General features: G+C 38.1%; 1 protein-coding gene across 3 annotated transcripts; it reads left to right on the top strand.

Annotated features, from left to right (window-relative positions):
• Nucleotides 1–40,273: 40,273 nt before the first annotated feature.
• On the top strand, nucleotides 40,274–117,926 carry RB1CC1 (RB1 inducible coiled-coil 1). Of its 3 annotated transcripts, none has more exons than XM_066992991.1 (24): nucleotides 40,274–40,462; nucleotides 52,600–52,715; nucleotides 54,575–54,702; nucleotides 57,562–57,688; nucleotides 57,945–58,115; nucleotides 68,491–68,693; nucleotides 69,817–70,252; nucleotides 73,060–73,230; nucleotides 80,093–80,277; nucleotides 82,982–83,168; nucleotides 83,249–83,330; nucleotides 84,196–84,257; nucleotides 85,238–85,341; nucleotides 87,293–87,419; nucleotides 95,312–97,227; nucleotides 101,262–101,421; nucleotides 103,218–103,326; nucleotides 103,442–103,682; nucleotides 104,627–104,678; nucleotides 105,995–106,042; nucleotides 109,748–109,806; nucleotides 111,616–111,743; nucleotides 116,300–116,370; nucleotides 116,956–117,926. In XM_066992991.1, the coding sequence occupies exons 3-24, from the start codon at nucleotides 54,632–54,634 to the stop codon at nucleotides 117,031–117,033; spliced, it is 4,788 nt and encodes a 1,595-aa protein (XP_066849092.1). In that variant the 5' UTR covers nucleotides 40,274–40,462; nucleotides 52,600–52,715; nucleotides 54,575–54,631; the 3' UTR covers nucleotides 117,034–117,926. The 3 variants fall into 3 exon arrangements, with proteins under 3 accessions (XP_066849092.1, XP_066849091.1, XP_047928379.2); XM_066992990.1 differs by having other exon boundaries at nucleotides 111,616–111,752; XM_048072422.2 differs by lacking the exons at nucleotides 40,274–40,462; nucleotides 52,600–52,715; nucleotides 54,575–54,702; nucleotides 57,562–57,688 and adding an exon at nucleotides 64,514–64,568 and having other exon boundaries at nucleotides 57,979–58,115; nucleotides 111,616–111,752.
• Nucleotides 117,927–144,179: the final 26,253 nt, after the last annotated feature.

Genomic DNA, 144,179 nt, shown 5'->3' with positions numbered 1-144,179 from the left:
GAGATGTCTGACATAACCAGTGGCAGCAGTTGAGCCTTGAGCTGGCCTCCCTGCTCCACTCTGCAAGCTGCAGGCTGCCTAACCACACCATTTAAATGCCTGCTCAGTTGGATTCACTGCTGGTGGAAGTGGGTGAAATGAAACTGCTGAACTGTCAGCTGGGGAAGCATGGTGGAAATGTATGCTTCTCTTCCTTGTCTGTCTACAAAGATGGTCCTTTAGTGAAGGGATAGAGGGATAGAGGAGAGTGTAGGCTCGTACCTGTTACTGTATCATGTCTAAAACACTATAGTAAAAGGTTCAGAAGTATTATTCTTTCTTTCTTTCTTTCTTTCTTTCTTTCTTTCTTTCTTTCTTTCTTTCTTTCTTTCTTTCTTTCTTTCTTTCTTTCTTTCTTTCTTTCTTTCTTTCTTTTCTTTCCTTCCTTCCTTCCTTCCTTCCTTCCTTCCTTCCTTCCTTCCTTCCTTCCTTCCTTCCTTCCTTTCTTTCTTTCTTTCTTTTTTCTTTCTTTCTTTTCTTTCTTTCCTTTTTCCTTTTTCCTTTTTCCCTTTTTTCAGCTCCTCCTGTTGGCTGTCAAAAGTTTGTCTACTACTGTAGACAAACAGTAAAGTGGGACCGTCTAGGGTGTCACAGAAGGGGAAGGAATTGAAGGGTCAGGGTCAGATTTGGGCAAAGATGACTCCGTTTTTCAGCATTCATGAATCCTGAAAGATCTAAGTGGCCATGCTAATTGTCATCTTTACTTGGCAATTTCTGTGGAAAATCTGAAAGTCTCAGGATATTGTATTTATTATATCATATTCTACCCCTATGGCTGATGTAGTGTCTTTTCAATTTCTCCACAAGCCTCATATCTGAGTATCCCTCAATTTCTCTGGAGAACGTTTTCTTTCCTGATAATGTGTTCTTCCTCTTCACTACAAACTCTTACTAGCCAAGTGAAGAGAAGGGGTATCCTGTTCTGTTTAGGGCAACAGTTATGTTCTACCTAGGCCTACTTTGCTTTTTACACTAAAATTTTTCTCCTGGCAAAACATTCCATCTCAGAACATTGTGATTAAACTATAAAACACCTGGTGTGATAGTTCAGTGAGAATGAGTGGTGCCTTATTTCATGCTTTATTCAGTTAGACAATGGATCTAAGTGAGGTAAGATAAAGAACTGACTGATGTGTTTGTCTGGAAATTTTCAACCTCATGGAAGGAAATGCATAAGAAATTTCTCTTATCACATCTCTTATTCCTCTTTACTCAAAGTAGAAGAGTATGTAATTGAATTTGAATATATAGAATCATATAATCATAGAATGGATTGGGTTGGAAGGGACCTCATAGATCACCTAGTTCCAAACCCCCGCCATAGGCAGGGACGCCACCCACTAGATCAGGTTGCTCAGGGCCTCATTTCCACTTTGCCACTGTTACAGTGGCTTCAGGAATGGAAATTAATGAAAAGCAATCAAATGGAAGGTAGAGAAATATTTTGTGGAAGGTAGGGAAATATTTTGGTTGAGGCTGAACAGAAGATAAATTTAAATGAGATTGGAACAGAAAGGAGGAAAAAGAAAAGCATTAATTTTGGATATATTTTATTTTACAAAAAACAAGGCTTTTTTTTTGTTTTGGATAAGGTATATTTGACTAAACTTACTCTCTTTCTAACTTGATAATGTGAAATAAATTTAGAATAGATTTTCCAATTTGGAAAAGAATTTCCCAAAACATTTTCAAGTAGGCACTTCAGAAAACAAGAATAATAGCTGAATGAAAAAAAAAAAGGGGAAAAAAAAAGAAGGTGATGTTCCAGCTCTTGGTTTTCTTCCACAATTGAATTAAAATTAAAATGAATTTTCATAATGAAAGAAGTAAAAGCAAGAATAAGCATTATTTAAATATAGGCAAGACTGTTATTTGGATGCTCTGAGAACCCCTCTTGCTCTCAGATACTTGCATTTGAAACCTGAGAAAACTTCTGCTTTCACTGCTGTTATTCTTTTAATGATAGACTTCCACAATAAGTCTTTTTAGAAATGTCCTCATATATATATATAGACATTAAAAAATAGCATGTTTTATTTGAAATCCTTATTATGCCAGACATTTATGTAAAGTCCATTGTCTGTTTTATTGGGCTTTTTCTTTCACATGTATATACCATATTTCAGAGCACAGCAGGACTGCACAAAATAAAAGGGCTGGGTACTGGCTAATATTGAAGGCTATCATTAGCGAAAATGAAATTAATTGGATTATACATATTGTGCTATTGGTTCTTACAGAAATACCGGAATAAAACAGCAGGCTTTCTTGAGAAGGGACAAAATCATGTAAACAAAGCATCGAAAACCTCATCAAGGAGCATTAAACTTCTGAAAACTAGAAAGAAATTAACCATAATTGCTTGTTTACTGGGGAGGTTATAACCAGAGCTTCTTAAATATTGTCTGCACTTTGTCAAGAAAACACACAACACACTTTTTTTCCCTACGGAGATGACGTCTACTGAAGTGCCTGCCTGTGCCCATCTATTGCTGGAGAATTCCTGCAGTCAGGTATTATGCAGAGGGAGAATTTTTTATTTGACCCTAGCTGTTCTCCTTCTTGGATTTCACAGAAATTTCTGAAGCTAGAAGACTTCAAGTACATTTTTTCTTAAATATTTGGTTACTGGAAGTTGTTCTGTTGGTTCATCTGCCTCCATTTGACATTCATCAGAGTGACCACAACACAGAGCAAATGTGGGCGCCCAGCCCCATGCTGCGGGGCAACTGAGAGCTGTCTCCAATGAATCTGTGATAGTCCCTTTGATGGTTGTGTCTTTTCCACAGTTAAATCTCCATATCTGTTACTGTGTGGAGCATAACCCACTCTTTGGTGCTCATCTTATTCATCTTACATCAATTAATTTCATTATCCTTTTTAATTTATTGGTAAATTCAGAGTAAATTATTCCTGCATAGAGAAATATTCCTCACACTCTGTTCAACTGGATAAGACTACAGATCATATTTAAATACAATACTTAAAGTTGTGTGTCATTTGCTTCATTCTGCTTGGGAAATGCCTATTTTTTTTTAATTTTTTTTTCCTTACGTGATAGAAAAATCTAGCAAGACTAGATTGCAAAATTCTAGCAGAAAGAATTGTACCCCTCCATCCAAAAGAAATTTTTAAAATTTCTTTTTGTGTAATTTTGTATCAATTGCACATATATCAAACTGATCCATGAATTTTTACTATCCTAATTGCTTTGGTATCTAGAATGTGCATAATATAATAAGAGGTTAGCCAAACTTGCTAATTCAGCAAAACTATCTTCAGCTTCTGAAAAGCATCTCAGCATTCCAGTTTAAAGGCATATAGATTTTGTAAGTTACATTTAAGCAGTGCCAAATGCAGCTGATAAATGGCTTTTTAATGTATCACAAGGTCTTGATGCCTGTTCTAATCTGGAGTCTGCAAGCTACATAGGCCATAAACATCTTCTGAATATTTACAAATGTCTCCTATTAGTCAGAAAGAAGCATGTCCCATCTGATGACTTTTGAGAATAGAAGTCTTCCTGAAGCTGTTGTGGTTTTACCCTGCTGGGCAGCTGAGCTCCAAACATTCTCTCACTCCCGCTCCTCAAAGGGAAAGGAGGAGAAAATATGATGGCAGGGCTCAAGGTTTGAGATAAGGACCGGGAGATCGTTCAACAATTATTGTCACGGAAAAAACAGGCTCAGCACAGGGAGATTAGAGAAATTTATTACGTATTACTAACAAGCTAGAGGAGTGAGAAACAAAGAAAAACTAAAACCACCATTTCCCCCCCCCATCCACCCTTTTCCACCTCCTCCCCTCAGGTGGAGCAGGGGAACCGGGAATGGGGGCTGCAGTCAGTCCTTGATGCTTGGTCTCCACTGCTCCTTCACGGTCACTCTGCCCCTGCTCCCCGTGGGGTCCCTCCCACGGGATGCCGTCCTGCCCGAACTGAGCCTGCGGGGGCTGCCTACAGGCAGCAGCTCTTCAACAACTGCTCCCCCATGGCTCCGTACCACGGGGTCCATCCCCCAGGAGCAAACTGCTCCAGCACGGGTCCCCCACGGGCGGCAGCTCCCCCAGACCCCCTGCTCCTGCGTGGGCTCCTCTCCACGGGCTGCAGCTCCGGCCCGGGGCCTGCTCCTGCGGGGGCTCTCCATGGGCCGCAGCCTCCTCCAGGCCACATCCACCTGCTCCACCGGGGGCTCCTCCACGGGCTGCAGCGTGGAGATCTGCTCCGTGTGGGACCCATGGGCTGCAGGGGGACAGCCTGCTCCACCAGGGGCCTCTCCACAGGCCTCAGGGGACGTCTGCTCCAGCGCCTGGAGCACCTCTCCCCCCCCTTCTTCACTGACCTTGGCGCCTGCAAGGCTGTTTCTCATTTCCTCTCTCTCTCTCCCAGCTGCTGTTCCCTAGCAGTTTTTTTTGTTTGTTTGTTTTTGTTTTTCCCTTTCTTAAATCTGCTCTCCCAGAGGTGCAAACAATATCACTTATTGGCTTCTGGTCTGGTGCCTGGAGCACCTCCTGCCCTCCTTCTGGTTCTCACTCCTTGCTCTCCCAGCTGCTGTTGCACAGCAATATTTTACCTTCCTTACATCTGCTCTCCCAGAATCCCAACCAGCATCACTCACTGGCTTGGCTCTGGCAGGCAGCGGGTCCCTGTTGGAGCCTGCTGGAGCTGGCTCTGATCTGACATGGGGCAGCTGCTGGGCTCTGGTCACAGAGGCCACCCCTGCAGCCTCCCGCTACCAAAACCTTGCCACGTTAACCCAAGACAGAAGCTTGTCTGGCTAAAACTACTCACTGTTTCCAGCATATTTTTAGGCTGTCCATCACATATTTTCCCAGGAAAAGGAAGATTAAATCAATTTTGATGACAGAATGAATGCTGGCCCTTCTCAAGGGCCTCTAGCTTATCCCAGATGCTGGAGTTTGAGGTAATACAAATCTTTAGTACATTAATTGAAGCTGTATGAGAAAAAGGGGGCTTTACCTAAGACTAATGGTATGAGTGTTATATGACACAGGACAAAGTATTTGTCACTGTTAGAATGAAGAAAAAAAAAGTCAAATACCTCTTCCTAATTGTTCTTTGAACTTGGAAATTATTACTCCAGTCTAAGGCGGCAGCATATTTTCTAGTATAAGTCCTCACACTGAAGTACCCACACATGCTTAATGGCTGTGTAGCACAGATATTAATGAAAATTGAGATACTCTATTATAAATTGTGAAGTATGAATCCTGAGATTTTGTTGTGGTTTAACCCGGCTGGCAGCTAAACACCACACAGCCGTTCGCTCACCCTCCCCCCTCCCTCTCTGGGATGGGGGGAGAGAAACGGGAAAGTGAAGCCTGTGAGTTGAGATAAAGACGGTTTATTAAGACAGGAAAATAATAATAACAATAATAATAATAATAGTGATAATGGTAATAGTATTAACAATAATAATGTGTAAGAAAACAAGTGATGCACAATGCAATTGCTCACCACCCGCTGACCGATGCCCAGCCTATTCCCGAGCAGCCGGCCCCCCCACCCCGGCCAGCCACCCCTATATATTGTTTAGCATGACGTCAGATGGTATGGAATACCCCTTTGGCCAGTTTGGGTCAGCTGTCCTGGGTCTGTCCCCTCCCAGCTCCTGCTGCACCCCCAGCCTGCTCGCTGGCAGGACAGAGCAAGAAGCCGAAAAGTCCTTGGCCTGGTGTAAACACTGCTCTGCAACAATTAAAACATCAGCATGTTATCAGCGCTCTTCTCATCCTAATCCAAAACATAGCACCCTACCAGCTACTATGAGCTACTTAACTCTGTCCTAACTGGAACCAGGACAGATATCCACCCCTTATTCCATACCATTTATGTCATGCTCAGGTTACACTCTGTCCAATACATTCTAATTAATCACCATTTTCATCTATGATATATAGCAATCATGGTAGTGATGACATACATTATTATATAATAATTAACATACTACAATTCAACTCATGGGCTATTCTCACCCAGTATCAAATCCCCTTGAGGTACACACCGGACCTCCCCATTCTTTTGCATTACCCACCAAGTGCATCCAGGTCCCTGAGCAAAAGCAATTCCACGAATAGGTTTGCCTTTTCCTGAGGCAGGAGTAGCCCAGACTGTTTTACCCAGCATGTTTCTTACGTGCACTACAGGAACTTTATCCCCTTCTACAGTGCGTAACAGGTTTGATTGGGCAGGTCCAGCTCGGTTGGCAGATCCCCTGGTATTGACTAACCAGGTGGCCTTTGCCAAATGTGTATCCCAATTTTTGAATGTCCCAGCACCCATTGCTTTCAGTGTAGTCTTCAACAGTCCATTGTATCGTTCAACTTTTCCAGAGGCTGGTGCATGATAGGGGATGTGATACACCCACTCAATACCATGTTCTTTGGCCCAAGTGTCTATAAGGTTGTTTCGGAAATGAGTCCCGTTGTCTGACTCAATTCTCTCTGGGGTGCCATGTCGCCATAAGACTTGCTTTTCAAGGCCCAGGATAGTGTTCCGGGCGGTGGCATGGGGCACAGGATATGTTTCCAGCCATCCGGTGGTTGCTTCCACCATTGTAAGTACGTGGCGCTTGCCGTTGCGGGTTTGAGGGAGTGTGATGTAATCAATCTGCCAGGCCTCTCCATATTTATATTTCAGCCATCGTCCTCCATACCAAAGAGGTTTTGACCGTTTGGCTTGCTTGATTGCAGCACATGTTTCACAGTCATGAATAACCTGTGCTATAGTGTCCATGGTCAGGTCCACCCCTCGATCACGAGCCCATCTGTAGGTTGCATCTCTACCTTGATGGCCTGAGGTGTCATGGGCCCATCGGGCTATAAATAATTCACCTTTATGTTGCCAGTCCAGGTCCACCTGAGCCACTTCAATCTTAGCAGCCTGATCCACCTGCTGGTTGTTTTGGTGTTCTTCAGTAGCCCGATTCTTGGGCACATGAGCATCTACATGGCGTACCTTTACAACCAGGTTCTCTACCCGGGCAGCAATATCTTGCCACAATGCCGCAGCCCAGATGGGCTTGCCCCTGCGCTGCCAGTTGTTCTGCTTCCATTGCTGTAACCACCCCCACAGGGCATTTGCTACCATCCATGAATCAGTATAGAGATAGAGAACTGGCCACTTTTCTCGTTCAGCAATATCTAAAGCCAGCTGAATGGCTTTTACTTCTGCAAACTGACTCGATTCACCTTCTCCCTCAGCAGCTTCTGCAACTCGTCGTGTAGGACTCCATACAGCAGCTTTCCATCTCCGATGCTTTCCCACAATACGACAGGACCCGTCAGTGAACAAGGCATATTTCTTCTCATTTTCCGGTAGCTTGTTGTACAGGGGGGCTTCTTCAGCACGAACCACCTCCTCCTCTGGTGATATCCCAAAGTATTTGCCTTCTGGCCAGTCCATAATCACCTCCAAGATTCCTGGGCGACTGGGGTTTCCTATTCGAGCCCGCTGAGTAATCAGTGCAACCCACTTGCTCCATGTAGCATCAGTTGCATGATGCGTAGAGGGGACCCTTCCTTTGAACATCCAGCCTAGTACCGGCAGTCGGGGTGCCAGGAGGAGCTGCGCTTCAGTACCGACCACTTCCGAAGCAGATCGAACTCCTTCATATGCTGCCAATATCTCCTTTTCAGTTGGAGTATAGCGGGCTTCAGATCCTCTGTATCCCCGACTCCAAAACCCCAGGGGTCGACCTCGAGTTTCCCCAGGTTCTTTCTGCCAGAGGCTCCAGGTGGGACCATTCTCTCCGGCTGCGGTGTAGAGCACATTCTTTACATCTGGTCCTGTTCAGACTGGCCCGAGGGCTACTGCATGAACTATTTCCTGCTTAATTTGTTCAAAGGCTTGTCGTTGCTCAGGGCCCCATTCAAAAGCATTCTTCTTACGGGTTACTTGGTAGAGCGGGTTTACAATCAGACTGTAATTTGGAATATGCATTCTCCAAAACCCCACGACACCTAGGAAAGTTTGTGTTTCTTTTTTGCTAGTTGGTGGAGACATAGCTGTTATTTTGTTGATCACATCCATTGGGATTTGACGGCGTCCATCTTGCCATTTTATTCCTAAAAACTGGATCTCTCGTGCAGGTCCTTTAACTTTATTCTGTTTTATGGCAAAACCGGCCTTCAGAAGGATTTGGACTATTTTCTTCCCTTTCTCGAAAACTTCTTCTGCAGTGTCACCCCACACAATGATGTCATCGATGTACTGCAGGTGTTCAGGAGCTTCCCCCTGCTCCAGCGCAGACTGGATCAGTCCATGGCAAATGGTAGGGCTGTGTTTCCACCCCTGGGGCAGCCGATTCCAAGTATATTGGACTCCCCTCCAAGTGAAAGCAAACTGTGGCCTGCACTGTGCTGCTAGAGGGATGGAGAAAAATGCATTAGCGATATCAATTGTGGCATACCACTTGGCTGCCTTTGATTCCAGTTCATACTGGAGTTCTAGCATGTCCGGCACTGCAGCACTCAGTGGTGGCGTGACTTCGTTCAGGCCACGATAGTCCACTGTTAGTCTCCACTCACCATTAGACTTTCGCACTGGCCATATGGGACTATTAAAAGGTGAATGAGTCTTGCTGATCACTCCTTGGCTCTCCAGTTGACGAATTAGCTTATGGATGGGACTCAGGGAGTCTCGGTTGGTGCGATATTGCCGCCGGTGCACAGTTGTGGTAGCGATCGGCACTTGCTGTTCTTCAACCCTCAGCAACCCCACAACAGAAGGGTCCTCTGAGAGACCAGGCAAGGTAGACAACTGTTTAATGTCCTCTGTCTCCAAAGCAGCTATGCCAAAAGCCCAGCGGGCTTTTGAGCCCATATCAGATTTAGTATATTGATGCTTTAATATCCAAATACAATTCTTTCCCCTTTACTACAAGGTCACATATCATATATTTATTATCAAGAGATTGTATTTGGAAGTGAAGTTTAATCATATTAACAGGTTGCTTGTTTCAAAACTTTTGACTTTACAGAGTGTTTTTCATTAAATTTGTTAAAGTAAGTAAATATTATGATCTTAACCCCTCTAACCCCTCTGGTTAAGTCAATGTCATTATTTATAGGATGTGTTGGTGACCTCAAAAAAAAAAAAAAGGAAAAAAAAAAAGACCCCCAAAAGTGATCTGCTGAGATGTATGCTGATTTCAGCTTACAGCTGATTCCAGGAGCTAAATGAGACACTTGAGATAGCAGAGAAAAAGTTATGAAAGTGAGAATGTGCGTTGTGGAAACTGAGCTATGAAGTGAAATTAAAATGCAGGTTTTAGTAGAGTGAAAATCAAAGATAACTGGGAGATGGGGTTAAGATCATAAATGGCCTTGAAACAGCAGTTTGGTTCAGCTTGGGAAGCAAGGACTTTGCTGCGATATTTAAAGAGCAGCAAAATGACACATTTTAATGGGATACGAAGGTGTCAAGTGGAGCAACAGGAGACAAGTTAGAGCAGAAAAAGATAAAAACTCTTAAAAGTGTCACTGATGCAGATGGAGAGCAAGAATCTGCAAAGCAAAACACTTGCAGTTATGGAGTGGGCTTGGAGTAAGAGGTGCTACCAGGATGTCCTGTGTAACTTAATTAAAGCTAGGACAGTTACATATACCTAGGACGTGGGCTTGGGCTTTATATGGGGACTGACATGGAAAAAGAAAAAAAAAAGACTTTTATATAACAGCCAATCACTTCAGAAGAGCCAGTTACTGATAAAATGGTGTTGGGAAGCTTTAGATCTCATCTTCTTCCATGATCAAGACGAAACAATGAAAGAGGAAGTCAACTCACTTAGAGGAAACTTCTAGGATGGAGCAGGAGGAAGAATTGGAAGAAGCAAGCTGCTCTGCAGCCGGGACACCATGAGAACAGGAAGGGAGAGAGATAGAAATCATAAGCGAGTCAGAAACCACCCGATCTCTGTCCCTGAGTAAGCCACTAGGTATATGAGAGGATTTCAACTGTCACCCAGGCGAGCACATGGTCAGCTAGCTGCTCTGATGTTGGTATACTGGAGCCAGTAGTCAGGAACTGGAGGGCAAGGAAGCCAAGCAGTTGGGATACTTTTGCAGGGAAAGGGGCATTCGCAAAGTGATTGGAAAATGGGCACAAGTCCTCAGCCTCTGGATGTGACTGCTGTCTTGTCCAAAGGAAAGGAATCCCTTCAGAGAAGATACTGTAAATTTCCAAAGCAAGTAGACCACCATGGAAGGAGGTATCCAGTACCTGAGAGGGTCTCTTGTTATTAAAGTGTGGTTTTCCCAAGCAACCACTATGAGCCTTGAAGCTTTGCTTCCCAAGACATGGCTGAACATTGCTAGCTGATGGAAAGTAGAGAATAATTGTTTTCTCCTTTTGCTTCCATTCAGCCTTTGCTTTTAGAGGTCTATCAGTGTGAACCACCACAGCTGGTTCAACTGAACTGCTTGATTCCTTTTTTCTCAGGTGGCTAAGATGGCATGAGCAAAACAAAACTTTCAGAAGCAAGATGAAAATCTTTCTTTTCTGGACTTGGTGATCACTAAAAAAAGGTGTTACATAAAATACTGTTTAAAGTTTTTGAAGATAATTAGATCTCTGATGTTTGTGGGAGTGCTTTGTGCATTCAACTGTTTTGAGGCTGAGATACCACTGACTAATACAGAAATGTGAAGGTGGAATGCTGAGTCACATGGCTTTCAGTGATACCATAGCTAACAAAGTGTGAACAAAGATATAAGAACAAATCTTATATTTTTTTAAACAAACACTTTTGTTAAAGTTAAGTAATGCCCTTTATGCAGTATTTGTTTCCCTCTCTTTTCTTTATGTTGAATTCCTTAGGGTCAAGGGATTTTGTGTGTGTGTTTAGGTCACTGTTAAGTGCAATTTAAGAGATGATTTCAGATATGCAGGCTTATATCAGGCTCAGCAAGGTGCATATATGCATTTGCTATTGTTTCTAATACTGTGCATCATAAGGTATTAAACCTCTAAATATGTGTTAGGCAGTGATGTTTATATCTTAAAATGGTTGGTTTAAACAACCATCCAAAATGTCAGACTTACCCGAAATAAGTCAGAATTTCTGACGTTTTTCTTTCGTGTTAGTAGACTCTATAGAAGTAGACTCTATAGAAGGCTTAGTTCATCCTTGTATAACGAATCTAATTGTTTAAAAAACAGTAATGCCATAACATGTCTTGAGTCTATAAACATATACTTAAATAATGGCATTGACTCTCCCATTGGTGAGGGACACAGTCTTGTTCCAGCATACTTTCTGTACAATTAAGTCATCTTGGCTAAATTTGGCATCTGAGTGAAGCAGATGAGTAAATAAATATCCCTGTTAGTCTTTATAAGCTCCAGAATTAAAACTGAGTTTTCTGTTATTACAGATAATGAGGTAAGGAGACTGTTGGAGCACTTGCAGCATATTCATAGGACATAGCACAGGACAACCAGGATGCTATAACACTAGTTCAGACCAGTGACCCATCGATGCCATTACCATGTCTACAACTAATTGCAAGAAATGAGATAATTTCTTCAGATCCTTGTGGCAGACAGCAAGACAGTGATGATAGTGCATGACAGAAGCATGTATTGCTCAGACATCTTTGATATTTTTCTCATCATCCCCTTCTATTGCAACTCTAAATATTTATTTAAGCATCTCCTATCCTATTTTGAATTCTGTTAAACTTTCTGCTTCACTGCTATTTTTGACAGTGAAGTTCAATATGCAAGGCATTCACTTACTCTTTGAGAATTACTATTTCTGCTGTGCACCGTAAACCTGCTGCCTTCACTTTCATGCACTGGCTAGTGACTCTCACTTTGGCTTTTTAGGCTCACCTAGCTTTCTTTGTGTGTGTTCAAACACTCTGTGAAAATGCTGCTATAATTAGCCCAAGTACAGACTGAGATACCATTGTTTGAGTTGTTAACTTATACTGCCTTTAACAAACGACTTGATGCACAGCCTTCGTCTGTTTTGTCTAGAAGGGTTTAGTTTTATATAGTCTTTGCAAGAAAGAAACAAAACTCAGTCCTGAAATGGCATGTGATAAAGTGCCAAAGATTTGTGCCCAAAACAAATAATTGATGCATGCATTAGCTTGGACAATACTAGTGGGCAAGGATCGTTAAACAAGCCAATAGTTTAACTACAGTCATACGAAACTAATTATCACAATGACTTTCTGTTGCATTTCTGTAGCTACGTAAAGGTAATTCTATAAAAATTTCAGTTACACAGAAATGTAATTTCATTTTTCACTTTGAAATTACATTTTCTTTTCATTTCAGTTCATGTAAATTCAAATGAAGATCCACTCAGTTTCCTTTCTTCTCTCTTTTGTAGATCTGAAAAGATGTCTTGCCATTCTCTATTTCTTAATGTTATCTCTCTCCTCATACTCATGGTGCTGCCATTAAACTTTTTCATGTTTGAGAGTACTTTATCTATCTGAAAGATTAAAGCAGATGGGCTAGCTTTCTCTCTTCTTCCTTTTTTTTTTTTTCCTTCTTGGTCTCTAAGTAAGGGTAAATTTTTTGCATCTAGTGAACTGCATGTAGTTCTGTATGCGGGAAAAAAAATATATATATCTTTCATAAAGTAACTCTGTAGCCATAATTAGTAATTTGTGCCTGAAAAATTCTGAGTCTTTAAAACATAATTTGAACTAGAAAATCCAAATCAACACAAGATGAATTTTACTTCACTGAATGGTAGACAACAATTGAAATGCAAAAGCAATATTTTTTTCCAGAAACACTTTATTTAAACTTATAGCTTGTAGTATTACCAATCCATTTCAGAAACTGAAATTAATAATCATTCCACTTAACAATACATTTTAAATAGTTGGTTGTACAAACTGCATAGAAGCTTATACTTTTGTTGCCCATAAATTCAGTCTTGTGCCTCTGAAAAGCTTCCAAAGTGTTCATTCTGCTTCATAGAGAAGAAGAGAAATAAAATCAACAACTTCTTTGTCAAAGACGAAGTCATGCACTAGTGAAAAGCTATTCACATAAGGTAGAGTTTCAAATATCTCAGCTGCTTGGTTTTCTGAAAGCTGCATCTTCCAAACAGAAACAGATTCAGCTCATTTTCTGCCCCAGCAAGTTAAGGAGTTTTGTGCAGGGAAGCCTAGGATAAAGCCGCAGGAAGGTGGGCATTGCCATGTTGGCATAAACAGCCTCTTGTACAGGTTCTGGAGGAAAAACAAAACAAAACAAACAAACAAACAAAAGAACCAGCTTGTTTTGGAATAGGATAACTGAGCCTGGATGAACCACTGTCAGGTCTGCTTAAGAAAACAACTATGTGAGCTAAAGACTGTTTTACTAGAGGCAGAAGACAAATGCAAATGTGGATTTTTTGGAGCAGCATATTTGCAACAAGTGGCAAAGTACTGCAAAAGAAGATGTAGAAAGCGTAGCCAGAAATAAATAAATAAATAAATAAATAAATAAATAAATAAATAAATAAATAAATAAATAAAAGTGTAGCCAAAAAAGCCTTAAGAACGGATTGAGAATAGCCCTGATGAGAAGGACTTGGGGGTGTTGGCTGATGAGAAGCTCTACATGAGCTGGCAGTGTGTGCTTACAGCTCAGAAAGCCAACTGTATATTGGGCTGCATCAGAAGCAGCGTGGCCAGCAGGGCGAGGGAGATGAATGTGCCCCTCTGCTCTGCCCTTGTGAGACCCCACCTGGAGTGCTGCATCCAGGCCTGGGGCCCCCAGCACAAGAAGGATGTGGGGCTGTTAGAATAAGTCCAGAGGAGGGCCACAAAGATGATCAAGGAGCTGGAGCACCTCTCCTACAAAGACAGGCTGGGGGAGGTGGGGTTGTTCAGCCTGGAGAAGAGAAGGCTCTGTGCAGACCTTGTAGCAGCCTTCCAGTACCTAACAGGGACCTACGGGAAAGCTGGGGAGGGACTCTGTTTCAGGAAGTGTAGTGACAGGACAAAGAGTAATGGCTTTAGTCTAAAGAGGGGTAGATTTAGGTCAGATATAAGGATGAAATTCTTTACTATGATGGTGGTGAGGCACTGGCACAGGTTGCCCAGAGAAGCTGTGGATGCCCCATCCCTGGAGGTGTTCAAGGCCAGGTTGGATGGGGCTTTCGGCAGCCTGATCTAGTGGGAGGTGTCCCTGCCCATGGCAGGGGGGTTGGAACTGGGTGATCTTTAAGGTCCCTTCCAACCCAAACCATTCTATGATTTTAGGATTTGAAATGCTGACACTGTGAATGAATCTGTTATAAATGAAGGCTTTTTTGAAATGTGATGACCAGATGTCAATGGTCCATTTTAAAAGTGTGATTTTTTTTGGCACAGGCAACAGGCAGTCTGTACTGCATCTTCTGAGCTTTGCAAGTGTGAGGTGGGTGGTGAATGACAGATCAACATTATCATCAATTCAGCTTTCACTGAGCCTTGTAAAAGACGTCCCATGTAAAAGCTGTCCAAGGCTCACAACACATATCTTTAAAAAATGTTGCACCATCCACATGTGTACCAATAAGATTTTATAAGTAATAGAAATTGAAAAGAAAAATATTATGTTTTATCCAAGTTTTAAATGTATAACGCAGCATGAACTGTACAAAGGCTCTTTCATAAAAGCATGTACTATAACCTGGACATAGGGATAAGGAAAAGTGGAGATGCAGTAAATACAGGAATTCCATTTTAAGGCATAGAAGAAACTGAAATCTCAAAGCAGCTTTAGCCTTTAACAACAAGAAACTTTACAGGATGACAGCACTGGATTTAGCTGCAGAAGGTGAAGAGCCTTCTGTACAAATGAATGGGGTGATAGAGATGCCAAGCAAAATCCTTCCAGTTGAGTGGAATTTTATTAGTCCAGATTTCTTTTTTTTTTAAAATTTATTGCACTGTTGGAAGCCTGTGTTTTCAAAAGTGCTCAGCTTTATCTTTCAAAAAGATCTACAGGGATAAAATTGATCCTGAGTTCTCTAACGCATCAGGCCATTCTGCTCCCGCCAATATTAAGATCCCTAAACCCATGCTACAGGGAAAGCTCTTGCAGTAAGGACACTGCATGAATTCTCAAGAGTACCCATAATGTATGGTTGTGCCTTCAACAGTTTTCTAAGTACATTTGAGGGCTACTTAAACAGCTCTATGTCAACAGCAGGAATCTGCTTCTCAGCGTCCAATGTTACACAAGAAACCCCTGTGGCATGTAGAGCCCATGGGAGATGATAACATTTGAAATACATTGATAACATCATGAAGGCAGTTCTATACTTGCCTACATCTCGAACCACTTCTGCACACTAAAGTGCCTTAGATATTTCTTATGCAGAGCTTCCCAAGGCTGTTTATCCTGTCCGAATCTGTGAGCCCATTGGAAATCAGTCCCTTTTATAATAATCACATAAACAGATTCCTTGGTCACAGTAATGGGCAAGGATCAGCTGATTTGTCTAATGCATGTAATGAAATGTCTTGAGGAGCACAAAGCTGAAGAGACTTGCTCCATACATTCTGCATCAAGATTGTTTCATTTTTTCTGAAAACTAGAATGCATCTTCTCAGCTATGTTGAAAGGCAGCCCTGTGGCCTCACTGAGATATATATTTTTTTAGTGTATTTATGTAGAAACATTGTAGATTCAATGACTTACCATTGGATTTTGTTATTGTTGTTGTTTTTGTTCTTTTATTTATTTTTAATATAGATTCCATATTCGTATCAAAAGCTGGTCTCCGATGTGGGTGCTGTTAGGCTGTTGTGAAATCATCTTTTAAACCTCCTTCAGGAATAAATGAATAATTCAGCCTTTTAGGAAACAACTTTAAGAGATATTTTTCTGACCTTGCAACTTCTCTCTGAATCCTCTCCACTTGGTAAAGCTCCTTCCTGAAATGCAGTTACAATGCTTGGCACTATTGTGCTACAGTTGGACTGTAGTTCTTCTAATACTTATAGAAAATACTTACATAAAAATGCCTTATTCTTACCCTTTATGGGCTTAATTTTCATATATTCTTCTTTATAACTGTCATTTTCACTTGCTTTTAATTGCTGTCAATTTGTTGTGTATATTTTCCATTTATTATACATTGGTAGGATGGAGTGTTTGTTTTCCTTACAGTATTTACTTACACTCAACAAGTACAGAGTTTAAATTAACAGAGCATTCTTTCTCTTGCATGTTAAAATATTTTCAAATAATTATCCTTTATCATTCACATTTACGTATTTGTATATTTTTGGACTAAATGATCTCTAAAAATCCCTTCCAACCCAAACCATTCTGTGATTCTATGATTTTCCTCCTCTTCGGCATTTTAATCTTCTCTTTCATGGTAAAGGCTTTTCTATTTTATTTTATTCACTTTGAGTTGTGTCTCATCTTTCTAAATTTAAAATAAGCCATATTCTTTACTTTCTACCGATCATATTAGAAGCCAGTTTTCAGTCTCTAGATGCAACGGTAATATGTCAACATATGGCAACTGGAGTAATTATTTAACAACAAGTGATTATTATCTTTGTCTTGAACATATGCAGGAAAACGCAACAGAAATAATTTGTTGGAAATGAAAAATATATTTAAGAGGGAGAATTAAAGGTTCAACCCACCTGTCTATAAATGTTAATAAAATTGCCAATCTGCTGCCTGTTCAGAAAACAAAAATCAGAGTTTATTGCAGTCATTTTTATCTCCACAGTTTGCAGTGACAGAAAAAATTACAGTGAAGCAAAGCCCACAAGTCCAAATGTGGTTTCGTACATATAATTTATCTCTCTACCCACACTCAGTTACATAGAATGCTTTGAGGTTCATCTAATTTCCTTGTTCCAACACACAAACACCCACCATTGAAGTTAATGGTTTTTATTTTATTTTAAACAGTTTTTCCAGCTATGCTAAATTAGCAGGAACATTTTAATCAAAGCTTGCAGTGGATAGTCCCTTGCCAGTCTTTGGGAACTATAGTTTGGTGCATGCAGAGGGTGTGTTTGCTTAAAGACATCTATGCACGGATGTCTGGTCGGCTCATCACATGAACAGAGACAGACTGGTTGAACTGTATTACTTGATCATAGCTCTGACAAGCTTTAACTAGTATCTCAGCACTTACTTCCTTGCTTTTGTGCAATTTGCAAAATGAAATTAGAACCTAAGTATTTGGAAAGCCATGCAGATGATTGACCTTTGGAGTATTATGGAGAGAGCACATGTAAAACAAAGCATGAAATCATGGCAGCTTCCTGCCTTACAGTAGTATCTGTAGTGCCTTACAGTAGTACCTGTAGTAGGCTGTTTTCATCCTCTGGAAATGTCAAAATTACTTTTTGCTATCTATTTTTGTCATCTTCAAAATCAATGCAGCCAATTGGAAATGCAATTGCATTAACCGTATGAAATGGGCATATTTTACACTATCCCCAGACAGAAAACAGTTTTTGATATTTATGCATAATACTTTGGATATGGTTTGAAGAAGAGAGAGCCAGGCTCCTCACAGAGGAGCACAGTGGGAGTATGAGAGATGATAGGCATGACTTGAAACAGGAGAGGTGCCAACAGGACGTAAGGAAACTCTTTTCCACGTGACGACATTGTCAGTCCTTATGTGGGTCTGGTAATGCATATCTCGTTCAGCTCCACTGAGTGCCATAAGAACCTACACCAATGGCCCTAAATATGTTTATAGCCATAAAATCAGGATAGATAAAAATTGGTGAAGTCCTTTGGATTGTCTCAGATATTCCTCAAGAACTCTTTGAGAATGTTTCCTATTGTAACTCTCCTAATCAAGAGCTGGTTTGATTTTTTTAACGTTGAAGAATATTTGAATTATTTCTCCTTAGAAACTTACTTTTTCCATTTAAATGTTATGTTTCTTCTGCTTTAAAGTACTTTTAACAATTGATATTTTCAGTAATTAAAACGTTAAAATTTCCCATGTAAAATGAAATCCTATATTCTGTACTGCCCACTTTCATTAAAGTGATTTGTGTCAGATGAAAATGAAAGCATAAAATGACTTTATTTTGAACTGTTGTTCATCACATTTCATAGTGACTACTTTCTTTGTTCAGCATAAAAAGGATTTTTTTGTGTATAATATGTAGTATGGAGTAATATCTCCCTTGTAAGAAAGTATTTCTGTGGGGCAAAATTAGGTGTTGTGAGAAAAAAGGCAGCAAGATTTGTTCCACCCAAGACTATCAATAGTACCTTGCTCATTCCTTGAGCAAAGGATCAATTCCCATACCATATAGTGTGATGCTCTGCAATAAAAACTGGGGTAGAATTAAAAGAAGGTGGTAATTTGCATCATTTAAGTTGACTTACCTAGAGACTGGCTGGGCATTGATCTGCCTGAGGGAGCTGGTGAATTGAAGCGTATGGTCACTTGGTCACAATCCACTTGGTCACTTTTTTTTTTTTTTTTCCCCACTTATTAAACTGTCTTTGTCCCGACTCAGGAGTTTTCTTACTTTTGCTCTTCGCATTCTCTCCCCTGTCCCACTGCTGGGAGAGGGAGAGCTGGGGAGCAAGTGCACAGCTGCTACTAACCATGGCAGGGTTAGTAATATAATTGGATTAATTTTTAAGAAATATTCTGAAAGAAAATAGAGCTAGTTACTACCACAGATCTAACCACTCACTTTTCAATTACAAGTTGGATTTCTTTGATTTTGCTTTCTCTATTATAATAAATAGAGAATAATATATAATATATAATAAATAATAAATAACAAATAACAAATAACAAATAATAAATAATAAATAATAAATAATAAATAATAAATAATAAATAATAAATAATAAATAATAAATCTGTTTGTTTTTTTCTATAATGCAAAAGAGAACTAAATATTTTGTCTTACAAAACAAGAAATCAAGGAATACTTTATGTCTGATACAGGCAATGCCAGAAGATAGGATGATCTGACAAACAATAAATGATAGATGCTAGCCACAGTGTGATTTTGAAGCATCTGTCTTAAGTATTGTGAGGTGTTCTCTGTGAGATTTACACTTTTCTCTGCCTTTGTCATTTTGGGTACTATTATAGGACTTGCACTCAGGTCTGTAGGAATATTAGATATTGGATATTCTACTGGCTAATGGGGAGGGGACGGGGACGAGAGGAAGAGGAAATGTGCTTAATACCTTTAGTACTTTCCTTTATCACTGCTCTTCTGTGAGAGGAACTGAGCCTTAACTCGGTGCTTACAGAAACGTTACTTAAGAGGACCTATGCAAAACCAAATATGTAGTGCAGGTGTCTGCAGTATAATACCACAGTTTCTACTAACAGAGCTATGAAGAAAATTAATGAATATTGATTAATATTTCATTTTCTAACATCATTCTCCAAACACCAGTTTTGGCACCTCTAGCAAGTAATAACAGCCTTTAGCCTGTGTGGGAGCACATTTGGCTCCTGTTGGATGCCAGAGAGTATGTTTTGTCCCCAGTAATATCTGGGTCCTTGCTTTGCTCTTTGCTAGATTCTACGAGGGAAAATGCTGAAAATGTTGAACAACTTTTGGATCTAATGCAAATTGTTGTTCCTTTCATCTAGAATTTGTATTAGCTTAAAAAACTTAGTTTAAAAACAAAAACACTTTAGTGATGCTTTAGATAACTAAAGCAGATGGAGTAGACTATGTGTGAAGATTTTGTTTGTACATTTTGAAAGGCATTTAAAAAAATCAAATGTATTGCACTATACTGATCTTCTAATAAGAAGAAAGACCGTTTTCTCTGCCATAAGATCTCTGCTAGTTTCTTCACTTAATGTGTAGGAATGGAGTTTCATTGCAAACAATTTCATGGGAAAAGAAGTATTTAAATTGAATTTCTCTGAAGAAATGACATGAATGTTGCAATATATTGACACAGAATGTGCTTCAAACTTGGGCTTTATCAATATTTTCCTCTGGCTGAGCTATGGGAGGATGTGATGTGGATTGAAAATAAAAGTAATTTTGGAATCTTCTGGGGAATGGAGTTTCCATTTGTCAGTCACCTACAAGCCCAGTCACTGCCTCCTCCACATTTCTCCCTGGTCACATTCTGAGGGGGTTTATTTAACAAGTTGCATAGCTGGATCTCAAGTGGTAAGGTGAAAATTAGCAATTGTTAACATTGTAACTAGATTCACAGGCACAATAATTGGGTCTCTTCTCAAATCCAGGAATTCCCATGCCGTGCACATTTCTGATGCCAAATTTTGCTCTGACCTCCAAGTACAGCTATTTGCTTGTTTCTTTTAATTATGGGGCCAGAGTAAGCTGCTTCCAGACCTGATCCTTGCTCCTGTCCTACTTTTGTAATGTAAGGAGAAATTGATTTTTGAACCTATTTTTAATCTACCTCTGTTTCTTGTTTATCACACAGCTCCACAATCAATTGTAGTGGTGCATCTCAAGCAATGATACTGGAGCAGCAGTCAATGTGATTGTTGAAGAAACGTAAATCTAAACACATGATTTTTTTTTCCCTTTGTCATGATGAGCTGGGTACAAGTGCTTGAAAGTCTGCTTAACCTTTCTGAAATAATCTTTGTGGGAGCTGTGAGCTGTTAATTTGTTTAAATGAGACACCAAGTTTGAAATCTAAAGATGCTAGAGTGAAAATTCAAAGTGCAAATTGCTTCATGACTTCTTATCCTAGCTGAAGCAGCCATCCAACATGGTTCCTTCACAATCCTGCATTCAAGCATTTGGAAATCAAATGTACATAAAGTTTTCAACATAATTACCAAAACATTCACAGGTCTATGGATATCAATATTGGTTGACATTGGTTTCTCTCCTATGCATATTAATATTTGTTCATGGCGGCTTCTCTCCTAAGCATATTTTTATGCAAAGGTTATGGTTAGATATTGTCCTATCCTGACATTACAGAAATATGTACTAACCTCATGAGTAGTTCTTAATACCTTAGTTTTCTTTTGCTTAATATGATATTTTTCTTTTTGATTAGTTTCCCCAGCTTTTCTGTAAGTTTCATTAGGAGAAATTTATTCTCAGAAAGAGTAGTCAGACATTGGAACGGGTTGAGATAAGAACCCTTTAATAAGACGGATAAAAGAAATAAAACCAAACAATAAATAAATAAATAAATAAATAAATAAACAAGTGATGCACAATGCTCACGACCAGCTCACCACCTGCTGACCAATGCACAGCCAGCCCCTGAGCAACAGCAGCAGCCCCAGCCAACTCCCCCCGTTTTATCATTCAGCATAACACCCTATGTTACGGGACATCCCTTTGGCCAGGCTGGGCCAGCTGCCCTGGCTGTGTCCCCTCCCAGCTCCTGGTGCACCCCCAGCCTCCTCGCTGGCAGGGCAGCACAGGGAGCTGAAAAGTCCTTGGCTCTGTGTAGGCCCTGCTCTGCCACAACTAAAACATCAGTGTGTTATCAGCATCATTCTCATCCTAAATCCAAAACACAGCACCATACCAGCTACTAGGAGGAACATTAACTCTACCCCAGCTGCAACCAGGATAAAGAAGTACAATTACAGTTTTCAGTTTTGTTTAGTATCTGTATCTTTCAGTAGATCCATTCATGAGAACATCCATTCTTGGAACAAGAAGCTATCATAATTATTTTCTCCGAGTTGAAAAAGAACAGAGAAAGAAACATGTTTTGAAAATAATTTTCCATTTTTAATATTTTTTCTTTGTCTGTATCCAATTGAAATCTTTTTAGGCAACTACGAGTGGTTTTCAACACAAGGAAGTTATTCTTCTCTGAGCTGAGACTTATTCACCTTTAGCAGTGGCAGAGTCAGTATCTAGAGAGAAAATAAAACATACTTCTAAGTGGATTTTAGGGTGTGTGTGTGAAAAATGAAGACAGACACTTGCAACAATTACAGTTCAACTTTTTCGTTTCTAATGATGTGGCTGCTTTTGAACTTGCAGGCACTTCCATGCAGGCAGCAATTTGGAAAAGAGTAAGTTATGGGCTTTGGTGGGTCCACTTGCTCAATACCACTTTTACAGGAGGGATTTCATGAAGTAGTTGCTCTAGCACCAAAACTAATGGTGTTCCTTCCCCATAATTTTAGGTATTTCAGTAACTCAATTATTTCAATTTTTAAACATATCTCTTATTAGCTTGATAAGTCAACACTTTGGGTCTAATCAAGTGAACATGCCTTTCCTGTCACAGATGAGAAACATTTCACTCGGAAGAGAGAAACAGCAATATGGTTTGTTGATGTGAAGTAGTGATTTAACGAAGCTTATGTGACTTAAAGATTTGATGATGGCATTTTTTTTTTATTTACTGCACAGAGGATAAGGACAGACAAGATCATCAGGGAGGCCTCCCATTGAGTCCCAAAGTTCATAGTGCACCTCCTTGCTCTCTAAACTCCTTGAACCGAGGAGGTAGGGAGCCTAGGTGCAGCTAAATACAATCCCAGTCCCACGCTTGGTCAGAGGTTTATGTCTGAAGGATTATATATGCACAATCAGTCCTTTCTATTACTTAGAAGTGTGGCTGTCCCATTTGGCACATTTCTGTTGTGTGATTTGGCTTTTCATACATTCACTTTCAAAGCAGCAGTTTGGAACTGGAATTAAAATGACATCTCATCTGTCTGTCAGCTCCTCCAGCACCCAACTTGAGCCAATACCATGGTTGCTCTCTGCCTGAGCAAGGCCTCTGGTGCAGCCGGGACACTTTTTGAGCAAGGGAACGGCCAGACCAAAGTGGGGGTGGGAGCACACTGTCACATTTCCTTCACACAAACAGACGACATATTTTATTTTTCCGTGACTGTGGTCTCATCTCCTGCAGGATTGCAGCTTTTTGTAGCCTGTGCTGTTCCAATGGAAGGTTATTTGGGTTAACAGCCACTTGATGTTGCTATACCAACCCAGCTGACGGTGTAGCCTTATTGCTGAGCAGCTGGCTTGGTACAAATAGAGGTTTTACAAGCTACAACTCAAGCAGCTGGCTCCACAGAACTATTAGTAAGGCTAAGGCAATTCCCTAGTGAAAAGAAGATAGATCCACACATTAGCAAGACAAGACATGCTGCTCATACCCTACTGCTAGCACTGATAACACTTTGTGATTTCTGAGGTCAGGCACAAATGGTGAACTGAAAGCCGGGTCCAACTGTTGAGCAGTATTTTATCTTTTCCCTGGATAGTATAATTTGGACTCTCGATTTAAGCAGACAACATTAAAACCAAAAAAACAAGTACCAGAGAACAGTAGGATTCAAGCTTATGGTCAGAAATTCAGTGCATATCATTCAGTGCAAATATATCATAAGAAAAAAAAAATGAATTAAGTAATTTTAGATTTCCCTACTTTTCGAGAATATTCAGTTCAGTACTGATGATAGTTCAGTATTCTTAGTATTTTTAATCCACTACTCTTTTCTTTACATAGATATGCTAAACATATCCATTTAACTGCCATGACATCCTCTGTGTGGAAAGGTAAATACCGTGAATATTTAGGATCTCATCAATGCCTTTCTTTTAGCAGTCCAGAAAACTGGAGCAGGTAATGGGACCCCATATGGCTCCAGTGTGATTATAAATGCGCAGGTCCTCTTCAGACCAAGGCAAAACCACTGGTGGAGGATTATACTGGGGATGTATTCTCTATTTTGAGATTATTAGTGTTTAAGAACTCTGCAAATCTGTTTTGTTTTCAGCATTTTTTATATATTCACTCATTAAGTATTTCTTCAAATATAAGTTTGCTTTTGATAGCCAGAGCAGGCTACCAAAATAGGCCCAGGGTGCACAACTCAGCCAGCCTCTGTGCTGCAGTGGGTGTTGAGGTGCTGGCTGTGGACCAGCAATAATGAGAGCTATGGTCTGAAAAAACAGCGATGAATTCTTTATACCACAAATAATAAATATTGTTGTGGTTATTAATTCTCACATAGAAAATAACCATACTAACTGTATTTATCTCAAGATCAAGATGGTTGTTTTAGATATTTTTTTGACATTTAATGTGTTTGTTTTGACTGAATGTAAAGTTGATTAGAACTAATAATTCCCTCATTCTTAACTGTGATTCATGAAAAAGTCTGGAGTGTTTTCAGAGATTAGCTTACTGTTACACTTTATACCAAGTGATTTAATTTAAAGATATTTACCACACAACTCATTGTTTGAACTACTTGGGGTAATGCAGAGAAAACTGATTCTGCAACCACCACTGTATTCCTGTGTAACTACAGCAAAATGTTCAACATTCTTTTTCCAATTCAGCTTTTTCATCAATGTGTTAACTCAGTCTCTTTCTTTCCTTTCATCACAATCAGAATCAACTTCAACAAACACTGACATCAACATGATCATAATGCAAAATCCTTCATTTTTGAAAGCAAAACTCTAATTTTAAGGTAAGCTTTTACTCTTGTCCTCTCTTTGTATAATAGCAGTTCAAGCAAGTCCTTGGCAGATTTGTCACCTCAGAATTGAAATCTAATGTGGTTATTTGAGGCTTGAAATTTATGTGAAATTAATTCTGTTTCATAAGCTTGCAGCAGTACTGCTTGGCCCACGTCCTTTATTAATAATTCTGACATTCAAGCACACCTGCCTTTGACAGCGGCAATGGCAGGGACTGGTGAAACAAGAGGAATAAAAGAGAAAGCTGGTTCTGCTTAATCTAAATATTTACAATGTTATCACTGCCGGGCAAGCAATGTTCAAGTTTTAAGTCAGCAAGTTGAAATTAACAAAATAATTTAAGCATATATTAGCAAGAAAAAAAAAATTTAGGCCAAATTCTTCAAAATAGTTCTCAGTAGAGAGATTTTTCTCTCAGATGTAACAATTGTATCACATTACAAATTTCCAGTAGAAAAATATATGCAGCTAATAGCACAATAATAGGAATCGATGAAAGGAAAACCAAAATATTTTGAATTTGCACAGAAATAGCTGTTTTTATATTCCATATGGGATAGGAGCTTTCAATTCACTTTTCATGGAAATGGTGGAGGGAGAAGAGTCTGGAGAGAAACATTGACAATGATTTCCAACATCCAAAATGAAAGAACAAATGATGCTTTCCCCAGTTGTTTGTTTGATTGTAATGGCTGAAGCAGTTTTATTAATCAGACCATGAAAATATCTCTGAAAATGCATGAGAAATTTTTTCTTTGAGAAAACAATGCCTCTGGAGACAGTGTTACTATATCACATCAGAAGTCAAATAGCTCTTAGTATTTAACCACAAAACTGGAAATGAAAGGATGCATTCTGTGCAGTAGCAAGTTTGCTGCTTTGTCATCAGAAGATTTTTAATGGTTTAAAAACTATGCATAAAGAACAGTTTTGAGCTTAGCTTTATGTTATACATTATTTAAAGCATTTCTTGTTCCATATCTAACTTGCTCCTACACCTACAACAACGTTATGCCATGATTGTCTTCACTGGAGTCCTTACCAAATGCTGACACAAACTTGTCAGGCTGTATTTTCATTTCCCATGGAAAGTGAATTTTTTCCTGTCTCTGTTGGATAGGTTTTCCTCCATAAGTCTATGACACTTGTTTATCTTCAGAAGCCACAGGGTTATGATCCTGGGTCCCTGCTCGAGCAGCGGGGTTGGTCCAGATGACTTCCAGGGGTCCCTTCCAACCTCAACCATTCTGTATTTCTGTGGTACAGAACTGATGCTGACAAGCAATGTTTTGAGCAAAAGGTAATTAATCCCAAGCAAAAATCACTCAGAAAAATCATTTGCTGTCCAGCTTGTGATTGTTGGAGGCTTTACACAGCTGTACTTTCACCTCAGCTGCCCTTGCTGCCAAGAGGCAGGCTTAGGTGCTCACTGTTACAAGCACTGGTGACGTGTTCCTTCCCAGGGATGAGTCCTCTGCCCTAAAACTGAGTTCTAGACTGAACAGAGATGTGTTTTTTCTAGGTTACTAGGAAGGCAATAGGGGACTGAGGATCGACAAAGAGCTTAAAGATATTCTTTGTTTACTGTGGATTTGCAATAGGAAGTAGTTTTATTTCTACAGTGGTAGGGAGAAGGTGCACTTCTTAATACTGCCTGTATTTTGGGTCTGCTTTTGTGCTCAGACTAACTACATGCTGCTTGTGGGTGCAGAGGTCCAGCTGAGAGCGTCACAGGGAGAAAAATTCCTTTATTTAAACAGGTGCAAACCCTCTGTGTAAACTGCATTGCCTTCTGTGGCTTGGTGCACAGCTTGCCTCTGAATAAAGCTAGACCTGGGATGACTTCCCTAGGGACTCACGGGCTTGTGAAATAGCAGGTGGTTTGGAAAGACATCTGTGTGTTCTTTGAGTTTCGCTTGCTTTTCAGAGAGAAACATGTGGAAACACTGGCTTGGTTTGACAGATTTCATTCTGCCTTAAAGTTTATTTGACTGAAAAGAACCAGCCCTGTCTTCAGTTTTTCCTCTACCTACATTTATAAATTGTCATTTTTTAACAGTATACTATTAACCATAATATGACACTGATGAAGCAATTCACCTATAAATTTGGAAGTATTTGTTGTACCACAGTAGAAACACGTCAGACATGAAGTACTACCATGACAATTCATGCTGCTCTTTTGCACTCAATATACTACTATACTATTCTGAAACCAATAAAATCATGTGATGTTAAAAAAGGCATGCATTTATTCATATGTTCTTGATTTAAACTCACTGAAGAAATCTAAGGTAAATCTGCTAATTTTCATTGGCTGTAGAGCATGTTTCATATAGAATAAGTACTATCCTTAAGCATGATATAGAATAAACTTTTTGCCTGGTATTAAGGCAATCTCTGAGCAGTGAGTAGACAGCTAACCACAGTCGCATTTTTACTAAATATTGTTTTTTAAAATTCCTATTTTTACATCAGAACAGCATAAAGAACTCCTGCTAATTGGGGCAGTAACTAATATCCTGGGATGAGGACAGAAATCAGGTCTCTGCTGATGCTCTTCTTATTGACCTTCCAAAGACTTGTCCAAAACATACCATAGAGAAAACTACAAGACCAGTCAAAGTAGGCGGGATTAAATGAAAGCAACTGTAAGCATTTGCAACTAACTTGAATTAATCTTGTGCAGTATTCAGAGTTGTTGGTATTTTGTTTACAGTAAAATGTGAGCATGCCAGAAATTCTGGCAAAATACTTATGCTTCTGTGCTCATATGAAGACCACGAAGCATTAGAGTTTGGTGATGAACAAAGTAGTTTACCACTGCTGTGAAAAACAAGCATATTAAGGATGCTTTTGACACCTTCTGTCTCATACTGAATATCATGACTTGCAAGCTGAGCGTATGTCCTCTAAATTGCCAGCCTTACAAAGGCAATGGTAAAAAAAAAATTGTCTTCGTTCCGCTGCTATCAGCAGAACAAATGTTCATCGAGTCAAACATACAGTTAAAAAATCTCCTTTTTCCTCTTCCAGTTGAAGAATGATAAAAGCAAGATAATGGAAATGACAGTTGGAACTTAAGCCCACAAAGAAACATCAGTGTAGTGACAGGAATTGTTTCAGTTGTGGAGGCTGGCTCTTACAGAAGAATTTGCCTAATTGAAAAGGAGGTCTAAATTCTCCATGCAGTGTACCGCCTAATAATAATAAGAGACTAATAACCAAGAAGAAAGTCCCTAGAATGCAAGATACTGAGCTGAAGGGACTGCTAAACCAACCAAGAAGAACTGCCAGGCAGAAATCCTATCATATTCTTGATCTAAACATTTACCTGCACCCCTGTGATCAAATTCACAGCATCAAACTGCTTCTGAATTTGAATGTGTGAATTGTTCCTTTGAAAATCCTCCACTCGTTTCTTAAATTAAAAAAAAAAAAAAAAAGTTTAGCAAGCAATCCAAGGAGCATGAAACCTGTGTTAGAAAGACATTTGGGCATTAGCTGGAAGAGGCAGTGCGCACCACAAAGATGCTGACAGCACTCACTTTGCTGGATAGTGTCTGGGCTGCCTACCAGGAAAAAAAAAAAAAAAAAAAAAAAAAGCTTTAACAGAAACGAAAGGGATTTAAGAATAAGTAACAGAAAATGACAATCATAAGACCTCTCTCTCTCTCTCTTTTTTCCCTTCACCTTTTGCAGTGAAGGATTATTAGAAATCCCTGAAATTTGCGGGCAGGCATCTTTGAAGCCTTTGGTGTATATTGAAAATTTTAATCATTTCAGGAGAGGCATTTATCTGATGAGAAAGTGCTTCTTTTAGAGTCTCAGGGAATTACCCTTGCCATTATTAAGATGGAGTATATAGAAAGTGAAGAAGTAACACTTCAGAAAGTCTATCCTAGCAGGCAGAGCAGATGGCATTTTTTGTTGTGCTGATTTCTGTTGCACATCTCCATTAGACCAGGAGTCTTGTACCTGATGGTGCTGAGCACTTACAAGTAATCAAAATGGGGTCTGTGAGAATGGGTTTTACACAAAGCTGAGCCCTGTTCTGACTGACTGCAGGGCTGGTGCTCCTTGAAACCCTCAATCTCCCTTTCTGGATAACTTTGATCAATCTTAGTGGTAACTTTCATAGCTCTGTAGGTTTCTTTTTTCAAAAATGATGCAGGAGCCAGAATGTTCCTGCCTTCATTGATTTGTATTGCCAGGTACTGATGATTATGGGATTTGGGAAAGAGTATTTAGTTTAAGTTTGCCTTCAGCGTAATTCTTAAATTTTGTGAATAATTTTTCCTTGATAGAAAAGATTTACAGGAAACTGTATTTATTTGAAAAGACTAACTGGTAATGAAAAATGCCATGTGTTGTTTCACTAAGGTAGTATTTTGACTAAGAGAATGGACTGCTTGAAAATAAAGAATTTGCATGTTACCAGCAAGTTCTCAAGAACTATTCAAATATTTTTAATCACTTAAAAGATTTAGTCATCTCTACTTTAAAACAGTGTGTCTCCATGTTCCCTCTTTGTTGTTTCTTCTCCTTTTTTTTTTTTTTTGGTAGTATGCGAATTTAAAATTGCCTATCTTATTTCCTGAATATTTGATATCATATTTGGTTGTGAATGCATTCATTGTATCTACTAAAACAGGCTTTATGAATCTGTTTTTCTAGCTTAGGCTAAAAAAATATAGAGTCCAGTATAAGCAAAAAATGGTCTGGTCTCAGCATAAAATTCTGGTAAAATCAAGGTAGCATTACCTTGTATATTACAGTTCTATAGAATAAGTTCTGTAGAAGTTCTATAATGCAAACTTCTACACTGCAAAATATCTAACCCTAGAAATAACATTAGTGGTTTATCACCAGTCATAACACATAACCTTAGCAAATATGTTTCCAATGATGTTCTCCTTCAAAATCTTGTTTGCAATTACTATCTTCCACTGTCATCTAGTGTCCAAATAAACTTTCTGCGAGTACTTAATGATTAAACAGAAGAATGAGAAGCTGCTTTTTCCCACCTTAAATTGAAAGGAAAAACAAAACAAAACAAACAACCCACAAACAAGCAAACCAAACCAAACCAACCAACAAAATAACCAAAGAAACAGAAATTAATTCCTAAACCTTGGATATTTTCTTCTGTCTCGGTAGTTACTCAGCCTTGAAAAACTCTCTCTAGCTGAATATGCAGGTCCAGCAAAGAAATGTGAAATGGAGAAGCAACACAGAGCTTTGAAAAAGAACAGCATTACAAATGATAGTTGAAGGAACAGGGACTGCAGGTCCTCCTTCTGTCTGAGCTTGAAGGGAACTAGAAGAATGTGTGCTAGGAGAAGGCACTGTCAAAATGTCTCAGCACAATTAAACATAAGAAGTAAATAGACATATCTAGTGTAGAAAGATATTAAGATATTATTGAAAACCGAAACAAAAACACAACAAAATAACAAATACAACTCTGGCAAAACAAGAACATGCATTCAATATATTCCATGCTTTCCCATGAAATCTCCCTCTTTCCCACATAAAGTAACAAAAAAGCAGACATGGCAGATTTGAGACATGTTCCCCAACACATTTCTATGGTATTTCAGTGAGCACACTGCTGGTATGGTGCAAAACTGAGCCATATTCAATAGTTTCCTCTTCATATGCTCCCCCCCCCCCCCCCCCCCCCCCGTTTATCATTCAGATTAGTGTTTCAATAGAACTTGTAAAAGTATTGCACTGAGAATATTTGACAATCATTTCACAGAAATATCAGTTAATTTTCAAAGTGAAAGATGATATGAAACTCTTGTTTCTACTTACATGTATTTGCCACAGCCACCTGGCCAAATTCAGTTTTCATTTTACAACATCCATGTAGCACACAAGACATTCTCAGAAAAGCAGGTACTGTGCTCACATATCCATAAGAAAATAGGATTTAAAATAAGCTCTGATAACATGAGATGTCATTTATGTTATTTAGCCCTGCTAGAATTAGCTTCAAGGAACCATGGCACCACACTCTAATATGACAAACTTAACCCAGGGCATTAATATCTTTTTCTGAAGTTGCTGCCAAATGTGTATTACCTATTTACTTCATAAATATTATTCCAAGGGGAAAAATGGAAGTATAGTGAAGTTAAATAACTAAAGATGACATAAGGGCAATTTATTATTATATAACATACTAATAAAAGGCTGTTTTTTGTTGTTGTTTTGTTTTGTTTTGTTTTTTAATGTAAAAAACTTGCTATTCTTGGTTAAAGTAGATATTGAATTTCATTAGGTAAGTGCAATAAAAGTTCTAATCTGCTTAATGGGATTTTTCTTTACCTTTAAGTTCTCTTCCTGTATTTACTAAGTATGTAAATAACCAACCATGTTTACCAGTTTTTAGTCAGAAAGAAAGAACTTACTGTCACTCTCTTTTAGTAGGTGATTTTTGTCTAATGTTAAAATAAGGTTATTAGGTTATTTTATAGCCTACTAAAAAAGCCTACATTTAAGTCCCAGTATGTCCTTTATAGAGGTCCATATGGCAAATGCAAAAGACTTTTGGAACCCGACAAAATAAGTATGTGCATTATTTATTACCCTGTCTATTGCCTCATCAAGTAACTAACGAAATTTCAGTACTTGGTGTTCTAAAAGAGTTTGAATGCATTTTCTATAGAGAAAACAATTTATTCTATAAATCTGAATGATAAATTCCTTGCATTAAAGTGTGCAGAAATAAAATCTAACAGTAGCTTTAGAACTCACTAGAAAATACTATACCGGGGTGGCTGTCCCAGCTAAAATGTTGCTTTAAGAAAACAGAAGAAAAAATGTTCCCAAAAGGTTTTTTTGTTTTGTTTTTTGTTTTTCATTATGAAATTATTGTTTTTTGTTTGTTTGTTTGTTTTTTTGAACATGGTAAGCTTCAATTGAAACCCTCTAAGCAGCATAGTACAACTTCAGTCCTTTGTGAAATGAAGTCTCTGTGTGTCTAGTAAAGTATCTAAGTGTTGGTACTCAAACTTTTAATATTGTGCTATATTGGACCTCTAAGTGTCTACCTGCTCTTTGCTAGAATATTAGAAATATTCAAGGACATGCCTTTCTGCATATGGTAAATGACATTCAGACAACTTTGTACTCATCGGACTGTAAAAGAAACAGAACAAAGATACGCTTCCTTTCTGAAACACTGCCTAACCTTAGCAAGCACTCTATATAGCTATATCACACAGCTCAATATTAATTCCTAATATGTGTCTTTAATGGAAAATATTAAAACTCACATTCATCCTTGCTAAATGAGATATTTGAAAAATAATTAAGAAATATTAGAGAGAAATAAATAAATTGTGTAGGACTGACATGCAGGTTGTTAGACCACTGTGTTGGTTTTAATGTATATATTCCCTTGTCTGTTCTGGGATTGATGTTCTACTCTTATTTGATAAATAAATAAATAAATAAAAAGATGAAGCGTGAAAACTGATGAAACCATGCATCAAGAGTGGATTTGGTTCCTAAACATACTCCACATTATGTATGCTTAAAGAGAAAAAAAAAATAAACTCTGAGAGCTCCGCTTGCTTTCCGGCAGAATCAACATGTAAAGACTAACAATGTCCTCTAGCGTTGCTTTCTCAGAATTGCAATATAGTGTTGCCAGCAATAAACCACGGCATCCATGAAATAGGTAATTCTAGACTGCATTAAACTATGTGGTGTAATGCAGAAGAGGATCTTTTAGAGAAGAAAAAATGCTTATTCTATTAAATAAAGCTAACACCAGCAGAAGTACTCTGTTATTTCTCTTAAAAGCTAGTAAAAACTTACGTAACTCTATTTGTTTGGATTGATAGCTCCTGTTTCTGACCATAGTGGGAAAAAAAACTTTCTGTGCTCTTCTTTGCGCCTGGATGGGGAAGAAGGACAATGGCTCAGCTGAGAGGCCACTCCATCTGGCCCATATGCCCAGGACAGGCAAGACAGGAGGAGCAGGAGAAAATGAATTAAACCCCAACAACAAAAGCAAGTGAGAGGCTATTACATTTCATACTGTTGCTGGCTATGCTGTGCATCCTACAGACCTTTTGAGGGGAAAGGATATAGCAGCAGTGCTTTCTAAGACAACCTTCATGCAAGGATAAGGCTGTTACTGTCCCCTACACAGACAAATACCCCTGTTGCATATTGGCTTCAATAGCCATGAGCCTGAACAGAAAGAGCCTAGATACATAGACATGGTTAGAAAAAGACAGTACTAGGATGTAAATTAATTGCTTGTTTGGGCTTGAGAGGGAACACAATACTTCTCTTCAGTAACATCATAGATATGCCAAGAATCTTTGGCCTCAGTCCCGCAGCCCAGACCTTGCTTTCAGATCTCTGGTGCATCTGTTGGAGAAGTGAGATCGATTCAGTTCTATTGAAAATACCAACTGCTTCAGAGAAATACAAAAAATTGTCTTTAGAGACAAGTTGCCACAGCAGGATGGTTGAAAAGGTTAAACAAAATCCTCTGTGGAACCCTAGCGCATCTTACAGGAGGACTCCAGAGGCCTTCATAAACACAGCTGAACTGAAATCACAAAATCATCTTCCTGGGTTCTTCCAGGGTTTGCTCTGGTCAGCAGGCACTGAAGAGTGCAGTGTTTCTATGTCTAATTCCACTTTGGGATCTGGCTTGCTCTCACTTGCTCCTCACTTTTCTTCTTCTTAGCATTTCTTTCTTCCTTTGTAATGACAATATTAAGCACACTGTTGAGTTACTGCTTGTATCTGCAAGAGTTTTCTATAATTTTCCTTAATTGCCTCCAATTCATTGCTATTTGCTGTGTAAACATAGATTTTTATTTTTTTTTAGAGTACATCTATGCAATACACTAGTCAATCTATATCTGCAACTTGTGATGATTTCTATTGCTTAGTTTCAGAAATGTAATCCTGTCATTAGAGAAAAAGTGACCGTAAAGCCTACAGTCAAAGGTTCGACTCTGCTAGCCCTCAATGGGTCACAGCACTACTGGTGGCATAGCTGCAAGGACATAGTGCTCAGGCTGAGATAGCCAGTTGTGAATTTCCCAAGTTCACAAACCAGTTTTGCAGCCACAGCTGAGCAGGTGATACTTCAGCTGTGCCATCACCAATGAAAGATGTGCAACACTTAACGCAAGTTCTGCTCCACATCTGCGATCTGAAATCCAACACAGAGCACCAACACTGCGTGCAAGTTGTGGGATGAGCTGTCTGCAGCAAAATCACAAAACACCCTGGCATGTGCTGGAATGTACCTCACAAAATATGAAGAGGGACAATGAACTTAGGAAGGTGTGAAAAGCAATGGCTTATTGAGATGGTCATCTGGAGTATTTCTGAATTTAAGATAACCACAAGAAATGCTTGAATTTCCATATGTCTCTGGAGAGCACAATGCAAAATCAATCATAAGCACACTCAGACTTTAAGCAGCATTTGGGACAGATTGGGCTTCTGTGCTCCTATGAACTAAGTAAACTGCAAAGTGGAGTTACTACTTGGAGAAATATTAAATGAACAAAATTATGACAAGCTTCATTGACTCAGGTTATATATTAGAGGAAACAACAGACATACTACTCACTGAAGCTCATTTCTTCACGGTTAAATCATGAACAGGTTATATATTAGAGGAAACAGAAAACCTCTATGCACAAACCTGATTTTCTCTATATGCTGTAAAAAATGAAGAAAAGCAAAAACCCAAACCAGTCTTCAAGAAAAGAATCCTATTAAGAATTTGATGGTGGTGAGATTACAGTTTTGACATATTTTTTCCTACTTTTCCGTGCCCAAATGATTATGCAGATAGTGATCTGCATTATCGCTAATTTGCTTATTTCAGCAGAAAACAGTAATTTGTTCTTAGTAGAGATTTCTACCTGTTAGTCTCCATTTTGGTGTCCTTCATGTGTTGATGCATAAATGTACCAAACACAATCATTTTAGAAATACATTCTAGAAAAATATTCATTTTATGATCTTTGAGTATTTTTAAATGCAAAATAGCCTTCCACGATCTCTATCTCTTTAAACAATTCCCTCTCTGCGTTGGCTTCAACAATCTATACATGCTTTTAAAATGCATAGGGAACATAAATGATGCAATGAAACCAGCAGACTTCAGAGTTGCTGCATTGCAAAGCTCAAATGCAGAGCAAATTCCAAAGCCGCAAAGCCCTGAAAGAGGATTCTGCCAGCACCCACAGCTGATCTCATCAATGAATATAAAAAAGCTTCTAAGAATGAGTAATGAATGCAAGTACACTCAGAAGTCAGATTTTTATTTTTTATTTTTTGAAAATGATTTAAAATCTCGCTTAAATTATTCTACTCCTACATAATCTTTTACAAATACTTAAACTAGGTACTTAGGAATGGTACTTAGGTATAGCCTCTTCTGGTGATACAAAGAATCATCACTTCAGTTTATTCAGTTAATTGAGGTCAATGACTAATTCTTTGCATTAAGAATCTGTGAGCTAGAAGAAAATGATGGTTTTGTTTCCCTTCCATTCAGGAATAAAAATGAATAAAAATGAAACAAAAAGCGCTGAATGCTATAAGCTACAAGACCAAAGGAGAAAAAATAATTCAATATGTTAATAGGTGATATTTTCTTTTCACAATTCATCTTCATTTAAGCACAAAGTGGGTTTTATAAATTTGGTTTGAGGCTCTTAATAATTTATTTAAATATAGTTAATAAATTACATTAAATGAAGAGTTTCTGCATCTTGAATTTCTAATTTGTGTTAATACAAAGCTTGTGGGTGGGGGGAAGTTATATGCTAATATAAAACCCAAGCAGTCCTTTTTAACAACAACAAAAGAAAACAAACAAACAAACAAAAAATGCCTAAGTTACTGACTTAGATTATATGTAATCATACTTTTTCTAGCCTTTAAAAAATAGACTGTCCATTAAAAACTAAACATAGGAGTGGACAAGGTCTAGAAGTGTATGAGGCTGTCTCAGGGCAGTGCCTGATGAGGGGCATCTCCAGGCTGGGTGCTGGGACATTGGTTGGCTCGTGGCCTGGGTTTTCAGCCGAGTACATCCCAAATCCCTTTTCCCTGAATAATGCCACTTGAACGTAGCTTTGTGTACTGTGGTAGAGTTACAGTGAGATGTAAAGTTCACCGGTGAGGCTGAGAGGAGCTCCAGTCTCACAGGTAAGCCTGCACCCCTTCGTTTGTGAATTATTTCTTTATGTGACTGACCCGGGACAGTGACTGATGCAAGTCATGAGAGGATGGGAATATGTGATCTGTGAACAGAAAGACCACCAGGTATTTAGAATGATGTTTTGCAAATGGGGACAGCGTATCCCATGCCATAACTCTAAAATGAAGAGGCGTCTCCACAGCTTTCTAGCAACTTAGGCCAACTGAATTCCTGGGATAACTTCTTCAACCCGAATATCTGTTTATATAATTAATTTTCTTGTCTGTAGGAATTAGACTTAACATTTAAAACTATAGTTGTATATGTGAATGTGACTTAAGTGCTTTAATAGGAAAAAAAAAAAGCTGCTACATATTAAAAAGTCAATTCTATTCCCAGCAACATGAAATACTCAGTAATACTAATACAGCAATGCCTTTATATAATTGTAATCATTATTACTGTTCTGTGTAATGTTTAGTGCATTACTTGTTTTTCCTTGTGTTCAGTATCCTCCATGTGTTGTGGGGAGGAGGTGGTGCGGGAAGGTTTGGTTGTTACATTACACACAAACGATGTCTCTAAATTAAAATGAGCAAAGAGGATTTTTATATGATTATTCAGGTGGCCTGTGTTGCTTTCAAAGCTCCTGCTCTTAACCACTTCTGAAGGTATGTCCATTCTGACTATTTTATCTGAGGTTTAAATGTCATTTGCATGTTTCTGCCCAGGACCAAAACCTGATCGCATGACCTAGATGTTAAATTGAAGCTAAATAATTAGCTTCCTGCACAGAGCTCAGGCAACGAGCACAAAAAAATCAAGTTATTCACTTATGAATTCAAAACCTATGTAGTCAGAATTACAGAAATATATTGGGAAGAGTCACATGATGTTAAAATCACTAGTTAGGAATGATCCATAAAAGGGTCAGAGGGAGTGGTGTGCTGTCAAAAATGGCATCAGCTGCTCCTGAGTCACTGACCATTCAAAAACAAATTACTGGGAGCTTATGGACCAGTCTGTGCTCTAGAAAGAAGCAAGAGATGGGACAGTACTTGGTGTTTGCTGTGGAGTGCCAGGCTCCATTAAGGGATTATCAAAGTTCTTTAAGCCTCTCTGCCTAATATGGAGGAGAACTTGTGTTGTTGGAGGCTGGCATTCACTTTGTACACTCCAGTTCAGAGCAGTAATTTACTTTGTGCTTTAAAAACCCCACTATTTTAAAAAGTGATTAACTTGTTTTGTTGCAGGAAAACTTAAACTGAAAACAAATACTTGTTCAAGATTTCTTTAAAAGATGCTACAAAGACTCAGTGAGTGTGAATGGAGAGACAAGGAACTTAGGTTTCAAACATCAGCCTGGCTCAGCAGGGAAGGGAAAGCAGCTATGTCCATTATCCTAACCCCCTGACCCCTCACCCCTCAAAAAAGACAAAATTGAAGGGAAGTTGATAAAGATATCAAGTGTAAGGGAAGCAGAAGTGCACAGGGACAGTTATGGGCAAGAAGAGCTAAAGAAAACAGGAAGATGTGGTTTTTCAAGTACATTTGGAACTGAATAAATACCAACAGTATTGGTCCATTACTGGCAAGGCAGGTTACAACTGCAGATGAAGAAGCTACATAAAGATTGATATGCTACTTCCGTGTTTGATACTGAAATCATTCTGCTGACCTAGTGCTATCAGTTTAAAGGGTATGCCTGACAGAAGTGTTAGGGACGCACTATGGGAATAAACACTTAGGAGCAGAACTCGAGGAGTTAGCTTATTTGGTGTCACGGAGAAAATTCAGAGGTGCTATGGAATCACATGTGAACAAACATCTCCAGAAGAGAAGCATGTAAGCAATTAAATGGCTGACAGTGAAACTGCCCAGTTAAGGTAACAATATGATGCTAATTAACCACTGTAATCCTTGAAAGTTTAGATTGACACTGGATGTCTTTCTTAAAACACTGTAAATCAAACAAGAGTTTTCACAGTCTTGTCCCATTTGTTTTGGGAGTACTCAGACTAATTCATGTCTCCTAGTTTTCTTTTGGAATTGAATTAAATCAATATATGTATATATATTTCTCTAAAGCATTTTCACTCAAAAAGCATTCTTGACTTCATGAAATTACAACCCCCATAGTTTGTAGTAAGTAGCTAACCAACCTTGCTTCAATTTTTTTAAATACATAGCTTTGGCTTGCAACTGGAATTTTTAAATATAAATCACATTTGCAGTGTCTATACCCACTTATGGCAGCTCTCATGGCCCAAACAGGCTCTGCAAGCCCTTCCAAGGGGTTGGCTGTCCTGCTCAAGGCCAGCTGTGACATGGTGTGGTGATGGGGACCTGGTCAGGCTGCTGTGAAAGGACTGTGTGGGAGGCCCTGGGGGGCTGCTTCCCCTCTGCTCGGGAGCTGCATTTACGTTTCAGCCCTTGGCCTTGGCCTTTTCTTGAGGTACACTGCAGCTGTGACCCCGTGGATCCTGATGCACTGTGCTGGCTCAACCCCAGGCCTGCCTTGTCACCATGGATTTGCCTCCCAGCTGCTGACCTGGTGGCTGAACCAGGTTTTCGTCACCAGACCTCCTTCTGGTACAGTGGGACCGCACTCTTTGTTCATGATGACAGTGCCCCTGCCAACCTCGCCGTCAGCTTCGGCTGCCAGCTTGCCTGCCCTCGCAGAGCACCCCTTTCTTTTTGCTCCCCAACTACAGCTGCATGAACACATAATTTAAGAGACACATTCCTTGGTATACCCAATTTAGCTCCCCAAATTAAAAGCACACAGTGAAAAACTCCTTCAACCTCCTTGGCTGTTGTACAGAATGTGAAAACAATGTACTGGTGAATTCTGAACAATACGTTGAAAGAATACTAACTTAAATTTGGTACAGCGCCTTGAAAATGTGAAGAATTATCAGCAACCCCAAATTAATGCTTTTTTATACATATCCTGGAGCAAAATAGTCTTCATAAAATACAGCTTTTCAGGGCAGAAGTGCTAGATATGATGTTAAACTTTTGTTTGTTTTTGTTCAGACAGGCTCGTGGAAAAAAAAAAAGCCACTGTAATTAGTTGCTTGGCATGAAGTGGCTCTGGATCACTTCGAGAGGAAGCAACATAATGAAATGTTACAGGATCAAGCCAGACCAACCTGCTCTGCTAGCAGTGCTTTGCTTACTCCTGTTCCTGCTTCAGTCCTTCCTGAGCTGCCTCTGAAATCAAGGTGTCCCATACGTGCTGTCAAAGACAACAGCGCTTCAGTGCCTAGAGCCTTTATGCAATTGCTGAAAGCCTGAATGGCAGAGGTGCTTTGTCAGGAAACTACCAAGCCCATTGGCACTGCCACTTCAGTGTCTGAGTAATCAAAGTTAAATTACACAAAGCTGCCCTGAATTGCTCAATTGCCCTGATCATATTTCCCATTAAATTATGTCTGCTCATTTCGGTACCGATGCCTTCTCCGCTCCAGTCACGGTTGTACTCTGAAGTGCCAAAGTCATCTTCCAGAATGTGGGTAACTAGGCCACGTTTCCCTACAAGCTGCAGGAGTCAGAAAGCGCTCGGTATCAGGTACCACAAGGTGGCAACTGGGGGTAACGAGGCCTTATTTACTTGCAAATCCCACAGCAGTGTTTTCCAAGAACAAATACCTGTCTGCACAAGCTGTGGCTGTTCATTGTTGTCTTTAACATGACAGACAGGCAGGAAGCTCTTCATCCTGACAGAAATAACTACTTCAGGGTTTACTGTGAAAACCATAAGCCTGGTCTAGCTTGTGAGAAAGCGTGTTTTTTTGGCTGATGAACTAAGGAAAAAATAAAATTGGGTGAAGGGCTGTGCACATGAGATTTAAACAGGCCTAAGAGGAAACCTCAGGTGAGGGGGAAGAAAATGTTCTTTATAATGACCCTACTTATTTTACTAAATGCATCTGTCCTGCAGGCTGAAAATGAGATGCCTGTGCTCTCGCTTTGCGTCCCTCCTCTTATGCGCTTGCTTCCTATTCTGACCACGGCATCGTGCTTTGAATTTCTTCTATTCCCTGACCTGCTGCCTATGGTTTAGGTTACAGGAGAGGTCACGGTGCTGCAGTACATAAGACCCAACAATACGCATAAAATGTAACACAAGAATATGATACGGAAAAGATATGACATAAGGGAGCCTTGCTTCTTCTAAGGATGTCCTGAACCCAAGCACCGTGACCCCCACCTGCAGCTGAGGCAAACCCCCTCACGCCGCCCGCTATCCTGCTCTTTCGTACGTGACTAGACCACTAGAGGAACCAAAAATAAAAGAGAAACCCGAAAGCGAGGCGTACAAAGTTTATTTTCGCTTTCCCAGCATAGGAACAAGGGGCCAGCCCCCGAGGAGACTCAGGGGCTGCTTCGTGCCAAAAAAAACCACAAAGAACTCATGAGCCAACTCAGGGAGGCGGCGAGAGGATCCCCCCAGCCTGGGGAGGGCAGAGCGGGCCGTTCCCAGGCGTCGGGGGGGCTGAAATCAGCCCGGCGGCCGCGCCGGCGCTACGCGGAGGAGAAGCGAGGCCCGGCCCCACCGCTTCCGCCGCCCGGTTCCTCCCCGGGGCCGCCCCCTCCCGGCGTTCCCCGGCTCCGGAAGCGGCTGACGACAATAACAAACAGCGGCGGCGGCTGCGCCCCGGCTCCCCCGGCCCCGCACCGCCCGCTCCCCGCCTGCCTGAGCGCTCGGGGGGCCCCCGCCCAGCCGCCGGGCCCGGGGGGCGCCGCTGCCGCCCGCCCGCCGCACGATGCGCGGGGCCGCCGCCGCCGGCCCCTGGGGTGAGTGGCGCTGGGAAGGGCGGGGGGGCGCGGGCCCCTCGGCCGCCCCGTTCCATCGCAGGGAGCCGCGGGGAGGCCGGCGGGGGGCTGCCCGGCTCCACCGCCTTGCCGCAAGGGGGCTCGGCGAGGGCTGGGAGGCGAGGAGTCGGGGTACGGGGGGGGGGGGTGGGTGGTAGTGATGGTGGTGGTGGTGGGGACCCCCGGGCGGGCGGGTTGGGGCGCACCCTGCCCGCGGCTTGACGGCGGAGCCCTGGCAGCGAAGTTGCTCCGAGGGATGACTCAGCCGGCCTGCGCCTCCCTGCCCGCCCTCGGCGGCAGGCAGGCAGGCAGGGCAACGTCGTGCTGGCCAGCGCTGACCTGCCGCCCTCTCGGCTCTTGGCTTCTTTCTGCTCCCCAGGGAGCCGTGCCCCGCGCCCAGCCTTACCCTGCTTTCCCCTTGCTGCGGGGCCGGCCGGGGCTGGCTTTGCTTCTGCGGTGACCCCAAAGTTTTGTCTGACTGCGGGGTGGAGGTAGGGCTGCTAACCTGGGTGCTGGGGGAATCGCATGAGCAGAGCCTGGCATCGCCGTCTTTCTTTACTTTATCTAGAGATTAAAGAAAAACAACTCGTGCCTGAAACCAAGGTACTCAGCAGTAACCTTGACGTGTTAGTTTAGCCCTCTTTTAGCCGTAGTTGTTTTTACTCTACCATCTGTTTCATGCCTGAAGTAATTAAGTGGTGAGTTCTGTCGGCGAGCCGAGCAATGCGTTCATGCTTAAAGTTGCGCCCGTATTTCACTTTGGGAGAGAATGAGCAGGTCGGGTGTCTTTCCTACCACTACGTAAATGTGAGAAGTGGTTGGCGTAGTAGGCTTTCTGGAAGAACTATGCTTCTGAAATCAATGGGTTGATTGCACAGTATAAGTTATCTCAGCTGCGTTGGAAAAATAATGCAGATGGAAAAAGGTGCATCTTAGAGTTGAAGTTCATATGGCTTGGCAGTAGTATGAGGAGTACTAGGTACTAGAAACACTTCATAACAATAAAGCAAGCTTGTGCACACTTATGATATATTTAAGTTGTGGACCTAAAATAAATTAATATCTAGCACTTTGGGATGTTTTTAGGAGATGAAGCACATGAAGAAGGGACTTCGCTGTTAATTAATGTTTTCCCTTACAATTTAGCGCCAAAGAACAAATACTAGCAAGAAAGAAATTGGATGTATAAATCATTAAGTTTAGTTTAAATGAAAGTGTGCAGAGGATACAGTTGTACTTACTCTAAATGCCATCTAGAGCTCCAAATGGTTTTATTTTATGGGGAATAGTGAAGAGAATTTACCCGAGAAAGTGGAGAAAAGGACTTGAGCAGTGCCAGTTATGGACCCAGAAATAGAAGCAGGAACCTTTGGGATAATAGATTAGTGTAAGATAGACGTAACTGCACTTTGGAGGTATGTTAACGTGGTACGCTTTGTATAAATAGCTGTATGTTTTGTAGGTTTAAAAAAAAAAAAAATCACAAAACCAACCAACCCCACTATATATTGCACTGTAATCTGTTGATCTGGCCTTTTGCTCGGCACAGATTTGGGTTAGTAGTGTCTGAGATCTTCCTCAAGGGGCTGGCTCTCTCCTCATGTCATGTTACCATATTTATAATTAGAAGTGTACCAAGCAGATTTGCGCCTACTGGAGGAGAGGGCAGCGGTTATTTTGAGGTCTTTTGTGTTGTCTGTTTAAAACATGATTTGTCCCTCTGTGTACTCCAAACTTCGCTAAGGTTATACATAATTTTGCAAAACTTGAAGTGAAAAACACAGTTTCTAAGCTACTTGTAAATTTCTTAGAATTTCAGTTATTCTGGTTAAACTGGAGGTAGGTTTATGTGGGAGGATAGGAATGGTGTGTGTCCTTCTGCTCCTTTTGATATGAGAGTGACTGTTGGAGTAGAATTGTTGGAAAGTTTTCCTTATGTTATCCTGTGGGGTTGGTTGTTATCAGTGTGTTCTTAAGCCTTTGTTTGTAAAGCAATAATTTTAGTGGATGACTGGCTCTGCTCTGTGAGGATCTTGAGGCTTGTATTGCAAAGTTTGGGTTTGCTCACATACTACGGTAAAATGAACCAGGTCAAAATGAAAACTGTTGTGTAAGGTGGGTACTCTGAAAAGTATAGCGTGCATGCCAGGCTGTCTCACGAGCTGCTCCAGAGTCATTTGGACAGTGTCCAGGCTGCTATGCCTCTCCTTCTGCATGTGTGTATTGCTCAAGAACAGTTATGCTCCTGATGTTGGTCTGCAGCTCCATGATACTACACGAGGAGTTTCCGAAAAGGGGAAAAAAAAATCTAATACCCTACCAACTTGGCACCAGAGCATTAGCTGTTAGTGAGGTCCTTAGAAGTAGTAATCTGTGAAGAAGCAAAGCTTGATTACAAGATGCAGGCTTACATAATGTTATGTTATACTGCAAGGCCTGGTTGAATGCACTGATACCAAGCAAGCAAAAAAAATATATATATGCATATATATAACATGTAAATTACTAACCTAGTTGGTAGAGTTCATGTGTGCATTTTGTATCCAATTTTTCAGAGTAATGATTTCCATGTACAAGTTTTTATGATTTCTTTGTCATAAAAGCTTGCAGTAACAGTAACTTGTTCGGGAAACTAGTTAGAGATTCCGTGGTGGTTATTGCAAAAGTCACTCCTCTGTGGGCTAACTCATATTGCAGATCTGCTTTTAGTTCAGTTTTGAGTTCAGTTGGAGGACACTAGCCATGTGTCAGCTGTTTCCCTTTGTAAGCAGGGTTGGAAGTGGATATATTTTCTAAAGATAATGGGATTTTAACATCTCTGGATTGTTAATATTTGTTGATAGAAATATCAAAACAAATTTATTGATATAAATACTTTTGCTCAGAGATTCAGGTGGGGCTGGTTGCTCTTGGACGACTAGGAGAAGCCCCTGGGGTGTCAGGAGAATTCTTGCTTGTCTTCTGTCCATCTCCCCGCGTGTATTTTCCTGTTGTTGTTGGGGTTTGCATTGCTCCAGCAGGGTTCTGAGCTCAAGCAACCAATGGCAGTTGCTAGTGGAGCTTTTTTATGTGCATCCAAGATGCTGACAGTTTCTTCTGGGAAGAGATTTTGCAGCTGGGCCTGCTGCCTTTATCACATCAAGGTAAAATGATTACAGAATGCTGTATATAAATCTCTAGTAGCTGGTGTACCTAGAAAATCAGCTGTTGTAGAATGTGGTAGCCTGCTTTCTGTGACTTGAAGTGTTACATGAATTTCTCTCCAATATGTATTGATTACCTGTTGATTGAAAATGAAAAGTAAAGCTGCTTTGTTGGCTAGGTGGGTCCCAGATGTCTGGCTGTGTTATGCCACTCCGACTTCAGAACTTTTCTTGCTATGAATAGCTTTTCTTACCTGCTAAGGATTATTTTTGAAACACTATTTCTGCTATTTTTTTTCTGGAGATTGGGAAAGTTTTGGTAGTGTGTGTGTGGGAGTAGTGTGTTCGTTATTTGAATTGCCCGTTTTTTATTTGGACAGATGAGTTGAAACTAGTGTCTGTATGATAGAAACACAGCACAGCAATCTTCATTACTATTCTTGAAGATATGTTTGAAAGGCCAGCATGGTGTTTTCAGTTTGAACAGATTGAAAGCAATGTGTATTTTTGAGGTAGAAAGTGGCACTGGAGAAGTAATTAAAGGGCAAGTTAAGACTTTCATCACGAATTCACAGATCAGACCTCTCCTAACAAAGCTGCAATATAAAGTCTGTTCAGGATGGCACTTTGCTGAGACCTGATTTCTATGAACGTTTGAAATAGCTGCTTCTAAATTCCCAAATTTTGTGTTCACATTCTGTTTTGTAACTGATCTTATCTTGTAACTTATCTCCACTTTTTATATGGTTGAATGTTTGTGCCCCATTCTGTAAGATACGCTCTTTTGTCTGTTACATATGTTGCAGAAATGGCTGCAGCAATTTTCATTCTTTTTCCTTTTGAATGGCGGTGTTTTCCTGATATTGCGGGGATTATAAATGTCAGTGTTTTATCTCAAATTTTATTTTGGGTTCATCGCTGCCTACTAGCTGTGATGGTATGTCAAAAGTATGGATATTTGTTTCTTACTTAGTGTAGTTGTGCTTGGGTTAGGCAGTTTACACTGATAAAATGGTGCTTGTATTGATACAGTTTTCTTTCCATCCTCCAGTGTGTGTATTTCTATTAAATTCAGATGAAAGGAAGGTTGTTATGTAAGAATATATTGTGTAACTGGACTAGGAGCTATTTTATAGTATATAATGCTTATGTTATTGTTACATTACAAGTATTTTAGTAGTAAACTTGAGATGATTTGTCTATTGTAATTAAAAATACTCTGTACAGATACTTGTTACCTACTAATTGGAAGAAACTTGATGTAAACCGAATTAACACTTTAAACAAAAACCCTGAAGTATCTCTTAGAAAACTTCTCATCTCAGTCTGAACAAAAAGAGGGGGTGGAGTGTGTAAATTTGCCTTTACTTGTCTTATGTGGAAGACTCAAAGATAAAATATGCTTTTTTTTCAATTCATAGGTATACGATACAACAAAGCAATTTCACATTAATGTTCTGTCAACACAACCAGGGTTTAATAAGGTGGGGGTACAGTTGTCATACATAAAGAGTTGTGGGTTTTGTTGTCTGTGTTTTTTTGTCTGAGGTTGTCTGTTTCATAAGTTGGTGATATTCCATGGAAGGATTTATTGATGCACTTTGTTAGTTGTTTTAAACTGCCAAAGATTTAGCCAAGAAAGGTAAAGATGCTAGCTGAAGAGAAAGTAAAATCGAACTTCAAGAAGCTGTTTAATAATATTCTTCATACCCATCCTGCACTTCTCATTTCTTGATACATTGCTGTTATCTTTCAGATTGATTCCAATAGAGACCTGAAGTAGATTGTAATTATGTAATATGCAAATAGAGCAGTAAGCTGATTTGCCAAAAATCTAGATGTGATTTTTTTTTTGAAATGTGTTCATAGGGAGGATATGAACTCTGCATGTTCGTAAGTATCCATATGAAGAAGAAAAAGTTTGAAACTGTTTTGGAAGTTGCTGATTATTTGAAGATTTTACCATGATTATGGTAGTGTTGTTTCAAACTTGCTACAGCAAAGTAATCTGGTTTTCTGCATCTAACTATGCACAACTGAAAAGTTGCACAACTGAAAGTTGATGCAGGGAGAGGAGCAGAAGGACAACTGGCTGAGGACGGGACGCTGCTGCTCGTGCTCTAATCAGTGTTTGTGGTCTTGGTTAGCCAGAGGGAGAGTGGTAAAGAAGGAGAGGCATTGCTGCTGACTTGTCTGATTTTGATGTGAGAAGTACAGGAATTTTTGTTGGCTGTTTCTTGCAGAATTGTTTGCAAACACTGCATAATTTTACATGCTAATCATTTTTAAAAGAGCTTATTACAGGGAAACCTCCCCACCAGTATGGAGTCAGTCAGTAACTTGAATAAAACCACCTGAAGCTCTACATACCCAAAAGCACCATTCTTTGCAAAGTATTAATCTCCATAATTGGAGAGAGGTGTGTAGTCTGGCAAAATTACACTTTAAAAAAAAAAAAAAGCTGACTAAACCTTCAGTTAACTTTGCAAAAGACAAAGTTGCAGGCAGCTGTGCAAAGACTGTTTCCATCAATTAAAAAAAAAAAGAAAAAAAGAAAAAGCACTTTTACAAGCTGTGGGCTGTTTCCTAGCAATAAGAATGTCAGAAAACCTTGATTTGTTTTCCAACTTCTACTTGTTAACCAAGGCACAGAAATTTCACTTTCTGACAGATAAGAGATGTGGGGTTTTGCAAAAGCCAGTCAACTTTTTTTTTTTTTTTTTTTTACTGTTGGAGAAGAACTTTTGCATGATTCTTTATGTGGATTGTGTTTTGGCACAAATACAGTGAAAAGAGTCATGTAAATAGATGCTAGCCCTCAGAACTGAAGTTTTATAATTATATACATACGGCATCGTGACATAATGTCTAATAATGTGCTCTTTGTCTCATAAACGTGCTTGAAACTATTCTTTTCTTACAGTTCCTGGTACAAGTTCTGTCTGAACTTGAAAGAAGCTGCGTTGTTTGGGCCACATCAGTTTCAAAGTTACTCTTTGAGGCACCATGTTTTCTTGCCTGCCTGGCTGCAGTCGCTTCTGGTCTCGTGCTCTTCCACCCTTGGTGGTGTTGGGGACCTGTGAGGGTCTCGCTCCACCTGCCCTGCTGGCAGGGAGAGCAGAACTAGCTCCCACATAATTCTGAGTTGCTCCTTTATTCATACGTACGATGGTCATGCGTAACACCTATTTTGTGAAAAGCTAAGCACAAAGTTGGCATCGTGCCAAAATGCCCAATGAAAATAAAAGTAAAAAATGCCTCTTACGTTCTGAATTACTGAGTTTTGAAATTCCCCTTTTAGTGAATTGGGAAGTAGGGACTTGGCACGTTTCCTGGTTCCTGTGCAAAATTGCAGCTCCTTTCCTGCCTTCAGAGTGGAAGGGACTTGCTTTGCTGACCAGCCTGTGGCTGTGAGGGCTGCTAACGAGGCAGGGACTGTCGGAGACTCTTTAATTAAGTAACTGCTTCTGTGCCTGACGCACATCTCAGCACAGTATAAATAGAGCTCCAGATGGCACCTTGCAGATGTCAGGGATTGACAGCCTTTCTTGAAGACTACTACACTGTGGCTTCAACATGAGATTTTTAGGACTTGTTGTAAGGTGGCCGTGGGAGATGGGATTTCCACCTGGAGTAACATGTGTCTTAGTCATTACGTGTGGCCTGGTTTAAAACTTTTTGAAGGGGTGGGCGATGGGGTTTCTCTCTGCATCTGGGTCAGGAGAGGTCCTGTTGTAGATCCGTCAGGCAGCACAGCCAGCCGTATCATGGGCAGTATTAAAAGCAGCGTGGTCAGCAGGTCAAGGGAGGTGATTGTGCCCCTCTGCTCTGCCCTTGTGAGGCCCCACCTGGAGTGCTGCGTCCAGGTCTGGGGCCCCCAGCACAAGCAGGATGTGGGGCTGTTAGAGCAGGTCCAGAGGAGGGCCACGAAAGTGATCAGAGGGTTGGAGCACCTCTCGTATGAAGACAGGCTGAGAGAGCTGTGGATGTTCAGCCTGAAGAAAAGGTGCTGGGGAGACCTTGTAGCGTCCTTCCAGTACCTAAAGGGGGCCCACAGGAAAGCTGGGGAGGGACTCTTTGTCAGGGGGTGCAGTGACAGGACAAGTGGCTTTAAACTAAAAGAGGGTAGGTTTAGGTTAGATATAAGGAAGAAATTCTTTACTATGAGGGTGGTGAGGCACTGGCACAGGCTGCCCAGAGAAGCTGTGGGTGCCCCATCCCTGGAGGTGTTCAAAGGCCAGGCTGGATGGGGCTCTGAGCAATCTGATCTAGTGGGAATTGCCCTTGCCCATGGCAGGGAGGTTGGAACATGGGATCTTTAAGGTCCCTTCCAACCCAAACCATTCCATGATTTATTGAAGAAGTTTGGAATTTGTTTTTTGAAGTGCCTCTTAAAGCATGTTTCCTTTCAGTTGCCCAGATAAGGGTATGCATTTGCATTGTGTTTTAGAAATGAAGCTGTTTGTGTTGCTAAAAATATTAGTGAAGAATGTAGTGAGGTCATCCTGTCTTTTTTTCTGGGTGGTTGCAGTGGTCTTTTGCAAAATTAAGAGATTTTTGGTTAGAAGCATTGGTGGCAATAATGAGGAAAGCTCCTTGACATCTGCTTTTAGAGGTGATCTTACAGCATGAAGAAAGGTGTTTTTTTCCTTAAATTCAACTTTAGTCTCTATGTTCCCTCTCCTTTGATATTAGGAAATGTGATGTTTAAATCACATTTAAATCACTTTGCTTCTGAAGTGAGGTGTGGAAGCTAGATCAAGAGATTTTTTTTTTTTAGAAGGGCACCAGAAAAAAAGGAAGGAAAATAGAGGTAGAACACAGATTTGTAGAAGAAAGCAAATTGAATTGGAAGGAACATTCTGTGCTAGTCTACTACTTCGTCTATTATAGAGTTGCCTAAGTTGAAGTGAAACAGGAAATCCTGCTCAGAGGAGAGCAAGGTGAGATCACAGGAATTGCAGCAGCTCAAAGGCAAAACTTAAATTTTTGCTGCATGGACATGAAGGGCAGCTTAATAAAATGATAATGTGCTCCAGAGTTGGTTCTCCATCCCCAGAGGTAATGAAGGCATATTCTCCTTGAGGAAAGATGTAATCCACATACGATGTTCAGTGAATGAGGAATACAATATAAGTCTTTTTAGCATGTGACAGACTTGTCAGACTTCACCTCGGATGAATTGCCCTTTTGGCAGGTAGGAATTCAACACTGATCCCCTGTGAGAAACCAGGCCCTTGTAATCACAGGTAATATTTGTGACTCATGTTGGGGGCAATATCTATTACTTGTAACGTAGCCTCAGTAAGAGAAGAGAACTATCCTTTATTAGCTTATACAGATGATGTTCATAAAGAGCTATTGCAATGTCTAATCATTAGCAATGTGGAAAATTGCAGGCTTTTGAGTGAATAACGAGGGTACTGCCCTGCTTAGGTACTTAAAAGCTAGTTCTGTCTGTTTTTAGAGCCATGCTCCTTCCAACCTGGAGATAAGCACGGGGGGAAAGGAGTTCAGTCTCCTTGGTCCACTCTGACCTTGGAGGTGAAGCACTGATGAGTAAAGCACTTATTTTGCAGATATGAAGTAACGCTTCCCCACTAAAAGAAAGGTACCCTATACTGCTCATGCATTGCTGTTCCCTCTTGAACCCGTGGGTTTTAAGGGAAGCCATGACTTTGACATAATTTCATTTAAGTTCTAGGTGCTTAAATAAAAATGTATTAATAACTTGGATTACAGATGAAACTTGAACAACCCAGTTTATAAAGGAGGCATGGAAAATGAGATGCCAAAAAAAAACACACAAAGAAACACACAAAGGTGAGAGAGAGAGGAGGAAAAAAAAAGTGCAAATTGAAATACTAGAATATTGTAGAGGAAACCTGATAAATTTAAAGTGAAGCTGATGATGCCCCTTTAAACACAAACAGCAATAATAAACATTGATTGCTGTCTTTGTCCTACCCTGCATGCTGTATTCTAGTGTTTGGGTTAGTGAAGTTGGAAAGAATTGCACTGTGAAGCAGTGGAACGGGCGGGGTGGGATGATGGAGCAGGGATTCTGCACTTAGTGGGAGAAGTGGATGGTTAATGTAGCCATAGGATTATTTGTGGAGTGCTGTGAAACCCATGATGTCTGTGCTGTAGTTACAAAAAGGGAAGGTCTGTAAACAGACATTCATTTCCTTTTAAAGATGTAGAAATAATGAGCATATTCTGAACTAAATAAGCTGCATTTTAAAATTTCTAAACAGCATACATTGAAAGTATTGATCAACACAGACTTCAGAAGTTCACAGTTGTGTTTCAGAGTTTATATTGGATAGGACAAGCTTGCAATATTCTTGTGAAGTGAAGCAGATGTAATTGTATTGCAATGTAAACACAACATAGAGCAATGAAATAAATGTTATATTGTCAGCATAACATATTCCTGGCTGTTTTTGGCGTTAGCTAATGTAACAAAATACACATCTGAGTTACTTCTTGAAGGTTTTTCTGCTTTGTGCTATTCTTACCTTCACTTTTTATCATCTTAGTCATTTTTTATACTCATTTGTACTATGTTCTGTCTGCTCCGGCAGTTACTACAGCAATTCCTCTTTTCAAATTTTGGGCACTTTTAAATGACGTTGTCAATAATTCGTGGGTGTTGATCATATAAGCTTCCACCCCGTGACTTGAAAGATCTTATTTCTGTGATAGCATTGACCTAATGGTGCAGGCAGGTCATGCAGTTCAGACAACAAATCTGGGTGGACGAGTCATTTCATTACAGCTTCTAATTACATAGTTAGCAGCTTTGTCTTCAGTAGTTGTCAAATTTTGTAATTTTTCAACCTCTTTTAAAGTTGCTGGAAATAATTCATCAGCGTAACACTAAAAATCCTAACTAACACTTGTATACTATGTAACAATGTAACGCATTGTGAAATTCTCTTAACATACTATTGAAGTAATGCAAGCAGAAGAGTAATAAAATGTATTTGTTTATGGGTATGTTCTGTTGAAACTTGATGGTTCCTGATTTTCACTCCAAGCTTATGTTAAAAACTTGTGTTACTGCTGAATCATGTTCTTGAATTCTAGGAACAAACCTAAAAGCTGATTTGTGGTATGGAGCTGACCTCACTTGTGTTAGCCTACTTTAACCTTTTTGAAGAAAAAAGACTGAGGCACCTGTGACTGAATTTCATGTGTATCTATCTCCCTTTGATTAATCTTGGATGTTATTGGGCAAACTCGGGCAGGCATTATCCAGAGATGTGAGAATAGTGGGAGCTCTCAATGTTAAGTTTCTTCAAGTGTTGAGAAAAGAAGCAGCCTGGGAGACCCTTGGTCCTGTCTTCAGATGATGGCCCCTGCTGGATGGAGGGCTGCAGCCTGCCTTCCTTATTCCTTAGGGAACGTGCGGGAAAACTCAGCATTCAAAGCATATATTTTCTAAAATCTTGCTTCATGTGACTCCTCTGTTCGTGGAAGTACTTAATGAATTTTGTGGCAACCTTGGGAGTGGGAGTGGGTAAACTCTACTTTTTTTTTTCTTCTTCTTTAAATAGTAACCTAACAGTGTGAACATAAAAATTTGTCCTGCTTGTCTGAGCATACTTCAGGATTGTTTGTTAGCTTGTTTGGTGAAGTGTTGGGTGGAAGAAACAATACTTGGTTTCTGACTTCTGAATGGTCTCAGAGGAAGTAGAAGGATAGAGGTTATAGTACTGGGGTCCTTCTTTGTGGTAGAAGTAGTCTCTTATGATTTATGGTAACACCCATTACTTCAGTCTAAAGCAAGTATTCATAAATTTATTTTGCTTGAGTACAACTGCTGATAGCCAAAGGAGGATGCTTCAGTTAGTACTTTTCCCAATAGTGATACTTAAGCACATTGCTTTTTTCGTCATACTGCACCTTTACTTCTGACCAGGTGATGTATGTGCCTTTTGAATGGGAGGAAAGAGGGAGTGTGCAGGAATGGAGAAAGATAACTTAAAAGTTCAAATAACAAACTGCCTGACAAACTGCCATCTGTTCCGTGCACGTAAAATGCAGTTGTGTAATCTTCCTCTCGATCATAATGTTTACAAATTCAGGATGAAGAGAGTTTGTTTCCAATTTACTGTTAGAGGCATGAGTTGCGTAAAACAAGTTACATGTTCTAATGGTTTTGGGGCTTCAGCAATCCTATTTTTAGTAGTGGATTATCACCCTTTATAGTGCCTGATCATCTTCTCAGAGAGCTTGCTAGGGTATTAACATGGTAGAAATAACGTTTGTTTCAGTTTGATTGTGCGCTTTCCTGACTGCTTTTGTACCAGTTGAACTGAACGAGTTACTGAGCCCTGCTGCTTGTCACCGCCTCCTTGCCAAGGGCTCCTTCTCCTTCAGCATGCTACCAAACTGATAGCAGTTAAAATGAACTAAATTGGCTTTAAAAGACCACTTTTGCTGATCTGGCTTACTTTGATTGTTGTATTTTTAACAGCATTTCTGGGAGAGGAAGCCCATGGCAAAGATGCCAGTGATGAGCAGCTGGGTCTGGTAACATCTTCAGTTTAGGAAAATGCCTCTTTACTCTCTTTTTTCTCAGATCAATTGCATTGTGTTTTGAAGCTTAGCACCATATCAGCATTACTCTTAGCATCGTATCAGAATTTTGCACCAGTTCTGAAGAACACTTTCGGTTAATGGAAATACAAGCAGTTCTTTTTAGTGAACTAACTTTACTTCCTTGTAAATACTGAAAAATGTTGCAGTGATTTTAAATTGAACTTGTGGGGAAAAGTACTAAGGTGTGTAATAGCTTTGCGTAGACTTACAACTGGATGTCACTGTTAATTTAAAAAAAAAAAAAACCTACATAATTCTTTCTAGTATTGGCATATACTTTGGCTTCAGTGTTAAATACAGCGATAACCATAAAATCCTGATGTTTTAATGGTACCAGTAATTACATTCTGTATCTTTTCTTTACAGATCTTCTCTGGTTTTGAACAGTCATGCTACTCTGTTGCCAAAATCAAGTAAAGCGAGCAGGCATTTATTCTCCCTGTGTATTTGAAGAAGGTGATACCTTTGTATAGTGCCTGAAGGTAATTCTTTCTTTGCTTGAAGTTGAAAAGTTTGAGACTGATGCATGTGTGGCAGATGCTGTCATAAATATTTCTGATCTTGATGCAGTTTTTTCTTTAGAAGCTTTAAATGGTTAGCCACAGTGTTAAGAATGGGGTGTATCAATTAAAATTTCACTTTGTGTACATGAATAAATGATGTTTCAGGACAGATTGTCTATTAAATACCACTCAGGCTTGCAAAGTAATGTTTCTGTGAAAACTAGATACTATACAAGTATTTCACTCTGCTTAGGTGGGAAAGACAAGAACAGCAGCTTTTATGTGCTCCGTGGTACTTGTTTTAAATGTTGTATTTAACATGTGTATTTCTAATTTTATATGGACCATAGTTGCAAATGAAGCACACTTTTGGCAAATGAAGTCTCTCTGTGCTCATGAGACTATTAAATTCACTGGCCTAAGCTATAGAAATAATCAATGAATTACTGCTAGTATGTTCTTGAGATTCAGGAATTCTTGTATGTCTAGTAAGTTTTTTAATAGAGTATATTCCTTACTAAGGCTTTTGTTATTTGACACAGTTCTCTTTCTAAGCCTTGTTGTTAAAATGCATGTCTTGACTAGTTTATGTTCATGCTTGAAAAGTGTGCAGAAAGTCATTCTTGAAAAAAAGCTGTTAATGACTTTCTGGAATTGTTCTTCTGGTAGAACTATCTTCCGACCCCTCACACACTTTAATGGTTATTTTGTTATTTTTCTTTGTGGTCTGTCAGATTTTTTTGTCTGTGTAGACAAAGATAAATGCATTTTCAAACTCATTTTAAAATAATACAAATAGCTGTGTGGGTCTTGTGCCTTTTCCTCTTATTTCAGGGAAAGGAGGACTACTTATTCTTCCTGTGAAGTAATTTAATCCAAAAAGTCATTCTTGTAATGACGTAGGAATATTGCTGAGTCTAAAACTTCTCCAGCTTAACTTTTCATCACTCTTTTCACATCAAAAAAAAAAACAAAAAAACAAAAAACAGCAGTGCATTAGTGACTGCAGTGACAGTGTACTTTTGCAGCCACTCTGTTAGTGTGGAGAAAAAGGCCTGGAGGTATGGAATATTTCAGGGGTAGAATGTCAAATCTGAGAATGTCTTGCAAAGCAATTAAATGTTTTTCTTCTATTATGTACTCTGGAAAAACATGTGCTTGCTTATAGTCATTAATCCAGAAACTTGTAGGGTACATGAGTGAAAATGTCCAATGTTTCTTTGATCGCTCCATAGTGGCTAGTAGTGACTAAGAAGGTAGCTACAGATTTAGCAGTGCTGAAAACAAAGGGAAATCTGTATTTTTTTATCTGTCTGTAATTACCTAATAGCTTTTAAAAAACTAATTTCAGCAATTTTTTTTATTGATACTGTTTCTGTATATCTGAGAGGAAAAAAATTATGCATAGGGATAGGTAAACTTTGATCTAGGTTGGGGAATGAATACTTACAGCTTAGACCATGCTGCTATTTGTAAAGTGTAGAAAAGATAACCAGAAATGACTGTCTGGGGATTTAAAAATATATTTCATAACTGACAAAAGCCAGGTAATCATGCCAGATGATGGCCTCTGCAACTGAAAGTTGTCTTCTCCTCTCCTTCCTGTCTTTCCCCAGTGTATAATTTCATGCGTTCTAGCCCATCCGCATATGAGAATGCCCTCCTGTGCCCGTGTTTCTCGTAAGAGAAGCATCTGTATGTTTACTAGCAGCAAAAGAACTGCAGAATATGAGAGCTGATATATTAACCCACTACGTAGCTAAAAGTGTTTCTTTCAAAAGCATGTACGTACTTTTTCATAACTCATATGTGAAATACACTTCAATCTTTTTTTTCAGTTTCTAGATGATTTTAAGAGTGGAAATTATAAACTTCAGAGACCTAAAGAAATCATCATGAAGCTATATGTATTTCTGGTCAACACTGGAACTACCCTAACCTTTGACACAGAACTTGCTGTACAAAAGTAAGAAAGTAAATTAGTCTTGTATTGTTTGATTTTTTTTAATAAATAAAAGAAGTGGTATATGCTTTGTTTTTTTGTATAATGAGTTCTTGAGAGTTGATACTCAATTGATTTTTGAGTATGTCCACATAGTTCCCCCCCACTAGGTTTTCATGTATTTCAGTGAATTGGGGATTTTTTTATTAGCATTTTCAGTGTCTTGCAGGTGGTTGTGCTTCTGTGAGGTCCCATGAAAGCGCAGGGAGGTTACTTTCTGCAGTAGTGACATAGGATGTAGGTGTTATTTACTTGATCTTAGCTCTGTCTGGTGTTATATTTGGGATTACATTTTGGAAAAAACTGTCAGATTTACTTCTGGTCTTTTGTGATCTTTTATTGAACAGCATTTTTGTTTATTGGTATCATAAAATAAGTTCTGCGGATTGTTTTTTCTACTCGCAGTATTTATACATCTTGAAGAAAATGTGTTCTGTAATGTTTTAGACTAGATGCTGAAGAACTGGCGTATAGGTTTTTGTCATATGTTCCAGGATGGGAAAAACTTGGTTCTGTCATATGTTCTAGCATAGGCTCTAGCATATCTTACAGCGTTCTCTATATAAAACATAAACGTCCAAACTGTGAACTGTTTGAAATGTGAGCAGTGTGTTAGATTACCAGTCAAATCCCAACGACTTTACAACTTTTTTTTTCCCACTGCATATTAAATGCATCTTGCAACCTTAATGATGCTTTAGAGAGACCTAGATATACTAAGTGTATTATAGCATCTACACTTGTTCTCATGTAGAACTCTGATCTAATACAATAAATCTTGTGTAACATCATCATAGCCCATGAGCCTTGGAGCTAGCAAGAGCCAACCTGACCTGTTGTCTTCATATTCTGTTAGTGGTGAATGAGTTGCAAGTAATTCATGTACATGCTGTTACATGTGCTAGATAATGTTGATTGAAAGACTTCCATGGATTTTTGTAATGAAGTCCGTTGTTACCATACTCCTGAATTTCTGTTTGTAACTTTCCAAATTCACTTGTTGAATCATGATTTTGAAACTTTTGAGCTGGAAGAGCCCTAACACTGCATGCATTGAATGATTTTGTATGCTGTTTTGCAAAGCTAACTGAGGATAGTATTGGGGATGAAATAAAATACCACAGCTATTTTGGATCTACTGAGTTACGAAGCTGGTGAAGGGACTAGAAAATAAGATCTGAGGAGTGACTGAGGAAACTGGGGTTGTTCAGTCTGGAGAAGAAGATACTGAGGGGAGACCTCATCACTTTCTACAGCTACCTGAAAGGAGATTGCAGCAAGGAGGATGTGACACTTTTCTCAAGTGACAACTGTCAGGACACAATTAAATAGCCTCAGGTTATGCTGGGGAAGCTTTAGATTAGAAATCAGGAGAGGGTGATTAGGTATTGGAACAGGCTAGCCAGGGACGTGTCACCATCCTTGGAGGTATTTAAAAGATGTGTGGATGTGGTGCTTAGGGACATGGTTTAGTGGTGTACTTGAAAGTTTTAGGTTGATGGTTGGACTTCATGATCTTAAGCATATTTGCCAACCTAAGTTATTCTATGATTACGTGATTTGCAGACGTCAGTACCTCTGTGTGTCATCTAGTACACTGAGATCTCAAAATCGCCTAAATCATGATGAGGTGCAGCATTTGAACTGCCAGACAGGGTATCTAATAGCCTGGCACGGGCCAACTTTTTGCTCTGTGTGTTATTTTTTGAGGAAAAAGTGGTGGACGAGACAAAATACAAGACTATTCAGCTGAGTAGTTTAACTTTGTGTTCTGTATGTCTGTAGACACTTGCTCTTCTTAGCAAGACCTTTTTCTTGGGTTCTTTGCCTATCTCCTTGAATGTGTGCCAATCAGTTTTCTCAATAAACACGGGGATGATAGGTGAATTCTTTTTGTAACACAGCTAGTGAGTACTAGCCTGTGTTTGAGGTGTTTGTAGGCTATATTAGGTAACAGATCTTTATTTTTTCAAGTACCTTATAGCCAGTAACTTTGTTTTGATTCCTGCTAATAATATCAAAAACAGTGATGCTTACGTTGATTATTCACTTGATAATCTGAAGCTTTTCAGTGCCTTTGCTCAGTTGTCACCACTGTGTATTATAGTTTTAGTCAGTTACTGTATCATATTCACGAATTCTTTATTTTGTTTGTGTCTTTGAGACAAAGTCTAGAATTGTTAAAGTAAGCAGTGTCATGAGGATGTCATCACCTGGAATTAAAGCTGCTAGGATGCTGAATGAAAGCAGGGGTGGCTTACTGGTCTACTGTTTTTGCATTAAACATGTCTGCAATGTTTATATTCGTTTGTTGCATATTCATTGATTGAATTTCCTGTCAGTTGAGCATTGTACTGTGCTTCATGTACTGTAAATCAATCAGAGTTGATTAAGTGGAAATGTGCTTAAATTAGGCTTAATGAAGTGTTGAGTACTCGTGTTGTCATATTATAGAATTTCAGGAAGTCATTTGTATGCTCATAAAGTAAGCATTCAAAGAACATAATACGACTTTTACAGTTGTTATCCTAAATGCTTTATTTGATCTAGAATTTCAGCACATTATCAGATCTTATTGGAAGAAGATTGCTGATGATATACCAGTGTTCTACAGGCTCTACTCCTTTAGGTGATAGCTTGTTAGATGGATATCCAGAATACAACATATTACAGCCTTTACGAACTTACAGATATTTCATTGTGCAGAAAGCAAATGTAACAAGTCCTGCCTTGAAACAGACAAGTTGCCTGTCTATATTACAGGAACATGTGAAATTAGACACACAAACGTTTTTGTCATCTTATCCCCCGTTTTTTTTTCAGTGTGGCTGATCTGAAACATGCAATACAAACAAAGTATAAGATTGCCATTCAGCACCAGGTACTGGTTGTCAATGGAGGAGAGTGTATGGCACCAGACAGAAGAGTGTGTAGTTACAGTGCTGGAACAGTAAGTGCATACTGCATTTGTCATTTAAGCTGTGGTAGGGGAAGAAAAAACTCTTTTAGTAAAGGATTTTTAAGTATTTTTCTACAGTATATCATGTTTGCTGAATTTCTTTCATTTGAGAAACCTTTTTTATCTATTTAGTTTATACATGTGGATTTTAACGTGGTCTTAAGACATATTACCCATATGATGGAATAACTGGTGATTGAATGATACCTTTACTAAATGTGTGGTTTCACTTTCTTCTTGAGTGTAGGACACCAACCCAATTTTCTTATTCAACAAAGAAATGATCTTGTGTGAGCGTCCCCCAGCTATCCCGAAAACTACGTTTTCAGCAGAGAATGAGATGGAATTGAAAGTAGAAGAGTCTCTAATGATGCCTGCAGTTTTTCATACGGTAGCATCACGGACCCAACTTGCTGTGGTAAGTAGATTTGTAGTGTACTTGCGCACAAAAGGACAATACCCTTTTTATGTCAGAGCGGTAACTTGATGCAAATTTTGAAGGAGTTTTGTCAGAAGACAGTGAAAATGATATACTATTAATGATCTATTCTTTGAAGCCTTTGTCCGTAATTTTCAAGATAGGTACTAAAATGTGCTTCTGTAGCATTTTCAAAGCTGCTTTAGAAAGCAAATTGTAGTATGGCTTTATGGATGCATATGTTTCCAGCACTGGCAAAATGAAAGAAATCTGGTTTCTTTGGACTCGTGCCTCAATTCCCTGCCTCATTTTCAGTGACTTTAGTCTGTCTCAACTTGAAGACAGAAAAGTTTGTTAGTTCAGAAACAGTATTAACCCAGATAGAAAACTTGCAGTGTGATCTTTTTCAAAGTACCTTTCCAACCTCCTGTTTCCTCTTACAGATTTCTCACCAGTTGTGTAGACATGCAAAACTAAGATTCATTTTCCCAAAATGTCTTTCACGTGTTTTCTTATTGAGTGCTGGCTTCTACTTGCATAGAAAGCAAACTTGTTAGAATTACAATTTTATTATTTCATATTACTTTGAGGAGTGGGCTACCCTGCAACAAGGGTAGTAAAATACCAAGTGTGCAAGCAGTATGAACGGCTGCATGTTCTAGAATGTGATGTGCGCAGTAGCTGAACTAATTGCGTTTCTTTGTGTTACGAAATGCTGTCCTCATTTTCCTTTTCAAATTTTACATTCTAAATGCGTTAAATAATACAGTCTCTAATAATTATTTAAAAAACCGTCTCTAATAATTATTTAGATTTCCAACAGTTAGGAGTGGGTTAGTGGTTGTGTAGCATTTAGCACAGACTGAATAGTAATTCATGCTTTTAGCATGTTGTCTTGGTAATCATTTGCAAGTTTCAGTAATAACATTAAGGCAGTCCAAAAGAGTATTTTGTATTTTAAATGATGTACTATTTAAATACTGTACAGAAGAATTCAGAGAAAAGTGCCAAGTCATGCATATAGCACAGAGTTTCTTTTTGCTTTTTTTCCCCCTTGGTCTATCAGGAGTGGGGAGGTTAGCTTGAATAATCTAACATTGACATACTGTCTAATTTAAGGCAAGGATCAAGTCCAATAAACACTCTTCTTCCATCTACCACCTGTTGACAGTTATTGCTGACTTAGTAAATAAGACCTTGAGTAATTAGGGATCTGTGAATCATATGACTGTCAGACTGAAAAGAGTAGATATAGATGTGAATTCATCTAGGAGTAGGAGGTTTTCATTTGTGCTCCTTACTTGAGGAGTGTGAAGATTGTTTTTTCAGCAGCTGAGACTGAAATACTGATTTTTCTGAGGTGTTAAAAGGATTTTATAAAAGTCAGTAAGACTAGTGTCTGTTAAATGCTTAACATATTAATTGATTTGATATGAATGGGAGTTCTGGTATTTATGTATGAACTTTACTTGAAAAGGTGGTATTAATGAGTTTCGTGTTTCTAATTGTTGATGTTTTCTCTCCTTTGTTTTCCCCATCTCTGAAGGGGAAAAATTAACACATCAGGGATTCCCGATTATTATTTTGACCCAGTAAAGTTACTATACATTGACAGATAAACAGATTTGATTCCTGTGGAGTAAGTTTTTATATTCCAGGAGTGTTTTTTAATGTATACTTCTACTTGAGAAGGATTGTTAGTGCTACCTTCTCTTCCCCCTCAATTCTGAAGGCTGTATTAATACACAGAGCAAGCAAGTTTATTCAAGTGTTTCTGCTTTTAAATTACTTATATCTTAACTGACTTGTTCTGTTGGCAAGTCTTCTGTCAGGGAAACCCGTATTTCAGAAATACTCTCAAAGTCCATGTGAAGTACAGCATTTATTGGCCAACTGGTGCTATAACATTTAGCTTAAGACTGTGGAGTTCACGTAGAGATTGATCCTGAACTGATTTCCAAGTAAAGAAATCTTTCTATGCTTGATGGAATCTGTTATTATTGTTGAAGGAGGGCGGATTTAGTATTTTAAAGGTCTTTAAACATCCACTTAAGTGGAATGGAGTTGTTGTTTTAGCCTGCACATTGATCTTGTAAAAGATTGTCCTATGTTCCACACTTCTTCCAGCTCTTCCCTGCTGGTAAAAGGGCAACAATTATAGTATTTTTTTCTGAAAAAAAAAATAATAAAGACTGAATATCTAGTTATGTTCTTAAATCTGATGTGCCTTTATACCGTCAGTTAGCTTTGTCCAATATTTGAAATATTTCAAAATCATGGGCTCTGTATTTGGCTGTGAAAATGCTTTGGGTGCTTTTCTGAGAGTTGAGGGGAATGCTAAGAAAACAGCTCTGTATCATAGAAGATGAGTAAATAGTCTAACCTGACTTGAGATATGCCAGGGTGTGAAGACTTTATAAAAAGGAGTATTGCAGTGTTACTACAGTCTTTCATGATGCTTACTTGAAGCACATTGAGCAGTAATTCAGAAGAAATTAGAGAAAGGCTAGAAATGTGGTTAGATCATTAATCTTCTTCAAGCTTCATTGTAAGCCTCTGGTCTGGAAGGAAGATGGAACATGAGATATTAGTCCTTCTCAAAATTAAGATCTGGGGAGAGGAAGAGAGGCTCTGAACCTCTGTAGTTGTGAGAATGATGCATCCAAAACCACACTGACTATACTGTACACTAGATTTCATGCAAAATGGGCATGAAAAATCTGCAGTATAATGATTGAAGGCTTATCTTTTAATTCATTTTAGAGACAATTTGTGTTACCAGAAAAACAGTTACAGTACTTGATGGTGGTTTTGCCTGTTGTAATTGTTTAGGGAGCTTAAATAATTGTCATGCATTAATAGTAAGTATTAATTACATTTAAATATGTTTTGTATTAGAATAAATATCTCAATCTAAAATGTTGCTTATGATTACAGAATCTTATTGTCAATAATAAGAAACAGTGATGTGCAACTACTTAAAAGTAGAGGAGAATTAGATAGCTGCCAGTTTACATTTAATTTACTATCTCTTCTCCCCAGAAGATATGCAGTATAACTTTAAAATCAGATTTTATAAGAAATAGTAAGACAGTATGTGAAATAACAAAAATTGCTTAGAAGATGACTTCTAATTTACCATGCAGGAGTACAGTAACTATTCTTGGTTATCTCTTGTAGCACATGGCCTGCTTCTAATTTAGTAATAGGCAAACTTTTCTTGTATGGAGTGTTATATACGTTTCAGGGTGTAATGGATTTTGTTGTCATCTTAGTTTTCCCTTGTTTTAAGTCTTCCTGAAAACTTTTGAATTTGATCAGTTTTTCCATGGGTTGTATTATGCTGTAAAACAGTATGAAAAGGTATTTTTTTATCTTACCGTATTTTGAACTTTATTTGTACTGTAGAGAAAGCTGACAGATATCTGATTCACTTTCTGGATATGATGTTTTAGAAACTTGTTTGCAGTAAAAAGTAGTTCTACATTTTCCTTTAACAAGTATTTCTCTTAGTCTGTGTATTTATTTTCTTCCTCGTTGTTGTTTTTTTTGCCTGCCTAAAATCTTGTTTCCCATCTTTCCTTTGTTAGATGGGCAGCTAGAGCTGACCACCACTGACATAGATTTCTGTTTTTTGTCATAATTTTCTGACATCCTTGGTTACTGTTCAGGTAAAACAAAAGTTATCTTTTAGTTCACAGTGGAGGCCCTGTTTTTTTCCTGCCTTACAGATAGCTCAAATATTCTGAGTTGGGTAAATAGTCATATTCTGTGCATTTCTTCAGGAACGTAGTTATAGCAGCATAATTATAGTTGGAATTATTGTTAAAGAGTTTCTTAAGAAATCTGCGTAACCTTTGCTACTTCATGACTTGTTTTATTTCTTCCAGGTCAGTAATTTAGAATCATCAGGAGGGAAAAAATATGCAGAACTGTAACATTTTTCAGTAATATTCATGGAAGACTGTTTGTTTTTCATGGCCTGCATTTTTCTCTTTCAGATGTTGCTCTCACCTACGTTAATGAGCCATTGTCACATGAATAGCTCAACTGCTTTTATGACTTGAATGAGCCAAGTTAATTCCACTTACAAATATAGATTTTGCTTGAACAAGGAACTTTAAAAGTCCTACGGAATGTTTGCATTCTTGTAACTTTTTATCCACATGGTATAGAGATGTTAATTTTCTTATTTTCTGATTGGAGCTAATTTCATTAACTTACATTTAGTCTTTTTTTAGGTTTTAATACCTCCTAACCAAAAGTCCTTCCTGTGTCAAGCTTATTGCCACCTGTTTGGTTTTCCACTGTACTATAACTATCCATATCAAGATAAATTTTTTTTTTTCGTTTCCTGAATTTAACACTTAAACAAATTTCCTTAAGGTGTATGTGTGTTTTTTTTTTTTTAACTGGAGATATCATTACATAAAATTCACAGTATAAAAACTTTAAAGAAGCTGTATCTGTTACCACAATTTGCTCTTTCGCTGATTAAACTGAAATACTTTCCATAGCTTTTGTCAAATGTGGTGATGTCTTAGTGTTTTAAACGTTTTTTAATCATCTTTTCCTTGTTCAGTGTTTGTTTCATCTACTGTCTGGCTTTTAAATAGCAGTTAAAGCAACTTTCTAAGCCTATTTTCATTTTATGTCCAAGTATCCTGGTTGCCCTCTGGCTAAAAATTTACTGTTGAGATGTAAGTGCCTTAAGTGTTACAGCGTGCTTTTCTACAGCTACCCTACTTTCCTGCTTCTCTTCCAGTTCATCAGTTTTGGCCTTGAGCTGCGGAATGTGGACAATGAGGTGCACAGAGTGTTTGCAAAAAGTTGCGTACATATCAGCTTAGGAGAAAACAAGCTGTTCTCTACACAATGCATTGCGCAATGAACTCTGTTCTATGAATCTTGTCTAATCTTTTGTTTTTTGAACACTACTGCTAAAAAAATCTGATAGCTTATCTTTTAGAACAGGATTTACTTAGTTATTTTTAAGTGATTGAAATTCCCTGATTTTAACTGAAGTTGCAGAAGAAGGTTATTGGAGACTTGCACTTTTGGTTAGTAGATATATTTCATATTTCATGTAATACTGTTGCTGACATCATCAAACTGTCAATTCCAGTCATATTTTCTTTTAGAGATAGGGATGGCAATGAGAAACTGTGTGGCTGTTTCGTAAGGCTACGTAAAACCATGTCTGTAGTTGTACTACCTACATCATTCTTGGTTCAGTTCCAAATGCTTCCAACCCTAGTGAAGATGTATAATCATGCTTCCTGAAAGCGATGTAACTACTGTTTAAATATGTACACTTTCACTTTGACTAGAAAGCTACTTTGAGACCCAGTGGAAAACAATTACTAAAAAATGTTGCATTCTTAAAGCATTTGTAATGATTCTAGCAATTGTGTGATGAAATTGCTATTATTCATCCATTTTTACTAAATATTCTAATAGCAGGAAACACTTCTAGCTCTTCCACAGAAGTCCAGGCTTCTTTAACTTGCATCAATGATCAATCTTATCATCTTTGAATGTCTTTGAGCTGGTCAGGGTTAAAATAGACTAGCTTTTATGATTAAATGTTTTTTGGTTGGCCTTTGCGACCAAAATCGTTAGGTTAAGCTTTTGGAAAATTCACTGGGAATGTTTTTTAAAAAAAAAAAAAAAAAGACTTGGATGGCTTGGAAAAGCTAGTGAAAATTATCACTTACCTCATACCCTGCTTTGATTCATTGGCTGGGTGTTTTATATCAGCTTCTCAGTGTCCTTTTTGGTGGTAAATTCTGTCACTTGACTTCTCTTAGCTTGCTTTTAGGATCTCAGCCAAGAGCTAGTGAAAACAGGACTGAAGAAAAAGTCACTAAGCTATGAATAGCTTGGCTCTGTATCACGCTGATGAAATAAATACTTAATAAATATGTAGTAAGTCATGAACTGTGTGGACAAATGTTCAAAGGACAGTCACCAAAATTGATCAATATTAAAGGAAAATGGAATAATCAGCTGTCTAATGAAAGACGAGAAATTATCATGAAATCTCAAGCCTCCCTCACAGTCAAGTTAACTGTTCCAGCTTCAGGTTTTAAAAGCTGAAATCCTCAGAAGTGGTTAATATAGTAACATTACTGTTGTTTTCAGTTGAGGTGTTAAAAAAGGGATATTGGTCTTAGTTTCTGGTATTGGTAACCAAGATATTGGTTACCTTTTGTGGAAGTGTTTATCCTCTAGTGTAGTGTGTGGTGTGTGTAACTTCACTTTCAGAGATCCTTTTTGGTGGCCTGAGGTTGATTACTTTTTTGTTTAGGGTGACTCAAACCTGTAAGGAGTCCTTTAACAGAATTTCAGACACATGGCAATAGAGGACTTTGATGCCTTGTTTCCTTTTACCACAGGGTTGTAGAGAATGGAAAGAACCCTGCATTTCCTGAGAACTTTTGTTCTTTAGAGGTAAGTCCAAAAAAGCACTTAAGACAAATGGACCTTCCCATGATTTTTTCCCCATTTAGATGAGCAAAATTAGGGTGTTAGGATGCAAGTGTAAAGTCTTGAAATTAATGGGAAGCACTTTACCAGTTAATTCTTGTTTCAGATAAAATGTACTTTGTTGCTTCTACTGATTTTGGTTGCAACTTACTAAATTGAAATAATTATAATCAGAAGAATAACCTATGGTGAAGTCATGCTGATAGAATAAAATAATTCAAGTAAACATTCTGTTAAAACATCTAGATGGAGATAAAGAATCTTTCTGGTGAGCCTGTGGATTTTTGGACTAACTAAAAAGTCAAGATGCCTTTATTTCCTCTTCAACATAAATGGGCAAGTTGGGTTTGTCTAGTCTTGTAGTAGTACTTCTTGAGGTCCACATTCCAGTGGTATGGTGAAACTCAGTGTTCTAGGTATATCGGTATATTTGAGTAAAATGAATGTAGCTGTGCAAGTCATCCAGTTTTTAATTTTTATGTTCTGTGAACCATTGGTTGTCTGCAAATTACTCTGAAACTGATCTGTGGAAAAATCAATGACAAAAGCATACCTGTTGTTAGGCAGGCTTCATGTTCTGTGCTGGAGCTTTACTAGGAGTGTTACAACATGTTGAACTGCAGGCCTTTATTTATATGTCTGCGGTTTTAGATGTTACTTGTTTGGAAGGGAACTGCTTAATTCTTTTATTCATGCAGCAATACTGATTGTGTAAAATAGATTGGTGTTGATCTTCTAAAGTAGCTTGAGGATGCCTCCCCTTTAACATTGCTTATAGAAAAGGCAGGAAAAACAAGCCCAATCACTTGAAGCTACATTCAGTAGTGATGGAATGATAAGAAAGATGCACCTGTGCAGATTTTAATTGAACCACTTCTGAGCTACATATATCTTTTTGTCTCAGTATCTTATGTATGGTTGCTTTCAGAATGAGATTTTTTCTTTGTGTTCATGTCTTCTGTGTGTATGTACAACACTAAAGGGCTGTAGCTCATTTCACACTGAAGATGAAACTGGTTGAATAGTTACATGGCACTGGGGTGTATTTATATAGCAGTTTCTTTGGGTCTGCCTCTGTTACATGACAAATCTTGACAGTTACTAGAATGCCCTTCTGTTATGTGGTTTCTAAAAAGTATTAATTTGCCTCTATGGGAAATACTGTTCTTTACCCTTTCACTTTTCTGGGACACAAGTTTCTGACTCGGATAAGTTTGGGTAAATCATGGCAGGTCAGACTCCTAGGTAAAAAGTGTCAGTGCTGGTCATCTGTAGTATAACAAGCAATTTCAGCTGTAATGTTGTTTTCCTAGTAAAATTTGATAACTTGCAGTTTTTATTTTGAGTTTGAAAGTGTTGTGACAACCTTGACAGAATTAATGTCTTAAGTTGACAACACTTAAATTCTCCAGGGAGTATCAAAGATGACACACAAAACTTAATAGAACAAAACTAACTTTGCAGCTTCTGACTCCTATTTTGAACTCAGTAAATAGATCTAGCTTAAAAAAAAAAAAAAAGTGGCCTGAGTTGAGAGTATGTCTCAGGGCACAGCATCTGTTCTTATCAAGCCTAGTAGTTGATCTGTGCAATACTAAGTCAGTTTGTCCAAAGGAAAATAGAACTAAGTCCTCTATGCCCAGGTCTTTCAAAGAAACATTTTAGTTAGGTGGTGGGACAAATTCAGTCTTTATTTTCCTCAGTACACAGTGATGGTACTCACTTGAAGATACTGCTGCATAAAAAGACTTTGAGATCAGTTTAGATTTTGTAGATAGCTTAAATTGTTTTAGTCTTCAAACTAATGTGTGGTTTCCATATGCTGTCATTTATAGGATTCTTGCCAATAGGATGGGGGAAGGTTGACTTTGGGAAGGGAGTAGTGTTTGTGGGTTGAAAGCAGAATGCTCATTTACTTTCACAGGGCATACATTAGAACACAATGGAGATGTTTAGTTGCCTTTCAGCTTTATATTTTTGGTATATCTTTTAGTATACTTTAGGGTAAAAAAGTCTGTTCTGGTTTTCAGTATAATTGAGAAAGCAGCAGTTCTTTTTTTCATCTGCTGCAGAATTTGTTTGAGCAATTTGTATTCAAGAATGAATAATAAAAATTCTTCAAGTTGTCAGTATTGCATTAGTTTACATGTGTATTTTTAAGTTGTACAGAGGGACTGGATCTAGTATTAAGGTAATGACTTGAAGGTGTCAGAACAACCTGGATGCTGTCCAAGTTGTGTTGCTAGTTTTGACTTGGGAAGCGAGAGCTCATGATGCAAATAAAATAACTGTTCTTTTCAAAGTAGAAATTCTTCCTGTTGTGTGCCCAGAAGGTGAACAAAGTTCAGAAAACAAGACCAAGTTGCAAAGACGTACTAAAGGCAAACCAGTGCCTGTACTATGAAATGGTAGAAATTTGTAATAGCTTTTGATTTCCTTGGGTTTCACATATAAGTAGTTATATATTCATTGTTTGCATGCTGATAAGTTAGATACCAGTAATTTGAAAGACGATGGAATTTTGTGATGCTGCTGGAGACAATACTTGGACTTTTTTGTTGTTTTTGTTTGTTTGTTTTTAAAGGGAGTTTGTAACTTAGGCTTTGTCAAGATTAATTCTGAAATGTTCAGATAAGATGCTCTGCAGTTTTGTGATTTATTTTGGGAAGATAAGTGTTATTGTTTGAAAATTTTGTGTATGCATATGTGCTGTAAACCATGTGGTCAGAAGTGAATGTATTTTATAGTATGTTGAGGTTTTTACTGCTTTTTCACTGTAATTAAATAATGTAAACTTGTTTCTCCATGTATGCTTTTCTCACGTGCACTATAACAAAGGAAAGATATGCTTTGTTTAGTTCAATGCTATGAACAACATGCAAAAAGTTGTAGGATTTTTTTCCTTGGTGGGTAGGCAAACACTAAAACCAAACATCCAGGTATTCTGAGGAGACTATTTCTAATGTAGTATGTTATAAAGTGTTGAGCTGAAGGATTAAGTGTGACTTCTATATTATTTTCTCATTTGGGTGTTTGGGAAGTAGGCACCTTGGGGGTAGTAGGGGAGATGCAGTTTGTTAGTATACTTTAAATAGATTTTCTACTAATAGTTAAAATTTTGGAATTGAATAGAATAAGGCATTGCTATTAGTGCATTTCTAATAGGATTTGGTACTTGCCATATCTAGGTCTCTGTTTTATCTCTGCCATGCTGGGTGGTAATGAAATTTTCACCTTCTTATGGTGGTTAAATGTTTGTGTCATACGATTATTTAACAAAAAAACTGTTGATTTGCGTGCACCAAGTTTCAGGGTGTTTTAGAGTTTTGTATGCTCTCTGCACTGCTTCTCTGGTTTATTAATTGCTAGAAGACTTCAGTTAAGTATCTGCCCTCCTATTTACACTATGCATCTCTCCCTGCATCTGATGTACGTGTGTTTCTATCGATGGATACTGCAATTCTTTGTCTTACTCTGAGTTTCTGCTTGGCTCTTCAGTAGTTTTCTCTTTAATCTACCTTGTTTGCTAGCTCCTTCTGCTAGATTTGTACAAGCATTATTATTCACATGTGCACTGAATATTTTATATTAGCAGAATTCAGGTATATGAGTTTTTCTTTTGAACTGCAGCTTTTCATCTGCCTGTTTAGAAGAAAAATAATTCAGTAAATGCTCTATAATTTTTTCATCCTCTAACTGATTTTCTTAAGAGTAAAGGAAGTTATTTTTGGTTGAAGTTTTAAGAGATGTGCAGCTTTAGCTGTCACAGTTTAACACTTTTTATCTTAATATTTTCTAAGTGTCTCACTTTTCTATGGTAGCTATATAAAACATCACAAGTCTGGCTAAGAGAGTTTCATTTTTTTTGTTGGATTTTTTTTTCCAGGAAATGTATGAAGTTGCCAAGAAGCTTTGCTCATTCTGTGAAGGTCTTGTACATGATGAACATCTTCAGCATCAAGGCTGGGCTGCCATAATGGCCAACTTGGAAGATTGTACATACTCTTACCAAAAGCTACTTTTCAAGTTTGAAAATGTATATTCAAGCTATTTGCAGTCCATAGATGATATCAAGTTGAAACTTACACAGTAGGTTTGCAATTTAACTTCAGTCTCAATCTCCAGAGCTTATTTACATTTTTTGTGTTGTATATCTCTTGCTAGTTTTAATTAATCAGGCATGTATTTGATTTTTATGTCACTGAAAACATTCTTTCTCTTCTATGCTAGTTATTTTTTAATTGACTTTTTTTCATTGCATTCATCAGCACACAGAAACCTGTATTGAATTATCTGGAAGATTATGCTCACTAATGTGAACTGTTTAAGAGCTGGAGTCCTTCCAAATGTACACTAGAAACATCTAGATAATAAATTTAGACATTAAATAGTATTTTAAATACATATTTGCACTTCTGAATTATATACTTCTGAATACACTTACATATTAAGAATGATGATCTATGTTGCAAATTTGAAGCTACTTATAACACAGAATCTTGGTGTATATATACATCTTTGGGTGTGTGTGTGTATAAATGTATACTTACAGCCTTGCGAACTCTGGATGTTGCTTGAAGGAAAATATTTTTTTGACGTCTTTCTGGAGACGTTGTACTATTGTGGTATTTCTGTGAGTGAAGTGCCTAATCGAATTTCAGGTACTTAAAGAAATCAAGCAGAAATATGGTTTACCTTTTTTTAATAAAACAAAAAAAAAGTTGAACTTCATAGTTTTTACCAAATACGTAGAGAGCATTCAAGCTCTGCAAAAGTAGTCAGCCAGAGGGCACTCAATCTTTGCTAATAAGCATTGGTGTGTACCTATGCAGAATGCAAACATAAAAGTCCCAGTTGTGTGTTTAAAATATGGACGTGTCTCAGTTATCAAACTGCCATGTTTTTTCATGTTTTTGTCATTGCATTATGCCATATAATATTGACATATAAGCTTATTTGACATATAAGCTTACCCTGAAGTTTAGAAGAGTTTATATTCAGCAGTGGAAGAGAGCAAAAATTACTTTCTGTGCTCTCATGATGTTGTTACTGAACGCAGTGCTTTGAAAGGGTAATAACCAAATTCATTTTGAAGTCTGTTTCAGTTCTAAAACATACAAATGGCACTTTAATTATGAGTGGCTTGTGTCAAAGTTGTTATGCAATTGGCTTCTGGATACTGATGGCTTTTTTTTCACCCTTTTTAAAAAAGCTTGGGTTCTGCTGTTTCTATCATGGCCAAGATACCACTGCTGGAGTGCCTAACAAGACATAGTTACAGGGAGTGTTTAGGAAGACTGGATTCTTCAGCTGAGCATGGAGGGGCAGAAAGTGAAGAAACTGAGGATGGGAAATCTCCTGAACTGGTGCTTTATTCTGATGTATCTAAAATGAACAATAAATCAATGTTAGCATCATTTTGCAAGTCAGTTGAACATTCAGCTTTGGAAGGCACAAATCCTGAAAATGTAAAAGATGATAAGGAGTCTGGTCAAAATGCTACTGTCCAGGACAATGAAGCATCAGTAGAATTGAAAGATGATGATCAACCTTCATTCAATGTGTCTTTGTTAGACTGGATAAACGTTCAAGATAGACCTAACGATGTTGAATCGCTGGTCAGAAAATGTTTTGATTCTATGAGCAGGGTAAGTTAACAATTTTTTTTTCTCACTCAAATTATATTGAAAATTTGCTTTGGGATAGTTTTATTTTCCAGATGACGGTTCTTTAGAAGTGATTCAACTTTCTATAGCTTGTTGTTTCTTCAAATAACTTTCTGAAGGGAGATCAAAACAGAGTGGGGGTGGGGGAAATATTTTGTGAATGAGTTCTTGAGTTTTAAGAATTTGACCTCTGAGAAAATTTATAATTTCACAATGAATGTTCATTATCTTGGAGGTTTTGTTGTTGTTTTGGGGTTCTGCTGCCTTTTTTTTCCAAAAGTAGCTACTCCTCCTGGAAAGCCAATAATTTCTCTTATCAAAGCAGCTTCTGCTCTCAGTTGATTGTGTTTTTGTGCTTATAATGAAACTAAAATTTTCCTGGACCAAATTCACTGTTAGTCTGTGCTTAAAAATACTGAATATTTATTGAAAGACAGATCAAATTCATGTAGTTAATCATGATATTTCTTGATTCTTTATTAACTGGTACATGCTTATGTTCTTTGTAAATCACTGCTTTAGCCAATTAACGTTGTAACCTTTTACATTGAGATTTCCTTCTTTCTTGCTTGTGCCTTTTTCTGTAGCTTATATTTCTTATGTTGTGTAACCTTGTTTGCATATGTGTTGTTTTAATATAACTCAATGTACCTGGAACAAAGAAAATAATAATTTATATTCTCTTGGACACTTTATTCTAATTAAGGTAAGAATGGAAGACTCTCAATTATGTCTAAGCATAATCTGTTACAAGGCGTGTTACCATGTGATCAGTTTTGCTTTTTTTTTTCAATTCTGCATTAAAAGTAAGTGGAGAATTGGGCTTAATATTAAGGCCTGCCCAAGGTTTTGAGCTGTCTCAATTTTAGTAGTACAGAAAAGGCTGAGCGAATGACTGAGCTTTCCAAGTTGTGACAGTTTTACTTTCCTTTACCAAAACCAAGTACGTTCAGTGCTGTCTCTGAAAAACTTTGCCGAAGTCTGAGACAATCCTCTGTTTTGTTTCTTCGGTAATGCTACAAGGTGCTTTCTGATAGTTTTAAGCAAGTAACAAAGCCCTGTAGTTCAATTTGAGAGAGAATAAATTCATTTTGTTCATACTAGTTAAAGTTGTCCTGTATTATATCCCTATATCTATCAATATTTTGAGAGACAGGAATTAAAGAGTTGCTTCAAAATAAATGTAGTGATGCTGAAGAAAAAAACATTTTAGTTAGTTGTTGTACCTTTTTTAGATTAGCTTGAAGTCTTATTTACCAATGTCACATGTTTTGAGTAGGTTATATTGTAACTGTGTACTTTTCTGTCCTTGCTTTTCTTATCTAGTTGGTTTTTTGTGGGGGGGGTTGGGAAATGAAATTGCCCCTGCAATTTTTTTTCCTACCATAATTGACAGGTAGATACTCCATCTATTCTGGCTACCACCAGACCAACTATAAGTGATCAATTTTGATTTAGTTCTCACAAAAACTCAAAAGCTTCAATATGGTAGCTCCTAGGAAAACATTAATTTACTCTCTTCAATGTAGCACAGACAAAGGATTCAATCTTTGTTTGCCATTGATTTAGAATTAGAAAACAGAATTAGTGTGTAGCTGAAAAGGAAAATCAACCAAATAAGTATCTCACAACACAGTTGTCATCTCAAGTAAATATTAAGAGAACACTTCAATGTGAGAATACAAAAGTCAATCATTTTTTGTTACTGTTCTTCGCCATTCTTCCCCTGCCCTTTCCTTCTTGGAAATATGAACCATACAAATGGCTTATAATTGCAATTCTTATTTGAAACTCTGAATTCAGGTAAGACTTTCATTGAAGTGTAACGTGTCTGTATGAGATTTGTAACAGAATGAAAGTACTGCATAGGAAAGCTTTTATACAGTCAAATACTAGATTGGGGAAAATAGGTTTTTTATGTTAATATTGATACATGTAAGTGTATCTTTAGGAAGGTGTAAGTATTCTTTTTGGTGTGGGTTGATGTAAAACCTGCATATTAGTGGAAGAAGTCAGTGTTATGACAGCTTGTATGACTTTGTACTTGTATACTTTTCATTAGATTCTCACTTAATGCTTTTAGTTTGTTTTGCTGCTTCTTTAATGAAACTTGAAGGGTTACCCTTACTGTCTGTGGGTGTTGTAGCTTCTTAATGTTTCACAGTTTTTTTATTTTTTCCTGGATGATGGGTCACAAAGGAGTATGATGAAACAATTTTATTAACAATGTGTTATCAAAAATAATAGTGAAAAGTATTAGAAATATACTATTTTTCTGTAGCTTGTATACCAGTTACTAGTACTGATCTGCCTTATATATGACGCCATAAATTAAACACTTTCATTTAGTGGGAAAGTGCTAATGAGTCTTGCAGCTCTTTCCTACCACCCTCCCTATTGCACTTCCCACTGAGTCACATTTGTCGTTTGTTCTGATTATGGCTGTATAGACTCTGTTCTAGTGTACGCTCTGTCCATTAGCTTTAATTCTCACTGTCCCCTCTTTGTCCCTTCCCCTTGCAAGGACCTGATTTGTACGATGATCTGGTTGGAAAACTTAAAAGAAGCTGATGCGTTGATCAAAAATCCACAATCCTATTAATTCAGGATTCTGAAACAAATGAAAGATGTAGGCACGCCTTTGATTCAAAGAAAATACTTAGTGGAAATAGTACTAGAAATGACAGAATAGTGAAGGAAAAATATTAAGGTTATAAAAATTCATGTAGCTATTTCATGTTACCTTTGAATACATCAAGTGCTAATTTTTTCCGTTATTTTATTTCTAGCTCGATCCAAGGATCATTCAGCCCTTTTTGGCAGAATGTCGACAAACTATTGCCAAACTAGATAATCAGAACATGAAGGCTATTAAAGGCCTTGAGGATAGGCTCTATGCATTGGATCAGATGATAGCAAGTTGCAGCAGACTGGTGAATGAACAAAAAGAACTTGCTCAGGTAATACAAATGTATATTTGTGTGACGTTGGAAGATGGTAGACTTTTGATATGTGTATGCTGTTAAAGATTATAATGAAACAGTTGCATGTCTTAATGCAAGATAGTTTTCAATGTGTTACAGTAAAGCGCTATATTTATAATAATTGGACAGTTAAATATTATTTTTACGTTATGTTTTCAGTGCACAGCTGATTACCATATTCTTTTGAATACTTCAAAGTGTTCTTTCCTCTTTTGATCTGAAAAGAGGAGTTACCACTGTTGTATACTTCAGGAGTAAGAGAAAGTCTGTTCACCTTCAGGTTTCAGTCATGGAGGGATTTATTGTTATCCTTGTTGTCTAGAACTAGGGGAAAAAAAAATCAGAGCTTGATTGAGATACAGAATAAGAAAAAGACAGATTAATTTTTGTTTTTGAAGGCAAATACTTAGCCCTTGGTAACTGCCACTCTATAAAAGTACCTGAGAAGAGGTAATGTGCTTAATGGTTGATCACCAAGCTTGTAGTGAGGAGAAAATGTAGTGTGCCTGTCATTTGAAGTGGTAAGAAATTTGATTTAAAGCTTTTCTAAATATTAAAATACACAAACACACGAGCTGTACATTTTAAATAGTATAGTGCTGTAGTAAAGCTTCTTTATTAAATGCAGCTTCTGTGAAGAGCTTCAGTTAATTTTATACCCGATTGTCTTTTTGAAACTAGAAGTATATTAAGACCTGTATGCGATCATTACCTGATGTAATAGTTGTGTAGACTTTCACCATTGTGTCAGAATGGGGACCATAAGGAAACAAACGAGTTACTCATTTCTGCTTGGTGTGGTGTATCATTAGTGGGAATAATTGAGCAGCATTCTTCCCTATCTTGCTGGTCAGCTGGGTGGTTAGGGGCCCCTTTCAAGTCCTAGGGAAGAATTGGACTGGCAGTCATGTAGGACCCAGGTTTCCAGCTGCATCCTCTGGCTGGTGTGTAAAGGTGGGTGCTACTAGTTCTTCTGGCAGCATTACTTAAAAGTGGAGACTGTTCTCCAGTAATTTCAATGAGTAAGTCCAGGCATAAGTTTTTGTTAAATGTTTTTTAATGTTAAATGGTTTTTTTTGTATGTCTTGCATACATGTTTATGTTGTAGGCAGGTGCTAAATCCAAGAGAAATTTAGCATGATGGAGAAAGCTATTCTTACATCTCCCTACTTGGTTGCCCAGTGCTGTTGTGGTCTTAGCTGTGTTCTCCCTCTCCACTTGAATGAGGAATGTACCTCAAGTTTACCAATTCTACTTGAGTGACATGCCTAAAAGTCATGGAAAGTCAAGGAAAGATACTTGGTACCTTTTTTAAATACCTCTGTACATTTTGATTATGTGCCTTTTTGAAGATTTATCAGACTTCAGACTTTCAAATCTTCATCTTTGCCTTGTCTTTTTTTGTAAATCGGCTGTTCCTTTTGTATGTGTATCATAAAAGACACAAGTTTTTTGTTTTGTTTTAAGAATAGTGAGATGGAATCATAGAATGGTTTGGATTGGAAGGCACCTTGAATATCGTCTTATTCTGACCTCCCTACCGTGGACAAGGACGCCTTCCATTAGATCAGGTTTTCCAAAGCCACATCCAGCCTGAGCACTTCCAGGGTTCCACAGCCTCTATGGGCAACCAGTTTCAGTGCCTCACCACCCTCATCATGAAGAGTATGCCTTATCTTATACCCTAGATAGGACAACGTTTTTTTCTTCCGTAGTGAATTGAATGCTTGTGATTAAGTACTAAGTGTACTCCTAGATAGCTTTATTCCTTCGTTTTATATGGAAGCATTTCTGTATGTGCTGCATATATGATGGAAAAGCCTCAGGAAGCATTTTCTAATCAGATCTAGGAAGACATCGTACATCATTTTTCTTTTCATATGCTTGTATGATTTCATCTACTACATTTAATGTAGTTGTTTAGATACCGTTTGAAAAAACTAGATGCTTAATGTGAGATTAGAGCTACTATCATGTTAATCGAATGATAGTCTGCATAGAAATCTTAAAAAGGATAGCTATGTGCAATATTCAAAAATATAGGCAAAGACTTGGGTATTTTTAAAGGGAGTGCTTAAATTTTTTTGATAACTGTTGATATTTGGTGTTACTAGAAGAAAACTAACTTTTCCTTTATATCACATTTTTCAGCAGTGAACTATTTCTGTTCATAAAGAAATAGCAAGTGGATGTATTTTATGGAACAAGAGTAAGGAACATCTAAATGGTAATTCCAGCAGCAGTATATGTATTGGAAGCTGTATACTTGTCTTTCCCAGGCTGGAAAAAGCTTATGTTCCATCTAGAATGTGACTTGACTTTCTATTCCCACTTAAGTTCTGTTACTGAAATTCAGAACAAACTTAGCCCACAGAACAGTCATCTGCTGCTAGAAGGCCTCGTTGCTTAGATAATTTGTTTGTCCCTTGGACTGTCTTAAGAGTTATTTTGTCTCTGGTTAGCCTTTTCAATGAACTGACCCTTAAACAGCCTTTTACATGAAAAAATACTTTTTGATTTATGTACTTGAGTAGTTAATCTCCATCTGCTGGAGCAATGGAAAGCTGCTTTGTTAAATTCAAAAACTGTTTTTCTCTGTGGAAGCTAGGATTTGTAGCATAAGCATATATAACTATGGTCAGTAGGTGGCATTATGTAATAAGTGTACTCACATAGAAAATTTGGAGCCTCTTTAATCTTTCAGTATGATTCTGTCCAGTAGCTTGTCCTTTACAGCATTTTTTTGTATTTGATTTTTTTTCCAAATTTTCTCAATTAATAGTGTAGCTTTTTAAAACATTGTTACATCAAAATTCACTTCTACAAACTAGATTCATAGAAGTGTTAGTCTTCTGTTAGTTCTGTTAACCATAGCCAACACACAGATTTTCAGATGGCTTTCTTGTTTCTGGGATTGTTCTGCTTCTCATAAAGTTAATGAGAAAAGAACTTTAATTAAACGGGGAGTGTTATCCATATTGTCAGTGTCATATTTTGTGCTTTTATATCCCTTCCACTTATTGACATTAGGGAAATCTTATTTTGTTTTTTGGGGGGGGGGATTTATCATGCTTCTAGGTCTTCTCAGCTGTTAATTACCCCACTGACTGCCACCTTTCCCTGTTGACTATTTGAATTTAAGTCTAAAGTGTTAAATATTTTCTTTTTTTTTTTTGATTTAGAAATAGTCACTGCGAAAATCAACGAAAGCACTAGCGTACCTGTTTATTTTCAGGGCTCTTCTTAGTTTACCTGTGATGCTCATGTCAACCCTTCCCATTTCTCAGGGCTAAAAAGGCAAGGACTTGTTGGTACAATTGATTACTTTACGTCTTGGATTTCTCCAACATTTATTGTTTTCCTTGCTTTTTTTATTTTACTGTAGTTTTTCTTAACTAGCTGTTGTAGTTTAACCCCAGCAGGCAGCTCAGTGCCATACAGCTGCTTGCTCACTCTCCCCAGGTGGGATGGGGGAGAGAACCAGAAAGGTAAAAGTGTGAGAAATCATGAGTTGAGAAAGACAGTTTACTGGGTAAAGCAAAAGCCATGTGCACAGGCAGAGCCAAACCAGGAGTTCATTCACTGCTTCCCATTGGCAGGCAGGGGTTCAGCCCCTTCCAGGAGATTAAGGCTCATCACAATGGTTTCTTGGGAAGACGAACACCATCGCTCTGAACATCCCCCCCCTTCTCCTTCTTTACCCCAGTTTTTATTGCTGGGCATGACGCTCTGTGGTATGGGACATCCCTCTTGCCAGCCTGGGCCAGCTGCCCTGGCTGTGTCCCCTCCCAGCTCCTGGTGCACCCCCAGCCTCCTCGCTGGCAGGGCAGCACCAGGAGCTGGAAAGGCCTTGGCTTTGTGTGAGCACTGCTCTGCAACAGCTAAAACATTGGTCTGTTATCACTACTAGTCTCATAAAAAAATCCAAACCACAGCATTATGCAAGCCTCTACTAACTCTATCCCAGCCAAAACAATGACATTGTTTTTTTCTAGTATGCTGAGAATTTTATTTCTGATCTGCGTGCTATGAGAATTTTAGTTCGAAATTTATTTTAAAGATGGATTCACAGATACAGAAACCTCAAAAGATATTCAAACTTATGGATAGCCTTTTGGAACTGAGAGTAAAGCTGGAAGGAATTTCCTAGCTCAATGTATCCAGTTTTGTGTAATTGCAAGCTCCACACCACGTGACCAATTTAAAAAGCTTACTGAGATGCAATTTAAAAGCAATTATTTTCTTGACTTCTCTGTACATGTTACAGTTTTATACAATCTGATTATCCTAAAATGTATAAACATCCTTTCATCTCAGATCTGCATGTATTCTTGTCTAGTTCAAATCTGTATTTTCTCATGCCTAATCCTGTCTTTGATTTTGGTACTTGGCAATTCCGTAATGATTACCACAGCATGTTCAATGTCTTCCATAGCTAAACAATTCAAGTTCTTTTGGTGAGACTCTTCATCTCAATCATCTCTAACAATTCTTCTCACCTTTTCTAGTTTCCATTCACTTGGGCTGAATAAGGCAGTTAAAATGCTGGAAACCTGCTTTTGTTTGCCAAAAGGTCCTCCCTCATTCAATGCGGAAGTTGCACAGAGTTCAGTAACTGCATAGCTCTTCAGTATTCTCTTCCATCTGCTGTGTGCATCTTTCATTTTCTTTTCGTTACACTTAAACTACTTTTATGATACTTTACTTTCTGATTTCTGTGCTTTTCTCACTAGGATACAAATACTTATTGCAGGCTTTGCGAATAAGCTTTATAGTATTTGATGTCAAGACCTCTTCGCTTTCAATATTAAACCAGCAATGACAGTAATTTCATTTGTCACCTGGTATATGTAATTCTGTATGGCTTACTGTTCTCATTGACTTCAACATCAAAAAGAAACGCTTTGAACTAATGTCTGTCTTTTATTTCTTTATTAAGAAAACAAAGGGTTAATAAACAAGTTTATGGAAGTACAAATGTAGTGTCCGCTGTGTTCAAGCAATGTGTCAGATGCAACATGGAAGTGGACAAAATCAATGAGCAAAATCATATGCAAAGAACCACACTGCCTCCAGCAGTATTTTGTCTCACCTGTTGAATGTGACAAAGGAGACAATGGCCCGGCACAGCAGTTCTTATGTCGGGATGCTTCCCTGTCCCTGCCTTTGCTGCCTCTTCTGCGTATGTCTACATATGTTACCTTCTGTAATCATCAATCTAAGACATGTCTAAGATGGTCCAACTTTCCTGTTTTGCCCCCTGACCCTTTTACGGGGTTGCCTGTTGTCATCCACAACATAACAAGTAATTCCTTGCCCTGCCCAATCTCCAACTTGCAAATAAATGTCTGGCTGCACTTTTCCATTCTTGTTGTCTCGCTGAAGTTGCTTTCTCTGCCTACTTCCTCTTGTTCCACTGGCTCATCAGAAACGAGAAGAGTTTAGAGCAAGTGTTCACAATTGGAGAGACTTGTCAGCCCTCCCCACCATGATGCATATGGATAAAGAGACCCTATTGCTTTATGCCAGGTGTTTTGTAACCCTTGACTTAGCTACTTCAGCTTTTAAAATATTTTCGTATCTTTCTGGATTACTGAAGAGAAGTTGGTGGGGAGAATTTCCATTCATGAAACTTCCTCCACCCTCACATACGGTATTAATAGGATGTTTGCCAACAAAACTTTCTATTTGGTTGTTATGCAAAGCCAGCGCCCTTTACAGGAATAAAAGAAGAAAAATGTATTACTGATAGTGTTTGCAGTATTCTCAGCTCTACAATTGGTAAAATGGACAACCGTTTCAGAGAGTCTGTGTTGCGGTCTAGATTCCACAGAAAATCCTGGTCATAATGCTCTTTTGTCCTTCTCTCTTTCATTGCATTTTCTTACACTGTAGAGGCCCAGAGCAAATTCCTAATTCCTGCCCCATAATAGGAAAGTTAATACTTCCGAGTAAAAACAATTATAAGAATTTTAACATATTGCAAAAGCACTTAATGTTCCTCAGTTTATATTTTTAATGGTTCAGTATTTGACTTTTCAGAGGAAATTTGTGAGGAACAGTCTTATACAAGTAGACAATGGAAGAGCTAATGACAGACAATTACATCTTGGAATAATGAAGACTAAGTGAAAATTGATGCTTCTAATAAGGAGTATCAGGCATCCTTAATTGTCACTGCATGTATTTATTTTGCTGTGTTTTAAAGGTTATACATTCCATACTGCATAAAGAAGTTCAATAATTTGTCTTAGGTAGGACTTGCATGGCTGAAAATTTAGTGACAATTATGATCTACTTCCTAATTGGCAGATAACGAATGAAGATGATGTTTAAATTTGTACATACATTCATTCTAGGAAGGAGGGGGAAAAGTTATTTTCATATATGAATTTAATTGTTTAAGAGGTAGATTCTTTCGCCCACAGTAATAATACTGGGTATGCTATAATGTTAAGTCTTGGATATGCCAGAATTTAAAAAGCTGTTTGCAGGAATTAGAATGATGGTTGATTGCCTTAGAATTAGTATCTACTTCTTTCTGCTGCATTAAATTTAAAATCTTTCACTTGTGCTGGTTAGTTGTGGGAAGTTCTTAAAAGGTTATGTTGGTAATGTTTGGAGATTAAAATCTCATCTGAGATTTATTTGGTATTGGATTAGAGAATGGAAGTAATGTGAGCTTGACACTTGATTTCTCTATGTAGGATTCTGTTATACCCTTTAATAGTTACAGGAATTTTATTAAAAGTCTTGCATGCTTACAGAGAAGATGATTACTTCAGTGCTTTTTGATCGTTACAAAGCTTGTGTAACAAATGTGTCTTTTCTCCTATAGGGATTTTTGGCTAATCAGAAGAGAGCTGAGAACTTGAAAGATCCTTCTGTGCTGCCTGACTTGTGCTTGAGTCATGCAAATCAGCTGATGATTATGTTAACTAATCACAGAAAACTGTTAGATATTAAACAGAAGTGCACCACTGCCAAACAGGAGCTTGCAAATAATCTTCAAGTCAGACTAAAGTAAGTTACAACTTCTCAACTTGGCATTGCAAATTCCACTTGTATTGATATTCTTAAAAGAAAAAGTGTCATAAGGAAATCTTCAGTAATGCACAGAGGCTTTTCTCAATGGAAGAGAAAATAAAAGTTGGATCAGTTGAGGTTGTTTATCAAGTCATCTGTAAGTAAGAAACAAAATATTACTTAAGCTGTAAGAAAAAAAATCTCTTAATGACCTTCAAATTAATAAAACAATATTCTTGAACCTACAATCCCCTCTCCTGTCATCAACCTTGAAAGCCATCAATATCGTATTTAAAATCTGGCAATTATATTGATATTTTCAAAAGAGTGTAATAAATATAAGTAAAACATTCTTCAGTAGCTTGTGATCATATCAAAGCAGGAAAGCATTACATTAGTTTGTTATTTACTTGCAGTTAATGAAAAATAATTACATCTACTGACAGTGAAAATGTCATTTTTTCATGTAAGTGTCCTTGCCGTATGCCATAGAAGGCAGTAAGTAGTCTGTATTGCTAAATGGAAAAAGTGTTCTTTCCACTATTAAACCTAATCCTTAAGCTTTATTTAATGTTATGTCAGATACATAGGGAAAGTGTACAGACTTAGATCATTCCTTCAGAACGGGTTATGTTTATACTAGCTGTTAATAATTAGGCAACATTAGTGAAGGGTGTAGAGGGCAAGAAGTATGAGTAGTGGCTGAGGTCCCTTGGTTTGTTCAGTCCAGAGCAGAGCAGGCTGAGGGGAGGCCTCATGGCGGCCTGCAGCTCCCTCACGAGGGGAGCGGAGGGGCAGGCGCTGAGCTCTGCTCTCTGGGGACAGCGACAGGACCCGAGGGAACGGCATGGGGCTGGGACAGGGGAGGGTCAGGCTGGGGGTTAGGGAAAGGTTCTGCACCCATAGGGTGGTCGGGCACTGGGACAGGCTCCCCAGGGCAGGTGTCACGGCACTGAGCCTATTCGAGTTCGAGAAGCATTTGGACAATGCTCTCAGACACATGGTCTGATTTTTGGGTGGTCCTGTGTGGAGCCAGGTGCTGGGACCTGATGATCCGTGTGGGTCCTGTCCAACTCGGGATATTTTGTGGTTCTATGAACACTGACGCTGTTAAACTTGCACACTGGATTGGTTATTCATCAAGGAGATATTTTTTCTTCTTGACAAGATTACAGTTTGTATAAAAAATGTAGTTTAAGGATGCAGGGAAAAGTAAAGCAGAATCAGCAGTGCAGTAATGACAGATTCTGTGTTTGTAAGATGAATTATTGCTAGGGAAATCAGAATAGGAATTTGTTTCTCTTCAGTGCCCATGCACCTACTCTTACCCTTCTGAAAAGATGTATTTTTTGTTTTTTCACCATTTTTCAAAAGCAGAGAGGGTTAGTATGTAGAAGTTAGCTTACCATAAACATCCCTTTGATTTCCTATATGCTGAAGTACTGGTGTAGCTATGTACCTAATTCACAAGTTACTAGAGGAAAAGAATTGCATCCCTTTGGAAGAAGAAAGTGAGGCACAGAGAATGAATGCAAGGAGGATAGATCTTGAGAAGAATAAAGCATAGATTTAAAAAAAAAAACAACTTTTGTGTGTCAAACCAAAGGTGGTTCTAGATTGTCTTTAGCAGCAGCTAGTAGCAAATGACTGTAACAGGAATGAGGAAAATACATATTTTCCTCTAAGAATATTTACATATTGAAGTAGTTCTGGGTTTAACTGCTGGGTAATTACTTTAACTACTTCTTTTGAATCCACGAACTCTTCCTGGCTTTTGTAAGTTCAGCCGTGCAGCTCTTCTGTGGAAAAAGTCCTTCCTTTTGTGCTTGAACTGGCCACTTGTTGGCTTTGTGTAATGCTCTCTGTTTATTTGTTGCTACTCATTACTGTGAGAAAGTTAAAAGTGTATGTTTGTCTTCTCTGTTGGCATATGTTCCTCCTAGTTTAATGTTGGCTTCATTGTATTTGTCACTTTTACTTCACTTCTGTCAACAAAAAGATTTTTTGTTACTGCAAGGGTGCTATGACTTCTTTGGAAAAGTTGCTGTAATGTTTCCACTGAGACACCAGGTTATCACCTTTTTAGTAGTTAAGCTGTGATTTAATTATTTTGGTGTCTGTGTTTGAAATTACTATATTGACCAAGGAATGCATGTGTATATTTTCAATAAGATAGTTGGACGTGTGGTTACATAAAATGAAAATTTGTATGCTAGCAGGGCGGTTATTTGTAGTGAGCAAGTAGATGGTGTGAACTTCCTAGGCAGTCTTTAGATCTTCTCTTTGACGGTATCCCCACCCCTGATATTTCTGGCTAATGCTTTTCCATATTTTTAAGATTTATAAACAAAGACTAGTGTCGTCTTTGCTCTGGATGTACGAACTTCTTTGTAAATTCTTCTAGAGAAAATTACATTATAAGGTTATCTATGCTAAGAGTATTACTTACCAAAAACAATACCTTAACTTAAATGTTGGTGAGTGTTACTTTGAACGTTTATGTGGATTTTTTACTCTGAGAAGTTAATAGAGAAGACAACTACTGAATTCTGAATTACTTGGTACTTCCAGATAACCTGTTGTTGACCTGTGTAAAATAATATTGTTTAGCTGATCCAAAGATGTTGCTAATTTTGGATAAATTAAAATGCAGAAGAGATGACTAAGTTGCTATCTTCTAAATCGTAACCTGCTTTTGTAGGTGGTGTTGTTTTGTAATGCTTCATGCTGACCAAGATGGAGAGAAACTGCAAGCTTTGCTTCGTCTTGTAACAGAGCTTCTAGAAAGGGTCAAGGTTGTAGAGGCTCTCAGCACTGTTCCTCAAATGTACTGTCTAGCTGTCGTTGAGGTTGTAAGGAGAAAAATGTTCATAAAACACTACAGGGAGGTAAGTAAATACAAAGGTTTGGTCTTGACAGTTTGTCAACGTATAAATTAACTACTAATTATGCATTTTCCTTTCTGCAGTGGGCGGGTGCTTTAATAAAAGATGGGAAACACCTATATGAAGCTGAAAGAGCAAAAAGAGAATCTTTTGGTAAACTGTTTAGTAAGTACTTTCTCTTCTGTGAAATCAGAGCTATGGTTTAGTATGACTTTTGTCTTTAAGGGTAGTTAAAATATTTTCATTATGTTGTAATTTAAATACCTGCATGTTGTTTTTTGTTGCTTAAATAGAGAACATACGGTGTGCCAGGAGGTCCTGTTATGAACAAATTTTGCTACTAAATCATGTTACGATTTAATCTATTCCATATAGTTTATCCAAAATATTGTGAAAGTTCTAATTAGTTTAATGGTTCTGAAAGAAAAAAAAATCGTAATTACTACACTTGAATGGAGTTTCTTCTTGAACATGTTCTACAAGCTTTACTATTCCATTAAATAACACTTGTGAAACCATTACCGAATATTTGGGTATTGGTACAGTTTCATTGATATTTCTTCAGGAAAGACAAAAACTAAAGTTGCACGTGTATAACACTTGACCAGAGGTTTAAAAAAAAAAAAAAGTATGAAGTTTGAGTAAAAAAAAGAAATCAGAGAAACTGGATTTTTCCTACTAAATTTGTATCCTATGTTCTAAATGAACTACTAAAATAAGAAAATTGAGTAAAAGGTTATCAAAATTTTGGAAAGGAGATTTGCAAGATTATGAAGACGAAAATTTGAAAAACGACTTGAGGATTTTAAGAGATAAGCACTAAGGGAACAATCTCAAATGGAGTGCGAAGTTGTATTTTTCATGGTGGGTTTTGCATGAAGTTCCATGCAAAAAGTTCCAGTTTTTGTTAAGAAATAGCATAGTTGGTAACACCTTCAAATTTGGTTCAGTTGTTAAAGTGTTTCTCATGGGGCATTGTTTGTATGTTGCATTTATTTCTTTTAAATAACCACTTTTTTTCTTTGCCCAGGGAAGTCTTTTCTAAGGAATCGCTTGTTCAGAGGACTTGATTCCTGGCCTCCATCATTTTGTGTATGTACTCAGCATCTTTGTTTCTTTCATGTTTGTAAACAGTACTGTAAATTAAACTAGGCTTAATTAATGTTGTATGCCTGTCACATTGCTGACACAAAAGAAACAACTAGAAACTACTATTTTTTGCTATTTAAAGTGATGTGTATTAACACTGGTTCCTAACTTGCGTTGCAGTGGGAGAGGAAATATCAGTTTGATACTCTGTTTTAAGAAGGAGCCTCTGGAATTGAATAAAAAAAGCTGTTGATCGGAAAGCAGAGGCCAGGAGGGATAATTTGCCTAACTAATCCAATATTTTGAATAATACAGCCATTAAATTATTCATGCTGCAAAAACAAGTAAAAGGTTTTCGTGTTTTCCTGTAATTACTAGATGAGCGGAGCAGAGTTTTCATCTCTTCATTGGTTGATAACGTGATGGTGAAAAAGTGTAGCTATAATCAAGTATTGTCTATTAAATTTAATTTCGCACAGACTGGTTAATTCAAGTAAGATCTATCTCTGTGATTCTAATGTTGCCATCTTATTTTGCCTTGTTTACCCTTTGCAGCTTCTATTTTGCAGCATTTTTTTTTTTTGAAAAGATGCTGGGAAGAAATAAAAATGCTACTTTTCTATTTTAAATACTGAATCGGATTGATACTTAAATATTTGTTTAGTAGCACAATAAGTAAAGTTTCAGTGCCATCTCTTATCCCTTAACTACTTAAATCATTAATGCTTACAAAGCTTGGTAATAGGGAGGAAGTACTGATGCCAGAGGCACTATGGATAATGACTGTAAATGTAAATTAACTTTTTAGGGTTGTATGGGTGAGGATGTAGCCAGACACAGTTTCCTTAAAAAGATAATGAATTCTTTTGAGAGATCAGTTTGTTAAACTTCTCCATTATGAATTAGGCTCCTTTTTTGAATCGTTCCTTAGTCATCTTGATATCACCTTTATAACAATATAAACTAATTTCTTCTTAATACAGACACGAAAACCTCGCAGGTTTGACAGTGAGCTTCCAGATATCTCATTAAGTGACTTGCAGTTTTTGCAGTCATTTTGTCCTTCAGAAGTACAGCCATTACTCAGGTAAATCACCTTTTTAAACTTTGTGCAATATGGAGGTAGCTTCCCTTTCTGTCGTGCTTCCACTTCCAATTTATTTTGCATAAGGAACAGACAAGGATATTTTTGTTAAACTGATATTCTTAAGCAATGCTCTTTTGCTGACTTAGTGCAGATATATGTTACTTAAATGCTTATAAACAAGCTCAGATGACCTGAACACATGTATGCCCTATGTATTCTGTATGGAGATGTAAAGGATGTTGGACATTGCTCTTATGGTTAGTGAGCTTTCAATTCATGTGTCTTAAACCTGTAAAAATTGGGCAAGCACAAAATAGGCAGGAGCAAGTCCTCTGTAAGGTGCTGTCTAGGAAGAGGTCTATCTGTATCACTGTAATCAGATGCTACAGGTATCTGCATTCTCCGTTCTAACAAATGTCACTGTATTTAGAGATTTTCTCAGATTTCATTTTCTAGCTCTAAGGCCACAATCCCACAAAGGATTGATAATGTAAAAAGGAGTTTCTCCACTGTCATTTGTCAGGTTCATCAACAGTACCAACCTGCAACCTGTTACTGGTCCACAGTGCAGGAGCTGAATTGACTGCATTTTTCACCTTTATGTTGTACTGGCATTCTTTTTAATTCAGAAGTCCTGGAAATCCTCCTGGTGCTATGGCTACTGACATTAACAATAAGTATAGTGAGTTTAGTTTGCTTGAGAGTGAATTTGCCATAGATCGCAATGCAACTGATAAACCATTCTGATTTCCTCGTTACACTGTTAAGTTTGCATCTCAGTCACTGTGGAGATAAAAAGCAAACTATCATGATATGTATTGCTGATATTTGCTGTGAATTTTACAGCCTTCCTAGGAAGTTCAGATTGAGTTCAGGAAGAATTTTGTTTTTCTGTTGTCGGGAAATCATCAGTAACTAAACTGTTGCGGATTACTGATGTAATGATAGAGCTTTCCACTTGATGGCAATAGAGGTGGAATTATGTCATGTTCACTCTGTTTCATGTTTACGTTTGGTGGCAATGTTGATGACAGTGGAGGACTTGTAACTTGAGTGGGCTGAGTTGCCCCACATGTTGGTACACTCTGAGCTTCAGAACAAACTTCAGAGCAGTGCTTTGTCTGGTATTTTCATTTAACATCTAAAAAGAAAATCAGCAAACTAGCAAGCTGAAACTTAGCACAGAATCCTTACCTATCACCACCCTGAGCTGCATAATTAAAATGATGCTTCTAGTATATATACTATTATCTAGTATATAATATTTTGATTAGAGAATGCAAAATACAGTGAAATATAATCTGCTTTTATTATGTTGTTAGTCTAAATTAACTTCAGTTTCATGACTTCAGTGAAGTAATTCCAGATAAATATTCTGGAAGTACAGGCTCTCAAGAAAAATGGAATAAATATTACTTTCCTGGAGGTTTAGGAAACTTGCAATTGAAATCTTACAGTGCAAAACTTGCAATATGATCACAACACATTATTCAGCCTTTTAATTTAGGCTACTTATCATTGAGAAAGCATAATTGAGAATTAATTGTTGCTTCAAAGGAAGAGCTGGATTGGAGAAAATCCAAGAGAATAATTGAGTCATAAGTGCTTCAATTACAAATCGAATCACCATCAATTCTCTTCTGTTAGTGTTGTTGTAACTCTAGGTACTAGTGGTAAATCTTTTTCTCAGAAGGAAAGACTCTGATATATTACTTCCCCATTACTGTGTTTATTATTATTTAGTCCTTAAGAGCTCTTGAGTTCTTATTTTAAAGCATAAATACCAGGTGTTTTTGTGGATTTTCCATGTAAAATAGATGAAACGAAGAAAATATAAACTTTATACAGAGAGAAGCTTAGCCTTATTGGAATATCTATATAACACTTTAATATATTTGAATATTAGATGTAACAGTAAGGGGAAAAGAGTTAATCTTGTACTGTTTTTAAGGGTTCCCATACTTTGCGACTTCGAACCTCTTCACCAGCATGTACGTGCTCTACATAACCTGGTAAAAGCAGCACAGAGTTTGGATGAAATGTCACAAACCATTACAGACCTGCTGAATGAACAAAAGGTATGTGCTTTTTTTTACCAAGAAAATAGAGTATTGGAAAAGAGTTGTATATCTTCATAATATTGTTTTAACTGAAAAAAACTGTTCTTCAGACATGAAGATTAGGTTATCTCACAACTGCATAGTAATTGTTTCTTTTCTGATGAGTAAAATGAGCCTATTTAGAAAGCAGTCTAAAGATATTAAACGTTTATCAGATGTTTATATTTTACAGAATTTTTAAAATTAGGAAAATAAATTAGAGAGTCTAATAGAATTATTCTGAATATTTTTCTGCCTTTGTGAGCTTTTGTGTGTGCAATGTGTATATTTTGCCGATGTTGCTTTAGCTTGTATTTTAGTTTGTTCTTCCTGTAGATACTTGCATTGATTTTTTTTTTAAGTCTTTCTGGCACAAACAGGTAAGGGAGAATTCAGGACCTTGATTGATTGTCCCCATTAATCTGCATATTGGTGTGTCATCTACTCCTTTTGTTGCAGTCCTGTTTCTTGGGGAAGGGAAGTAATATGTGCAGTTCTTTGAGTATAGAAGAAATAGATGGGAAAAATTTCTTCCTCATTTCGCTCTACTGTTAAGCAGATACTTTGCCCTAGAAACTCTATTCCTGTCAATCACTTTTGATTCTACACATTCTGCCTCTTTCATAGTATGCCAAATGGAGTCATTTTAGCTTGTGACTGTAACCTGTCCTGTTGACTTCAAGCAAAAGTTCAAACATAGCTTAAAGTTGACTGCTTCATATTGGGCTTCTCTAGTACTTGTAGTATAGAATTTTTGCAGGACTCCATGCTATCTACAGTGTGAGTGTTCAGATACATTTTGATGCTGACTAGAAGCAATTTTTGTAACTGTCTTTATACTGAGCCTGTCCTAGTTCCACTGAAATTTGAGGTATACTCTTCAAATAGGTTGTTAACTATTTTATCCTCAAGATCATGTGCATGTTCAATTTTGAATTAGAAAATTCCTGCTTAAACTACATGCATTAAGTCCTCTGTCTTTTTACTCCTTTGAAACTCGAACAAGATATTTACTGGAAGTCTTTGTATAAAATGAGATCTGGGCTATTCTTTGTTCTGAAATATGAAAATGTTGTGCCATTTGTCAGCTTAGCTCTTTTCTCTTTATGAAGGTTGCTTTCTTTATGAACAGCCATTATGAACGAGAGAGTTAGGGCCCGATTGCTGTATTAGACAATGGAATGGCTAGGAGTAGTGTAACTTCTGTGAAGTGTGGGATTTTTCTGAATATACTCTTCTACCATGCCACGCTATGGTATGTAGAAGTCCACCCCCATCTTGGAGCATACTGAGATTTATCTTGTAAGAAACCAAGGCAGTGACAGGGGTTCTAGGGAATTCTTAATATCACTGAAGCTTGCAGTGTCAGGATAGTGTGAAATAAATCAAAAGAATAACTTTTAATCCAAAATACACATAACAGTAGAACAAGAAACAGGAAAGGTGCCTTGTTCAGTCTTGATCATAGAATCATAGAATTGTTAAGGTTGGAAAAGACCTCTAAGATATCTGATCCAACTGTCCCACTAAACCATGTCCCTAAGCACCATGTCCAACCTTTCCTTAAACACCCCCAGGGATGGTGACTCTACCACCTCTCTGGGCAACCCGTTCCAATGCCTGACTATTCTTTCTGAGAAGAAATGTCTCCTCATTTCCAACCTAAACCTCCCCTGGAGCAACTTGAGGCCATTCCCTCTAGTCCTATCACTAGTTACATGTGAGAAGAGGCCGACCCCCAGCTCCCCACCACTTCCTTTCAGGTAGTTGTAGAGAGCAATAAGGTCTCCCCTGAGCCTCCTCTTCTCCAGACTAAACAACCACAATTCCCTCAGCTGCTCTTCGTAGCACTTGTGTTCCAGGCCCTTCACCAGCTTCATAGCCCTTCTCTGGACACGGTCTAGGGCCTCTGTCCTTCTTGTAGTGAGGGGCCCAAAACTGAACACAGTACTTGAGGTGCGGCATAACCAGAGCAGAGTACAAGGGGAATGATCACCTCCCTGGGCCTGCAGGCTACACTACTGATACAAGCCAGGATGCCATTGGTCTTCTTGGCTACCTGGGCCAAGGTGCTCGTGTTCAAGCGAGCATCAATCAGTACCCCCAGATCCTTTTCCTCTGCACAGCTTTCAAGCCACTCTGGCTCAAGCCGTAGCGCTGCATGGGATTGTTGTGGCCAAAGTGCAGGACCCGGCACTTAGCCATGTTGAACTTCATCTCATTGGCCTCTGCCCATCCACCCATCCTGTCCAGGTCCCTTTACAGGGCCATCCTACCCCCTCCGGCAGCTCGATACTTCCCCCCAACTTGGTGTCATCTGCAAACTTACTGAGGGTGCACTCAATTCCCTCATCCAAGTCAACAATAAAGATATTAAAGAGGATGGGTCCCAACACCAACCCCTGGGGAACACCACAGGTGACCCAGTCGCCAGCTGGATTTCACTCTATTCACCACTGCTCTCTGGGCCTGGCCATCCAGTTTCTAACCGAGGAAAGTGTGCACCTGTCCATGCCATGGGCTGCCAGCTTCTCCCAGAGCATACTGTGGGACCGTGTCAAAGGCCTTGCTGAAGTCTAGGTAGGCTACATCAACAGGCTTTCCCTTATCTACCAGGTTGGTTACTTGGTCATAGAAGGGATGGTTTCTATTGCTCTGAAAGTCCACTTAAATATTGGTTCAGACTTGTTTATCTGAGAAATTTGTATCTGTATCAGGCTTTACAAAAAATGTGTGCCAAATCAGGAGAATGTTCTATCCACATTTTTTTTTTTGCTGTTCTTTGATCAGTTTGGATTCTTGGCTGACTCAAAAATGTGAAATGCTTAGACAGATTTGGATAATTCTCTCTTCCCTTTAAGTAAATTAAATTACACAGTCAGAGTTGGGCAACTCGTGATGTCATCTTGAAAATGCCCATCTCTGTATGTCATTTCAATGATTCATTTGAACATCTTTTTAACTGAAGCAAATAGGTCTGAAGAGATTTTTCTTTGTCAGTATTCTTGTTATCACCTGATAGAAAATTGGGCCCTTTCTATTTGTCACTTTGTTTTGCAAATGATCTAGCAGTATTTTTTGGTTGTTTTGCTTTAAATCATAGAACATATAATCAAAGAAAGGCTTAGGTTGGAAAGGACCTTAAAGATCATCTAGTTCCAACCCACCTGCCATGGGCAGGGATGCCAGCCACTAGATCAGGTTGCCCTGGGCCCCATCCAACCTAGTCTTGAACATCTCCAGAGATGGGGCATCCACAGCTTCTCTTGGCAACCTGTTCTAATTGCCTCACCACCCTCTGAATGAAGAACTTCCTCCTAACCTCTAATCTAAATCTCCCCTCTTCTAGTTTAAAACTGTTTCCCTTTGTCCATCATTATCTGCCTGAGCAAAAAGTTGCTCTCCATCTTTTTTATAAACCCTCTTTAAGTACTTGAAACCCCCCCTTTAAGTAGTGAAAGGTCTCAGTGAGGTCACCCCGGAGCCTTCTCTTCTGTAGGCTGAACATCCCCAGCACTCTCAGCCTTTCTTCAGAGGTGCTTCAGCCCTCTGATCATCCTCATGTCCCTCCTCTGGACCTGCTCTAACAGATCTACATCCCTCTTTGCATATGCTCTTCTGTTTTTATTTAAAATGATTGAGCTAATATGAAAGTGACCTCTTATCGTCAGTATTGCTAGGTATTTCTAACCATGAGCCAGCAATGTGCCCTTGTGGCCAAGAAGGCCAGTGGTATCTTGGGGTGCATTTTGAAGAGTGTTGCCAGCAGGCCAAGGGAGGCAATCCTTCCCCCTCTACTCAGCCATGGTAAGGCCACACCTGGAGCATTGTGTCAGTTCTGGGCTCCCCAGCACAAGAGGGATATAGAACTGCTGGAGCGAGTCCAGAGGAGGGCTACAAAGATGATTAGAGGACTGGAACACCTGTCGTACGAGGACAGGCTGAAAGAACTGGGCCTGTTTAGCCTGGAAAAGAGAAGACTGAGGGCAGACCTCATTAATGTACATAAATATCCGAGGGGAGGGTGTAGAGAGGATGGAGCTGGTCTCTTTCCAGTTTTGTCCAGCAACAGGATGAGAGGCAATGGGCACAGACTTGAAGCACAGGAAGTTCCTGCTGATTATGAGGGGGCACTTCTTTACTGTGAGGGTAACAGAGCACTGGGACAGGCTACCCAGAGAGGTTGTGGAGTCTCCTTCTCTGGAGGTATTCACAATCCACCTGGACGCCATCTTGCGCAACATCCTCTAGGTGATCCTGCTTGGCAGGGGCGTTGGACTAGATGATCATAAGAGGTCCCTTCCAACCATGCCCATTCTGTCATTCTGTGAATTTACACAATATAATTTGCAGGATAAATACATATTTAATAATAATCCTGAATATTACTATTTTTCATGGTTTGTGAACTGTCAGATATCTTCCCAGGATGTTGATGATTGTGCAGACTCTGAATGTTGCTCATGTAGCCCATATAGTATCTGCCCAGGGAGGCACACTTGACCCCAGCCTCCATTTCCACACAGGTAGCAGCAGAAGCCTGGTTCTCCAAGTTGGACTGTGATAGTTTTTCAGGCTTATTAATAGTGCAGCAGTTCAGCTTTTTCTGCATCAGGCAGGAGTTCAGCTTCTGTGGTTGATGCAGGAGGATCGTCTTTTGATAGCTGCTTTAGGCAGGAGAGGAAATCTGTCTGCAGCCAAATGAACAAAGAGCAAGTCAGAGGGAATCCAGTAACTGATCGGGGAAGCTAGTAATATATATTCTAAGTGTCCCATTAATTCTTATCAGTCCAGCTTTGATGACACGGATAGTATGCATCTTTATCTGAGGTTTCCTTTTTTTAGTATTACATCAAAGTATTTAAAGAATAATGTTGTTTGTTTTTGTTTAATTTGTTGCTATTTTGAAATGTGTTTTTCTTTGTAATGCTTACTGCTTTTTCTGTTTCATTTAATGGTCTCACACAGATTGATGTGTTCTTTCATTTCTATAATACAAAGTTTAATCTGCTTAGTGATTGGGTTAAAGATACCTAGGAGAAAGTTAAGATGCCCATAGGAGTGAGGTAAGAGGATTAAGGTGTCTTCTCCATGGTTAGTAGGTAATTAACATGTGCAATCCTGTGGTGTTAAAAGGTCCTAGTGTAAGAGAAGGCTTTTCAAATGAGATTAGGTATCTATCATTTGTTCTAGTTGAGTTCAAAAACCATTGCTGTTTATAATCCTTCAAAGAGTTGCACAGTTCCTTGCCTATGATTTTATCTACTGATCTAACTAGAACAAGGCATGTAATCCAGTAACAGCTCAGAGCATTACAATTACTTCTGATTTCTAGTTTTCCTTGTTTGCTCTGGACTTTGTCACAGAAATTACAGCATATGACATATGCATGCATTACTGCATATACTTTGTAAATGGACTACATAGCGGACATCAAGTTTTCAGGGAAATAAGCAGAGTAAACAAAGTCTTCCATCTAGTTTCAGTTCCTCAAAATGTGAGGTTTTACTCTTCACTAGGAAATAATGTAGTAATTCAACCAGAGTTCCACCCTAGTTCACAGCAGCCACTGCAAAGACATTGAATTTGTTACAGCCTTGTTTCGGTTTCCCTCAGAACTGTGTAAAAAAAAAAAAGTTCACTTCAGAGTATTTCTCTACGCAGTGAAAAGTTGTGGTTTATTTTCCTCTTCTTTATGCTGTATTCTTACTCTACACTTTCTAGTATGATCCTCCAGGAGTGTCAAAAATTGATACCATCTTTCCTTTGCATGTGGCTTTCTGTAGGGCTTTCTAATATTCAGTCTTCAAAGTCATTTTTTATGTGCTTGCTTTTATCTGTGATGCTAGCTTTTATTACTGTTAAAACTCTGGTTTATCAATATTAAATGCTTGTCAGTTAAAGCATGTGATTTGAGTCCAGGCATTTATCAACATATAGAATATCTTTCAACATTTCTTTTTCTCAATTTTCTTAGATAAACAGCAAGCTGAAATTAATCACAAGGGAAACATGTTGAAATCTGGACTGATAGTATTTTTAAAAAAGGAATCGTTCCATTTATGTTTTTTGTCTCTTGTGTCCTGTATTCATTTTTGATGGCTAAAGACAGTATTTTGAAAGAATAATATAAAGCTTTTTGCAGTGGGTTTTGATCATCAAATTTAAAAATCATTGTATGATTTACTTTCATAGAAATGAAAAGGCTAATGGAGGTAAGGTATATATGCAAGTCTGCTGTTTAGGTGAGTGTCACAACTGGAAATAAGTTATTCCTAAATCTTAGTTTAGTATTCATTTCTTACTCATATTAGTCATGTTACATCTCCATGAAGAAAACATATACCTAATACAGAGAAGGATAAGGTCCCTTTTTGGGTAGCAGCTATTTGTAAAAAGATTGAGAAAACAAAACAAAAAAAAAAAATAGGTATTTATGCAACAGCAGTCTGGTGTCTGCCACTTTTGTCTGGTTTTGGCGTTCTGTTGCTGACCATTTATTGCCCTGCTCTACTAACTCATGTCATTTAAGTAGCTGAGTTAAACAGATAACAAAAGTTTCTTCAGTAAAAATTAATATCCTGGAGAAGACTAGACACACTATTTAAATGCATGGAGACAGCAGGTATATTTTGGAAAAGAGGTGTGCACAGGATCATTAGCTGGAGGAGGTTGTTGGCTTTTTGGAACTGAGCATCATTCTGGAAGATGTCCTTCAACTGAATTCACTTAAAGTATATTTTCCATGGCAGTATAGAAAAGCATTTACACTTCTGAAATTTACTGTAGCACCTGTCTTTGAAATTACTTCAGATTTGTTTTCAAACACTGTACATGAACTTCACAGTAGAGTTTGCAGAATTTGAACTCTTGCTTTATAATCCTCAGTGCTGAACAAGAGGTAATAGTGATGAGATTTAAACATGTTATCTAATCTCAGTTAATTGGAAAATAGATGAGAGGTAGTCTTTAGCCTTTTAAATATCAAAAGCACTGTGATCAGAGTTTTTTTGGAAATAATTCCACAAAGGTGAAGAAGCTTGCATAATACTTGTGCTGGGTTACAAACTGCTGTTATTCAGGGGTGACTGTGGAGAGGTGTTCTAATCCTTAGCCTTTCAGTTGAAGACTCAAGTGTTTGGAGTTACAGAATCAGGTTTAGTGCTATCCAGTGTCTCTAGGCAAAATGACAAATGTTGGTGTTGGAAGCAACATGGGGAAATAAATCCACTCCAACTGCTATATCCTGACTTCTGAAAAGTAAGAATTTTGCCTTTAATAAGAAGGTGTTCTTTATTATATTAGTAGTCTTTTACACTTGCACTTACTGATCTCAGAAGTAGAACAATTCTCATTGCAAGTTTTTGATACTTACGTTAGAAGACAACATTTTGTCTTGGTAAAGTTTGTGTAAATCTCTTTAATTTAATATTCATTAATAGTATCTGAATTAAACTAAATTTTAACAGCAGTATTAACAAGAATAAATTAGAAATAACTTAAAATTATTAAGGAAAAACAATTTCAGCAGATTGTTGGAAAACAAAAGGTATCTATTTCTGACCAGTTCCTTCATTTTTCATCCAAAATTGTTTCAGACTTCTCAAACACAATCGTACGTGATTTATGTAGGATTTCTATATAGGTGGACATTTAATATTTGTTTGATCAATTTTCAAATTTTTTAAAAATTATCACTTGCAATTTCTGCAATTTTTAGTTAAACTGCAGTCTTAGTTATTTCGGATCCTTACAGATAAGGCTGACTTCTTCATTCTAGTTTTTCCTGGTAATTATTGATCAATTCAAAAATATTTGTCAATGCTTCTGCCAATCTCTTTAAATACTTTTTTGTGTTCTTTAAATTCTAGGCCTCCAACAGTCAAGCATCGCCACAATCTGCTGCTACACCAAGGATGGAAAGTACAACAGGAACCACAGTTGCTACCTCTTCAAAAACTCCTCCATCGCTCAGTCTTCAGGGTCCCCTGTGTCCTCCTGTGTGTCCCCCAGCTCCATTAGAGGAATTGTCACCAGACAGCATTGATGCTCATACATTTGATTTTGAAACTATTGCCCATCCGAACCTGGAGCAAGCTCTTAAACAAGGATCATTAGACTTGGATTCATTAGCAGAAAGTCCAGAATCTGACTTTATGTCAGCAGTAAATGAATTTGTAATAGAAGAAAATCCAGTATCTCCTAATGTAATAAGTGATCCACAAAGTCCTGAAATGATGGTGGAATCTCTTTATTCTTCAGTTATCAATGCAATAGACAGTAGACGCATGCAAGACACAAATTCTTGTGTAAAGGACGTTTCAGTAGAAAATGCACCTCTCAGTGTTTGCATGGAGAAGTGTAGGATTATTGCTCAAGATTCAAAGGTACATTTAAGAGGTATAAAAGAAGATCTTTGCCACTTTAGAACACTTGTACAAAGAGAACAGTGTGACTTTTCTAATTCTTTAAAATGCACTTCATTAGAAATAGTAAATACTATTGAGAAGGTAAAACTTTCACTTGAAAAAACACTAAAAGATAAACATCAAAAAGAACTACAGTCTTTGAAAAGTGAATATGAAACTAAAATTAATAAATTACTGGAGGATGGTGAAGAAAGCCAAAAAAAGATTACAAAGTTAAAAGGTGACTTGTTAGGCCTTGAGGAAGTACTTCAGAATAAAAACAATGAATTTGCGATGGTGAAAAATGAAAAAGAAGCTGTAGTTTGCCTTCAGAATGAAAAAGATCAGAAATTACATGAATTAGAATGCCAAATGGAGACACAAAATTGTGAAATTAAGGAACTGAGACAGTCACGTGAGATAGTTCTTGAAGACTTGAAAAAACTTCATATTGAAAATGATGAAAAACTACAACTCCTGAGGGCAGAAATGCAGAGTTCAGAACAAAGCCATTTAAAAGAACTGGAAAACAACCTACAAGCTAGACATTTACAGGAATTTGAGAAAGTGCTAGCTGAGCACAAGGACTGTTTAGATAAATTAAAAAAAGAGAACCAGCATAGACTTGAACAAATGCAAGAATCTCATGCAGCAGTTGTACAAGAGAAACAACAACAGGTAGAAGAGTTAAAACTGAAAGTTTCAGATCTGTCGGATTTGAGGTGCAAATTAGAAGTTGAACTTGCCCTGAAAGAAGCAGAAACTGATGAAATGAAGCTTCTCTTGGAAGAAAGCAGGAACCAGCAACAAGAGACCTTAAAATCTCAGATTGATAAGGAAACTGAAAACTTAAAAAAAGAGATTGATAAATTAAACAGTAAGATACAAATCAGCAGTGATGAATATCAAGTGGGCTTGTCAGAACTGAGAACTCTAATGACAATTGAGAAAGATCAGTGCATTTCTGAGCTGGTAGACAGATATGAAGAAGAATCAAATTTGCTTAGAACTGAACTAAACAAAGTAACAGTTCTGCATCAAAAAACTTGTGAAGCAGAAAAAAGACTTTCAGAGCAAATAACAGAACTACAAAGTAAGTTAGAGTTGGAAGTGAATGCCTTAGAAAAGGAAAAAACAGAAAAAATGGCACTCTGTGAGCAGCAGGAAAAATATGAAGCTATTATCCATAAGCTTAAGGAAGAGAAAGAACTGTTAGTATCTAACCAAGAGCAAGACAGGCAGTTGCTCATTCAGAAGCTCAATTCTGAAAAAGAGGATGCAGTGCAAACTGCTTGTAAAGAGTTTGAATTACAGAGAGAAGCTGCTGAAAAAGGGCTTTTGGAAAAAATACAACAACTTGAGATGCAAGTAAATCAGAGGTACTGTAAGAATTAAGTTGCTGTGTTGTCTTAGTATTCTAAAGTAATTAATCTGGTATATTCGTGATGCATTATGCAGTAGGTGAAATTTCTACATGTTTGTAGTAGTGTTTGTCTGATTTGTTTTTATTCAGGTTTCAAGTTATTTCTGTTTTATAGGTAGTGATGTTCCTGTGTCTGCATTTAGTCTAAAAGACTGTAACATACTTTATACAGTATGATTTTCAGACAGCAATGAAGATTTCTTATTTCAGTCTTGTAATGCTTTGTTGAAGGAGCACTTCCACAGTTGCTTGAAATTCAGGATTTGATGGTCTCAGCCTCTCTACTGTCCTGTCCTTTGCTCTGCCGCTAGCACTGTATGAGCTTGAAGTGGATGGCTTTTAGGCTAGTAACTTTCATATATTGGCTAGTTGTACTCTCATGGTGATGCTAATGCTGCCATGAAAAAAATGTGTGAGAAAACATGGTCAACTGAAAACTGGACTTTAGCTGCCTCGTTTATACAGTCTAGGATCCTACATTTGAGCTTTATGGTGAAACATTATTGGGCAATCTCCTTTTAAAGGACATCCTAACATAATTGTTTTTCGTTGTTAATTTTTGCAGTATTTTTCCAATTGGGGAAAAAAAATCCTTGCCATAAAATCCTCGTTACTTCTCCTGACTTCCCATTTCTAATCTACCTACTAGTTCGTAATGCCTGTCAACAGAGTAGACATTTGTATATTGTATAATGGAAATACTAGACTTTTTCTATGCGACTGTGGCTTAGAAACAATATTCTAGTTTGAAATGCTAGAACTTGTTGTTAACCTTCCTGTAGAGTCTTGGAGCTCTGGAGATAATTCTTGTTTGTACAATACCCAATTGAAGCATTTTGTTCTAGGTATTATGATATATCAAGTACGTGAAATGTGAAAACCGTGATAAAATTAGCAGAATATACATAAAAAGAACAGTGCAGAACGCAAACACAAACTTAAGTTGGCATTCACCTTTTAAATATCAAGGTAATGTTTTTAAAAAAAAAATAAAAATGGGGAGAGTTTATGCAGAGAATCCAGTACACAGTTCACTTCTGTGTAGAGAAATAGAAACATCCACTTCACTTGAAATATCCACTTCATCCCCATTACCTAAGGATTTTGATATGCTAATATCTGTCATTAAGTGTTGTATTACTGTGTGTTTGTGTGTCCATGTACTAAAAAGGTCAAAATGAGTGTGCTTCCTGAATTAAGGTTCAGTGATCGGGATACAATTAAATTAAAACTTATGTTTTTAAATATTCTTTAAATTTAATGAAATACACTGAAATGAGGAGGAAAAAAAATGAATAAATCAAGCACTATGTTCTTTTCCTTTTGTTTGTATTGATGCATGTAGAAGTTATAGAAATATGACTCAACAGGAAAAAGATGTAGCTATGTCATCAGACTTATTTAAAAAATAGACCGACATTTAAATGTGAACAACTGAACACAGCTGTGTGCATTACTATACAAACTGGATGAAATGGAGAGCAATATATTTCAAAGAAATGTTATCTGCTTCAGTCTGAAGACATGTTAGTAGTTTGTTATGCGTTCTATCAAGTGATTTAATTTTCAAAGTGCGATGTTAAAATAAGGCCGCTCTTTATGCCTTTAATCTGCTGTTAGGCTTTTTCTTTAGGAATAAAGACACAACGTGTTTCGTCTCCAGAGGGCACATATGTTATGTGAATCTGTCTTAATATTTCAAAGTCACTGTCTAGCTGTTTGGTTTTCAAGTACCTAAAACCCAAGCTATGTCAGTAACTTGAGTTGACTTGTTACCCTCACTTGGTTGTTGTTTAGCCGTTAATTTTTAACAGTAGAAAACAACTTTTATTTGGCACCTGCTTAAATGCTTGTCAGATAAATGCTTTTTTCTTCAAGATCAATGTTACACTAGCATTCCAGAAGTCACTGATAGGGACTTGCATTGTTGAATTTGATCTGAGTGTGGCACTGGTATCAGAAACTTAATTTTTGAACTTTCATGAAAGTGAACAAAAATATTTAGAAGCTAGAAAGAAATGTTTATGGTCCATGCATTACTAAGACATGAAAATTAATGCATTTTGTTTATAAAGTGCCTGGAGTTCAAGTCGTTGTGATTAGGAGAGAGAATATATGTACAAAGCATTCATAACTATTTAATTTTTCTTATGTATGTAGTATGTACTGTTCCCAACTTAGATTAACAGAGATTAATTGAACAATGCAATTTTTATAATTACTGTCATTAAGCAATTTGTTTAGCTAAAAGACTTATAACTTTGAAAAAATATTAAAAGTGTAGTAGGACTTTTGACTGGTTTTAAAACTGAATTACCGATTTGATATCTTCCAGCCTTGGGATTTTCCAGCTCAGTGGTGAAGCTTTTCCATAAAGCATGCATGTCGTATCTTACAGATGGTTTTAATTTATTTAAAAACAAATTTAAATTTAATCCAGCACAAAAATGCTTTCTCTGGCATTAAAAAAAAAAAGACTTGCCTGGGTGTCTCACAACTTATTTTGTTCTCTGCTCGTTTTCCCTCTGACTTCTGAAATCTCAAAAGGTTGTTTTGTCACTGTGTGCACTTAGTTCTTTCAGGGCCTTTGTATTTACATCTTGTGACAGGCTTTCTGAGTGCTTAGCTACTGCATCATATTTTGTATCTTCAGTATATGCCCATGTGGTAGAGCAGTGGCAGTGTTCCTAAATATGTCCTTTGTCGACTTAAAGTACGGTAGTACACTGCTTACTTGCGAGAGGAACCCCAGTCCCTGAAGAAAGGTGCTTTTCATATCTGAAAGAAAAATAAAGGTTAGGTAGGCATTGTAACTAGTGCCATAGGTACTGAGCATCCTTAGAATAACAATGAACTTGAGTGTCATTTTCCAAAGAGTTGAGAGTTCATTCAGTTCATCTGCGAGGCAGATGACACCTCTGGTTTGGTTTGGTGCAGCTAACAGTCTTGGGTTTAGGTTGGTGCATTAGATTGGCACTCAGGCAACCTGGAATAACACGAGTAATGATTTTTTGTTTGTATTGTAAGATGCAGGCATACCTCCTTACGCTTCCCAGCCAACCTTTTACATAGCTCTCTTAACTGGATAGGGAGAATTGATGGCAGAAACAGGTGAGTTTGTGCTGGATGATACAGTGAAGAATTCTTGAAGCATTTTTAGATTAGATGTGCTTCTGGGAGTTGGTATATTAGCGCACACAGTGTTTTGATTTCAGCACAGTCTACCTAATGTCAGGAGACTGTCCCTGCAGGCTGCTGAGACCGGGGGAAAAAAAATTTAAAAATGACACATGTATGTAGATAGGTTTGGGGAAATTTAATTTATATAAAATATAACTGGAGTAGTGGAACAATTGAAACTTAAAATAATACAAGTTTTCACAAAAGTTGCTGAACAAAAGGGATTTGTCTGTCCCAATACTGTACACAATGGTGGTATAACCAAACTGTTTCAAGAGCTGTTTAATGTTGTTATTAATCTTTCTGCCTGAGTGGCAGTTAATGCTTTCTTTTCTTTATGATCATTACTGCTGTTCTTCAGATTCTGCAAGCCAGTGTTGTCTTTTACATCTGCATTCCTTTGAATTATTGCTGAATTGCTTATTTTTGTAACAGTACTGTAGACTTTGCATTTTGACATGCTAAAAATCTCAATGGAATTGATCTGTCATTGTTTCTTGTTTCACCACTTCCCATACCTTTGTGTTCAAAAAGGAAAAAGTCCCTCCCTCAAGAAAATTTCAAAAGTATAGTCACTGTAGTGCACTAGAAAACAGAATGCCCAAGAGTGTGAATATGTTGAGATGTACGTGATTAAAAATAGAATGGAGTATTAATAATGACTTAATTGGAATACAGTTACAGTATTTGTTAAACATTTCAGAGAAAACTGTCTCAAAACTGACTTCTGATTTGTGTGTTTCCTTCTTTCCATATATTCTGGGACTCTGTATATGACATAAATTTAAAGCCTAAACATTTTCTTTTAAGTCCTCCCACTGAATCATCTGCTGAATCAAGCTTGGTTGCTGAACTTCAAGAAAAGCTTCAGGAAGAAAAAATGAAATTCTTGGAGCAACTTGAAGAACAAGAGAGAAGAAAGAATGAAGAAATGCAGAACATCAGAACATCGCTAACTGCAGAGCAGCAGGTAAAGTTGATTCTTTGTTACTTTCCCTCCTGTGAGAATGTGTTCTTTTGCTGTTTTGAAAATACGGACTTCTTTTTTGCTATGTAACACACATTCAGAATTTGTACTGTTTTGTGGAGTCATATGATGTGTTAATGAAATTCAGCACTCCATGGTTTGTTTGTTAATTGCTTAACTATCTGTGAAATGTGCAATCCAGATTCAAGTACTGTTCTTCCGTCACTTTTGCTTGTGTTGTTATGCTAGTTCTGTAAATTGTATCTGTTAATATATTGAACTCCAGAAAGATGTCACTTAAGTGCAGTTTAAGTTAACAGTGTTATTCTGTGCAATACATGATTAAAGCTTTGAAATACTAATTGATTTGGAATGCTACTTAATGGCTTTTATCCTTTATTAGCCTGGGCAGATGGTGTTTGAGGTTCAAAGCAAATGTGATCTTTTACTTCTTTCTAAACCTATATTAAACAACTCTATGTATTCCTCACCTTGATACAAACTCATACTACACTGATTTAATTATTAGAATATCTTTAATGGTGCATTTTTTTCTTTTTAAAATGTCGTGAATCTCTGATTTTGTAGAGGTGCTCAGTTCTGAAATTAAATCTCTCTTAGTAACAGCTATTATCTACAGCTTAGCGTTTAACCACTAAGAAAGGTTTTTCTGTTTTAAGCACCTCTACTTACTTTAGTTATAATAGGATCAAATAAGGTCAGAGAGTGTAGTAATCAATCAGCTTGGTGAATGAACTTTGAATCACTTGGTACAGAGAGCAGAAAATCAGACAGTTATAAGGAAAAGAGTATTTTTGAAACTTTTGGACTGCAGACATTAATACTGAAGTGAGCCATACATAGTTAATAGGGATGTTTTATAGATTACTTTGATAATTTTAAGATTTCTTTTTGTGCTGGAATCTGCCTTAGTATGCCATTTTCCTCATTATCTAATAATCTTCATTCATGCAGCAGAGCATGGTAGGGAAAGCATTAACATCAAATTCCAATGAAATACAGAACCTAATTAAAAATAAATAAACATATCCACCAGTGCTGAAAACTTACAAGACTTACATTGCCTCCAATGATTGCCGATTTCTCTGTGTATTTAACCTCATACTTGATGTCATTTTCACCTTAGCAATGTTACTTAAGTTTTTACTTATGCTTATGCTTGTGATGTGTTATGTCATGTGAGTTTTATTAGACAGACATTTAGTAAAGTCTGCAATGCACTATATAAGTTCTATAACCAGTTAAGTAAATTGTGATTTAAGAGAGATGAGTAGGCATAGAAAAAAAAAATAGAAAAAATAGAAATAGAGAATCTAAAGCTAATCAAGGTCATGACTGGCTCCTAAAATTCACCTGAGTGAAATTGTGATTTAAAATATCCTCTTAATAGATGGTTGTTAATTTTTTGTTTCTCATCACCACAGCCCTAAAAGTAAGAGGTATGAGGGTGTAATGGTTAGTAGAGGGATTCATATCATAGAATCATTAAGGTTGGATAAGACCTCTAAGACCATCTGGTCCAACCATCCCTCTACCACCATTATCACCCACCAAACCATGTCCCTAAGCACCACATCCAACCTTTCCTTGAACACCGCTGGGGACAGTGACTTCATCACCTCCCTGGGCAACCCATTCCAATGCCTAAAATTTCCTCAGTATGGCATCAAAACAAATAGCTTATTTCTTGCTTGGGCCTTTGTTTTACATTTCTCTCTTCTCTTGCTCTACTTGTCTCATACATTTCCTACTTCAGTAATCCTTTTTTATGTTTTCAGACCAACTTTAACACTGTTTTGGCAAGAGAAAAAATGAAGAAAGAAAATATAATTAATGATCTTAGTGATAAATTAAAAATGCTAACACAACAGCAAGAAAAAGATAAGGGTAAGCATACTGTGAAAGTATTTCTTTTCTATTAGGACAATTCCATTTGCTTCAGGTTGGTTTTGCTCCTTAGTTCTGCTATTATTAAAGGAATTTTGATTTATTTGTGTCATAGATTTGATTGAAACACTTTCTGAAGATCGAGCTCGTTTACTTGAAGAAAAGAAAAAGCTTGAAGAACAAGTTAATAAGCTGAGAAGTAGTAATCTTTCTCCGTCAACCTACTTAGCAGCAGCTTCAGAAGCTTGTGGAGCATGTGCAGCTGATATTCCTGCTGACACAGATAGATTGGCTTCTGACATTGCAGCTGAAGGGAGAATGGATTCCACAATGGAAACCAGTATGATGGCTGTGCAGTAAGTATGGGGCATCGTAGTAGAATTGCACGAAGCATGCTCTCATTCTTTGTGTGCGCTGTTGGGTGTTCTAATGTACAAATGAGCATGTTTAACACTCCCTCCACCTTTGATATTATTACTAAGAATTTTCTTTTAAATGTACACATACAATTGTGGCATCACAGTCATCAGAAATGCGTGGTTTTGATGGCTTTGAAGTAGACAGCCTTAAGGGCCTTGCAATTATAAGGTAGAAAACTACATCTAGGTGTATGAAATATAAATCAAGTGGAAGAAGAGCAATTCTAATTGCTAAGAGTAATTGTAATTGACCTAGGATGAGCTAGTAGAGTGTTTGCATTTTTTGGCATATCTTTTGAACAGTGGCTGACTCATATCAGACACAAGAAACTTCATGGTTGGTTGAGCATGTGACTGCTGTAGATTGCATAACGGTGTTCATGTATGAGTGGGAAGTGGACATACCTGCCCTTGGTAGAAATTAGGCTAAATCTTGGGCTGAATCCTGTGAAATATTCAGAAATGGCCCCATTCTTCTTAAATGACTGCAAACTTATTATTTATCAGTAACTGAAAATTCACTGGATTATAGAAGGGGGAAAAAAAGCTTTTTCCTTTTTTTCAAAGGTTCTGCCAGAAATATCAGTGCTGATTCTTAAACTACCTTTCTGTGCTGTAGTTTTGTTTTTTCTCCCCCAGCTTCTCAGCTACTTTCCCGATTCTTCTCTTTCCTGATTCTTTCTTTCCTAAATATATACCCTGCCTATATACTAGGAATGCTAGTACCAAAATATTCTGTAAACTCTGAGGTAAGCTACTTATCATGCTAGCAGAATGACAGCATTCATCTGTGCGTGAATGAGAAGGGGGGGGGAAGCACTTTAGAGTGTGTGGGGAAAAATACTGCTTTTAATGTACTCATTTTCTTTTTTCTCTTTTAGTGAAAATGTCCATATGTCTGAAGAAAAACAGAGGATCATGTTGTTAGAAAGAGTGAGTAGATTATTTGTGAGATTAAGAATTACAGCTAATTATTATAAATGTCTGTTATGTACTCTGGTGCAATATAGCATCAGCAAAGCTTATAAATATCATTTCGAGGAACGCTTTCTGTTTGTATGAATTTCAGATTGGTATAAGTGAAGTCATTCAAAGTAAGTATTAATACACTGTATTTATACGAGGCCTAACTTAATGCTCATTTATACTTCATTCTGTTTATATAGATTTTGGGATAAATGAGTCATGTGTAGTATTTCTTCTTTTGGAGTAACAGTTCATTGATCTAGGGAATTTTTTACCATGGAAAAAATAGTTTGCATTTTCAAATCAAGGCATCCCAAAACAGTTGGACGTGAATCAAGGTTGGTTTTATGCGTTTCCTTTGGAAACAGGTTACTTCTACTCTTAGACTGTTACTACTTCGATGATTTTAGTTCTACCTGGGATGCATTATAATCCTAATTTTGCTTCTGTAAAAAGTGAGATAACACCTGTTTTGAATGTTCATATTACGATTTTCTGACTTTACAGTAATGCTCCTACATTATTTATTTAACGTGCAGGTTAGGTTTGTAAGTTTAAACGTAAGACTTGCTTCCCTGCCTCTCCCAAATAATATATATTAATTTTTTTTACTTCTGTTACACCTTTTATTTTGAATGTAACTTTCAGCATACATTAAATTATGGAACCTGTTTGAAATAAGCTTTTTACTTATTCGTAAACAGTTAAATTAATCCTCAGTGATTAAACTGAAATCTTTCAGGTTCTGGTCATTTTTAACAATCTAGTCATATTTAACTCCTCTCTAGTTGCCTTTTTTTTTTGCCTCTTCAAAATTGAAACCCGAGTTTCAGTCTTTAGCCTTCAGTTTTTTAGGATCACTTAGACTGAATTCTGTGATCATCAGGAGAACTTGAATGTTGAACCACATAATGCGAGTGACTGGATGTTTCTGATTAGGACTACTTGCACGTTTTATTCTGTATTCTGCTTGCGAAGGATTTGTCATGGTTAGTAGCTAGCAGCCACAAAATAGTAATATATATTTTTTTCTGTTTTATCAATGGCATGTTTTCAAGTTAAGGAGAATGTGTGTGGAGATAAGCATAGTTTAACAGTAGTAATTGCTGGCCTTTGATCTTTGCACAAGTCTTCATTCAAAATATGTTTTGATACTGTTTTAAAACTGAAGCAAGTAAAGATTTCTATTGTGCAACTACTCTGGAACTGGTAGTGTCAACATTATTTAAGATGTGTATACTGTACAAATTGTATTAGTTAATCAGGTAAGATTTTTCTTTCAGACTTTGCAGTTGAAAGAAGAGGAAAATAAGAGATTAAATCAAAGATTGGTAAGTGTTTGTGCAATGCACATCTTTTAAGTACCTTAAAAAGATTACAAATTTTAAATTTGTTAAAATTTGTTCAAATATAAAAATGTGGTTTATTAACTACAAAAGTGTTTTAAATGGTAATGCAAGTGGCAAATTGGTGATCTGATAACCTTTGAGTTACCTCAGTTTAGCAGTTTTCCCACAGAACAGATGAATATGATTGGAGAGACTTCTTCCCAAAAGCACAGACTCTCCAGCCTTGGTGTGGGGGGACTAAATTTCAGTGTCACCAAGGTCTTTGAGAACAGTAGATTGAAAGCCAGTTTACAAGTTTATATATATGCCTGCACATTAAGCATATTTAGCAATGACCTGGAGATTGTTTTTGGAAAACTGTTTTTTGATGTTAGCATTTTAGAGGATTTTTTGTTTTTAGAGGATTTTTTGTTTTTAATTTTCAAAATAGGGATGCAGCACATTAGAATCCAACAGTGCTGTTGGCTCTGTCACATTTCTGTTACAAAGTGCTTTTAAGTTATAAGCCAAAAATCTAATTATCCTAATAAAGCATTCAGAGTACTCAGAGACCCTTCCACCTGCATCTGTATTTTTATCAAATGTGAAACTTTAATTTTGCTTAGCTACTGAAAATACTAAGTCATCATTTTTAACTTATATGCTGAAATATTAGTCAATGCCTAAGGAAGGATAGAGAATATGCTGACAGAGTTCCTTTAATTCATGAGCTATGAATCCTCCTCGATTTATTTAGCTACAGCATAGTATTGCTAGCAGATCTTAACCTTAATTTAAAAAAAAGTTTATACAGGAAATTGTTAGTTCTACTGGCAGTTGAGTGGTTGGACTGGCCATGGAGATATCCATTTATTTAAATATTGACATATAGCTAGGAATTTTGTAAGAACTGGTATCTGTGTGGTTGGATGAAGTTACATGTCATAGCAAACGTGTTTAAATTTCTTCAGTTACATAACAGCAGTCAGTTTTCTGTCTGGGATACTATTGAAATTTGGTTTAGAATTTCCTCCTGTTCTCCTGTTACACATTCAGGTATCAAATGATTTTTTTTTCAAAAGCTTTCCATTCCACATTAAAACATGTCCTTAAAAATCCTTCTGTTGCAGATCATAAATGATTGCACACCTTTTAAAGCATTTCCTCATATTTGTTTATTCAGAATGCTATTAAAGTGCACACAAGGCATTTCTGTATAACAAATGCACTGGACAGTCTGCCAAACTTCTCTGTAGTATCCTGAATTAAATTCTGGATCTTTTGTCATCTAAGAGTAAAATTAAATTGAAGGAAGTCTGGTGTTGTACAAGATAAATACAAAATTATTTTTGTTAGTGTAATTAATAACAAGCTGTATAGGAGAAATTAGCAGATCATTGGTGTCTAAATCTATTCAAAATTAATTTCTAAATGGGCATGAGAACATAACTTCTCAGTTCCTTACATGTAGGTCAGCTGTTTCAAAAATAAAATATTTTGTCGTCTCTTCCTCCTCCTTTCTCTCACCCCCTTCCCAATACTCTTCTAAAGCTAAAATATACATCAACGTTAACATATCAATATTTATTTATATCCAGCTACCTCAGATAAGGAACCCAGAAGGTGTACTGCATAATAAAAGAATCTTCACAGGTGACTGGATTTTGCAGTAAAGTTTTTGGGTTACCTCTTTTAGCAATATAAGATAAAAAGGAGCTTCTTTTAATGACAGGAATGTTGTTACAGGATTTTCATTACTTTATATGAGCTTGAAAAAACTTCTATTTGTGTGTTTGGTTTACATGGCAAGGTTTTGGTAGTGGGGCAGCTTCAGGGTGGCCTCTCTGAGAAGAGTCCAGAAGCTGCCCCATTTTATATAAGGGCCAGTTTCAGCCAGCTCCAAAAGGAACCCGCAGCTGGTCAGAGCTGAGCCAATAAATGATGTTTCTGCCTCTGAGAGCAGATTTAAGAAAGGAAGAAAAACGGAGCAGGTGGATGTGGCCTGGAGGAGGCTGCGGCCCATGGAGAGCCCCCGCAGGAACAGGCCCCGGGCCGGAGCTGCAGCCCGTGGAGAGGAGCCCACGCAGGAGCAGGGGGTCTGGGGGGAGCTGCCGCCCGTGGGGGACCCGTGCTGGGGCAGTTTGCTCCTGGGGGATGGACCCCGTGGTACGGAGCCGTGTGGGAGCAGTTGTTGAAGAGCTGCTGCCTGTGGGCAGCCCCCGCAGGCTCAGTTCGGGAAGGACGGCATCCCGTGGGAGGGACCCCACGGGGAGCAGGGGCAGAGAGGGACTGTGAAGGAGCAGTGGAGACCAAGTGTCAGGGACTGACCGCAGCCCCCATTCCCCTGTTCCCCTGTGCTGCCTGGGGGGAGGAGGTACCCTCTTCTACCTCCTACAGGAGGAAGGTGGTTTTAGTTTTTCTCACTCCTCTAGATTGTTAGTAATAGGCAATAAATTGTATTAATTTCCATATGTTGAGTCTGTTTTGCCCTGGATAATAATTAGTGATCTCCCCATTCTTATCGCAACCCTTGAGCCCTTGCCATCGTGTTTTCTCCCCGTTTCCCTTTGAGGAAGGGGAGAGAGTGGTTGTGGTGGGGTTCAGCTGCCCACCCGAGTAAAACCATCACAATTTAAGCTATTTGAACTCTAGTTAGAGTATTCTTAAGCTTTGCCTAGTTGTAGTACAAATGTATTTAATGCTCTCATTTGTTCTGTGCTTTTTCTTTAAGTTAGAAATGAAAAGGTACAAGCTAGCTTGCATTTTAATTTAAATTTAACAGTCCAATTAAATGAAAAACTTTAGTCTTAACATCTGAAGAAAACTCTCAGATATTTTTAGAGAAAAATCTAAGTACATGATAAGCAGGTGACAACTTTTCTTGCTAGATGCAACTCTTCAAGTAAGAGAATTACTATGCGAGTCAAATGAATCTAAGAAAAAAAGAATCTGCAGTCGGACTACATAAAGAAAACTGCTGAGAGGGTCATCAAAAGTCAGGAAGTCAGGAGCTTTTTGTGTTGTGCTGGATTCAGTAACCTTGATTTGTCTAGCCATTTATACATAAATGATCCAGAAAGTAGGAACCAATGGAAAAACTACTGAACCTTTAATCAGAGTTTCTACAGGACACTTATCAAAGTGTAGACAATTGCATAAATTTACATCAGATTAGCTTCTCTTTCTAGTTGCTTGTATATGGGTTGGTATATCTTTGTAAATACAGAGCAGTAGCTTTACCCATTTTCATTTCTTATTATATCATGGTTACTGCTGATGGTGTATGTACATGTGGTCATTTTTGCATCTAATTTACTTTGTTACAGTTGGTTTGTGTGTCAGTATTAGAGGAATTTAAACTGAATTAAAGGCGAATATTTTACCATCAGACTTCTTAGAATGCCAGTGGATTCTGTGTTGGTGTGTAGCTATATCATAGATCTTCTGTATACCCAGAACAAATTTTCAGTAGCACTGATCTGTAAAGCACTCGTTAATAACAAAGGAGATATCAGCTATTTCATAAAGGTAGTTATTTAAAAAAAGCTGCTACAGAATAAGCTGAAAGAAAGATACTCTTTTCTTGAGTGAACATGATCTACAAGAGCAGGCAGGTTTGAAAACAAATGATTTCAACCATATTGTTGCCTGCTGTTTACATTTCATCATAGTTTGCCAATTCTTTATAGCTTTTTTGTTTTTTTATAGATGTCCCAGAGCATGTCTTCGGTATCCTCAAGACATTCTGAAAAAATAGCAATTAGAGAGTAAGTACATATTTGTTTTCCTATAGTTGGATGTGCCTTCAGTAATAAGTTGTTAAAGAATGTCACAGTTCTTCTGTCCATTCTCTTTGATGAAAAGGTGTATAGATCATCTTTATAGCTCACACATCAGCTATTGAACCATGCCAGTTCAGCATAAATCAAAATTTATAAACATTTCTTTTTAAAAAGGCCTTTCTGAATTCATTATTGAATTTTTGATTTCTTTATTTCCCTGCCTTTCTTTATGCTGTTCATAAGGCTAGTATTTCATGGGATTTCTAGAATGCATCCAGTATTTTCTTTTAGATTTACTTTTTGTTTAGCTGTTATCTTTCTGAAATCATGCTGAGAAAAAGTAGAAGGAATGCTATTAATACTGAATCTGTATAGTGCTCCATTGTATTTCAGTAGAATTCTACTTTCCTAAAATCTTTCCACTTACCTTGAGAGAATGAAATTAACTCAAATATTAGGTATTATGGAACTGTTAACATGTGAAGTTGTTGCTTGTGTGTGTGTGTGCGTGTGTCAATTGTTGAAAAATTCAAAAGCTACAGACAGTTGTTTTCAAGTAATATTTCAGTTTGAGATTGAGGAACATCAGAAGTGATTTTTTGGAAAAAAAAATACAGATTATTCCTATAATGTTTTCTGAACTGCACCAAATTGCATTTTTACTGTAACAAGGGCAGTATGTACAGAATCAACCTTTCCTTTGAGCATCTGAATATTATGGCAGTTCTCATGGTATTCTCTGGGAAGAAAAATATTATGAAAGAAGAATTCACCTGTCCAAGAGAAATATCTTTTGAGTCATAGTCTGTCATCATAGTCTGTCATCATAATCAGAACAGAGAGAAAAGCTGGAAGTGTTACTTAATCTGAAAGTGTGCATTCAAGCATATGAGCTATATTTCTCTCCAGATATACTTGTCTATACCTGAGTATCTTTGTGCCCTTCCCCACCCGCCCCCCCCCCCAAGAAGTGTTTCCCCCCTTTCTTTGACACTTCCTCCCCCACATTCAGTATAATAGTAATAGTATAATAGTATTTATTCTTAGTGTTCTCATGGTTTAATGCTTAATTTGTAGCCATTTCAGACTTCATTTCATTCATGGGTAATTAAATCACTTCCAACACATTTGCACCGTGAAACAACTTGGAGACAGAAATTCTCTGACTTCTGTCACTTGGCTGAAAAACTTTGTGGCTTGTGTTAACCTGCTGTGAAGAGACTTTTTGAAACTTTTTATGTAGTCACCAAAGTATTTTTGTTTTTATCCCTTTGGTCAGAGTCAGATGAATATTTCATCCCTTCTTTGTCCTGTGTGCCTAAAATTTTAAGATATCTACGTAAATGCTTTGCAGTATTTTTATGTGATCAAATGTGTATTTATATGTGATCAAATTAGCTACAGTTTAAAACATCAAAAGGCTGTTTGTAAATACTGTGGTACAGTCGTCATCATCATAAGTATGGGTGAGTATAAGTCAATTTAAAAAAAGACCTTAGTATTTTGTTAGGTATTCTTGTTTATATTTTAAAGCAAAGCTGTCAGTTCTTTTGGAAAAAAATAATAAGAGCTGATGGATATAGAAAAACATTTCAAAAACATACTTTTTAAACAGTAGAGTTTTTGTTGACTCCAGAATATACAAAATGTATATGAATTGGCATAACAAGTAAAAAATTCTGTGTTGCTTTGCAGCTTAATCTCATCCTGCGCAGTATGTGGAAAAATATTTCGTGTAATTTATGTAGTCTTAAACTTTCGTGCTTTTTTCACTAAATTCCTTAATATCTCTAGTTTTCAGGTTGGCGATTTGGTTCTAATAATCTTGGATGAAAGACATGACAACTATGTATTATTTACTGTTAGTCCAACCTTGTATTTCTTGCACTCAGAATCTCTTGCTGCACTGGATCTCAGACCAGGTGAGTGTGGTAAGTGTCAAATTATTTTCAATATTTGTCTTCCTACAAATAACGCGTAAATTTCTAACAGTAAGTGATATAAATACGTATGTGGTAAATACAACAAGTGTGTAACATAAATAGCTACTAGCTTTCTTTGTAGCTTTTGCTATTTGATACTAAATGTTTTTCAACACAGAACACTTCAAATCAAAATTTCATGTAGGTATTGATATCTCTGAAAAATAGAAAAGAATATCTGTATCTTCAAGCTGTAATAAATAAATGCCAATTTTATGCACAGCCAGTGTATATTAACATAGAATCATAGAACAGCCGAGGTTGGAGGGGACCTCAAAATAACATCACATCCAACCTTTTGTAGAATAAAGGAGCCTGGATGAGATTGTCTAGTACCCTGTATGGTTGCATCTTGAAAACCTGTAGTGATGGGGAATTCTACCACGTCTCTGTGGACTCCAGTGATTGATTCTTCTCACTGTAAAACATTTTTCTTATATCAAGACAAACCTCTTCCAGTGCAGCTTGTACCCATTGCCCCTTGCATTCTCCATGTAGCTGTTTGTGAAGAGATCCTCTGTCCTCTTTGCAGCTGCCCTTTAAGTACCGGAATACTGTGAGGTCTGCCCAAGCCTTCTGTTCTTCAGGGTCAAAAGACCTGCCTACAGCCTTTCCTCATAGGGCAGCTTCGCCAATCTTTTGATCATTTAGGGAAAACATTCTATCAGGCCACTTAGCTATTCAGTATCAGCAATAACAGTGTGTAATCGTGTAGGTCTCAGGCCTATTATTATGTGGAATTTGTTTTCAGTTTCTTTTTTATTTGATGAGGATAGCAAATGCAAAACCCATTATCACAGATTTCTAGGTTGGAAGAGACCTCAAGATCATCAAGTCCAACCTCCGACCTAACACTAAGTACTCCGCTAAACCATATCGCTAAGCTCTACATCTAAACGTCTTTTAAAGACCTCCAGGGATGGTGACTCCACCACCTCCCTGGGCAGCCCGTTCCAATGCTTAATAACCCTTTTGGTAAAGAAGTACTTCCTAACTTCCAACCTAAAACTCCCCTGTCGCAACTTTCGCCCATTCCCCCTCGTCCTGTCACCAGGCACATAGGAGAACAGACCAACCCCCACCTCTCTACAGCCTCCTTTAGTGTACCTATAGAGAGCGATAAGGTCGCCCCTGAGCCTCCTCTTCTCCAGGCTGAACAAGCCCAGCTCCCTCAGCCGCTCCTCGTAAGACTTGTTCTCCAGACCCCTCACCAGCTTGGTCGCCCTTCTCTGGACTCGCTCGAGCACGTCCATGTCCTTCCTGTAGTGAGGGGCCCAAAACTGAACACAGTACTCGAGGTGCGGCCTCACCAGAGCCGAGTACAGGGGCACAATCACTTCCCTAGACCTGCTGGCCACACTGTTTCTTATGCAAGGCAGGATGCTGTTGGCCTTCTTGGCCACCTGGGCACACTGCTGGCTCATATTCAGCCGACTATCAACCAATACTCCCAGGTCCCTCTCGGCCAGGCAGCTTTCCAGCCACTCATCTCCCAGCCTGTAGCTCTGCTTGGGGTTGTTGCGCCCCAGGTGCAGGACCCGGCACTTGGCCTTGTTGAACTTCATACAGTTGACCTCAGCCCATCGCTCCAGCCTATCCAGATCCTCCTGCAGAGCCTTCCTGCCCTCGAGCAGATCGACACACGCACTTAGCTTGGTGTCATCTGCAAACTTACTGAGGGTGCACTGGACGCCCTCATCCAGATCATCGATAAAGATATTAAAGAGGACCGGCCCCAGTACCGAGCCCTGGGGGATGCCACTAGTGACCGGCCTCCAACCAGATTTGACTCCATTCACCACAACTCTCTGGGCCCGGCTATCCAGCCAGTTTCTAACCCAGCGAAGCGTACGCCAGTCCAAGCCCCGAGCAGCCAGTTTCTTGAGGAGAATGTTGTGGGGAACGGTGTCAAAAGCCTTACTGAGGTCAAGGTAAACCACATCCACAGCCTTTCCCTCATCCACCAAGCGCGTCACTTGGTCATAGAAGGAGATCAGGTTCGTCAAGCAGGACCTGCCTTTCATAAACCCATGCTGACTGGGCCTGATCGCCTGCTTGCCCTGCAAGTGCCGCGTGATGACCCTCAAGATAATCTGCTCCATGAGCTTTCCTGGCACTGAGGTCAAACTGACAGGCCTATAGTTCCCCGGGTCTGCCCTGCGGCCCTTCTTATAGATGGGCGTTACATTGGCTAGCTGCCAGTCAACTGGGACCTCCCCCGATAGCCAGGACTGCCGATAAATGATGGAAATCTCATTGTAACATTTCTGTCAAAACTTTGCATACTCAGTTCTTATTTTTAATATGTGACTTTATGACTCTCTTTAAAGATTGTCTTTGGATAAAATGTGTTGTCTTTCTAACTCATCTTCTGTGAAGTGACTTGAATTTAGGTTCATGTATTCACGGCCCTAAATATGTGTCTATAATAAAATGTAAGCTCTAGTATAGGGGGATTTGTAAGCAATTTTTTTGCTGATAATTTTTTTCCACTGTATTTACGTGGTGTTTAGCAGGACTCGTTATTCTTCAGAGAGTAGTTTCTATACCTTTTGTTTATGTCCAGGTTGGTGGTACATTTGCTTTTTCCTTTGTTTAATCTTCAGGTTATTCATTGGCAATTTTTGGCAGCTACGTAAACTTAACTAAATTGAAGTATTAATCTTTCAGATATCAGGAAAAATAACAATGTTTAGTGCATTACAATAAACTGTGCTAAATTAAATAGATTCATGTAAATGTCTTTAATCTATCACACCTAATTACGTTTTGCAAACCTCCCCATCCCACCATACTCAAAAATCTTTGTTGCAGAAATATCTAAGAACATGCATCAAAAGGAACTTTATTAATTCTGACTTATCAGTGAAGATGTATATCTGCTGTTGCTTGTCAGAAGCTGTTAATTTATACTCAAGCAGCAGACCTCGTTATGTATTTCAGTTACAATGAAAGATAAGACCACAAAGTTCTAACTGAATTCAGAAACTATTGAAGAATCCGTGCTGTATGTTTTCTCTTACATGTCTGGGCAGAATTCCTATCTTACAGATATAATACAGTCTCAAATACAGTCTAACAATGGCATTAGCATTGCATATGTAACTGTGAAATATGACTGACTTTCTTACTGTTGGTTTACATACATAAGGTAACCGCCATTTCAGTTTGTATATTATTCTGAGTATGCAATTCACTGAACTCTGTTTTTGAACAGACTTAGTTTGTTCCGTCCTTACCACTTGCTAACCAGAGGTAGTGTTAAGCTTGAGAAAACTGCACGTAAAACAACCATGAAGACTTACCTTTGGAACACATTTATTTCTAGCTCAGCATTTCAAGAAACAGTGTCTTGATTCTATTTCTGTATCAGAAAAGTAGGGAAAATGAAATAAAGGTTACTTCAGTATTATTTGTGACAGATCAGAATTGGTGTGGACCTAGGTACTACAAATTATTGCTTTAAGGTCTGCCAAAAACAACATAAATCTGACCTTTGGTACCAACACGTATAAATTGTTAATATTTTTGTATAGATCTCTACAACATTAAGTGGCAGGGACTTAGGCTGTCATAGTCCTCCATTAAGAACACTTAGAATGTTAGGATGATGCTGAAATTGGTTGGAAGACTGCAGGATTTGTTTTGTCACACATTGTCTGGATATGGAAGTTTTAATTTGCAAATTTCAGGAATGGATGGCATCTTTCTAATTTATGTGAATTTAATGAAGTCCACAAGACAAGCAAATTCAAAAAAAAATCATCTAGTATTTAAATCACAATATATTGTTGTACAGCGTTCAGGTCAGATATGAATACGTTCTACTGATATGTAGGAGCTTTGAGCAGAATGGAATCTGCTTTATTATTAATAGCCAAATTAATTTTGAAGAGTAAGATTAAAACTTCAAACACCGGTTCTTGAGTGACTTATGTTCTAGTTACTAGATCCAGCTTTTCATAGATGTGTTTAGAAAGCACTGATTATGCAGAGCATGTTCCTTCAGTCTGTTTTTGATACTTTATTCATGCCATGATCATTGATAAAATATATATAATTTCTTGGAATAATAGACAAGTACACGTCCTTACTCTTACTGGAATCTATAAATGCTGAAAGTTTTATATGGAAGACTTTAAATCTTTTGAAATACATCAAGAAATTCTCACCCTAAATCTGACTAAAAGGTCAAACAAGGTTGACTAGAATAATTCTGAGTCATTAAATTTTCAATTTTGATTTGGTTTTCTCCTTGCTGATTTTAATTTTTCAAATAAAGTTTGAACTGAAACGTTTTTATTTGAAAATGCCAGTAACCCCATTTTGACACCTTTGAATTTCTTATTTTTTCATGGCTTTAACTTTTTTATATGGTTTTTGGACAATTCATGTTTTCAAGGAGAATGTTAACAAATAATATTTAACTATAGTTAATATAGTGTCCTGTTGTCTGTAGCTGACTATCCAAAATAATAAACATATTGTCTCTTTAGCTTCAGGTGCATCTAGGAGACCTTGGGTGCTAGGAAAAGTTATGGAAAAGGAATATTGCCAGGCAAAAAAGGTAAGCAAATTGGAATAGAAACATCATCTGATTACATTAATAGAGAAGAAAAACAGATGAAATGTTTGTACCAATTATAAAAACTATACTCTTCACATAATGAGTACTTCAGTATAGAGATTGTCCAGGGTTCTGCCATTCTTGCTATATTTTTTGAGTCAGTGAATAGCAAGAGAGAAGGGGAAGTAGAAAAAAAGAGTAAGTGAGCAAGTGGCTTGGGTAGGTTTGCCTCTGGAAAACCTGCCTGTGTGATTAAACTTCATATTTATGTTTGGATCCTAGTGACTATTTCCATCAACCCTGTGTAATAATATTTCAATGATCTGTAGGGTACAATTCCTAAACTTCCGTTCAGTTCCTAGTAAGATTTTGGTACCTTGAAACCATCAGAATTTTACTGGAATCAGGGAAAATGATGAGGTATCTTTGGAGACCCAGATAAGGCAATACTTTAGTATGAAGAGATACAGAGGAACCTTGCCCGGGTCTGGCAAACTTAGAGGGATGGGAGTCAGTTTTTATTTAAAACAAAAAACAAAAATAATCCTCTGATTACATTTCTGATGTGCTTTTTTTTTTTTGTAGGCACAAAACAGATTTAAAGTTCCTTTGGGTACAAAATTCTACAGAGTGAAGGCAGTACCGTGGAACAAGAAAGTATAACGCAACAGAATTTCAGTTCATTTTGTCTCCATTCTTTTTTGACTTGTCCTTCAGTGCTTGTTCATCGCTCCGAATACCAGGCCATGTTTTTATACTGAGGTCATGTGACAAGATACTTCACTGATGTACTGCTTTTACTTTTTAACAGGTCACATTTTAGAAACAAGAATTTCATCAGAATCTCTGGCCCTGTTCAATTTTTTTACCCAGATAACTTTAGGAGTGTGGACCAAATGAGTTCATTTTCTGAAAGGGCAACCACATGCAACATGGTTTGCTAGCCATGTTAATTGCCTGTTAAATATACATTAGCTTGTATTTAGGTGTTAAATGTTAGTTACCATTATTACCAGCATATGTCCTTTTGTGAAATCATTATCAAAGTACTTGCACTCTTTAACAGATTCTTTATATGTGTAAAATTCATCAACTATTTAAAGAGGAGTGTTCATTGCATGCAGATAATCATATAATTTTTCTTCAACATGAGTTTGCCTCAGTAGATGAATAAAAATAACTACTGCAACTTGTTTCATTACATGAAAATGTTCTTTAATGTTTAAAAAAAAAAGTAATTTGATGGACTGATTTTGGAAATCAGTCACAGTTAGATCTGCAATCTTCAAAAGCACTTTCGATGGATTGATCACACAGATTCTGAAGGGAAGACTCACGTGCTGTTTATTCAAAGTGAAGTGCTTGTTCTTCCCAACAAACCAGAAATCTTGTATTAATCTATTTAGAAAAATCATATTGATGAAATTGTATTTCATGGTTGAGTTTCAGGAAAAAACTCATTGTACATTAACCCATACAAGAGTCATTTAAGTAACAAATTATTGTAATTGTAAAAGACATGTAGAATTTTAAAACAATAAAGATTTGAAACTGTATGTTTGAAGTATTTGTGTGCCTTTTAAATATTAACTTTCTATAATGTTTATTTCATGTTAATCTGTTGCAGCTTTTAGCTGATTACTCAAAAAAAGTTTCATTACAACTACGTTTTCACCAGAAGGAGTTAGTGTTCAACAACATTCAGTAATTGCCTTGTAATAATAAAAAGAGCTTAAGTAGGTAGATGCTAATTTTGTTAGCAAATAAGACTGATAATGTGACATTTTTAAAAACAATTATACTGGCTACATTTTAAAAATATAGTCTACTTTATTCTGTTTTATTTTTTCAATAATACTATAAGAAGACGCACCACAAATGAGTAACCAGCTGAAAGAGAAATTCTGGATTCAACAATAAGCTTATGTCTAGGACTTAAATTATCGTTACATAATTATATCAGTTGTCTTTGGAAGGTATAAAGTTGAGGAAAAGAAAAGATAAAGAAATGATCACATGAAAATGTCGATGCTTCTGCCCGTATGTTGAAAATATTATTTCTTCAGACTAGCTAGTTCACTTGAATACCCAGAAAATCCTGTGTCTGATTTACTTTAAAACAAGCAAACAAACAAAAATTAAATTCAGATTTTTATTTTTTTAAATTGGGAAATGCGTAGACTTGGAATTGTATCTCACCTTTGATTAAAATAAAACTAAGTTAATCTCTGGAAAATAGGATGGCATTTCGCCAAGTGTCTTTCCAACCTGACTCTTAAATTTGCTAGTTGATGGATGGACTTTTTTAAAGCTACTTAGTTTAAAAAAAAAAAAGTTCCTTGTTCTTCAGGAACAATATTACCATACTTGAGCATTACCCAGTGTCAAATATGTAAATAACATTAATCTATAAAGCAAGTTTAAAGGTCCTGTAGTCAGTTGGGTCAAGTGGTTTGCGAAGGTACACACATAGCACTATTCATTCCTTCTAATAAGCTGTGTGTTCAGTTGCCTTGATACTTTTACTCCACTGAAAAAATTTCTCCAGTCCTTAGATAATCTTCCTACTCCTTTGAGCCTTATTTGTCTTTTAGGGACTCATCTCCTAGAAGCCACTAGGCCTAGCTATGAGACAGAGTCCTTCTATTTCTAGGAGAATGGTTACTCCTTGAGTAGCAATGGATCTGCATAATAGTGTGTAGTTCAGCACTACAATGTAAATCCCACTCTGCCATTATTGAATTGCCTACTTCAAAGATAAGTAAAAGGTTCCCCAGATCCTTCATGGAGAGAAGGATGTGTTTGTGAAGTTCTAGATTGGATAAAACTGTCAACTTTATTACGGGCTTACAGAACTATGCACCTACAAAACTCTACTTTTAGGGCATTCAAAAATTAAATTGTGTTTCTGGTACTCCAACCTTTAAGACAGCACCAAGGTCTCTATCTTGCTACATTTTGGATGACATTAGGTCATTTCAGCTGCTTGGATTATCTTCCTGAGTGTACAACTCCATACTGGGAATTTTTTAACAAAATAAAATCATTTTATCTTTGTCTTAAAAGTCTGTGCTTTCATTTGAAATTAGTCAAAGTTGTTTGTGCAGATTGAAATTATATGTAACTTTTATGTGGACAGTAGCAGTAGTGATGCATGGTGCTACAAAAGTTTGCTTGATTTCCTTCTGATTTCTATCTTATCATAGACAAAAACGTGACTGATGCTTATAGAACCAAGAAACACACAAGCAATTTCTGAGTGTGAACTTGTGTTTAGCCTAAATACTTTGATTAAAATAAAGTACTGTAATGCAAACCATGAGGGCAGAAAAAAGTCCTTCCCTGCTGATATCTGCCACTTAAAAGAATACCAGGATATAGCTGTTATTTTTACATGACATCATACTTCTAAAATATAAATAACTAGCAATGGCTTTGGTTTTTAGGAATATTTGTCATGTGTTTCATTTTATAATCTATGTATATTCAAAATGGAAAGTCTGTCAAACAAACTCCTAACATATTCAGTAATGATTCTGAACAGTCATTGAAAAAAATTTAGTTTACATATTTTTTGTATGTCACAGCCTTACTGGTTCTTGAAACTATGCTTGTTATGCACCACCTATGTGTTTCATCTTGCTCCATAATAAAACTTTGTATATAGCTATATAATTTGGAGGAACAGCATATTCAGAAGTGGTAGGGGAAGGCCGGGAATTAGTTAGGTCATGAGAGATTTCTTTCATTGTTTTGTGTGTGGCTGTGTGTTGGAAATGTATTTGACTTTTTTAAAAACAAACCCTCTTGTGCTACTGCTAATATATATTTAGTCTGTAAGTCTGGCTTTTAACAATAGCAACTATATTTTGAAGTGCAAAAAGTAACATGAAGAGTGGATAAAGTTGATTAAGAGCAAATCTTATCCTGTAGACTTAAACAGAAAGGAGGTGATAATTTAAAATGACTTTAAAAAAAAAAATCTTGGAAGTCTGTATCTGTTTGAGTGCTCTGAGAGTTACGTGGCTTTTGCACCTCTGCTGCTGTACGTCTCCAGTCAGGCGCTTGTGCTGTTAAGAATTCATTTGTGGTTCATTTGAATCTTAAGATGGCCAATGAGTAAGACTGATTAAGCATGAGTAAGACTGATTAAGCATACACAGAAGTATACGTGTTTCCCTAAATATAGCTGCCGTTACATATGTTGTATAGCAGGACTGGAAAGTATGCCCTTCGCTCTGCAAAATTATTCTGTGCTGTTTTGTAGTACAAGACTTCCTACATACCCAATATTCCAGCCCTTCTTTTTCTGTGGAGTTTCAGCTGGAAACCACGTTGGCTGTAAACAGCAAAAATTGAATAGTAGTTTGTAGTGCTTACTCATTCTGGTAGATTTTTCATTAATAAGCTGTAATACAGGGAGTTACTTTTTCATATTGTACAAAGGTTAATTTTAGTAATTTTAGAAATGGAGCATTCACCACACAAGACCTGTTCCCTTTTCAAGTTAGATTTGGCTATTAAACTTCAGTAAGCTATCTCGGTGCTGTGTTTTAAGGTCACAGTGTCTTAATATCACTTTACAAGCCATTCCACAGTCCTAAAGCAATGATGATAAATTAGAAATGTTAAACAGTTACTTCCTTTAGCACTCAGTGTAATTAAATCACTTGTATTAACAACATCCATATATAATACTGAGGAGTAAGGGAAAGTCTAGTCCTGTATTCCAAGTAGCTACTGGCAAAGAATTCAATTCAGTGTTAACATGCTCAAGTGGTGTCAGAATCGCAGGACAGTTAAGGTTTGGAAGGGATCTCTCAAGGTCAGCCTGTCCAAACCCCTGCTCAGGCAGAATTGCAGGGACATTTTCACCAGAGGATTTGAGATTAAAACTAATTTGTTCAATTGAACAAACTCAAAATGTTCAATTTATTTCCTTTGTTTTGAAAGCTGGATTGAAACTGATGGTATAATTTGGGTAATTTTAAAGTTTTCTACGTTTCCCCTCAAAAAAAAGAAAATCATCATAGGTAAATACTGGCTTTTAGCATGTTTTTGTTTTACAATATTTTTTTCTTAAGTAAAACAAACTTGGCTGCCAATTAATATTTCTACGGCTGCTCCCAGCAAATACAATAATTTTTTGCCCTATATGTTAATTCTGTTTCATAGTTGTAGTATATTTCAAGCCATAAACATATGGCTTGCCACTGCAGTGCTGAATAGTCTGAATATGCTGAATATTCTGCTCCGTATTCTTGTTTTAATCCTGTGAAACTGCTCCTGGGTGGCAGCCTTGCTTTTCTTTTCCTTCCCGACCTTTTGCTTGTTGGACTTAAATTTTGCCTTTTACCTATTTATCTTGGGACTTTTCCTAAGGCACTGCTTTCACCTTGTACTGAAAAACTTGTACTGGAAAAGAAAAAATAGGAAAAATATTGTGTAAGAAGCTGATGTTTCTGTAATAGGAGCAGTTTTGAAGGTGTCTTATAATCAAGAACTTGTAAAGTTCACCACGGGGGTGTTAGGAGTTAGGTTGACACATTCATATAAAGTAATAAAACCTGTTTCTGCCCCAGATCTCTGCGTGAGATCTATCTAGTCTGAACATGTGTGCAACAAATGCTTGAGTGATACTGACCTACTTGCTATATTTTGGTCCCGTTTACCTGCATGGGGAGTATCAGAGGTCTGGAGGAAAAAAAAAAATAAAAATATATCCTCTCAAGATTTTTGTGCGAAGATTAACTACAGAAATAGGACCTATGTGTTTCTATTGCTGAAGGATTTCTGTTCTGTTGGAGTTTACCACTTGGCAGCTCATCCTTTCAACAGTCTCTGCAGAGAAAATATTGAGGAAGAACAAAGGTGACCTAAAGATCCTGGACACTTAAGGAGAATAAGTTGATTTAAAGTATTTGAATAACCATTTCATCTCTGAGCCTGTATTAATTTAAGCAACTGAAACATAAGCATATAAAATATCTAATGTAATTGCAATGGTAATCAGAAGACTGCTGAGTGTTGCTTCTCACAGGGGACCGTTCAGCATAAATTGACTGCCATGACTCTCATGAGGGGGGGTATTTTCAGACTGAAATTGTAGAAACAGTTTATGATGAATACTAAATTTGACAAAGAAGTTTCTTATATTGCTGTAGAAGACTGTTTTTTTTTTTTAAACTTTGTGATAGAGCTTTATTTTATGTAATTACACAGGAAAAAAAGAAAAAGAAAAAGGATTGTTTAAATTGAACGTGCCTAAAAGGCTTTAAACTGGAAATAACCTTTCTTGGTTTAATACTAATCTTTCTTGAATCAAGCTAAAATAACTTTTTCAGAGATTGTACCTGTAAAAGTATTTAAGAAAATGGATAAGAAGTAAAATGCCCTCTTTTAAGTCTAGACCCTGTCATGCTCATTGTATTTATAATTTTTGTTTGTAGCTCTTGGATATAAGTGAACTTCTGTAAGCACAAATAATTATCCAAACATGATGCATGCAGTTAAATATGCTTGTGTTGACCTTCTAACAACGTACTGTAGAGTTTGTAAAAATTGTTAAATGACATTAAAATGTAAGTGCATATAGTTACACGCTTGATTTGTGACCGCAGTCCAGAATACCAGATCTCGTTAGACTTATGTATGTTTGCCTTGTGTGCATGTAGTCTGATGGAATGCACTTAGATTTTTGCAATGTTAGTTTTAAAGCTCTGAAAAATTAGGAAATTTCAATTTGACTGCTTGACAAACTTTTAAACTCCTTTCATATGCGTGAGGATGCACATTTTAATTAGTTCTTATTTTCCTGCTCTTCTCTTTCACATCTTTTCTCACAGTTCTACATTAAAACCTTGTCTTAAATGTATGATTACATTCCTGTCCTTTTTATGTTGACAATTTTCAAGTAGAATACTTGCTATGTGCCTCGTAGGTAAGAAATGAGAGTCTCCAGTTTTCTTAGTTTCCATTTATACCTGGTACCTGAAAACCAAGGTGACCAAATTGAGGCACGTGGACTGTTTCAGAGCATTGTAGTTTATAGCTTCAAAATACCGTGTTCTTGCTGTTTGTGCTTTGTTATGTAAGAGAGAAAATGCGATTAGAAGGTAAAACAATGTGTGCAAAGGAACAAAGTACCAGGACAAAAAACTGCAGCTGTGAATCTGTGGCCTCTGATGTTTCTGACTCTGCTGTCAGGAACCCCTGCAAGCTGTTGTGTTGAAAGCCTGCATGTTGAGAGCCAGTTCTTGCTCTAATCCAGTACAATGGGAGCCATGCGATTGTACCCTGATGTTTTGTAGCAAATCACACAAAACTTGCTTAGAATTTCTCTGAGATTATACACGCAGGAGGAAATTCAATTTTAGAATGGTTGATTAAAGATCTGTAATTTATTTTCAGCTGAGTTTTGTAGGTTTCAATTTCTGCCTACTGGAATCTTGTGCATTTTCCTGTGTTTTTTTTTTCCTTCTTTATCTTTTTTCATCTCAGTACTTCTCCATCTGCCAAATTAATTATTTTTTTCCTAATCTACAAGAGTAATTTTGAAACTTTAGTCTTTCTATGGATATAGTTCCTTTGCAATAATCTTGTAAAATGTTGAACTTCTGACTCCTTACTGCATAGGAAACTTAGGATAAGCCTTAATTTTTAAATGGTACCTTTTGACTCTTTACGATTATCTTTTTTTGTTTTGTTTTTAGTCTCTTCACTCTCCTCTTCTTCAATGAGTTTGGAAAGAGAAACTTAATTGTTCATAACCGAAGTTCGTTGTCTTTATCCCTGTATGGCAGAATGAAGCAAATGTTTTTGCCTCGTGTAGATGAATCATAATTTCCATTGTATGTATGTAGCTTAACCTATCCTATGGTGACATAGAATAGCACGTAAGCTTTTGTACACTGGCTCTAGTTGTAAGTTTTTAGCAGGTTTTTTTTTTTTTTTTTTTTTTTGTAAAATGCCAACTTCTCCATACTTGAAATGTCCCATAGAAGTACATCTAACATTTAGGAAACTTTTCTTATTAACATTGGAGCAGATATGCCACAGTGTAATATGGCATGGAGGGAGGGGTTTGCTGTTAAGCCACCTTGTTGTGTTTCTACTAGGCCATTGATTAAATAGACCTCTGGAGGGGACCCACACTTCTTTTTTTTTTTTTTTTCCCTGAGCTGATTACAAGAATTAAACACAAAAACTGCAACACCATCAATGAAATGGAATAGCTGTTTATTAGCCAGACTTATCAGTGCCCCCAGTTCCTCTCCTACCTACAAGGCATTCTCATAACCAACTATTTTAATAGCTATATCAAGAAATTACGAGAAGGAAAAGAGGTTAAAATGACTTTGTTCAGTATCCATGTGTATGCAGTGCTACTACAACAACAACAAAAAGGGAAAACTAGGGAAGAAATGGCCCAAGGAATGGCCTTTTCCTTTCTACATGTTGCAGACTTTCCACCAGGCTCCATAAATATTCTTCACCCTCCCTTCATGTTTTCAGTTGCTCCATATTTGTTATATTTAACTTTATTTTCATTATTTCTGTGGGTTGGTGGGATTTTGAGTTTGCTATAGGGGTTTTCTGCAGAAGAAATTGAAATCATTTTGCTACAGGCTGTATGCTATTTTCTTTTATGCTCGTACCTTTTTTATCTTCAGTACTGTAATCCTCTTGTTGAATTTACAGATGGCAAGCTAATGGCAGCACTGTTTTGCTGCAGACCAAGTGCAATGGCTTTGGGCTGGGTTGTAATGAAAAGCGCCAGCAGAATGTTCTCAGCTCTCTTGCTGCTCTGCACTGGTTTTAAAGTGCTTTAGTTTTCCTCATCAAAGGCACCTTGTACACATCCCCAGGAGCAATGCACGTGCCTTTCATGGCCAGTTCTGCTGCCCAAGTAACTTGTTTGATGTGTTTTCACAGAAGGTTATAAGTTTAATATTAAGGTTGCCTGTTTCATGCTGCAATTATCCTATCACTTTTGTTAGCATTGTGGTGAATTAAATATTTGTTTCTAATGAAATGCTCTTTCCCATATGATTCTTTAGCCCTCTGACCTGCTTACCAAATCCTGCTTCATTGCTTCTGGAATTTGTTTTGTTTCTATACTATGAGTCCCATCCATGTCATTGTAAGCTCTTTCGGACGACTGAGCCAGTTTAAAGGAGCAAAGTAGGGAGCAGGTATTTGAGTATGTGCTGCAGAGCGACAGGCTGTGCAGAGACCAGAGCCGTGTCATTGGCCTCTGACCATGCATGTGATGCAGGATCAACAGGCAGGGGCTTTAGGATGCTGTGAGGCAGGTTGCTGTGGTTGCACTGACCTCTGAATGTATGTACAAGGAACAGAAGGCGGAATTTCTGGAACTTTTCTTGAAGTTTAATTTCATCCTTCAACTGAGTGCTCCAGGTAGATCCGCGCTGTGGGTTGCAGTCTATAGAATCAATGGTAAGGCAGTTCTTGCACTGTTGTTCTCCAAACCAAACAAACAAAACACCACCAACAAAAAAAGCCACAACAGGACAGTGTTTGAAACTTATGTCCTTTCCTATACAGTGTGGTGCTGCAAGAGGTAGTGATTCATTAACATGCAAAAATTAAAAACAAACAAACAAAAAAAATCTGTTACTACTCACAGAGTCCCACCTACTTGCAGATGTGGCATTTACGTATCTTTAATACATCTCCAGAAACTGCTCTCCACACTTCTAGCTTCTTCCAAATGAACAAATATTTTCTACAGGGTGATGATGTCTCTGTTGCATAACCTCCTTTGGGTTCTTTCTGAGGGAATATTTTTAAGTCTATGAACACAGTTATTAGGTAAATGACAGAGCAATAGTAGCACTTCCATTTCTGCACGCATAGTTGTTCCTGTTAAAACAAGCATATGATTAGAATATGAAAGTCAAACTAGTTGATTTGGTTCGTATTTTTACATACAGAATAGATTTAAAATGAGAAAAAAAAAAAAAAAAAAAAAACCTGCTGAAATTCCAGTGCAGAAGAGGACTAATTATTAGGTTTTCTAAGTCATAAAATGGCTCTCAATAAGTTGCTATTTCAAGCGTGTCCCTGTAATTCAGGAGCCTTTTTATAACACAAAATCTGTGGGTTACTTCAATGAAGAGAAAGAAAGCAAACTATTAGTCTCATACAATTTTTTGACATAAGTAATGTTTAAATCTATTTTTAAAGAAAAAGAATTAGATGCTTTCATATTTTAAAACTGGAATTAAATTACAGTTTTCTTATTGAACCACATGTTATTATGTATGCAGGATATTTAAACAGGTGTTTTCTGGTTTTTAGACCCTTTTCATGTGTGTTTATTTCATGAACAATAAAAGCAGGCAATAAACAATATGCTAACAGCTACAATAAAATTACTTGCTTTCTTCCTGCCGTGTTTCATCCTTTAGGAAATTGTTGTGACTAAGGCAGTAAACCTGAGATGTGTTCACACCCTGCTTCTAGCCTATGTTTGTGTAGAGGTTATGTAGCATGAAAGCAGTGTTGCTATGTGTGTAGCTATACATGTGTGACATTTCTGAATGGGCATAACGTAAAGCTGGTAGTTCTGCTGCCTGTTTGTCCGATTCAAGATTAGACTTTTCACTAGAAGAACTTCCTCTAGGACTGCTTTTAAAAAGTTGCACATTTTGAAGAAAGACATCAAAAAATAAAATAAAATCCTGCAAAGCATTAGTTTAAATAGCCTGTTTCCTGTCTTTCCACCAAGTTCTACTTTTGTTTTTTGAATGAATGTAACTCCCGTTTTAAAAAATATATATATGTATCAAAGAAGCATGGGACTATACAGACTACATTTATGCTTTGGAGGAAGAAAATAGAAGAAAATAATGTAGATCTAGAACAAATCATAAAGAAAAGAAGGGCTACAGCTAATGGGTAAATTAACTTCCTGACTATTGGACTAAAAAGTAACTTGGTGGAGAACTTGTATTCTTAATAATTTTATAAATAATAATAAATAATATTTATAAATAATATTACTATATTGTAGTGCCACTGATTCTTAGCATTAGTGGTTACTTGTAATTCTATTCACTTCTCTGTATAACACTTTGGTAGATGGAAATAAACATCTTGGCTGAGCTGCTTCTCCAGGTCCATGTTTCACATAGACTAAGCCTTACAACCTCCAGCTGCTCTACATCTTATTCTTTTTGTCCCATCTGTAAGGTTTTCCAGTTTCCATTGTACATCTAGCCCTCCTTCCTTTCCTTGTCTCCTGATTTCTCATCTCCATTATTAGGTACTGTGGGACAACGTATAGATTTTTTTTCTCTTGAGATTATATCATTTACTTCTCAAAAGTCTTGAACTATGGAAGAACAGAAGGAGCAGGGTGGCACCAGACAGCTGAAGCTCATCTGACTACTCTCAATTGAGCTCTCAATAGCTTGCTTCTGACCTGAAGACTTCACAACTTCTGAGTGACTCTTTTAAGGCAATTTTAAGTTTTTAAGACTCTTTTAAGTTTTAAGGCAATTTTAAGGAGGAAATGGCTGCTCCATTTCAGGAAGATATTAAAGCTATGAAGAGGCAAGAAAAATTCTGCTGTCCTCAGGGTAAGAGTGAAAATTGATTATTCGTGGTATTAGCTGCTTGAAAAAGGTTCAGTGCCTGTAAGTAATAACTGAGTGAAAATGATGTAATTCATTTTTGAGGTGGAAACTAGAAATGCAACATAGTTCCTAGAATAATACCAAAAGTTCATGGTCTCATAATAGAAACAGCTGTTGGCTTTGAATGGGGGAAGGCAATTTCTAGCTATTGCCTCAGCCAAAAGGATGCAGGACTGCTGGCTGAGACCTCTGGGAGGAGCAAGCCTAGCAGTGGAGCAGTGACTGCAACCCTGAGGAAAGCCATCAAGCTCCTGAAGACAATGTCCTGCTGGTGCGACATCGCCAGAGAGATCTGCTAATGTGTCATTCCACCCTGGTGAGAGAATTATGTGCTGGTACCATCAGCTAAATACACAGCCTTATAATGGCTCAGTGCAAGTTCAATGAATAACTATCAGAGGTGGGAAAGGACCTCTGGAGACCATCTGGTCCAAACCCCTGCTCAGGCAGAGGCCACCCTGAGCAGGCTGCCCAGGACCGTGTCCAGGTGGCTTTTGAAGATCTCCAAGGAGGGAGATCCATAGCCTCTCTCGGCAGCCTGTGCCGGTGCTCCGCCACCTACAGAGTAAAGAAGTGCCTCCTGGTGTTCAGATGGAGCCTCCTGAGTTCCAGGTTCCGTTGTGCTTCTTGGCTTCTGCTGAAGATTATGGATGTTTTCTGAAGGCTACTGTGTGCTTCACTAAAGACGTCTATGGATCCTGTTTTTCCCAGTATCTTAGTTTTCTAGCATGAAAAAAAAAAAAAAGTTTCCATAATCCTCACAGTTAATTATGTAAATATGTGAAGTATTTAATGAAAGACATCTGATCCTTCATGCCTATTTCATTCTGGACCGGAACGATGATCCCTCACGTTACATTAACATATTCATGAAAAAATACATAAGCGTCTGACCAGTTCAAAAATTTGAGAAGGCGTTTTCATAAAGACTTGGCTAGATGTACTCCTGTCAGGAAACACTCAAGGCTTTGTTGTATATGCTAAAAATACAGACAAGCAAAAGAGCCCAAGCTGGTGGCTAAAGACAGATCAAAGTTAGCTTGACTAGTTTGTGTTGCATGGGGGAAAAACAGGCACTTGCCTTACACCTTTACCCTTGATTTCTTAAAACATTCTTCTTGTTAAGGCTTTGCTGTAATGTTACAGGCTAACTTTGTGTTTAACAGAGAACCCAGAATAACCATGTTAGAAACCAGTGTTAAAGAAATACAGACAGGTACAAATATCAAAACAGACTGATTAAAAACATCAACAGGAAAAAATCCATGGTTCTTTAGGATGCCAGCATCTGATGATGCGGCAGAAGAATGATGCTTTGTGTGTGCAGGGAGAAAGGTGGTGCTTTCTGATAACTGTGTTTACAAACAAGATAACCTTTTAAGAAAATAAAGTTATCTTCAGAGAGAGGCAAGTAGGAGGATTACATTACTTCAAGATACACAGAGCAGTGAATTAAAAATGCCAGTCTTCCATCCTGGTGGAGAAAAGCAACTTTTTTTTTTTTTTTTTTTTCCTTCTCTCTGAGGTCATGTGGTGCTGGATTAAATGAATGTAATGCCTCCTGATAGCAGAGCACTTCTATTTAAAGGAAGACCCACAAGTCCAGACAACAACAAATCACCTATAAACTTAGTTTAGTGGACTCTAACCATTTGGAATTTTGAACTATTTTTGCCAAATTTTAGGAGGCAGAGTTTGTTTTGTTTGTTTTTCCTGTAGCAGAAAGCCACGATGGAATTTGTAACTGAGTTTCTCCATTGGCAGAAGAACAGGATAGAGATTTTTCTGCTAGTGGAAGCAATGGTAATTGGATGGGTATCAGTGAGCAAAGCAGATATCTTTCAGTACTTTGAATCCTTGATTATCACAGCTATAAGAGTGGTAAATTCCTATGAAGTTATCAAAATAATCAAAAACCTACTGTTGCTTTGAAGTATTCTTTCTTTCCTTTTTTTCTTTCCCAGACTAGGAAAAAGTCATCTGTGACAGGAAATATAAACCAAAAGACAACTGATGAATTCTCCTTTGATTTCTTTTTCCGTTATTCACTAGAAGCCTTATCTTTAGTAAGAATGTTTTTTAATAGCATCTTGCTGAGAGGAACCTTTGACTCCTCTAACACATGCAATGCCATGAACAAGGTATTCTATTAACTAATATGGAGTGTTCTGCAAGAATACAAACAGTTCTTGATATAAAGCACACTGTGGGAGATGTTGCGGGATCATGCAGTGGTTAGCTTGGTCAGAAAAATATAGTTGTTGCCTCTCTCTAGCATTTTTCTTTAAAAATAATAAAGTAGCCAACAACCATCTGCAAGAAAATGCATGTGCCAAAATAAAATAACAGTTCGTGAGAAGGGCTGCCTTCTGGGATTCTACTAGAGGTATACCAGTTTAAAGGAATGTTTTTAATCATGTATGAGATAGAGCTCCCAATATCTGTTCTATCTAATTTAATGCTTGTTTTTTCTTTTTTTCAAAACCAAAAACAAACAAACAAAAACATCTAATCTCACCTAAACTTTTTTTTTTTTTCCCCCACAGGTTTAAGCCAAACATTTCCTCTACACCTCCAATGACTTAGGAAAGTACAAGTATTCTTGAAGAAAGCATAAGTTTGTTGTTGTTGTTGTTTGTCTGTTTTTGATTTATCTTGGGAAAACTCAAATGAACATGTTGTAAATCTCTCGGCATTGTACTGAGACTAAACAAATGTATGTTAATTATAATAAACTTATCCATCTAGGTAAGTATTCTGGGAAGTTACTGCTTTAGAGTGGTCGTCCACTCCAAGCTAAATAGCTTGAAGTTCTTTTAAGCTATAAACTTTAACTAGAAAGTATGTTCTTAGAGTAATTTCATGGTGATGAAGCATGTTGTTCATGGACAAATATGGATTTATTTTACATGATTCATTAGATGATCCTCTTTAAAAAGTAAATAATTTTTGTTTAGACCATCTGATCTGTTTTTACAGTGCTGAAGGCTTTAAAATGAGTGGACATTGAGCCAGTATAATCAATTCCTCCATCTGCCCGAAATTCTGGTGATGACTTTTCCTGCTGTTGTCCTAATGAGTGTTTTCATGTTTGTTTGTTTGTTTTTCTGATTTTAAAGTTCTTAAGTCAGATGATTAGATTGCTTAGTTTGATCTTACTTTGGCATACTAAAGATCATCATATTTTTCCTCATTAGGACTGAATCAAACATAATGAACTGCCTAAATAACAATGACTTAAATCATGAACCTGTCTTCCACAATGACACTTGATCTTGGTGTCAAGACTGTAAGTAACACCTCACTATTTGTTACAGTGATTAAAATTGCTTTCTAAAAATAAGAACAAAAATGATGGGCCTGAATTCAGTTTCCAGCCCTTTGTCTAGCTCTGCTGGTCTGTGGCCCAGGGCACGTTAGACAGTGTCCAAGGGGAGTTGTAGTATGCAGAATTATTTGAGTGACCACGCTGTGTTTGTTGGGCTATGTGAAGCAGAAAAGCATCTTCCCTCTTGAAGATGCTTACATCTTCTTCTTCTTCTTGACTGACCACATAGATTGACCTCTTGAAGTCTTGTCCTGGCTGCCGGCCGGGTTAAACCACAACAGGTCTTTATGAGGTTCTTTTTTCTAACTGGGAGAGCAGCAGGGAGGGATCTGAGGTACATTTTTCAGTGGTTTGTGGGGACAGGACAAGGGGCAGTGGCCACAAAATGGATCACAGGAAGTTCCACACCAACATGCGAAAGAACTTCTTCACGGTGAGGGTGACGGAGCACTGGAACGGGCTACCCAGGGAGGTTGTGGAGTCTCCTTCTCTGGAGATATTCAAGACCCGTCTGGACACCTACCTGGGCAGCCTGCTCTAAGGAACCTGCTTTGGCAGGGGGTTGGACCCGATGATCTCTTGAGGTCCCTTCCAACCCCTACAATTCTGTGATTCTTTGTGAATAGCTACCACTCAGACTGACAGCCCTAATCAGGGCTACCTCCAAGGGCAAAGACTCCACATCGCTAATGAGGGAGCGCATGGTCCTGTTACTGTGTCTGCTGTGTATATCTGTGAATGTGTTTCTTGGTGTTTGTCCAGCCTCTAGCTCTGTGGCTAGAAATCCCAGAGCAGACTGACAACCTGAGGGTGGATATTTCATTGTCTGTAGGACATCTTTGCATTGGCTCAGTGCCAGGGGAGGAAATAGCTGAAGGTGCTCTCTTGTGTTGGAAGTGTAGATGTTACACTGAAATATGTATTTAGAAATATGTCAATATGTCAAATGTTTAGAATTAGTCCCTAATAAACATAAAAGTGTAAACCAAAACCAGTGTGTTGTGCAAGTTAAATACCAATTTACAAGGGACACATTTCAGAAGACTGAAAAAAAGCTCTGCTGGCTGTAACAATACCTGTCCTATACAAATGATTTTTTCCTAGCTTTGCTAATATAGGTTGTACAGCAACTTATTTAATATGGCACTATTAGGTCCAAAATGACAACTGTGATCTCTTTAAAAAACAAGAACAAAAACGGCCTATATCTCCATTCAGATCAGCTATGCATTTTCTGTTTTTTTTTAGTAGTTTTTCTTTTCTTTTCTTTTCTTTTCTTTTCTTTTCTTTTTTTTTTTTTTTTCTTTTCTTTTCTTTTCTTTTCTTTTCTTTTCTTTTCTTTTCTTTTCTTTTCTTTTCTTTTCTTTTCTTTTCTTTTCTTTTCTTTTCTTTTCTTTTCTTTTCTTTTCTTTTCTTTTCTTTTCTTTTCTTTTCTTTTTTTATTTTCCCCACCCATATTTTACAATTTAATTAATTAAATTGCACTTTTCTTCTTAGTACGTATCCTTGCTGTTTTGTATGAGGTATACAGTGAGCTAACTTTTGACAATAAGCTAGACATTGCATGTCATACATGTATTGCTGAAGTAGCATACTGTCCCAAAGAAAATCTCTCCTATCTCCTTGACAGTTTGGGGAAAAAAAAAAAAAAAAAAAAAAAAAAAAAAGTTCTGCTTTCCTAAACCTGATATCTGGTATTAGGCACTGCTGATCTCTGCAGAGTTCTCTTTGTTACTATAGAAATTGCTATTAAAACAGCTGCAGAACAGCCAACTATAAACTAACAAGATTAGAGCTCTGTTATTGATCCATGGAACAAATTTCCTCTCGAGGACTGTAAGCCTCAGCTTGAATTGACACTTAATCTGTTTCCTATTCTCCGTAAAAACCTGTACTTTATAAGAGGCAATAGGTAGACTTTGTCTTTTTGCAGTAATCTGTGGGCCTGGTATCAGGGACAAGATTTCACAGAGAGCTGTTGCCTCATACAGCAGCACTTTTCATGAGAAAGGTAATATTTTACATGATTGAATGAAGTGCTGTGGTTGTCAGTACACAGGGATATACAAAGGTGATTGACAAACCTCCCAGGAGACATCAGTTAGATGTAATAGCAAAACATGCTCTAAATGGTGGAAGAGGTGGAGTCAGATCCCCTCAAGCAGGGACAGAAATTCAGTTTTCCCATTTGTTTTGGAGTCTAATTGTTATAAAACAGGACTTTGGACCTGAATTTTTATATTAAATTGTATTTTTCATAGCCTAAATTGGCCAACAGTTTGATTTATCTCCAGGCTTGTTCATGGACGCAATCTCCTTTCTATTCTGTCAGCTGCAGGCCTGTGATGGCCTTCCTTCTCAAAGAAATGCCAGGTTATTTTCAGTAAATAAGCATTTTATCAGAAACGTTGCTCAGGTCTCCTCAGGCCCAGAAGGAGCTGACTTCACATCTCCTGTTACCCAGGCCTGTGATATAAACCTCTATACAGGAAGAGGGTAAGTGGCATTTCCTTTCACAGCTGTTTTATGAACAGTTATTTGTTTTAGTCCCAGTTCTGTGGGTGTCAGGATGACTAGTTGGTTATGTGAGTCATTAGGAGGGACCCCAGGTTTGCCCAGCTGTGTGTTGCCTAAAGAAAACCTAGTTCCCCAAGACTCCTCATGCTTTTCCTCCACTTCTCTTTCTGGATGTGTTTGGATCTTAACCCCATGAGCTGGCTTCAGTGAATTTATTTTATCTTATACCTACCTCTTTGGCTGTCCTTAGTATTATTCAGGTTGCCAGATGCTTAGCATGAACAAAATAATTTTGAGAATCTAGCTCCTACTGACAAATCTTGCTTCCATGTCCCGTGCTGATGTTTCTATTCAGTGAAGCACTGTGAAAATCAGGTCTCCACTAACTGGGTGGACTGACTTCTGCTACCCAAAAGCTGCAAAGACCAAAGTTCAGCCTTTCTTTATGGTCATGAGGTCCTGGCTTACTCTCGTTGAAAGAGATGGTAATATAAATTTTAAAATCATATAAAAAGCAGTTCATGAAGATTCTCATTGCCTAACCAAGCGGTAAGCAGGATCAAAACAATCAAGGCAGTAATAGGTAGTGAAAAGTATCACTTCTCAACTTATACTCTTAGTATTCAAGTCATCATAATAGGTCTTCAAAGCCATTTGTTACTGTTGGCTCAGCAACCAAAATCTGATTTGATTTCCTCTTTGCAGGCTCCTTCAAAATAGTATTTGATGTTGTCTTCAGGCTGGCCTTCTCAAAATGAGATGGGCATATTTTTTTTTTTTTAATTTGTTTTTCCTTAAGTTGGTATGAAGCCCCTTTTAGCTTTTGATCTTTATCTGCTCTGCATTTGTTAAAACAAAATGATTACCCAAGCATTTTGACAGTATGGTGTAGCGGCACAGTTTTGGTAGTGGGGGGGGCCATAGGGGTGGCTTCTGTGAGAAGAATCCAGAAGCTGCCCCATGTAAGACAAGGGCCCCACCGCTGGCCAGAGCCGAGCCAATAAGTGATATTGTTTGCACCTCTGGGAGAGCAGATTTAAGAAAGGGAAAAACAAAAACAAACAAAAAAAACTGCTAGGGAACAGCAGCTGGGAGAGAGAGAGAGGAAATGAGAAACAGCCTTGCAGGCGCCAAGGTCAGTGAAGAAGGAGGGGGAGAGGTGCTCCAGGCGCCGGAGCAGACGTCCCCTGAGGCCTGTGGAGAGGCCCCTGGTGGAGCAGGCTGTCCCCCTGCAGCCCATGGGTCCCACACGGAGCAGATCTCCACGCTGCAGCCCGTGGAGGAGCCCCCGGTGGAGCAGGTGGATGTGGCCTGGAGGAGGCTGCGGCCCATGGAGAGCCCCCGCAGGAGCAGGCCCCGGGCCGGAGCTGCAGCCCGTGGAGAGGAGCCCACGCAGGAGCAGGGGGTCTGGGGGGAGCTGCCGCCCGTGGGGGACCCGTGCTGGAGCAGTTTGCTCCTGGGGGATGGACCCCGTGGTACGGAGCCATGTGGGAGCAGTTGTTGAAGAGCTGCTGCCTGTGGGCAGCCCCCGCTGAGAGAGGGAGTTAGGAGAATACAATAATTTACTAACTTTTTAGAAAAGAACTTACTAACTTTTTAGAAAATTATTTACTAACCTTTTAGAAAAGGGGGGACTGAGAGAGGGAGTTAGGGGAATCTTATCGAGCAGAGAGTGCTGACGGCATAAAACTAGGATCCTACTTAGTGTCTTTACTAACTATGGTGCTTGTGCAAATTAATTAAAGCAAGAAGCCTTGGGCCCCTTTACCAAGGTCAGTCTCTTAATAAGAGTGTGAGCCTATCTTAAGAAACTGGTAGAAACTGGTCCTGCGGATGGACAAGATCCAAGAAGCAACTGAGTCTATGCAGAGACAAGAGGTCAACTAGCGGTGACGAGGAAGAGTCATCAATCTTCCTCCCCACGGCCCCCGAAGACCACCACCAGAATACACTGCGCAAGCGCAGATGGGAGGAGTTTATGGAAATGACTCATTGGAACTAATTTTAATATGAAGCGGGGACAGGTTATGAATATGTATAGGTGTATTGTGAAACTTCATGCATATGTAACTCTTTGCTGCATATAACCATGGCAAATTGCCATTGGAGGGGCTACCCCCCCCCCCGTGCTGCCCAGCGCTGAATAAACATACCTACTTTACAATCTTGCTGATTGTGGAGTCCGTTTTCCGCACGTCACCACAGGCTCAGTTTGGGAAGGACGGCATCCCGTGGGAGGGACCCCACGCGGAGCAGAGGCAGAGAGTGACCGTGAGGGAGCGGCGGAGACGAAGCATCAGGGACTGACCACAGCCCCTGTTCCCTGTTCCCTTCCCCACTTGGGGGGAGGAGGTGGAAGGGCATGAATGAAGGGAAGTTGATTTTGGTTTCTTTCCTTTGTTTCTCACTTCTCTAGCTTGCTACTAGTAGGGAATAAATCTTACTGTCTCTGTACTCTGAGTCTGTTTTGCCCATCACGATAATTGTTGAGCAATCTCCCTGTCCTTATCACAGCCCTTGAGCCCTTTGCATCATATTTTCTCTCACTTCCCCATTGAGAAGGGGGAGTGAGAAAGCGGCCATGGTGGAACTCAGCTGCCCACCCGAGTAAAACTACCACATATGGCAACATCAGGTCTCAAACACACTTGGTACCCTTCTGACAGCTACTGCAGAAGGAGAGGCACCTTGATAGCTGACAAAGGGCAGGGCTTCCCATGCCTTGGGTTTTGTTCCTAAGCAGGGTGTAAAGCCAGTGCTGGGAAGGAGCAGCTAAAGGGGAGATCCTGTGCTCTTCTCCATCTGCATGTCTGCAGCTGCTCCAGCTGCCAGACTTGGAGAGATCTGCAGGCAGGTTACATCTCCTGAGACAGTCGCACTGTAGGAGGTGGGAAACGTCCAACACAGCCTGAAGGGTTCCCAGGAGTCGTAAAGGATAATAAACATATGGATTTTATTTTTTTTAAGTCGTCTTAGATATTCATCTTGCCAGAGAATTTATCATTGGGGCAACAACAACCCTATTTAGCAAGGTATAAACTTCCCTTTTTCCTAAACATCCCAGGCATTAAGGAATTTGCAGCTTAAACAGCTGAGAGGAGAAGAGCACAGCTGAAGTATTTGAGGAACTGCATTACATAGACAAGTAGGGTCATAACTTATTAAAACATTTGCAAAACACATTCCAGTGAGATGAAGTTAAACAGCTAGAGCATCTTCCCACGTAAGAAAGGCATCGGGGAGCAGAATCACAGAAATCGACTGCCCAGGCGCATTACTCAGATGGCTGAACTCACTTTTGATAACTCTGAACTACCCAGCATTGGCTTGTAGGGCAAATTCAATTGGTATTACAGTGTAAGTGATGCTGGAGCTCACGTAAGAATATTTTCCTTCCTACATCCCACTGTATATCTAGTCTGCACATAACTGTAGGCTGCCTTTCAGCATATGTTTGGGTCAGAAATAGATTGGTGTGTAATATACTTTCTGCTAAAAATCTTGAATATAAACAGCACAGGTGGAAAAGATAAATCCCGTTTTCTTCCAGTTCAATGGCAGTCTGAATACTGGTTTGGCTTTCATTGTGGAATGATGTAATATTGGCAATGGTAAGCAGGAGCAGAGCCAGGGATTTCAGCTTCATGCACAGAGCTTCTAGGCTGCTTCTCTGTGCCCCATCCAACATGCAGTTAGTGTAGCTGCATGGTCATGACTACGTCCCCTTCCAGGCCTGTTAGGTATTGCATTTCGAGGGGGCAGAGCACTAGCTGGGGTAATCCTGTAAAGAAGAGCCGAGCTAGGTAGGAAGCTTCCCCCCCCCCGCCATCCCTTTCTAGGAAGGCTGTGCAGCTACATGCAGTGAAGGTGTTTGCCCTGCACTGTTAACAGCAAATGTAATGTTCGTTGTGGTGCACAAATGTGTTCCATTGATGAAGAGTATGGAGAGCTCCTTCTGCAATATATAAAAGGCAAAACAGATATGAAAATTTCCCACAGGTCTCTGGTGAGCAGGAAACACACATCCCTTAAGAAAGTTGCAGAGACTGATCTGTAGGTAATATGGTTGTGAACCTAATAGGTTTTGTTCCATTTTCCTTATGTCACAAAAAAGTTGTTCTGAATATTAAATAATTATCACCATCATATACAGGATATATCCATACTGTATACTCTACCCTGTCAACCATTCAGCAATGTACAGAAAAACAATTGCCATGCTAACTGGAGAATTCAATGTATTTGTGTATCATCTCTTGAAAGCTTCTTTGAATAATGGTTACACTCAGTAATGAGGAAAAACTGCCAATAAATCAATGAATACCGTAGCAGAAAGTTAACAATAAAGTGGAGTTTCCAATTGTCATCGATCAGTTCCTTAATAAGACATTCATATTTAGGATTTTTTATTCTTAATTCAGGACCCGCTTCTGCAAGGCTGAGTGCTGTTAAGCATCACATGCTGTTGTATTAATTGTAAAAAATTGATTCTTTTTCTGACTTCAAGGCTAAAAATCTACTAGCCCAAAGGAGCTATCAAGGTGATATGATAAAGGCCCTGTTGAATATGTATGCACAAATTAAATTAAATACGCACGTGCCACTTGTTCTGCAAAGAACAAGAGGGAAAATATGACTAATACATAAGAGCAAAGATTAGTTTACTTGTCAGTTCATGATCATGATATAGATGGAATTTCCTTCCATAAAAATAGCATGACAAAGAGTTCATGAATATTTTCATCAGTAGCTAATGTTTCCATTCCCAGAGGAGAGCTCTAAGCCCACAAACAAGAAATGCTGCCATGCTTAAGATTCAAAAGAACGTCATCACAAAATGTAAACTGTCTGCAAGAAACTTTGATAGTTTTATCACATTAGAGACAAGTGCATCACAGTGCATTAGAGAAGTTCATCATAGCACAGATGTGACCTGTATTTATAAAATATTTGACTAATATAGGATTTTGTTGTATTAGATATCTGTGCTATATTGTAACTGAGAACAGGTCTGGGCTCTGCTGAGAGCAATGAGAGTTTGGCAACAGAGAGCAGTATTGTGTTTCTATTGTGTTACCATTTTAAGGCGAAAGATGCAGCTTTTCCAGTGCTACGAGAGTGAGGATGTGTTTTCAGTGGATGGCATAATGTTTTTTTATGGATTCACTGTCTGACTTTCAGGATTGTTCAAAAAATGTAAGACTAAATTACAAATGAGTAAGTAGCAAGTGGATACAACATAAATATATATTGATTATACATTTTGTATATGTTTATCATGAAAATTATTGGCCTTGTTTAACAACTCAAAAACAATTATCTCCTAGAAAAATGATAGTCCTCATAAGTGAATACAAAATAGATATGATCTGACTTTAAGGCGTTGTGTAAATATAGTACGCACTGAGCAGATTTAAAATAGTAATATCAAGAGTTTGGAGACAAATTACCTTCTGCCAAGAAGAAATGTATGCATAACTTTAGTCATTCTCTTGTATCTTTCCCAGTTTTTTTATCCTTTCTTCCTGAAATTGGAAGGGATAAGCAAATGACATTGGAAGGATTATTACCCAAACGTGGGCAATAAAAAAAAAAAAAAAAAAAGTGCTGCAGCAGAACAGCAAGAATTAACACATAGGAGAAAGTAGGCTTAATAGTAAACAGAGGAGACCAGTGAGGATAAAGCTGAAACAATGTTCTTAAAAATGCATAGTTAGCAGAATGAGTTAGAGAAGTCATGGATGGGGGGGAATATCTTGCAAAATGTATTATGGGAAACAACTTGCAGCCTTCAAAATGTGATAGATTAGAAAATCAGCAAGATTCTATAAAGGGAAAAAAATCACAACCATCTAAAAATATTTTCAGTTGAGTGCTGTGACACCTTTTCCACATAAGGAGTACAGAAATTCAGGAAGTTCTTATTATAGCTGTTGAATAAACACAAGTGGGCAAACAGTTAGTTTTTTCCAAGTGCACCCAAGTTCTAGTGGCAAACAGCAAAGTTCTAAGAAAATGAGATAATAAAGCCAAAGGATTACAGACATTTACTTCTAAGGAAGTCTTAAAAAGTATTTTACTACATTTCTATTGTTTATATTATTTTAACATCCCTACTTAAGAGACAGATGGCCTTTGTCTGTGGGCCATGTAATAAAATCTTCTGTTTAATGTGCAGAGCCATCCAAGAAGCAGCCGGGGTGTATCTGGAGCAGGAGACTGAACAATGTCTTCCAACAGCCAAAAGCATACCTGGGGAGAGCAAGGATTCAGTGCTCCCCTGCACTGCACTGCAGAGCAAACCGTCGGCAGCAGGTATGGTACGACTGCACTGGGCAGTGCATTGTAGCACGGGCAGCTCTGCCCCTGATCCACACAGGCTGAATATCAGGAAATGCTGCATGGTGGTCACTACAAGAAATGCCACATCTCTCCCGGTAATACACTTCCTAGTATTTTGCCAACAATCATTATATAAGGTGCCAGTGGGGAAATAGTTGGATAAAGAGCAGTTTTTTGTACTTTTCTGTAGGATATGAGGGCAGTTCCACATAGCATTGTGAGGATGATCAAGGCTACAGGAGGAAAAGGTATTAGTGTTTTTGAGGTGGGTCAACAAGAATGGAAAATAAAAATGGGATGTCTATTTTGGAAAGAAGATACATAAAGGGAAAGATACAAACATAAAGCAGCAAATGGAGCACAGTGGTATGTGAGGAACTTCTCTTGTGTCAACATAAAACTCAGGAAATCTAATGTTATGAAAGGGCATATAATATACTTCGTGATATCGCAAAGGCAGGGACAGTTCTTTGCTCTCTTAAAGGGGTGTTAGAATGACAGCCAGATGAGCCTCAGCAATCTTTGGCTTGTTTAGGGGATGGCCAGGCAAAACTAATGAGAAGCTGCTATAGCACCTAGGCAAGCAGCTGATTTTCAAAGAAAATGCTCTGAAAGCTTGGGAGTACATAAACCAGTTATAAAAGATGATTGATAATTCTGGCAAAAGGTCTATTTGGCTAAGAGATGAGCTTTTCAATCAACTAGAATGAAAAAGGAGAGAAAATAAAACGGAGAAACAACAACAGGCTGCAGAGGTGTTGCATAAAAACATTGCTTGGACGTGTAGATGTGAAATTGGAAAGACCAAAGCCCCACTGGAGCTAAGAGTAGTAAGGGGCATAAGGAAAACATTTTACAGGTTTGAGAACCATCCAGTGATGCACCAGGGAACTTGGATGGGAAGGGCAAACGCAGAATTAGGGGAGCTATAGGCTGCTTCACCTCCTTTCCTGGGAAGGTGATGGACCTATGTGCTGAGGCAGAGCACACCCTCAACAAATTTGTAAGTGACGCTGAATGAGGAGGGATCTTGAGAAAAGCGAAGCTCGAGCTAATAGAAACCTAATGAGTTTCAGCAGGGAGACATGCAAAATCTGCTCCCCCAGAGATATAACCCCAAGTATCAGTAGCGTCTGTAGCACAACAAGCTGAACAGCAGCTCTGCTAAAAAAGAACAGACATTACAGCAGACACCAAACTAAATATGAGGCAACAGTGGTCTCTCATCACTAGTAAGGTAAACCCTATGCTGGTTTACTTTAAGAGAAGCATGGCTGTCAAAAAGGTTTTGTTTTGCATCCTTGGCATAGCTGAGGCTGTGATAGCATGTCCTCTTCTGGGTCCCCTGGTTCAAGACATACATGTCTGCAGACATGATGTGTATCAGATGCACATTTTTGAATGTGTGAGGGAAACTGCAGGCCCGCTCAGAGCCCTCGCTTCCTGACTGAACTGAAATGTGTGTGCCAGCTTCTAGCATGGTCATGTCACTTTAGCAGCACTTATGACTTCATATAGGACAAACCTGTGGTTTTGTTGGAGAAAAATATATGGATTGTGTTACAATGGCATATGAAATTCAGGAAAGGAAACACACCCATTTAATACATTAAAATAATGATTATGAGCAGAATGGCAATCTCTGAGTGCTTCTGGCAGGATTGCTGAAAGTCTGTTGAAACCTCTCTCTGTCTCTGTTCTGAAATATTTTGTTGCTAAATGATGCAGTAGGCTAGTGAGCAAGAAGGCACAAAAACAGAATATAAAAGAATAGAGCAGAATTGCATTAATTAAATCAGTAAGCATCAATACATAAGAATCATAGAATGGTTTCAGTTGGAAGGGATATTAAAGATCACCTAGTTCCACCCCCCCAGACACTTTCTACTAGACCACGTTGCCCAAAGCCCCATCCAACCTGGCCTTGAACACCTCCAGGGATGGGACATCCACAGCTTCTCTGGGCAACCTGTTCCAATGTTTCACCACCTAAAGAATTGCTTCCTAATGTCTAATTTAAATCTACCCCTCTTTTAATTTAAAGCCATTCCTCCTTGTCCTATCACTACACTTCCTGACAAAGAGTTGCTCCCCAGCTTTCCTGTAGGCCCTCTTTAGGTACTGGGAGGCCACTGAAAGGTGACCCTGTAGCCTTCTTTTCTCTGGGCTGAACAACCCCAACTCTCTCAGCCTGTCTTCACAGGAGAGGTGCTCCAGCTCTCTGTTCATCCTCGTGGCCCTCTTCTGGACTCATTCTGACAGGTCCACGTCCTTCTTGTGCTGGGGGCCCCAGAGCTGAACACATCACTCCAGCTGGGGTCTCACAAGAGCAGAGTAGAGGGAGTATCACCTCCCTTGTCCTGCTGGACACACTTCTTTTGATACAGTGTCTGTAGCCCAACAAGCACTGCATCATATATTAATATCTTCTTTTGATATTCTTTTGATGCATCACATATTAATATCTTGTTCAAAATCAAATAATTGCTTTGAAGTTAATTGAATGCAATTAACGACACCTTCAGGGCTAAAGCCTTTTATATACGTGTATATATATATATATATATATATATATATGAAGAAGATGCTGCCTTTTGCCTTCTTGAGCAGCAAAACTGATCTAGACCCACTGCAGTTCTCTATGCTTTGTAAACTTTGAACATATGCACTGAAAATATATTTTATTTAGGGAACTGATATTTTTGAAACACCTACTGAGAAAAAGCAGAAACTAGCTCTAACTGCTTTTTCTGCACTTACTAGCCTAAGCATGCAGACTGTTGTCTTCCTCAAGCAACAACATCTGTTATTGCAAAAAAATCACGTGTGAAGTATACCAGTAGTCAAGAAATATCAGAGACCAAGATGAATCTTCAGCGGCTCCAGAGGCAGCAAGGAAATTGGAAGAGACAACAGATGCAATATGTGCTTGCAAACAGGGAGTGCAAAACAGGAAAAAAAAAAAAGCATCAAGTAAATCGTTTTATTTGGAACAATAAAGAAAAAGCTCCAGGAAGAAATGTACGATATTATGTTTATGTTTTTGTTCTCTTTAATCACATTCTTTATTTGTAACAGAGTTGATGGAGTTGATGACTTAAGGGTTTTCCAAGAATCCTTTCATAGCTCTAGATGATGATTTACACTGGATCTCATAGGTTTGCTATCAAGTAGATGTTGGATTAGTTGGACAATGTCTGGGTATAATTCTTAGCTGTATTATAGCAATTCATGAGATGAAAGTCTGTCTCCAGGAGATCAAATAGGAATTTTTTATTTGATATCAGGAGTTTACCCTGGTTTTTCATTTTTTTTTTTTTTTCACAGCTTGATCAGAGCAGAGAAGAAAAGGGAAAAAAAATGGTATGCTGGGTGTTTTATAGTGGCATTAGAACTGAGAACTCCCAACCTTTTTAATCTTGTGATTTTTTTTTTTTTCCTAAATCTTGAACTATGGAATTTAAAGCTTTATGTGTATGCATAAATTTGAAAAAGCAGCTTGACTAAATCTTTTAATTTCATAAGAGAAATAAATTGAATGTTAATTGTCTTTTATTTTATTTTATTTTATTTATTTATTTATTTAATTCTTATCTTTCTAAACCTATCATGTGATGCTTTGAGATCTGTTCTAAAGTACCGAAATGCTAGGAATAGCCAGTTGTGGTTCTCCCTAGGTTTCTCAAATCCTGATGGATTTCAAGACTAAGCTTCCTGACTCTGCCAGAGTTGGCTAGGGATCTGTGCCCTTGCCCTCCAAGTCCAGCATGAAAAAGATGGGGAAACAACACAGAAACAACAGTTTTCCCGGAGTGTTGGCTTCTCCCTTGGCATTGTTCAAAATTACGGAAATTAGGGGGCATTTTAATAGCATGTTCTTCCTCAGGGAGAAAGATTTATTTCCTGACCCTTATCTGAGGTACTGCAACTTTGGGAGGTTTTTGTGAACATCTTGTGAA

The sequence above is a fragment of the Anser cygnoides genome, chromosome 2, assembly GCF_040182565.1.
Source record: "Anser cygnoides isolate HZ-2024a breed goose chromosome 2, Taihu_goose_T2T_genome, whole genome shotgun sequence".
NCBI lineage: Eukaryota > Metazoa > Chordata > Aves > Anseriformes > Anatidae > Anser > Anser cygnoides.
Note: the sequence above shows the minus strand (reverse complement) of the source record. Positions and strands in the feature narration are given on the sequence as shown.

Excerpts from the sequence above, each read along its gene's own strand:
- RB1CC1 (XM_066992990.1), top strand. The coding sequence starts at position 54,632 with ATGAAGCTATATGTATTTCTGGTCAACACTGGAACTACCCTAACCTTT. Across the intron at positions 68,694-69,816 it reads ATCAAGTTGAAACTTACACA|CTTGGGTTCTGCTGTTTCTA; the intron begins GTAGGTTTGCAA and ends TTTTTAAAAAAG. Across the intron at positions 116,371-116,955 it reads AATATTGCCAGGCAAAAAAG|GCACAAAACAGATTTAAAGT; the intron begins GTAAGCAAATTG and ends TTTTTTTTGTAG.